The 144,179-nt window shown below is 44.5% G+C and overlaps 1 protein-coding gene across 2 annotated transcripts; it reads left to right on the plus strand.

Moving 5' to 3' along the window:
* The first annotated feature begins 21,966 nt into the window (after positions 1–21,966).
* Positions 21,967–75,353, plus strand: SOCS5 (suppressor of cytokine signaling 5). Of its 2 annotated transcripts, XM_077813877.1 has the most exons (3): positions 21,967–22,096; positions 62,831–62,874; positions 66,645–75,353. In XM_077813877.1, exon 3 carries the CDS (start codon positions 66,657–66,659, stop codon positions 68,265–68,267), a length of 1,611 nt encoding a protein of 536 aa, XP_077670003.1. In that variant the 5' UTR covers positions 21,967–22,096; positions 62,831–62,874; positions 66,645–66,656; the 3' UTR covers positions 68,268–75,353. The 2 variants fall into 2 exon arrangements, with proteins under 2 accessions (XP_077670003.1, XP_077670002.1); XM_077813876.1 differs by lacking the exon at positions 62,831–62,874 and having other exon boundaries at positions 21,973–22,096.
* The last annotated feature ends 68,826 nt before the right edge of the window (positions 75,354–144,179 follow it).

Below are 144,179 nucleotides of genomic sequence, written 5' to 3' on the forward strand. Positions count from 1 at the left end.
AAATACCTTGACTCAGGGGTTAGGTGTATTCTGAAGAATTTTGTTTTGTCAATCTTGAGTGAATAAATTCAGCTCCGCAGGTCACTAAAGCCATACACAAGGGAATACAGCTAGTTCTCGAAGGCATTAACAGTGGGCTATTACATTAACTTATGTTTAAAGAGTCATAATTTAACCAATCCTTTGTTTTCGGTAAGAAAAGCTAGGGATGACCTGTCTGCTGCAGATTTTTTAAATCAAGCCTCTAAGCTGTTACAGAGAAATGCATGTTGATGGGACGTTATGCCTCATTGATGATCAGTTGGCAAGAGCAAATGGGACATATACCCAGTATTGCCAAAAAAGTTGGGATGGCTGGGACAGGGCCTAAGAAAGGGACTGTTCCAGCCAAAATGGGACATATGGTCACCCTCAACTGAAGTGTCCTAGCTGTAGACAGTATTGTTGATCCAAAGAATGTTTAGACAGGCACGTAGACTGTGCATCGAAAAAAAACTCAAATACCTGTCTAAAATTTTAATGTGATAAAGGTCAGTCTTATTTAGACAAGGGGCACAGGTGCAAATGGAGACACTGTAAGCAGTGTCAGGGTTTGATCACCAGTGATGTAGACAGCCACCTATGCTTTATGGACAGCATTAGAAAGCCCAGATCATCAGAAAAGTATATTTTTTATGATTTTGTATCCATGCAGGAGATGGGGTTGCATGTGTACAATTATATTTTTGCTATGTCCCTACATCCAGAAAAATCCTGGGAATTTAAAGGCGGTGAGTGTTCTACCTTTGTTAAGATCCTTCTACCTTTGTTAAGATCTTTACCGGCAAAAAGTTCCAGGACTACACATTCATAGTGCACAATTCCAAAAGTTATAATGTGTACTTCGTTGTTAGACAGTTACTGAAGGAAAAGATGAGCATAGAACTGATAACTCAAGGTAGCAAGCTAATGTGTGTGGAAGTTAAAGCCCTGGGTGTTCATTTTATAGTCTCTTCAAACTTCTTGCCCATGAAGATTAGCAAGCTCCTGTAGGCGATGGGATTTGAAGATTGCAAAGGGTATTTCCCACATTTTTTTAACTCTTTAGAAAACCAAAATTACGTGAGGCCTATGCTGGGGGTGGAGCACTATGGTGTCAACAGCATGATACCTGGGGAGAAAGTAGAATTTCTCAACTAGTATTGGGACAACCGATATGAGACATTTGACTTGCAGAAAGAACACAAGCATTATTGTCAGCAAGATGTCAAAATTTTGAGATGAGCCTGTACCCTGTACAGAGAAGAGATCATGAAAATCACAGAGCCAGGAGATATTGTAGAGAGAGGCCCTGATAAATTCATAGAGGTAAAATTGTGTATAGATCCTTTTGGCTACATAAAGCTGGCATCTGTCTACATGGCAAAGTACAGGTTTATATTTTTACAGTCTAACACAATAGCCCTTCTCCCTCTGGACAACTATCACAGGCAGAAAAAGATATTCGAACCTGGCCATTCAGTGGCTGTTGTTTACCAGTCACAAAGAAAATATACAAACATAGCATGCTTTACGGGATGGGGAATTACAGGTAGGCCCCTATTTTCTAGATGATTACGCTGTCGTTGACGGGGTACACACAGCCTTTAAGAGGTGTTTTCTCCATGGCTGCTTCACCAGTTAACATGAAAGAGCACAGAATCCTAGGATGGGGACAACTTTCAGGTTTCTTAATTACAAGTTGCAGCTCAAGACCAACCGTCTGAAAAGACTAGGGTATGTACTCAGGACTCTTTGGGAGCATGAGTTGGAGGTGATAGTAGAAACAGATAGGGAGCTTGCAGATTTCTTAAACAAAGCCCAGTTGCCTCAGCCTCTGGTCCCTAGTGATGCTCTTTTTGGGGGAGGACTAACACTATCCGCCTATATTACAAACCTAACCCCGGTGAAGAAATCCACTATTACAATTTTACCGGTCTGTATCCTTTCGTAAACAAAATCAAAGAATACCCAGTTGGACACTCCGATATAGTTCATGACAAATTTGGACACCTCATGAATTATTTTGGAACAGCGAAAGTTTAACTGTACCTCTTGAGTCCTCTTTCCCACTGTTACCTGTCAGAGTGGGTGGCAAACTTGTGTTCCCGCTACGCCGAACTTCTGCGGAAACCAGGCAGCAGGAGACATGTGCCCATACTGATGAGCAGAGGACCATCCTGGGGACTTGGTGCACTGTGGAATTGAACATGGCTGTAGCGAAGGGGTATGCGATGGCAAAAATCTACAAAATCTGGCATTTTGAAGAAAAGTCTGACAAACTCTTTTCAGAGTACATAAAATTACACCTCTAAGAAACAAGAGGCTTCGGAGTATCCCTGTTGGTGTACGGACGAAGAAAAACAAAGTAAGTATGTTAATGGTTTCTACTGGAAAGAAGGCATGTGTTTATGTCAACATGAAATCACGCTGAACCCTGCTAAGGGCCAGATGGCTAAATTGTTTTTAAATTCTCAGTGGGGTAAATTCAGTCAAAGAACATCCTACCTAATACCATCATCATGAGAGACCCTGACAAACTCTTTCAGTCCCTGTTTTCCCCCAATTACAAGGTTTCATCCTGTGAGTTTATCAATGATGAAACAGTATGCGTGTCTTGGAAGTATTCGAAAGACTCCTACTCGGTCTCTGGCAATACCAACGTCTTCAAAGCCTGTTTCACCACCGCTTACACCCTCTTAGAACTATACAACCTGCTAGACAGGCTCCAACAGTGGTGCCAGTCGCACAATATGGACTCAGTGATATTCATGAAGTGGGAGGGTGACCGAAAGTCCTCACTGGGAGATTATTTAAGGGACCTCAAAAGCGAGATCCCACCAGATGAACATATCACAGAGTTTGTGTCAGCTGGTTTGAAAACGTACTGGTACAAGCTATCGAGAGGAAAGGCCTGTATGAAAGTCAAAGGGATTACCCTGAACATAGCAAACTAGTTTGAAAGATCTAGTCCTGGACTATAGAACGGACCTGAGAGTGAACACCCCAAAAAAGATAGAGGTGCAAACTTAAGGACCAAACATCAGTGGCAAATAGAGACAAAGACCCTTAAGAAAACACAAAGTTGTTTACAACAAGAGGGTCCTCAGAGAAGCCCTATGGCTTTTGAAAATGGATACATAGTGGAAATACCCCTTTTCTGAAATTCTCGAAGGGCCTGCCAACTGTGAGAAAAGTTACTTTATAAAAGATGTGTTGGCTAACGCTGATCGAATGTTGTCAGTTATGCCTGAGAACATTATGTGGTGTTAGAGTTGCTGGCAACCTCTCTATAAAAAATCTGCTGTGCAGTTATCCCCTTTATCAATTTTGTGGAGGAGCTGCCTGAAGCTTTTGATGATGACTGGTTGTTTCCCACCAATACAAATAAATGTGATTATTGTAGATGATCTGATGAACTCCGCTTGTGAAAGCGATGAAATTGAGAAAGCCTTTACTAAGCACGTGCAAAGAAAGCCTTTACTAAGTACTAAGTAGGAGCCTGAGCCTGAGCGGAACATAGTTTGTCAGGGAAAAAAGAGTTGCACAATTAACCTAAATGCAAAGTACGTGGTTCTGTTAAAAACCCCCAGGGATAAATTACAAATCACTACGCTCGCTCAGCAAATGTTTCCCAGCAAAGCACAAATTCTTTCTGGAAGCTTTTGAGGATGCTACCAAAAGACTTTATGGCTGCCTGGTGGTGGATTTAAATGCTTCCACACCAGAGGCTTACAGACTAAGAACCGGTCTTTTCTCTCCAGGTTGGCTTTTGGTTTATATTTTGAAAAGAACAACAGCTGGGTATAAAAAGAGATGAATTATTGGCGGGCAGTTTTTAACAGCTGGGGTTGCTGACCAAAAACATGTCTAGCTGCATGAAGAGAAACCTGGTCCTTTTAAAATTACTTAGCAAATCATTCCTGCAGCAAAGGAAGGCTAGACTGTGTTGGTCCTCTGACAATTTAATAGCGGCCATCTCAGAAACAGCACTCAATACCTTAAAAGGAAATGTGCCTTTGACACAGAAGCCAGTGCGTTCTCGTGTTTATAGAAATTCTGTAATGAAAGGGTCTCTCTCCAAAGAAAGAAGCATCTGGTGAAGCAGTCCGGGGGGTTTATTGAACCTGTTAAATTTTGTTATCCCTCTGATAACAGGACTTTTGACTAATCGATAATAGAATATGCTGAAAAAAAAATGTACTTGGTGCCCAGCGGCCAGTTGGAGCAATTAAGGGCTCCCCCTCCAGCGGAGGAAAACATCAGCATGACCGTGACTTGCTTACTGGATGCTGAAATGAAGCCTGATCTTCAAAGGACTGATTTAGCTGAATACGAAAAGGCTAAACTTTACAGCATTGTGCTTCAAAGGTACCTAACATACGTGAGGCAGAGCAATGCAGATAAAGAGAAAATAAGTCTGTTTCTCCCAGAACAGGAATGGAGCAAATGCCAAACCTCCAGAAACACCAAAGAGCTCTGATTTTGTTGCTCAGGAGGTGCTGGATAATGTGAATAAACGTTATAGGAAAAATGTATTAGCATTGCTAAATAAGCTGGACCAGAATAAAAGTCTCTCTTTGTGGAATGGTAAAGGGGATTTTGTGTAAAAAGAACTATTAACCACTGATCCTAACATGCTTGACTTAGTCAGGGCCATCACCCAGACGTGCTCTGTTCCTGGCAGACGCATACCTAAAGGATGTGATGTGTTTATGAATGCCATGTCTTATAGTGAAAAACTCAAGGAGCTCAATCTGTTTAGCTTAACAAAGAGAAGGTTAATGGTAACTTGATTACAATCTATAAATACCTACATGGGGAACAAGTATTTGATAGTGAGCTCTCCAGTCTAGCAAACAAAGGTATAACACAATCCAGTGGCTGGAAGTTGAAACTAGACAAATTTGGACTGGAAATAAGGCATCAATTTTCAACAGGGAGAGAAATTAACCATTGGAACAGTTTACCAAAGATTGTGGTGGATTCCCCATCACTGGCAATTTTAAAATCAAGATTGAGGTTTTTCTAAAAGCTCTGCTCTCGGAATTATTTAGGAGAAGTTCTATGGCCTGTATTATACAGGAGGACATATTACAGTGGTCTCTTTGGGCCTTGGAATCTGTGAACGTATAAAGGGAAATAGTCTTTAGAGACTTTTTACAATCAGAAGGGAGAGTTATTTTCTCCTCTACCTATTTCCCAGAACTACATACTTATTCAATACATTCTTTAACTACAATAGATGCTGTAATTGACTGCAATGTTGCCATGAGTGCTGTGGTACACCAAGCCCCCTGATGTCTGGTAGTGTGTTGTGTACGCCATGAGCTCAGAGACAAGCAATGTAGAAGCTCCAGGCACTAGGCTAGGCTCTAACCCTTCCTGGGCTCCCATTAACATTCACCAGTTTCCAATAAGTAACCTGGATTTATTTTACTAGGCCTGGAAAAAGTGAAGGAATCAAGTTCTCTTGGCATAAAGATTTCTGCAGATCAAACCAGTTCTTGGCATAGCCTCTACAGTAGTGAAGTACAGGCATATAAAGTCTCATTGTAACCTGCATGCTGTCCTCCTGCCAGCAGCCCACTGCCTGGGGTGGCTACTGCTGGCCTCCTGCCAACAGTTATCAGCCTTCCAGTCCCAACCCAAAGCTGCCTGCTGCCTCTGACCTGCTGCTCCGACTCACACAGCCTACAGCTTTCTCCCTAGCATGGTCCCCGCTGTCCTCAGGATACTGCTACCGTTCCTTATTTACTTGGAATTATGGAGCCCTCTACTGGCTGGATATTGAACTGGGTAATAGTGTTTTCCACTGGTTACATCCTTTTGCTCCAGTTCACAAGGGGAGGTATCGAGTAATAGCCAGTAGATTCAATACAGAGATACCAACAAGCAAGCAAACAAAAGCCAGTTCTGTGTCTTTGTTACCCACAATGAATTTCCCCTTGACTTCAGTGGGAGATGCACCTTTGTGGCAAAGAAAAAAATCTGGCCCTATATTTCCCAAGGAATGTGTAAACGTACTTAAGGTAGAAGCAGTGGTAAAACAAGGACACCTACTGAGATGTGACAAGGTTTTAAATATTTTTGCTATTGCAGGAATAGCAGAATCAATGGTAACATTCAGTACACTGGGAAAGAAACTTACAGTAATAACAGAACAGAGGAGTTGATATTAATGGGCAATACAAATTAGAACCAGCTTTGGCCTTAATTTAGGGTGGTTAGTCCATAATTACAGTGATTAATTATTGTAGTAACCACTCCACTGAAGGGATTTACAGAGCATCCTGCAAGTCCTGCGTTAAGGGGTATGGCCTGGGGCTGGAGGGTTATATCAATGTTTTGGAGGTAGGGCTATTGTGATGGGGTGTGACACCACCAGCAGGAGGCACCACAGTAGTATCTTGCCCATTGTCACCTGTTCCTGAACCCACGTCACTCCCAGGATTGCAGCATCCTCTTCAGTGACACTGCCCTCCAGCTGTGCCACACTATGTTCCCCCCTTCCAGGGGGACCTGTGGTCCAATCCAGCCACTCCCTTCCGTGGTTCCAGCACCCTCTTTGCCCTTGCATCAAGGCCGCAGATCCCTGCAGCCCACCAGGAGCTGCCTTTAGCCCTCTAGATCTCTGCCTGCAGCACTGCTTGGTCCAGGGTGCTTGCTGCCCTCCGCCTGCAAGGCAGCCAGTGCTCTTCCCTTCTCAAGCTCCAGGGACTGTCTCACCCTGCTCTGTTCTGCAGCTCTTCTTATATGGCCTGCCTGGCTGCTCCTATAAGCCCTTCTGTGATTTGCTGCCTCCTGTGCATCCTCCCTAGGGCTGCTTTTAACCCCTTTTCATAGGGTATCAGGGTTGGAAGGGACCTCAGGAGGTCATCTAGTCCAACCCCCTGCTGAAAGCAGGACCAATCCCCAACTAAATCATCCCAGCCAGAGCTTTGTCAAGCCTGACCTTAAAAACCCCTAAGGAAGGAGATTCCACCACCTCCCTAGGTAACGCATTCCAGTGCTTCACCACCCTCCTAGTGAAAAAGTTCCTAATATCCAACCTAAACCTCCCTCACTGTAACTTGAGACCATTACTCCTTGTTGTATCATCTGGTACCACTGAGATGAGTCTAGATCCATCCTCTTCGGAACTCCCTTTCAACTACCTGAAAGCAGCTATCAAATTCCCCTCATTCTTCTCTTCTGCAGAAGTAATCCCAGTTCCCTCAGCCCCTCCTCATAAGGCATGTGCTCCAGCCCCCTAATCATTGTTGTTGCCCTCCACTGGACTCTTTCCAATTTTTTCCACATTCTTCTTGTAGTGTAGGGCCCAAAACTGGACACAGTACTCCAGGTGAGGCCTCACCAATGCCTAATAGAGGGAAACGATCATGTCCCTCGATCTGCTGGCAGTGCTCCTACTTACACAGCCCCAAATGCTGTTAGCCTTCTTGGCAACAAGGGCACACAGTTGACTCATATCCAGCTTCTCATCCACTGTAACCCCTAAGTCCTTTTCTGCAGAACTGCTTTCTAGCCACTCGCTTCCCAGCCTGGTAGCAGTGCATGGGATTCTTCCATCTTAAGTGCAGGACTCTGCACTTGTTCTTGTTGAACCTCAGATTACTTTTGCCCCAATCCTCTAATTTGTCTAGGTCCCTCCGTGGCCCATCCCTACCCTCCAGCATATCTACCACTCCTCCCAGTTTAGTGTCATCTGCAAACCGGCTGAGAGTGCAATTCACGTCACCCTCCAGATCATTAATGCCCCATCACAGCCATACTGTTACCTCAAAATTTGGACCCAAGGCACTTCAATATTGGTCTGCCTATAATTATAAATTGATTTGTTAATTTATTCTGTCTAAATGGGGAGAAAGGTAGTGACCTGCCCTAAGGGAATTGCCAGGAAGTTTGTCTCTGACCCACAGAGGACTCCCCAGAGCAGACTAACCTCCTGCTAACCCTTGGAAGGACATGGATATAGCCCTCTGCTCAAAGGATTGTCATACAAGCAGTAGTTCTTTGAAAACAAAGTCTTATTTATTGAGATAAAATTAGGTGATTACGGTATATTCAGTAAAGCAAGACAGAAAACAGTACAGTATTTAATAGGTAGTAAGGCACAGTTACATTACATTTAAAGATTATACATTCAATTTACCCAGAAAACTACACAGACTACAAGACAAATACCATGTTGTGAGCTGGTACACACTGACCTTCTTCAAACACCTGTACAGGGCCTCTAGTACAATATACTCATACTTGTGTATAAAATAGCATTACAACATAACATTAAAATGACCATTTCATGAGTGGTGATCAGACAGTCACAAAGTGGGGTGGGATAGATCACACTCAGAAGCAGGCATTCAGGTTTATTTACAGGAATACCCAGCCATTTCTCAAGAATCATCATAAAAGTCAACTTACACTCTTTCAACAATCCCTCTGAATCATCTAGGGTCCTTCACTGTCAAGTCGTCGTCGTCGTCGTCGTCGTCGTCGTCGTCGTCGTCGCTGCTGCTGCTGCTGCTGCTGCTCAGTCTTCTCATTTCTGTGCCCATGTCCTTACACTCACATACCAAGCCTGCCTCGGGCCAGGCTTATATTCAGTTTCTGGACTCCTCTGATTGGTTGACCTTCCAAGCTCAGAGCTCCCTGCATGAGTGGCAACCCATTCAGCCAGTCAGCTCTGCCCTTACATCATAGCTACTCCTCCTTCTGCCCCTCCCTGCAGGTGTTTTGAGTCATTCTCCTGAACTTTGTTCAACCCCTGTTTCTGACTTGCTATTGGTCAATTTAGTCTGTGTCCTTCCTCTTGGGAATTCTTAATAGAAAATAAAAATGGCGGCCATGCTGGATTTTTAAGTACAAACTATCATTAATCACAACTTATCTAAAGCCCTAAATCTAAACCTAACTACAGTGTTATGCAAGCCAAAGCATCATGACACTGTAACCATCTTTGTTAAGCTAATCGAGGAAAGTGAATTTTCCAGCAATTTAAACCCCTCCGAGGGTTTTCCTTGTAGGCAGATGCATTCATATGCTTCTGTCCTGGGTGCTGCCAGTTGTCACTTAGGACTACAGCAGTTAAAAAAAACCTCTTGTATCAATATTGCTCATCTATTCTGATCAGCTCTAGATGGCGGAGCTGCTCAGGCAGGAAGTTACATTAAGTTACATGGGGGGTTGTACTGGCCCTTAACCAGCCAGAATACTAGGAACACAAAGGTGGTTTAAAGCTGTGCAGCACACAATCATGTTCTGTGGATCAAAACTTACTTTCCATACTCTTCCTATTGGTGCTGTTGAGATTTGTTTGCCCTTCACTTGTATTGACCAGAGCAGATCAGACAGAAAATAATGTGTTTGATTTTCTTTGATAGCAGCAAAGTCAGGAAAGAATTTCCTACCTTTCCAAGTGTCATTTGCCTGCAGGTAAAGAATGTTAAAGCTTCTGGGAATACACCTCTACCCCGACATAACGTGACCTGATATAACATGAATTCGGATATAACGTGGTAAAGTAGCGCTCCGGGTTCGGAGGGCGGGGCTGTGCGCTCCGGTGGATCAAAGCAAGTTCAATATAATGCGGTTTCACCTATAACGTGGTATGATTTTTTGGCTCCCGAGGACAGAGTTATATCAGGGTAGAGGTGTACCACTTAAAGCCAGCTATAATCTGACGGCCTATCTTGGCATTAGCATGACCAATGGTTTGTTTCACATGTCTGACTTTGGAAGTTCATTGTTTTAGGATCAACCTGGATGCAGTGATCAAAATGGAGGTGGGGTCTGTTGCCCTATCATTTATCAAGATTTTACAGTATTTGAAATAAGTATGATGGACAAGGGATACAACAATGCCACACTAACTTCTGACTATAGTAGAAATACCCTAAACCACTGCAATGCTACTTTCCCCTAACTATTTAAAGGATAACATAAAGCTATCTAGCACTAGTCTGTTAGGCTATCAGACACTACTTTTGTTTCAATCATTTAAAAAGAGAACACTGTGCACTTTAGTCTGAATGTACTGTACACAGTACTGGCCACAATAGTATGGAAATGATTAATTGCACATGTTCTTAGCCAACTTTGTTGTATTGAAAGAGAGAAAAGGGAGGTGGTTTGCCCTGATTCTTCAGAAACTTTCATTAATCAACAATGGAATAGACAAAAGCAATTGTTCCACTGCCTTTCTATATAGTCATGATGATGCTTGCAAAGGTGTATGTGTGAGCTCGGAATAAAATTCTTATTCCATTTTAAAATGGTTAGCTGCCAAATACTGAGTTATAAAACCTAAGTTAACATGTTATTACCCACTCTATGGTCCATATATGATTAACTTTTTAGAAAGAAATTGATCTATATACATTTTGTGTATGCCCTGTCTCGGGTGATTTCCTTGCTTGCCTAAATTACTAAAAACTTTTTTCAGTAATGGTACCAAATTCCATATCCTTTACCAAAACTCTCTGGTGACTTAATGGCTTTCATTTCTATTAAATTTACAGGGAGAGAAGAATTACTTTGTAAACCTCGAATACAATATTCATTATACCTTTGTGACTTGGAGACTGCAGATAGTTTTTGGTTATTTTTTCTCCTTCAAGTTAACATACACTGTAAGCTATTGATTAATTATCTTAATGGATTCTTTACATTCAGAAAAAAATTACTGCACCAACAGTAGTGTAGAAGCCTAGCTTTAGTACTAAAAGGAACATTTTACAGTATATTCCTGAATGAAATATAACGGCAAAGTCTTTTCACAAGAAATCTTTGCATTTGAATCCTCTGAGGAAACCAACAGTATAAATTTATGGATAAAATGTCAAACAAAATAACAATTTATAGTGCATAACTGATCAACAAGAAAGAATTTCTACTGAAAAAATTCTTGGGTGGCTAAATAAGAAATTACAAGAAAAATGAAATTAGTCACAACCAAATTCCCTTGATGATGTTTGTTCAAGACTACATACATAGTCTTGAAAATTCACTCAACTGTATAAAATTTATTTCTTCTTAAAAGGCCTGATCCTCCATTCTGCCTACACCCAAAACTCTCTCTGAAATCAGTGGAGCTTCGGAAACACATACTGCAGAATTAAGCCCCAAATAATACAATTTGTGCAGGTTTTACTTGTATTTTAAAATCACTCTGCATTGTTAATAAAAGACATAGGCCCTGACACTGTGCCTGTGCACAATTAGTTGCCAAATCATAGATTCCTAGATTTCATATTCTACGTACTCGTTCAGACATCTGATCTTTTGATCTACATTGCTGTTTTGTCAATAGCTTTTATCCAGCATTTTGGAGGTCTCCAAATTTTGACACCATGCTGCCTCAAATGACACTTTTTGGAAAAGTAAGAAATTAAGTAATTTTCAGAGTCCCTGTTGACACTACCTGTCATAAACATACAGCTAAGGATAGCCTAGAATTCCTCCTTCCTGTAAGTGGTTAAGAAGCTCAGATAACCGGGTTAGCACCTGACCAACAGGACCAATGGGGAAAGAAGATACTTTCAAATCTTGGGGGGTGGCGGGGGGGGGCGGGGTTGTGCTCTTTGTTTGTGTGTGTGTTCTCTCTTGGGACTGAGAGGGGCCAGACAGAAATCCATTTTCTTCAACCCATCCTAATCCAGGTCTCCAATATTGCAACCAGTATAGGTAAGCCAGGCAAGGCGGATTAGTTTATCTTTTGTTTTGCTTGTGAATTTTCCCTGTGCTAATAAGGAGGTTTATTCCTGTCTTCTGTAACTTGAATTTTCCCTTTGCTAGAGGGAGGTTTATCCTGTTTTTTTTTGTAACTTTAAAGGTTTGCCTAGAGGGGAATCCTCTGTGTTTTGAATCCGATTACCCTGTAAAGTATTTACCATTCTGATTTTACAGAGGTGATTCTTTTACCTTTTCTTTAAATAAAATCCTTCTTTTAAGAACCTGACTGATTTTTCCATCCCACAATGGGTCTTGGAAGAATGGACCTAGGGGTTACAGTGAACAAGAAGCTAGATATGAGTCAACAGTGTGCCCTTGTTGCCAAAAAGGCCAATGGAATTTTGGGATGTATAAGTAGGGGCATTGCCAGCAGATCGAGGGACGTGATCGTTCCCCTCTATTCGACATTGGTGAGGCCTCATCTGGAGTACTGTGTCCAGTTTTGGGCCCCACACTACAAGAAGGATGTGGAAAAATTGGAAAACGTCCAGTGGAGGGCAACAAAAATAATTAGGGGACTGGAACACATGAGTTATGAGGAGAGGCTGAGGGAACGGGGATTGTTTAGTCTGCTGAAGAGAAGAATGAGGGGGGATCTGATAGCTGCTTTCAACTACCTGAAAGGGGGTTCCAAAGGGGGTGGATCTAGACTATTCTCAGTGGTAGCAGATGACAGAATGAGGAGTAATGGTCTCAAGATACAGTGGGGGAGGTTTAGGTTGGATATTAGGAAAATCTTTTTCACTAGGAGGGTGGTGAAACACTGGAATGCGTTACCTAGGGAGGTGGTGGAATCTCCTTCTTTAGAAGTTTTTAAGGTCAGGCTTGACAAAGCCCTGGCTGGGATGATTTAGTTGGGGATTGGTCCTGCTTTGAGCAGGGGGTTGGACTAGATGACCTCCTGAGGTCCCTTCCAATCCTGATATTCTATGATTCTATGATTTGATCATTTTGTAACCAAATGGTTAGGATATTATTCTCAAGCCTCCCCAGGAAAGGGGGTGTAAGGGCTTGGGGGGATTGCTCGGGAAAGAGGAACTCCAAGTGGTCCTTTTCCCTGGTTCTTTGTTAAGTCACTTGGTGGTGGCAGCATACCTCAGTCCAAGGACAAACAGAGATTTGTGCCTTGGGGAAGTTTTTAACCTAAGCTGATAGAAATAAGCTTAGGGGGTCTTTCATGTGGGTTCCCATGTCTGTACCCTAGAGTTCAGAGTGGGGAGGGAACCCTGACACTACCAATAATTGCTACTTCTAGAATCTGAAAGAAAAACAACCTTTGACTAGAGCAACACAGGAGAATTTTGTTTTTACTTTTCCTTAGATGAGGAAAGCTTCCTATCCTGTTACCAACACCTCCTCCTCTCTCTCTGCCCCACCCCTCCACTCGCAAGTAAAATATACTGCTATACAAATAAAGCTGGTGATTGTTAGGCTTAAATCCAGTTCCTTGCACCTAGTCTGAGTAACTGGGCATTGTGGAGGGTATCTTTATTGAGTAGGTAAAGTGGAATCTTCCACCCAGCTCATGGAGCTGCTCCACAAGCTGCTGTTTCAGCTTCAGGAAGATTGTTCCCTTTCACAGAAAACCCACAGGAGGGGGAGTCCCAGTGGAGAAGAGAACTCTGTGAGGTTCCCCTTGCAGAGGTTGTTCTGAATTATTCCATCATAGGTGTGAGAGTTTGCTCTCCCATGGAAGAAGAGGGGACTCTGCTCCTCATCCCCTCACTGAGCTACAGAAGCACTGAGCTGTCACACTGGGGGCCTTTCCACCAGCTCCATGGATTCCCTCCCCTTCCAGTTTCTAGGCAGCATGGGTGAAATGAAGCTCTGTTGCCTGAGAATCCAGCACAGTCAGCTGGAATCCCCCCTTAAAGGCCATGAAGGTTCCTCACATGAAGATGCTCTCCACAGGCAGGGAGTGCACAGATTTCCCTTTGTGTTTGTTTTGTTTGGCTTTTTCAGCGGGGAGAAGGTTTCCTTAACCTTCCTCTGTAAACCAGTCTTGCAAAATCCTACTCTCTCAGGGCAAGTACATTTTTTTTTGTAAACAGGTGAATAAAATATAGTTAGCTAAAATTTTCATAAGTGGTCACTGTTTAGAGAGTGCCCAATTTAAATACAAAGGATCTGATTTTTTCAGAATCTCTGAACTCTCAGAACTCCAACTGAGGTCTGATGGCCTCCCTCCCTGCAATCACCCCTTAGACACGGTAGTGGGCCCTAGCGCCCGGAGTCCATATAAACCCCCCTCGCAGGCGGGGTAGTGCGGCATAGCAGCCGGGGTCCATGTAACTCACCCCAAATGTCAGGGCAGGGTGGCACACTGGCCAAGGTCTATGTAAATCGCCCCCAGCTTTGGAGCACTGCGTCCCAATGGCCAGAGTCCATATAATCCCCCTCGCAAGTGGGGTAGTGCAGCCTAGCGGCTGGAGTTCATATAATCACCCCTCACTGGAGGGATAGCACGTGATTCCCGAGCTAAGCCACCCCCTACCCCCGACCTGGGGGGCGGGGGAGTGGCAGGTATGGGGGGGAACAGGGGGATCCAGGCCCGCCCTCTCCACAGGGTCCCAACCCAGGGGCCTAGTACTGTAACTCCTCACTTAATGTTGTAGTTATGTTCCTGAAAAATGCAACTTTAAGTGAAATGATGTTAAACGAATCCAATTTTCCCATAAGATTTAATGTAAATGCGGGGAGTTAGGTTCCAAGGAAATTTGGGGGGAGGGGCAGACAAAAGGCATTATATACTATACAGTACAGTACAGTACGGTTCTGTGGTTGAGAGGTGCCCCTGGCTTACCCCACACATGCACAGCCCGCTGCAGGCAAGGACGCTAGGAAGCACCTTGCGTAGCAGCAGCGGCAGCTTCCCCCAGAAGAACAGGTGCCAACTTTGCTGGGGGATGCTCCAGGCCTGCCTCTTCCTGTCCCCGCTCCACTCCAGTCCCACCTCTTCCCACCCCCACTCCACCTCCTCTCCGGAGCACTCTGCATCCCCGCTCCTCCCACTCTGTCCCAGCACTTCCCTGCTCCTCCCCATCCCTCCCAGAAAGTCCTAAGCACCGCCAAACAGCTGTTTGGCGGCGGGGAAAGCACTGGGAGGGAGGGGGAGGAGGCAGAGAAGAGGAACTTGTGCAATGCTCCCAAATAAAGTTGCTGCTCTTCCACAGAATCTTACAAGCAGTGGACAGAGCAGGCAGCCAAATGACATTATAAGGGAGCATTGCACAACTTTAAACAAGCATGTTCCCTCGAGCGATGTAACTTCGAAACAACATTAAGCGGGAGGACATTAAGTGAGGAGTTACTGTCTTGGTAAGTTCCCCTTGACACTGGCTCGGCGGGGATCTTCCTGAAACACGCCGAGCCCCTGCGCAGCTCTAGCACCATTTTCCTCTAAAGTTCCCTTGGGTCACTTCCTACCAGAACCTCCGGACCCGCCATGTCAAGAGGTCCTCCGGTCTGTTCCCCTGTGGTGACGTGCTCCATCTGGGCATCAGGGCACATCCCAGCTTGGCTGGCTTCCGGATCCTGGAGCTCAGGCTGTCCCTCCTTGGGAGCTGGCGGCGTGCCTCCTTCCCCTCCAGTGGTCAGCCCTGACTGAGCAGCTCCTCAGAATTTTATACCTGTTCTCCAGTTGAAGCATGCCCAGCAGAACCTCAGGAGTGGGGCTTCCTCTGCTAGAAGGAAGGGTTAACACCTGCGGTGCCGCTCCGCCCCGTCACACACCATCCCCCTTAAAACGACCACTGGGGCCAGCTGATTGTTGACTGTTCCCTCCCCCTCTTTTTCCCCCACCTGGGAAAAGAAGTCTGCATTTCCATGGGCTTTCCTGGCTGATGTACCACGTGGAAGGAATAGGGTTGAAGGGACAAGTACCACTGCATGATCCGTGCATTCATTTTCTTCATGCTATTAATCCATCTGAGGGGTGCATGGTCAGTCACCAAGGAGAAGGGGTTCCCTAATAGGTAGTACCTCAGGGCATCAACCACCCATTTAACTGCAAAGGCCTTAGGTACAAAATGGGGTGCTCTTCTCCCCCCATTTCTTGCAACAGCACAGCTCCCAGCCCTACCTCTGAGGCATTGGTCTGCAGGATAAAAGGCTTTGTGAAGTCGGGCTGTGTGAAGCATTGGCTCCCGGGTCAACCGTTCCCACGGGGTGCATAAGGCATTCTCACAGTCTTTCAACCACTGGACCTTCCGTGGCTGGGAGCTTCTCATCAAGTCTGTCTAGGGGGCGACAAGTGTGGCAAAATGGAGGTACAAATTGTCAGTAGTATCCGGCCAGCCCTAAGAACTGCCATACTTGCCTTTTTGTCGTGAGGGTAGGGTAGTTCTTCAAGGCTTCCACCTTATTTACCAAAAGGCGTAGTTTCCCCCAGCTCACAGTATAGCCCAGGTAAGTCACTCCTTGCTGGCCCAAGTGACATTTGTCTGGGTTTGCGGTGAGCCCTGCCTCACCCAGAGCTCGTAGCACATTGGCGAGGTGCCAGAGATGTTCCTCCCAGTTGGCACTGTAAATGACGATGTCATCGATGTACGCTATGGCATATGAATTGTCGGGGCTCAGCACTTGATTCATGAGCCGCTGGAAGGTAGCCGCGGCTCCATGCAACCCAAAAGGCATCATCATGAATTGGTAGAGGCCAAATGGTGTTGGAAAAGCTGTCTTTTCTCTGGAGGTGGGTGTCAAAGGAATTTGCCAATATCCCTTGGTCAGGTCTAGGGTGGAGATGAATGCTGCCTTGCCTAGTCACTCCAGCAGCTTGTCCACCCACAGCATGGGATAGGTGTCAAAGAGAGAGACTGCATGCACCTTACAGAAATCAATGCAGAACCTGACTGTTCTGTCCAGCTTGGGAAGTAGCACTATCGGGCTCAGCCATTCGCTCCTTGATTCTTCAACCACTCCCAGGGCCAACATCACCTCGAGCTCTTTCTGCACAGTCTCCCACATCTTCTTGGGGAGCAGGCGGTGGTTCTCCCTCACTTTGAGGCCGGGGACGGTGGCGATATGATGGTTTTCCCTGGCTGGGCTGACAAGATAGTGGAGAAAGCTGATATCAACTGTCGTAACTATTCCTGCTGTACCGGGTTGAGCTACTGGCCTCTGGCTGCCGCCTCTGGCTCTGCCGGTTCATCAGCCAATGGCCCCAATTCGGGTTCTGGAAGCTACGGGGTGATCATCAGGCCTTCCTGGTCTCTCCAGGCCTTGAGGAGGTTCACATGGTATACCTGAGTGTCTTTCCTTCGCCCTGACACCCGAACTTCGTAGTCGACAGGCCCTATTCATCTGGTCACCTTGAAGGGACCTTGCCACTTTGCTAACAGCTTAGATTCGGAGGACGGTACCAACAAGAGGACACGATCCCCAAGCTCAAAACTCCTTATCTTTGCCCCCTTATTACACTGAGCCTCTTGATGACATAGGGCCTGAACCAGGTTCTCTCATGCCAAGGCTCCCAACTCCCAGAGCTGCTCTCGTAGGTGGAGGATATATTGAATGGATCCTCTGACCCGGTCTCCTGTTCTTCCCATGTTTCTTTTAGGAGATCTAAGATTCCCTGGGGTTTCCTCCCATAGATGAGTTCGAAGGGGGAAATCCCTGTGGAAGCCTGTGGCACCTCTTGCATGGCAAAGAGGAGTGCTGGGAGCAACTTATCCCAGTGCCAAGGGTAGTCTTCCACGAACTTTCTCAGCATGGCTTTCAGGGTGCCGTTAAATCTCTCTACCAATCCATCTGTCTGAGGGTGGTAGACTGAGATCTTAAGGGCATGGATATTTAACAGCTGGCATAGCTCCGCCATCAACCTAGAAGTTACGTTAGTACCTTGCAAAAAGAAAAGGAGTACTTGTGGCACCTTACAGACTAACCAATTTATTTGAGCATAAGCTTTCGTGAGCTACAGCTCACTTCATCGGATGCAGTGAGCTGTAGCTCACGAAAGCTTATGCTCAAATAAACTGGTTAGTCTCTAAGGTGCCACAAGTACTCCTTTTCTTTTTGCGAATACAGACTAACACAGCTGTTACTCTGAAACCTGTTAGTTCCTTGGTCCACCAGTATCTCCCATGGCAGACCGACATGAGCAAAGATTTGCAGGAGCTTATTGGCGATGACCGGGACTATACCGCCTCTGGGTACTGCGTGGCATAGTTGACCACGATGAGGATGTACTTGTGGCCCAAACTGCTCTTTTACACGGGCCCCACACAGTCCAGGCCAATCCACTCGAAGGGTGTCCCAATCACCAGCAAGAGCACAAGGAGGGCTTTTGGTACCCCATTTGGCCTGGCCATCTGGCATTTGGGGCAAGAGGCGCAGTAATCCTGCACCTCTTGATGGATGCCCGGCCAGAAGAACCTCTGGGCCACCCATTGCAGCATTTTCTCCCTCCTCAGATGCCTGGTCCAAGGCACTGAGTGAGCCAAGTGGAGTAAGCTCCTCTGGAACCACCACGGGACCAACAGTTGGCGCAGGTCATTTGTGGTTCCTGGACCACCTGATAAAGTTGTTATGGATCTCAAAATGGGGGCCGTGCTGTCGGTGTCAGGGTGGGTCTTCCTCCTCTGGGGAGTTCGTCACCTGCTCCCAGGCCCAGTTGAGGGTGGTGTCCCCCCTTTGCTCTTCTAGGAAATCAGCATCTGCATCCAGTCATCCCTGGCCCTCCCTTGTAGGTGCCTCGGCAGGAGTTCGGCCTCCTTCGGCTATCTTGGGATTCTCTGAGGGCTCCTCCAGGGGGCCGTCCAATGCTGGTTGGCCCAGTAATCCACGCCTCTTGGCCCACACCCGTCTTTTCCTCGCAGGCCGGGTACCCCACTCCTGCAGGAGCTCAGCGAAGCCCAGCCAATCGCATCCCAGAATCACTGGGTATGCTAACTTTGGGGCCACCCCTACTAGGCACCGCCCGCCTTGCTGAGTAGTCTTAAGCTGCAGCCAGACGGTGCGGTAGGGTTTCATGTCCCCATTAATACACTGCAGGCCTATGGGGGCCATGGTGAGGCCGGTGGGTTCTACCAGCCCAGCCCGGATGACGGTCTGGCTACATCCTGAGTCCACCAAGACCACAGTAGACGTCCCATTCACTTTCACTGGTACAACAATCTTATCCAGCTCCCACTTCTGGTCACATTGATCGGCGGCCCAAATCTGTTCACAATTACAAACCAGGTACGGGCAGTCCCTCCGGATATGCCTTATCTGTTTGCACTTGTAACACCGGTCTTGCTTTGCTTCTCCGAGTGAGGTGTTTTGGAAGGTAATCTGCCTTCTCCCTTCCCGATGAGTCATCTTGGCCCAAAATGAGGTTCGCCCTGTTGGGTCCCTTGCACTGAGAGCTGGTAGGGTCCCCGATGACAGGGTATACAAACGGGGGCTCCCCCCTTCTACTACTTTGCACGCCCCCCATGCCGGGGTTGGGTTCCGTTCACCCGAGTTCCCCAATTTGGAGCTGATCTTCTCCCCTCCCTCCACTGCCATGTAATCCTCCATTAGGGAGGTCGTGTCGGTGAGGGTCCTCGGTGGTACCGCTGCACCCACTCCTTCCCCCTGGTAGGTAGGGTCTGGAGGAACTGCTCTAGGGCCGCGGTCTCGACTACTTGAATGCTCATCCGGCATTCTGGTTCTAGCCATCTTCAAGAGAGGTCACGGATTTGCTGAGCCATGGCTTGTGGCCTGGCCCCCAGCGGGTACTGCTCTCGATGGAATCGCTGGCGGTAAGTCTCAGAATTGACGCCCGTTTGGTCCAATATGGTTGCCTTGACCTTAGAGAACTCCAGTGCCTCCTGCAGATTGAGGTTGTGATATGAGGATTGAGCGGGGCCAGTCAAGTAAGGGGCTAAGATAGTGGCCCAATATGTGGTGGGCCATTGGACTGTGGTTGCAACCTGCTCGAAAGTCACGAGAAAGGCCTCGGGGTCGTCCCCAGACTCCATCATTGTCAGGCACACTGGTAGTCCTCCGAGGTCATCCCTGGCTCCGCCCCCGGCCGAGCCTGTGGGAGGACTTGGTGAATGTATTAGCAAAGTTGCCATCTGTTGAAAGGGTCGCTCCTGGTTTGCTGTTGCTGGGCAGTCAGTTCCCGAATCAGCAGCTGCTGCTGTTCTTGCTGCTGTGCCACCTGCAGTTGCTGTTGTTCTGTGAGCTGTTGGAGCAACTGTGCTTGCTGCTGCTGCTGCTCTTGCGCTGCCTGCTGCTGTCGGTTGTCCAGCAGCCATTTCAGGAGCGTCTCTGGCTCCATCTTGGGTGTCTGGGTCCTTCCTTCAGGCCCTGATCGTTGCCCACATTCTCCACCAGTTGTGGCAGGCCTGGCACCTTACCGCTCCTTTGGGGCAGGGAGCGGGGGAATGGGGTGTCGGGACCTCGCCACTCCCAAGTTCGCGGGCTCGCCTCTCTGTGGGCGGCTTGATGGCCTCCCTCCCTGCAATCACACCTTGGTCAGGGTAGTGGGCCCTAGCAGCCGGAGTTCATATAACTTGCTCCCAGCATCGGAGGGGTGCGGCCCCATGGCCAGAGTCCATATAATCATAGAATCATAGAATATCAGGGTTGGAAGGGACCTCAGGAGGTCATCTAGTCCAACCCCCTGCTCAAAGCAGCACCGATCCCCAATTAAATCCCCAATTTAATCATCCCTTGCAGGCGGGGTAGCGCGGCATAGCAGCCGGAGTCCATGTAACTCGCCCCAAACATCAGGGCAGTGTGGCCCACTGGTCAGGGTCCATGTAAATCACTCCCAGCGTTGCAGCAGTGCGTCTCAATGGCCAGAGTCCATATAATCCCCCTTGCAAGCCGGGTTGTGTGGCCTGGCAGCTGGAGTCCATGTGGCTCATCTCAAGTGTCAGGGCAGCGTGGTCCAATGGTCAAAGTCCATATAATCCCCCTCACAAGCAAGGTACTGTGGCCTAGCAGCCGGAGCTCATATAATCACCCCTCACTGGTGGGGTAGTGTGGCCTAGCGGCCAGAGTCTGTATGATTCCCGTGCTAAGCCACCCCCATGACCCGGTGTTGGCTGGAGCCACCAGGGTCCCTTTTCTACTGGGAGTTCCAGTCAAAAACCGGACACCTGGTCACCCTACCAGGGTGCCCTCCTGCTCCCTGAACCCCTCATCCCTGGCCCCAGCCCAGAGCCGGCACCCCCAGCAGGAGCCCTCCCCCTTCCTGCACCCAAACTCCCTCCCAGAGCCCGCACCCCCTCCTGCACCTCAACCCCCTCCCCCATCCTGGACCCCCCTTCCACACCCTGAACCCCTAATTTCTGGCCCCACCTTGAAGCCCACACCCCCTGCCAGAGACTGCAGCTCCTCCTGTACCCCAACCCCCTATCCCATCCCGGAGTTCCCTCCCACACTCCCACCCAGCCGGAGCCCCCATCCCCTCCCGCACCTCAACCCGCTGCCCCAGCCCGGAGCCCCTTCCCACACTTTGAACCCCTTGCCCCATCCCCCTCCTGCACTCAAATCCCTCATCCCCAGCCACACTCCAGAGCCTGCATCCCCTCCCGTACCCCAGCCGCCTGTCCCAGCCCCGTGAAAATGAGCAAGTGAGTGAGGGTGGGGGAGAGCGAGCAAAGGAAGGGGGGATGGAATGAGTGGGAGGAGCAGCTCAGAGAAGAGGCGGAGCCCCAGGACAGGGGGTGGGGCAAGGGTGTTCAGTTTTCTGCCATCAGAAAGTTGGCAACCCGATCAGGGCACCTGTACCAGATGCAATGGTTATTTTAGTCTCCAGGCTGTGCTGGGCACTGCCGGGGGTTTGCCAAGGCATAAGGTTGGCCAGGCCTCTCCTGTCAGCTGGAGGCCAGGGAAGGCCCTTGATGCCCTTTACTAAAGATTACTTCCTACCAGACCCAGAACCAGGCCATAGAACATTCCAGCTAACGGTTTCCTCATTTAATTTTACTCCCACGTGATCAATCCCTTTGGCTGGGTTTATTGCCCGAATCCAAAATGGCCGCTGACGAGACCACTCCAGGACTGGGCAATCTGCCTGAATCCAAGATGGCAGTCAACGGAGGGTCGCTAGAGCGGTTCTAGCGGGACCAGTACGAAAGCAGAGCTCCTATAGGCTGGATGTGGCCCCACCTCGATGCCTGTACTGTTCCTATTGGTCCTATGAAGGTACAGATCCCCTGTGATTGGTTGTGTTCTTGTCACTCCCCCATCCTTCTCCGCCCCTGGGCCCGGGGAGCTATTTTCCATTCGGTGGGGGTTCTGGCTGGGGTGCGCCGTCCTTGCGAGGCAGCGGGAGCCGGGTGGGCCCGGGAGCAGATGATGCTGGGGCCCCGGGAGGAGCCGGGACGGGGCTGAGATGCGCCGGCCCCGCCGCAGCTGAACGGTAGGAGTCTCCCGGCTGGGGCTCGGGCTCGGGCTCCCCCGCCTGAGGAGCGGGGCACTGGGGGCCTGCTCCGCTCCCGGCCGCCGAGAGGCGACCCGCCCCCCGCGGGCTCGCTCGCCTCGGCCTGTCGGAGGCCCGCTCCCCCAAGGGGAGGCGGGGAGCAACCGCGGCTGCCGTCTCCCTTCCGCCCGCGATCAGCGAAAGCCGAGGGGAGCGGGGTGGGGGAAGGATGGGGGCAAAGGGGCTGGAGGGGAGCGTGGGGTCAAGCTCCACTGCCAGGTACAGTGCCCAGCCCCGTCCGTGCGCGGAGGGGTTGCTGCAGGGCGAGCAGATCTGGGGGTGCCCTTAGAGCCCGGCGCTGATGGGAGGGTACCTGGCTTGCAGCGTCTGCTGGAGGAAGAGGGGCCTGCTGGAAAATTTTATAGTTTAGAGAGTGGCCACTTTTGCAGAGGTGGGGAAACTCGGAATTGACACTTCCACCGAAAAGTCAGAGCATATCTTCTCCTGTCTTTAACTTTCAAATTAACCTACAAACTAAGTCAGACAAGAAAGATATACAGTATGTCAAATTTTAAATGTCTAGGTAGAAAGGGAAAATTGACTTGCTAATACCATATAGTTAGATTTAGCATAATTCAGAAGCTAATACAGGTTATTGATGGTATTTTAGAAATTTTATATACATGTCTGTATGTAATATATACACATATATTAGCTTTGCAAAATTGTGTCTCAGATGTTTACTATCTACTTGCGCGAATGGTTATAATGGGGAAAAAAGATGGTTTACTTGCCCCAGGCATGTGGATGAGAGAAATTTTGAAAAGCTGATTTATGTGTGCATTATTATGAATACTTCCTTGGAATTAAAGAGGTAATGCATAGCTCTGTTTCTGCTGTCACAAGCTTTTGTAATTTAATACTTGCACTGACCCACAATAGCTTGCTCCTATGGTGTACATTTGTATCTGCGATGTCCATGTTTATTTCAGGGTTTTGTGTTTCATCTGATCATTTATATATATTCATACCATATAACAGTCAAGGTGTGGGCAGTTTCATCCCATCATTCACTTAACTGCAGAAGGCTGCTCTTTTCATCTGCTCATTGCATTTTTTAGTATGATATGTAGCCTTTGAAGGAAATTGTAAACCTATAGATTAAATAACTGTTTTAATGGTAGATGATTTGAATGGAAAGTAACTTATTTAATAGTAATCTTGTATTTATGTAACTTCATTTTAAATATTAATAAATAAGACCCTGAAAAATTGCACAGATGGCTTGGTCTTGTTTTAAGTTGATCCATGGAAGCCAGAAGAATGGTGAGCTAGGGATGTGCTCTGAATAGTGAAAAGAGAAGTGAAAATCCTGTGAGCTTTTTCATGACTTTTGAATGTAATACATAAGGCTAAGAACAAAGTGCCATTTTCTACTTTTAAGGTTTATCAGAGTACTGCAAAGCCCATAAAATTTATGTTAATATTCTCTACTGTTCTTGAATTGATATTTAATCATAGTTAAAGACAGCCTTTGTTAATTTCTTCTTTAAAGTTGGCATTTTTAATTTAAACTCTACAAGACAAGTTAACTACATTTCAAGGCACTTCTGTGTATTTCTGACATTCTTCCTATAAAACCCACAGTTACATATAATACAGTATTTCACTAGATTATTGTAAATCATACATTTCAAATGCTAACAGTTTGTGTGGTGTTTTGTTTTTGTTAACTTCACTAATCAGATACATCTTAAGGTTGGAATTCTCTTCTTTTTATGTATTGAGAAACATTTTTCCAATTTGTCTTCAGCTTTTAGGAAAGGAGTGATTCAGATGTCAGTATTTCATTGTTTATTTAAATGCTCAAAAATATACTTGGGACCCGAACCTGGAATGAAATCTGCCTGGGCACAGGAATACACTAGCATGAAACTCCTTGCAGGATGAGGTTTTTAAACCATCTCTTAAAATAACCTCAGAACTTGTGTGTGTGTGGTGTGGGTTTGTTTTTTTTAAATATATCAAGAGGTTTCATAATCAATATTATGGTTAACACTTTCCTTTCATATAAAATTAGTTACAGTGAAGTATAAGGACCTTGCATCAAGATATAGTACTTGATCAAGCAAAAAGAGCCTTCTGGCTTTTTTTTTTTTTTTTTTTTTTTTCCTGTCCCTACAATATGTTTTCACACAACCTTGCTCTAGTAACTTACAGCCATCAAAATTTCTGAGTTGAACAACTTCTTGTTAGAAGGATACTCCCAGGGGCATTCTGCGCCTAAAAATTCTGCAAAATTCTGCAAATTTTATTGTCAAAATAACACTATATAATCATACTAGTTTCAATTCTCTTGCAAAAAGGAAAAGATGCATCCGATGAAGTGAGCTGTAGCTCACAAAAGCTTAAGCTCAAATAAATTTGTTAGTCTATAAGGTGCCACAAGTACTCCTTTTCTTTTTGCAAATACAGACTAACACGGCTACTACTCTGAAATCTGTCAATTATCTTAGTAATTTATTTCAAAATACCAGTCAGCAAGTATGTTTGTAATCCCCCCCCCCCCCACACACACACACACACACACACACACACACTGGAGTAGAGAGTTAAAGAAACCCCTATGACAATCCAGTTCCTGTTTCTCTGCCTCCTCTCACACTGAGCCCAGCGGGGGTAGGGGGACAGACAAAGACACGCCTCTCCCCTCCCCCCCAGAGCCCATCTGTGGGGTCTTCCCAGCCCAGACTCTCTCACTCCCTATAGGTCAGCTGTGGGCCCCTCTTCCCAGCCCAGACACTCACATTCTCTACCCCCCAGAGCCCAGGGATCTAGAGGGAGAAACAGCCTCATGATGAGTCCCAAGCTTGCATGGAGTTTCCTTTGCGCAGCTGCCTCCTTCCTTCCTTCCTTCAGGGCATGCTGGGACATGCAGCTGCTGGGAACCCTCCAGTTTCCTCCACCTCCCCCGACCCTAGTCTGCTATTTGTGCGCTGGCCTCTGCCTGGTCCAGTGGCCCCTAGTGGCGACCAGCAGCACTGTAGCCCATTTTGGGGTGGGGGGAGGAGGGGCGGAAATTCTGCCTTGCACAGTGCTGCAGAAATCCCCCAGGAGTGGAAGGAGAAGGGAATGTCCTTTCATAAGTCAGCAGTGGGGAGGGATGTTGGGGATGTGTTGCCATACAATAGCCATATAGTAGATCATATCTACAAAATGCAATCGGTCTTCTCCAGTAGGAGAGACTCCCAAGTTCTCTCCTGAATTTGACTTCTGGCGTATTCTACAGTCCACCAAGATAACTGTCTTAAAGTTTCCCTGATTTAAAATTGTTTAAAGGCCCCATAGAAAGAGTGAGTTCTTAAAGTGTGGCTCATCTGATCTCCTGTGACAGTGAATTGTGCAGATGAGGACTTTCCACTGAGAAGTGTCCTGTTCCCCTCATTTTGAGCCTGAGCTCTTCCAGCTGTAGCATCCATGTTCAAGCCAGGTTTACGCTAAAAAGCTAAGTTGATCCAGTTACATTACTTAGCTGTGTGAAAAATGCACACTGCTGAGCGACATACTTAAGCAGACCTAACCCCTGGTGTAGACTGTGCTAATGTCAGTGGAAGAATTCTTCTGTCAACCTAATTAATGCTTCTTGGGGAGGTGGCTTTGGCTGTAGAGAGCTGTTACACTGTGGTGCTGCAGCTGTACCGCTGTAGTGTTTTAAGGGTAGATGTTACTCAAAATTAAAAATTCTGCAAAATTCTGCATATTTTTTATGTGAAAATAATGTAGTATAATCAAGCTGATTTCACTTATTTTGGTAATTTACTTAAACTACAATACAATGGATGGTGAATTGGAGTGGGGAGCATTGGGGGAAATCACCAAACCCCTTCTGCCTAATAGTAATGGGAGCTAGGTTTGACCCTTTATTTCTAGTTATTAGTCAACAAATATATGCAGCCATATGCTCAGTGTTACATCATAGGCAAGTGAGGAGCAACTGAGGGCTGGGGACTCAAACTCTCAAATTTATACTGGCTACTGACCATCTCCAGAAAGGTCAATAGCAAATAGTTCATGGAGCACATTTTGATAGGAAATTTTTTCAATCCAAAAATTTAGACCTGTTCTAATCACTAAAGCACCATAAGCATTACTAAGACCATACTGTCCTTTACACCGCTCTGGCAATGTAAAGGAGCCTTAACATTTTTACACCTCTTTTATACTCCTGGGGGAATTCACTAAGAACAATGGGAACAATTCACTGAGCAGGCAGGTGGCTACAGTCTCCTCCACCTGAGGGAACAGAGCCTGCCCTGTGCCTACCTCTTCAGAAACACCCCAGAGCCCTGCCTCCTTCATGCCAAGCATGCTGCAATAGTGAGCAAAAGGGACGGAGTCTCTCTCTCTTCTCATACGCATGACTGCCCAGCTCCTCCCCCTCTCCCATGGTGATTTACATTTCTACCAGCTGCTCTGGGTGCCCAAACTGACCTGCTGCACTGCCAGGAAGGGGGTACGTGACCGCTCTTGCGACTTCACTTTGCTTTCCCTTTAGAAGTCATTTTTTCTGCGGGGAAGCACAGAAATCTGCATGGGCCATGAATTCTGTGTACATGCAATGACGCAGAATTCCCACAGAAGTAAGATATAGCCTGAGTAAAGAGTAACAGCCTCCAGGTTAACCAGGCCCTAAGGCCCATTCAGGAGTTTATAGATAAACATCAGGACATTGAAATGAACCCAGAATTTCAGTGGTAACCTAGGTGGGTCTTGATGCAATGGTGTTATGTGCTTTCTGATATCATCAAAGTCTGGAAGGTAGAGTGTTGCATGTCAATCTCTCTGTAGTTTCTGGATGCCTTCTGTGTCAGTCCAAAGCAGAGTGCAAAGAACAGATTCTGGGGTCTAACAGACTGAGCTGCTGAAATTCTGTGACTTTTGGAAAATTATACCCACAATGTTCTATTCCAGCTGAAAAACTGAATTTAAAAAAAGAGGATTTCCCTGAAAACTACCCAGTACGTCTGAGTTTCATTGGACAAATATATTGAAAACATGAGATATGACATCTGTGATCACAACCTTTGGAGACTTTAGTTACTAGGTATTCTAAATTCTTGCTCATTGTAGGTGCCAAAGAAATGTTGATTTGGGGACGGAAACTTAATGGATGCAATGTTACCATGAATAGAAGTATTTATATCACTAAATGTTACAGTAATGCCCAGAGGCCCCACTTATACTAGGCACTGTTCAGACACCTAGAAGGCCTGGCTCCTGCCCCACAGAGCTTCCAGTTTAGGAAACAAAGTGACATGAGCAACAACATTTAGGTTCTTTGAAATGAAGGGTAATGGGAGTTGCATACCATTGTTCATTTATCAGAATGTGGCTCAAAGTTTCAGCCATATATCTTTGGCCAAAGTTTCTAAACAAATCTATAAAATTATCCTCAGCTTGCTCCATTATGCTTTGGTATTGCAACACATATACAGTAACAATAGCCTCTCTGGATGAAATGACTTAACTTTCTAGAAGTTGCTGTAATATCACTTCATATAGTCAGTAATGCTGAGTAGAAGTTACTCCTGGGGGAATTCTGCACCACTGTGCAATGCAGAATTTTGCAGAAATTAATGTGCATGTAGAATTTCCACACACCCCCAATTGGCTGCTGGCTGCCACTAGGGGCCTCTGGACCCCGCAGAGCCCAGCTCACACATAGAAGACAGTGCCCTGGGAATGGGATAGAACTAGAGGATTCCTGGCAGCTGCAGTTCCCCGCATGCCCTAAGGGAAGGAGACAGCAACGCGCAGGAAACTATACAAGCCTGAGATCCAGTATCAGACTGTTTCTCCCTCAGGATCCCTGGGCTCTGAGGGGTAGTGGAGTGGGTATCTGGGCAAGGGGGAGCCTGTGGCTGGGCTCTGGGGGGGAGGGGCAGGTGTCTGAGCTGAGGGGGGCAAAGCTGGGCTCTGTCGGAGGGATGGGTGTCTGGGCTGGGCTCACCCCACAGCTGGGCTCTGGGGGCAGGGGTACAGGTGTCTGGACAAGTGGGCTGGGCTCGGGGGAGGGGGAGTGGGTGCTGTTATCTGGGCAAGTAGGTGGGTCTGGGGGGGGTGAAGAGGTGTGGTCATCTGGGCTTGGGGGGACCCTGCAGCTGGGCTCTGGGCGGGAGGGGATTTGGGTGCGTTAGCTGGGGGCGGGGGCATGGCTAGGTTCTGGGTGTCTAGCCCCCAGATTGGGCTCTGCGGGGGGCATGGAGGCAGAGGAACAGGAACTGGGTTGTCATAGGGGTTTCTTTAACTCTCTACTTCTGGGGGAATTTTTGTTCGTCTGTATTGTTACAGACATACTTGCTGACAGGTATTTTGAAATAAATTACCAAAGTAATTGAAACTGGTGTGATTATGTAGTGTTGTTTTGACAAATACAATTTGCAGACTTTTTAAAATACTGTGTGCTGAATTTTTAATTTTTTGGTGCAGAATGCCCCCCAGGAGTAAGAAATTTAAAGAGAGTACAGTTTGCAAAAATTACCAGAAATAAGCTTAGTTCTGTGAAGAACTTACTTTTAGTAGCCTCTGGCTGATGAAGCTTTGATTAACTGAAATATGGAATTTTGATTAACTGTCAGAAGTGACTAACTCTTTAAGGGTCAGATTTTGCCACTCTTACACTGAGAAAGATTTTAACACCACAAATAGTACCATTGAAATGCAGTGTATTGAAATCAGTGAGACTTCTTGTGGTGGCAAGGCACTACTCAACATAAGGCTGGCACAAACAGGCCCTAATCAAGCATGTTTAAACATAAATACTAGGCATTTGTTTTTGTTTTTCCTTAAATGTAGGAACTAGGTTTGAGTTCTCCCGCCTCTCTTCTTAGTAGAGGGTGTGTCTATCTCTGTCTGAGACAGACAAACACTATTAACCTGCCTTGAAAACAAAATGAATTTAAAATTGGGAAAAAACTTTGTGGATTCTGAAATCATAAACTTGGATGGATAGTTGATGCTTCATTTGCATAGCCCCCAACTTAAAGTATTGCCAACACTAATGACAGTAGGGCTAAGAGATGTATATAAATATACACGCACACACTATTTTGGAATTCTTTCGTGAGCACTGTTGTATAAAATATTGATGTAAACAGGTTAGAAATGATCTTTTGCTTGTTTACACTTAAAATTGTGTGCTAGAATATTCATTAAGTGTACATAAACAAGTTCTCAGTATTTTCTAACTGGTCTAAATGTCTTAAATCTGTTTTTGTATTTGTTTGTTTTCAGAATTGCAGTAGTAGTTTAGCCTCTTGGCATATCTTGTAGTGTACAACTGCTTGCCATAGCTTCGTACACCTGATGACATTGGATACGTGACTGTTCCAGTCCCTGGAGGGTTACCTAGGGTTTCACCGTTACAGCCATCAAATGGCTACAAGCACAGCTAAGAAGAGCTGATTGGGGTGGGGGACGGGATTAGGAAGAAACCATTCCCTATTTACAAGTTCCTGCATAACTATTCATTATGGGTATTTTCACCTTCCTCTGAAACGCTGCTGCGTCTCACTTTTGGAAACAGGATGTAGATGACCGTTAATCTGGCGAGGTATAGTTGTTGCTATGTTCCTTTAACTCAGGAGTAGTCAATAGGTGGACTGTGGGCCAAATCCAGACTGCCAGATGCTTTTGAACGGACTGCAAAGTCTTTTATTTACTTATCATTATTGCGGTGTGAAAAATGCTTCTCCAGAGTCTGGACCTTGACTGTATCTTGACCAAGAAATTTGGACCTTGACAAAAAATGACTACCCCTGCTTTAACCTGTGAATAGTCCACAGTGTTATAGTTCATTTTTCTGAACTCATACATTCTATTTAGATTTTATGTAAGATTCATATTTTATATATCCCTAGTCAAAAGACTAGGAAAATGAGTATGAGGGTAGTTTACTGTGAATGATGCAATCCTATTAAAAGAAAAAGCCATAAATCTTGCTACCTCTGTCCAGCACGCCCTGGTACTTAGCTACTTAACTAGTTGAAGTCTCTGAAGCTTTTGTCTGTGTCTTAGGGTATGTCTACACTACGAAATTAGGTCGAATTTATAGAAGTCGGTTTTTTAGAAATCGGTTTTATATATTCGAGTGTGTGTGTCCCCACAGAAAATGCTCTAAGTGCATTAACTCGGCGGAGTGCTTCCACAGTACCGAGGCTAGAGTCGACTTCCAGAGTGTTGCACCGTGGGTAGCTATCCCACAGTTCCCGCAGTCTCCGCTGCCCATTGGAATTCTGGGTTGAGATCCCAGTGCCTGATGGGGCTAAAACATTGTTGCGGGTGGTTCTGGGTGCATATGATCAGGCCCCCGTTCCCTCCCTCCCTCCATGAAAGCAAGGGCGGACAATCGTTTCGCGCCTTTTTTCCTGAGTTACCTGTGCAGACGCCATACCACGGCAAGCATGGAGCCCGCTCAGGTAACTGTCACCGTATGTCTCCTGGGTGCTGGCAGACGTGGTACTGCATTGCTACACAGCAGCATCAACCCATTGCCTTGTGGCAGCAGACAGTACAGTACGACTGGTAGCCGTCATCGTCATGTCCGAGGTGCTCCTGGCTACATCGGTCAGGAGCGCCTGGGCAGACGTGCACAGGAACTAAATTTGGAGTGACTGGACCAGGTCATTCTCTTTAGTCCTGCAGTCAGTCCTATTGAACCATCTTATGGTGAGCAGGCAGGCGATACGGATTGCTAGCAGTCCTACTGTATCATCTTCTGCCAGGCAGGCAAGAGATGAGGATGGCTTGCAGTCCTACTGCACCGTCTTCTGCCGAGCAGCCATGAGATGTGGATGGCTTGCAGTCCTTCTGCACCGTCTGCTGCCAGCCAAAGATGTAAAAGATAGATGGAGTGGATCAAAACAAGAAATAGACCAGATTTGTTTTGTACTCATTTGCTTCCCCCCCTCCCCCATCTAGGGAACTCATTCCTCTAGGTCACTCTGTAGTCACTCACAGAGAAGGTGCAGCGAGGTAAATCTAGCCATGTATCAATCAGAGGCCAGACCAACCTGCTTGTTCCAATAAGAACAATTACTTGGGTGCACCATTTCTTATTGGAACCCTCCGTGAAGTCCTGCCTGAAATACTCCTTGATGTAAAGCCACCCCCTTTGTTGATTTTTAATTTCCTGTAAGCCAACCCTGTAAGCCATGTCATCAGTCGCCCCTCCCTCCGTCAGAGCAACGGCAGACAGTCGTTCCGCACCTTTTTTCTGTGCGGATGCCATACCAAGGCAAGCATGGAGGCCGCTCAGCTCATTTTGGCAATTAAACACTACATGCATTATCCAGCAGTATATGCAGCACCAGAACCTGGCAGAGCGATACCGGGCGAGGAGACGACGTCAGCGCGGTCACGTGAGTGATCAGGACATGGACACAGATTTCTCTGAAAGCATGGGCCCTGCCAATGCATGCATCATGGTGCTAATGGGGCAGGTTCATGCTGTGGAACGCCGATTCTGGGCTCGGGAAACAAGCACAGACTGGTGGGACCGCATAGTGTTGCAGGTCTGGGACAATTCCCAGTGGCTGCAAAACTTTCGCATGCATAAGGGCACTTTCATGGAACTGTGACTTGCTTTCCCCTGTCCTGAAGTGCATGAATACCAAGATGAGAGCAGCCCTCACAGTTGAGAAGCGAGTGGCGATAGCCCTATGGAAGTTTGCAACGCCAGACAGTTACCGGTCAGTTGGGAATCAATTTGGACTGGGCAAATCTACTGTGGGGGCTGCTGTGATGCAAGTAGCCCACGCAATCAAAGATCTGCTGATATCAAGGGTAGTGACTCTGGGAAATGTGCAGGTCATAGTGGATGGCTTTGCTGCAATGGGATTCCCTAACTGTGGTGGGGCCATAGATGGAACCCATATCCCTATCTTGGCACCGGAGCACCAAGCCGGCGAGTACATAAACCGCAAGGGGTACTTTTCAATAGTGCTGCAAGCTCTGGTGGATCACAAGGATCAACCAACGTAGGATGGCCGGGAAAGGTACATGACGCTCGCATCTTCAGGAACTCTGGTCTGTTTCAAAAGCTGCAGGAAGGGACTTTATTCCCAGACCAGAAAATAACTGTTGGGGATGTTGAAATGCCTACAGTTATCCTTGGGGACCCAGCCTACCCCTTAATGCCATGGCTCATGAAGCCATACACAGGCAGCCTGGACAGTAGTCAGGAGCTGTTCAACTACAGGCTGAGCAAGTGCAGAATGGTGGTAGAATGTGCATTTGGATGTTTAAAGGCGCGCTGGTGCAGTTTACTGACTCGCTTAGACCTCAGCGAAACCAATATTCCCACTGTTATTACTCTCACAGATACCGTGGAGCACACAGCAAGCAGTAAGGGGGTTTATGGCGGGGTGGGAGGTTGAGGCAAATCGCCTGGCTGCTGGTTACGCACAGCCAGACACCAGGGCGTTTAGAAGAGCACAGGAGGGCGCGGTGTGCATCAGAGAAGCTTTGAAAACCAGTTTCATGACTGGCCAGGCTACGGTATAAAAGTTCTCTTTGTTTCTCCTTGATGAAACCCCCCGCCCCTTGATACACTCTACTTCCCTGTAAGCTAACCACCCTCCCCTTCTCCCTTCGATCACCGCTTGCAGAGGCAATAAAGTCATTGTTGCTTCACATTCGTGCATTCTTTATTCGTTCATCACACAAATAGGGGGATGACTACCAAGGTAGCCCAGGAGGGGTGGTGGAAGAGGGAAGGAAAATGCCACACAGCACTTTAAAAGTTTACAACTTTAAAATTTATTGAATGCCAGCCTTCTCTTTTTTTGGGTCAATCCTCTGTGGTGGAGTGGCTGGTTGGCCGGAGGCCCCCCCACTGCGTTTTTGGGCGTCTGGGTGTGGAGGCTAAGGAAGTTGGGGAGGAGGGCAGTTGGTTACACAGGGGCTGTAGTGGCAGTCTGTGCTCCAGCTGCCTTTCCTGCAGCTCAACCATACACTGGAGCATACTGGTTTGATCCTCCAGCAGCCTCAGCATTGAATCCTGCCTCCTCTCATCATGCTGCCGCCACATTTGAGCTTCAGCCCTCTCTTCAGCCCACCACCTCTCCTCCCGGTCATTTTGTGTTTTCCTGCACTCTGACATTATTTGCCTCCACGCATTCGTCTGTGCTCTGTCAGTGTGGGAGGACAGCATGAGCTCAGAGAACATTTCATCACGAGTGCGGGTTTTTTTTTTTTTCTAATCTTCACTAGCCTCTGGGAAGGAGAAGATCCTGTGATCATTGAAACACATGCAGCTGGTGGAGGAAAGAAAAAGGGACAGCGGTATTTAAAAAGACACATTTTGCTGTTAACATTACGTACATAGCACATGTGCTTTCATTACAAGGTCACATTTTGCCTCCCCCCTCCCTGTGGCTAACAGCGGGGAACATTTCTGTTCAGCCACAGGCAAACAGCCCTGCAGGAACGGGCTCCTCTGAGTGTCCCCTGAAGAAAAGCACCCTATTTCAACTCCAGGTGACCCTGAATGATATCTCACTTTCCTGAGGATAACACAGAGATGAAGAAGGGATGTTGTTTGAACGCCAGCAAACATACACTGCAATGCTTTGTTGTACAATGATTCCCGAGTACGTGTTACTGGCCTGGAGTGGTAAAGTGTCCTACCATGGAGGACGCAATAAGGCTGCCCTCCCTAGAAACCTTTTGGAAAGGCTTTGGGAGTACATCCAGGAGAGCCACGAATGCCAGGGCAAATTAATCCTTTCACATGCTTGCTTTTAAACCATGTATAGTATTATAAAAGGTACACTCACTGGAGGTCCCTTCTCTGCCTGCCGGGTCCAGGAGGCAGCCTTGGGAGGGTTTGGGGGGTACTGGCTTCAGGTCCAGGGTGAGAAACAGTTCCTGGCTGTCGGGAAAACCGGTTTCTCCGCTTGCTTGCTGTGAGCTATCTACAACCTCATCATCATCATCCTCTTCTTCGTCCCCAAAACCTGCTTCCGTGTTGCCTCCGTCTCCATTGCAGGAGTCAAACAACATGGCTGGGGTAGTGGTGGCTGAACCCCCTAAAATGGCATGCAGCTCATCATAGAAGTGGCATGTTTGGGGCTCTGACCTGGAGCGGCCGTTCGCCTCTCTGGTTTTCTGGTAGGCTTGCCTCAGCTCCTTCAGTTTCACGCGGCACTGCTTCGGGTCCCTGTTCTGGCCTCTGTCCTTCATGCCCTGGGAGATTTTGACAAAGGTTTTGGCATTTCGAAAACTGGAACGGAGTTCTGATAGCCCGATACCCATACAGTTCTCCCCATACAGCGATCATCGATAGTTCTCCCCATACAGCGATCAGATCCTGTATCTCCTGTTCAGTCCATGCTGGAGCTCTTTTGCGATTCTGGGACTCCATCATGGTCACCTCTGCTGATGAGCTCTGCATGGTCACCTGCAGCTTGCCACGCTGGCCAAACAGGAAATGAGATTCAAAAGTTCGCGGTTCTCTTCCTGTCTACCTGGCCAGTGCATCTGAGTTGAGAGTGCTGTCCAGAGCAGTCACAATGGAGTACTCTGGGATAGCTCCCGGAGGCCAATACCATCGAATTGTGTCCACAGTACCCGAAATTCGACCCGGCAAGGCCGATTTAAGCGCTAATCCACTTGTCAGGGGTGGAGTAAGGAAATCGATTTTAAGAGCCCTTTAAGTCGAAATAAAGGGCTTCATCGTGTGGACGGGTGCAGGTTTACATCGATTTAACGCTGCTAAATTCGACCTAAAGTCCTAATGTAAACCAGGGCTTAGTTGATGTCATGTAGCTTTCACATAAGACAGAGGGCTTTTCTGCCCTTAAAATGCTACAGTGGTGCTGCTGCACCACAATAGTGCTTCAGAGTAGATGCTGTCTTTGCCATTGGTAATTTACCTCCCTGAAAGGCAGTAGCTAGTTGACTGAAGAATTCTTCAGTCAACCTTGTGCTGCCTACACGAGGATTTAGGTCAGCTTAACTATGTCACTTGGGTGTAGATTGTTTTACGCCCCTGAGCAATGTAACTGGCTCAACCTAATCTTCTAGTGTAGACCAGGCCATACGCAAATGTATTTAAGTTTTGTTCTTCCATTTAATTATTAAACTGGTGATGTTTACTGTTTGTTTGTTTGTTTTTTTTTTGTTTATATGATTTTCCAGGTAGCAGAGAAAAGTATCAAATCTAGAAGTTCTATTTTTTTCCACTGGAAAGCTTGGAATCATTTAAGTTCGTATGTCTGATAAGTAATTTTGGAGAATGATCAAAACAATTCTTGACACACAGCTTGGTCATAAACTCATAAAAACCTTCATTAATTGTACTAGGATTAACGACTTCATATCCAAATTGTCAGTGTTATGAATAATACATGCTTCTGCTTCACCCTCCCTCCTCCCCAGTGCTATGCTTGGTGTCTCTCTCCACAAAGGTCAGTCTCTAAAGGAAAGATGACTTTTTTTCTTATTTTTTTTATTACTTAGAATTACTATTGTACTATTGCCTAGAGGCCTCAACTAGGCCATGTGTCCTGTTTGTTGTATAGTGTGAAGTACATCCTTTCTAAATATTTTAAGTGATATTGGCATGCACTGATTGTTCTCAAAGACTAATTATCAGTGGTTCACTGTCAAAGTGAGTCTGTATCAAGTAGGATCCTGCACAGGTCTGTCCTATGTCTGGTACTATTCCATGTTTTCATTAATGATTAGGATGGTGGAGTGGACTGCATACTTAAAACAAAACAATCAAATAAACAAAAACAACTTGCAGGTGACACCAAGCTGGGAGGGGTTGCAAGCATTCTGGGGGACAGGATTAGAATTCCAGGTGCTCTGGATAAATTGGAGAATTTGTCTGAAATCAATAAAATGAAATTCAATAAAAATGTGTGCAAAGCTCTTTACTTAGGAGGGAAAAATCAAATCCACAAATACAAAAGAGGGAAATAACTGGCTAGGCGGAAAAGGTTGGAGGTTGTAGTGGCTCACAAATTGAAGGAGTCAACAGTTTGATGCTGTTACACACAAAAGAGTCCTTCTGCGATTGTATGCACATTTTATGTAAGACATGGGAGGTAATATCCCTCTCTATTTGGCACTGAGGAGGCCTCAATTGGAGTACTTTATCCAGATTTGGGCACCACACTTTGAGAAGGATGTGAAGAATTGGAGAACTCCATAGAAGAGCAGCAAAAGCAATAGGTTTGGAAAACATGGCCTTTGAGGAGAGGCTGAAAGAATTTGGTTTATTTAATCAAGAGAGGGCTCAGGTTGGACATATTTCTTCAAATATGTGAAAATTGTTATAAAGAGGACAGTGATCAATTGTTCATGTCCATTGAAGGTAAGATAAGAGTTAATCGTCTCAGTTTGCAGCAAGGGAGATCTCGGTTGTATATTAAAAATTTTCTAACTATAGTAATAGTTAAGCACTAGAACAGATTACTTAGGGAGGCTGTGGAAGCCTCCTCCTGGGAGGCTTTTAAGAACAGGTTATATAAATATCTATCAGAAATGGTGCTGATATACTTAATCCTATTTTAGCATATAGACTAGAAGATGACCTCCTGAGGTTCCTCCCTGCCCTACATTTCTAGGATTCTTTTAACTGGGATGCATAACTCCCATTCGGTTTGGAGGTATGTTCCTGTGGTGGTGGTAGATGTGAGGGGAAAAAGCTTGCTTAGTACAGGAAACTGAAGTGTGACACAGTGGGTGAACGTGTGTGTAATTTGGGTGGGGTTAAGTTACGGTGTTAGACGTTGATAGGAGTTTTTATAACTTTCTGCTGGCAGATCACTGTAGTATATTGACTATAGGCTTTTCAAATAAAAACAAATGGATAAAGTTTTAAGGATATCTATTTTAATAGAAGCAGCATTTTGACTTGTATACCTTATCTGAAAAGGCATAATGGTAACTTCTCTAACAGTACCATGCTGCAGTATTAACTTTCAGACTAACATGTCATTCTCCTGTTAATCTGAAAAATTAAAAATATGAATAGTTAAAATGGCTACTTTATGTAGAATTGTGAGATTTAAAGTATAAATAATTGAATACTGTCCTAAAGCTATCTAATTCTGTGGCTTGGGTTATTGGGCAGATCGCTTTAGGTTTTGAGATATATCTTGTTAAAATGTTACCTTTTTGAAGTTTGGTAAATGTACACTGTCCGTTCTGGAATTTACTCTTAATACTTGACAGCTGTATAAATTAATAGCGACAACTGCACATATCTTTCATCAACTAGTGTAGGTGGTACCTGAGTGAAATGGAGAAAGAAATTATGTACACTGTGTATAAAGCTGGACACTAGTAAATTTTTTACAATACTGAAATTTTAACATTTGGGTTTTAAAGCTTAGTGACTATGCTAACGGGTAACTCATTTAACATGCAGTTTAGTTTCAGGAAATGTGAAATGGCACACTAACTTCATGGTTATAAGATGATGTAGACTTTTGAAAACCTCGGTGAGAAAATGTGTGTAGTGTCTTTAATAGCTGTCTAAAACTCTGTGTAGCTTTACATATTCCTGTTAGTTTCAGGGTGGATAAAAATGGATAACATTTTAAAAATCAGATTTTTTTGTTTTAAATCATAACTTCTTTTAAAAAAATAAACCTTTATAAAATCTGAATTTAATATAAAATACATTAAGGCCTAAACTTATTGTAATCTCTTAAAACCTTTAAATAAACAATGTGCTAAATCCATAAGCCTCTAGCAAACTCTTTAAGTTAACATTAAACATTGCTTTTTCTGAATAAAGAAAGATTCTCTCTTTCTCCCCCCCCCCCCCCCCAGCCCACTCTAAGTCTAATTTTTGAGATCAAGTTTTATAAATGTGGCACAATAGTTCAGCCTAAGTATCTTTGGGTATGTATAATATAGAAATGCTGCAGCTTTCTTTCACCGCTGTAATAAATCCACCTCTCCTCGAGGTAGCGGCTAGATTGATGGACAAATTCTTCCATTGACCTAGTAGTGCCTACACCTGGGCTTAGGTTGGCTTAATTTACGTCTGGGGGAATTATGTGCCACTGCACATGCAGATTTCTTTGCTTCCCTGCAGAAAAATGACTTTCTGAGGGGGAAGTAAAGGGAAGCCACAAGAGCGGTCATGTGACCCTCCCCAGCAGTATGTTTCGGGTGCACAGGGCAGCCGGCAAAGAGGTAAATCACTGTGGGGCAGGGGACTGGGGAAGACCCGGTTGGTGGCTCCTACCCTGGGCTGGGCTCGGGAAGATAGGATGACTTCTTCCCCTGCATGGCATCCGGGGCCGGGTCAGACCCACCCCCAGATTTCTCCCCCAGCTGTAGGAAGCTCTGCAAATCCCCTCCCGCCCTATGCTTCCTGCACCCATCGTTCTCAGGTGCAGGTGGAGGGATCACTGTAAAGGCAGCTGTTCCCCCATCTGCCCAACCCCCTTGCATCCAGACCCTCTCATACCCAGACCCTCCTGCTGAGCCTCACCACCCCTGCACCCATACCCCACCCCGAGTCCCACTCCCCCTGCACCACCCCAATGAGCCAGCTGCACCCAGATCCTCACCCCACTGAGCCCCAACCAGCTGCACCTGGATCCTCACCCCACTGAGCCCCATGCTTCTAGCATCTGGACCCCCCACTGAGCTCCCGACACCCAGACCCCCCCCGCTGAGCCCAGCCACCTTCACCTGGACCCTCCCGCAGAGTCCCATTACCGTTGCACCCAAAAAAACCCAACAAGTCCCTGTGCGTCCAGATTCCCCCACCCACCCACACCCAGATCCCCCACTGAACTGCCTGCACCCAGATTGCCCCACCTGGAACCCTCTCAGACCACACCTGGATCCCCCCCCACACACTAAGCCCCTCCACACTTGGATCCTGCCTTGCTGGTGTACCTGGCATGGAGGGGCAGGGCCCTGGGGTGTTTCTGGGGCAGGCCTGGTCCTTGCACTGTATCAGGGTTGGGTGCAGCCTTTTAGCTGAGTCTGTGTCGTGGGTGGGAGCTGCACAGTGATCTCCCACCGCTGTGCAGCCAATGGCCTGTGCTCCCCAATGCCATGCTGGAGCCTCCACGTTTATTTGACAAATAAAATTTGCAGAATTTTAAAATGTGTGCAGAATTTTTATTTTTTGGTGCAGAATGCCCTCAGGAGCACTTAATTAGGTTGCACGAAGTGTAAAATTTTTCAGTCCTGGGCTGTGTAGTTCAGCCAACCTAACTTTGTATAGTGTAGATCAGTCCTTAAAAGACTGTCTCATTTTCAAGAGACTTAGGCCAGGTCTTCACTACAAAGTAAGGTTCATATAAGCTGCCTGGCATTGAGCTAGTTGTGCATGTGTCTAGGCTTAAAATTTGTCCCCCACCAATGTAAGTGCCCTGTTACGGTGATGCAGTAACACCATCTTCCGGAATGGCATTGAACCGTGCTTGATGTAGTGCAAGGGTAGACACTGTTACCTATAAAAGCGGCAGAGTCCTGTGGCACCTTATAGACTAACAGACTTATTGGAGCATAAGCTTTCGTGGGTGAATACCCACTTCATCGGATGCATGAGACGTTACCTATGTTGACCCTAACAGTACTTCAGCAGATGTCCCACAATGCCTGACCCTGACTGCTCTGGTCATTAAATTGTGAACTTGACTGCCCAGGGGTCACGAAGACCAGAAGTGTGCCTTTTAGAGCCCTGCAAATTTTTGAAATGCCATTTCCCGATTGTTCAGCTTGACAAGCATGCCTAGCAGCTTTCCATTGTTATGTGCAACTAGCCAGCATGGTCAGCTGGGCATATGTTCCAGATGTGCTCTGGCTCAGAGTAAAGACAAGATGTTGGATCTCCTGGGCCTGAGGGTAGAAGAGGCTGTGCAAACACAGCTATGGACCAGCTGTAGAAGTACAGACATCTGTGAGCAGATTGCATGGGGGCTGCCGGAGAAGAGGTATGACAGTGATGAGCAGCAGCGTCACATGAAAGCGAAGGAACTGTGGCAGGCATAGTAGCAGACTAGGGAGGCCGACAGTCAATCCTGTGTCAAGCCACTGACCTGCTGCTTTTATGAATAGCAGCATGCCATACTTAGGGACTGCACCACCACCCTCAGACCACTAAGAATACCTCTGAGGAGCCCAAGAGACAGACCACTAGTGTGAACAGTAAGGTCGAGGAGGATGGGGGACATGTGCCCATGGGTTCAGCTATGCTGCGAGCCAGAATCTGTTTGAGACTCCACTGCAGTCCAGTCAGTCAAGCACAAGCAAGCCCAGTGCAGGGGAAGGAACCCCGGGTAAGTGTAAATATATTTCCCATTACAATGATGTACTGATTTTACCCCCAACATAGCAGGATGCAGTTATTGTCTTTTCATTTAATTTACTCTCTAGATTAGAAGAGGTAGAGAAACTACCTCTTTGTGTATATCTGCTTTTCATTCACCTGTAGAGTTAGGCAGGGATGGACATGTGGAGCAGTTTATGTACCTAGGGATGTCCCTTGAATCCCCTTCTGAGAGCTTGATGAAACATTCAAGGAGGTACTCTGCAATTCTTTCTTAAAGGACATTGGGGCTGGCAGCCTTATTTTTTTTTTTTCCTTCACAGTAGGACAATTTCCCATGTCCGTCTGTGATAACTTTGGCAGGCACCATTGCAGAAAACAGGCGAGTGGCATATGGACCCAGGCAGATTCAGAACACCAGCAGCAGCTATGCTCTCTGGGCCTTTTTTACCGTCAGAAGTGAGATATTGGCTCTAATCATCACTGCCTGTGGAAAATGGTGCCAGTATTCAGTGCCATTGCCCTACATAGCTTTACAACAACCAAGCAATTCCCTTCTCATTTCCCTTGCCTCTGGTGGGCCATACTCATCTGCAGGCATCTTTCATTCTGGTGTGCCTGTACAGGAGGTCTGGGGTGAACTCGGCACATAGGAATGTGACCGTACACATCTGAAAGTTCTATAGCCACTTCTCATCCCAAACTTGCTTTACAATGTGATCCCACCAGTCAGTGCTCGTATCTCAGGCCCAGACATGGTGCTCCACCATCTGCAGGTGCTCTGTGAGCTCCACCAACTACCTTGAATTGGCTTGTGCTATGTCCCACAGCAATAGGTCCTACACAAAATCATTGTATTCTCTGCTAATGCAGTTCTGCAGATACCAGAGGCTCGAATGCCGCGTGCTTGCAATGCTTATGACAGTAGTGCAGAAATGTGCTGGTTCCACGCTTCTGCTAGAGATAATGGACAGTGGGGTGGAGGGGCTGCATGGGTTTGTGGGATTTTTTTAAAAAGATGCCGAAATTATCGGATGCAGATGACACGGGATGGAGAAAGTTGCATACTGGGAATTTGACACCTTGATCTGTCACTCCTGCATGATTTGTTTCTGCCCCACCATGTATTGCCACAAGTTCCCAAAAGAGTGCACTGGACAGTGGTGAGTTGCTTGCAGGGATAACCCTAGCTGCACGGATAATTCTAGCACACTGTGCATCAATACAAGCACTCCTGGTGAGTGTGCACCCTGCCGATGCAAGGAGCAAAGTGTGCACGAGCAATATTCTAAATGTGCCTGCCAAAGTTTGTAGTTTACACATGGCCTTAGGCAAATAGGAACTCCAAGTTCCAGCTTTTGCTTAGGCATATTTGAAAACTTTCCCTCGCTGATCATAAATAATCAGTTTAATTCACTGACTACTGTTAATCCCTCTGTTTAATAAGTCTTTTAATTTTAAATGTGAAACATGTTTTGATAAGTGTCCAAAATGTTTGTTTGTTTTTTTTTTGTTTTTAATAAAAATATATTTTATATGCTGTTTTGTTTTGTTTAAATTCCAGTTATCATAATGCAGCTTGACACAAGTCATGGCTAAAAAGTTAATTATTTAGTAAATAAGCAATATATTCTTGACCATTTTCATAGAATCATAGAACATCAGGGTTGGAAGGGACCCCTGAAGGTCATCTAGTCCAACCCCGTGCTCGAAGCAGGACCAATTCCCAGTTAAATCATCCCAGCCAGGGCTTTGTCAAGCCTGACCTTAAAAACCTCTAAGGAAGGAGATTCAACCACCTCCCTAGGTAACGCATTCCAGTGTTTCACCACCCTCCTAGTGAAAAAGTTTTTCCTAATATCCAATCTAAACCTCCCCCACTGCAACTTGAGACCATTACTCCTCATTCTGTCATCTGCTACCATTGAGAACAGTCTAGAGCCATCCTCTTTGGAACCCCCTTTCAGGTAGTTGAAAGCAGCTATCAAATCCCCCCTCATTCTTCTCTTCTGCAGGCTAAACAATCCCAGCTCCCTCAGCCTCTCCTCATAAGTCATGTGTTCTAGACCCCTAATCATTTTTGTTGCCCTTCGCTGGACTCTCTCCAATTTATCCACATCCTTCTTGTAGTGTGGGGCCCAAAACTGGACACAGTACTCCAGATGAGGCCTCACCAATGTCGAATAGAGGGGAACGATCACGTCCCTCGATCTGCTCGCTATGCCCCTACTTATACATCCCAAAATGCCATTGGCCTTCTTGGCAACAAGGGCACACTGCTGACTCATATCCAGCTTCTCGTCCACTGTCACCCCTAGGTCCTTTTCCGCAGAACTGCTGCCTAGCCATTCGGTCCCTAGTCTGTAGCGGTGCATTGGATTCTTCCGTCCTAAGTGCAGGACCCTGCACTTATCCTTATTGAACCTCATCAGATTTCTTTTGGCCCAATCCTCCAATTTGTCTAGGTCCTTCTGTATCCTATCCCTCCCCTCCAGCGTATCTACCACTCCTCCCAGTTTAGTATCATCCGCAAATTTGCTGAGAGTGCAATCCACACCATCCTCCAGATCATTTATGAAGATATTGAACAACAACAATTTTCTAACATACTGAAAATGTACAACTAAGAATCTGAAAATATTAACCTGTATAATAGCTTCAATAAATGTATATAGTTATAGCATACCCCCTTAAGTAGCAAAAAGATGTACCAATCTAGTGGAAGGGCTCTGTTTAGTTGTAACTCAACCTGTTTTATGCTTTATATTAGCCATTGAGAATGCAGCTTTCTTTAGAAAATAACTAAAATGCAAATGGACAAGTGGATTAAAATGGATTTAGATCTAGGCTGTTCACTGATTTAAATCATGACTTTTAAAACAATCCACCCTGTTTAGTGTATACAGTTGAAACTCTACTAAAGAGTTCTCAAAATATTATCTTTTTTTCAAAAAGACTGAATCATTTGGTTTATATGCAGTCAAGGGACTCCTCTGGATCCCCAGCTGCTCCAGAATTCCTAAGTAATGGTAGTCTCTGCTTTCCTGCCAGTACTTTTACCTAGCTGTTGTCAATAAACTGGTCCAGCCCATAGCTTGAATAACTGCAAAGTATTTTATTTTTGGGTCGACTTTTAAAAGTCCACTCTGAGGCTTCTGCTAGCTAAGAATAGGGGAGCTGTAAACTTAGCTTTAGAGGCCACATGAAACATCTATATATATATATATAAACACACACACACAATATGTATGATACTCTAGCTAGAGATGGTGTCAGAAGCTGAGAATGAGCGACAGGGAATGGATCATTTGATGATTACCTGTTCATTCCCTCTGGGACACCTGGCATTGACGACTGTCAGAAGACAGGATACTGGGCTAAATGGAGCTTTAGTCTGACCCAGTATGGTCGTTCTTATGTACCAATATGTATGTTGTTCAAGTTATTCTTAATCAATACAGCCATGTATGGTCTGGTCCTGGCTTTTCTTCAGTCTGTTACCTCAGTCTGTACTACTTTGCCAGTTGATATTCCCTTGATTTGAATTTTTGGGATTGCATGATAGCTGGTGAAGGATCACCAATTCTGGAATTTGCTTTTCTTGTTGGGCTGCTAGAGTAAGAACTTCGATCTTTCACCATGCCTTGAAGCTCATCACTGTTTTGGTTTTTTTTTAAGAGAGCTGCTTACCCTTTTTGAAGTTGAATGGAGAAGAGCGGTCAGATAGAACAGCAATACTACTTACTATTGCAGGCATGTCGTCTTATAACTGATAGTTTTAATTATTTGTTTTATCTTTGGAAATACACCCAGAGACTGCAATGTGCATATTTATAAATTCTCAAATACTTTGAGGTTAAGTACACAGGGCAGATTATATTTAAAAAAAAATTGTATGTATTTTTCAGTTCACAGCTGAGCAAGTGAAGACGCGAATGGCAAGCATGAGACTGTGTGGCCTTAATGGGTGGACAAGTATGGACAGACCCCCAGTAGGGATCTATTTTCAGTGAAACTGAGTCTGAGGGGGTTCTGTCCCTGGTAGACAGGGACTTGTATTCAGCAAGATTGACAGAGATAGTGGTTAATCAGTGTCAAGCCAGAAGATCTGACCAGGCAGCCCCCTTGGATATTCCTCAGGAGTCAGGTGCATGTTATTCTGTTGCTGGCCAGACTAAGACTACAGGTTTCATAATCTCTCATTAAATTGGTGAGGGGGTCCTGTAGAGGTACAGACAGTATCTCCTATGGAATTTTTTATAGGACCTTGTACACCAGTTTCTACTCCTTCACTTTTGGGAGAGGGGCTTATGGAGGATGACTTATCTGATGGACTCTGAGTCACGAGGACTACTGTAAGGCACTTGCCCTCCCCCCATTTGAGCTCCTTGGATGAATGTGTGGCTCCAGTAACAAACAACAATAGGTACAGTCTCTTCATGATGATGTGACTAATAGGTAGCCTGACCTCACATTTGTATGTGCGCCTAGAATGTATTCGGTATTGTCCCTTGTGATGGAGTACACCCCTGAATTCACACCCTGTACGCTATTGTAATAAATTTTGTACAAAGCACACCTTGTGTGGTATAATTTGAAAACTCATAACTTGCTGATCAGTACTATCATGGTAAAATGCATGTAGCAACATTGTGTAAAGTTATTAACAGAAGCTGAAATCATGACTGAAGTGTGTTTCCCAATAAACCTGGGGAGTGGCTTAAACCAATTTTTCAAAGACAAAGGACAAGTTGATGCCCCAGCCAGGTGTCAACAAAACTGATGGGCCATTGCCTCTCAAGTAGCCATTCTTTAGCAATAAAGGGAGCAAGGACAAAAATCTGCATCTTAGCAAATAAACAGCATGAGGTCTCCTTCTTCCACCATACCCTGTATCTCTTGGTTTTCGGTTGGAAATGTTTTTCAAAGAGGAACTGCAACTATAAACCAGGGGGACAAACACCCCAAGAGACCCCCTATCTCCCTGCCCATCTCATTCTCCACACCTGAGAAGACAAAGGAAACAGCCATTGGACTCTAGTGGGTGGGCCCTGACTGAAAGTTTAGTTAGTAATGCTGTTGGAAGCATGTGGTGAGAAACTTAGCTTTGAATCCAATATAGTTTGTTAAGACAGGCACCAGAAAGCATTTTTATCTGTATTTTCTTGTAACCATTTCTGACTTTTATGCCTAATTGCTTATAGTGACTTGAAATCTCAATCTTTGTAGTTAATAAACTTGTTTGATCTAATCCAGTGTGTTTAAGTTAATGTCTGGTTAACTCTATTTGGGGTAACAAGCTGGAGCAGGGGTGTCCAAACCATGGCTCGTGAGTCACATGCAGCTCTTTTACAGTTAAAGTGCGGCTCCAAAAGCCCCTTCCCCCCGACAGTCTGGTAGGCTAAAAATTGGGGAGCTCGGAGCTCCTGCCCTGCAGCGGGGTGGTGGGGCTAGGGGCTTCAGTCGTCTTTGGCAGGTGCCTGCTGAGAGTGGGGGGTGCACAATTTAATGGTCCACCTCCCCCGCCCCCCCCAACAGCTTGAGTCACACACATCCAGACACACTCCCCCCGCCTTTCCCTCAACGACCCCTCCCTTCAGCTCCCAGGTATTAGCTCTGCGTGGAGAGGCAGTGGCAAACAGCTGGGAGCTGCAGGGAGGGGCTTCTGCTTTAGTTCCTTGGGGAGAGGCAGCGGCAAAAGCAGTGGCTCTCCCTGCAGCTCCCAGCTTTTGCTGCTACCTCCAGCCAAGAGGCAGCTCCAGCTCTCTGGCTTCAACAGCTTTCATGCAGAGAGGAGGCCCAGTGGCACCACATGTCACCAGCAAACCTTGGAAAAAATCTGGCGGAGAATGAGACCCCATGTGTCTCCTTCACTCATTCCCTCTGTGGGGAGGTAGGTCTCAGAGCTTCAGCCCTGTGGGAAGTGCCTGACAGGGCTGCAGCCCTGTAGGGTGTGTACGCCAGGGCTCAGGGCTTCAGCAAGAGTGGGACAGGCACCTCCCTGCAGGGCTGAACCCCCCGAGACCCCCTCCCTGCAGGGCTGAACCCTGAGCCCAGGCAGGTGCCTCCCGGAGGGCTGAAGTCTGGCAGTCATGCCCCAGCTCTTGAAGTTCGGAAGATTTGTTGTATGCAGCTCAGAGGGTCAGTAAGTTTGGCCACATCTGAGCTAAAGTATATCATTCCCTTAAAGGAATAACTGACTTGATATATTTGAACTCTCCGCTCATACATTTTTAAGGGGAAACCTGGGGCTGGGAATGTTTTGGGCTCACCCTGCAGTATAACCAGGGCTGGTAAGAGCCAGAGAGTAACCCAAGTCTGGCTGGCAGGCTGCAGTTACTCAGACTTACATGCTGGAAGGCTGTCTGTAAGCATCCCAGGAGGGAGCTAGTACCAGCAAGGTATTGTAAGGCTTGCATCTGGATTGCATCCTAGTATGTCACACCCCTCCTCTAAGTTTATCATCAGAGCATGTACTTTGTTGCCGTCAGTGTTTGACTCTAGGGAAGTTAATGGAAATGGTGTTCAAAGACACTTTAGAAATCATGGAAACTTTTTATCACTTTGAGGTTATGTAGAGGTGGTTGGTCAGTCAATACACCTCTACCCCGATATAACACGACCCCATATAACACGAATTCGGATATAACGTGGTAAAGCAGTGCTCTGTGGGGGGAGACGCGCTGCGCACTTGGTGGATCAAAGCAAGTTCGATATAACGTGGTAAGAGTTTTTGGCTCCCGAGGACAGCATTATATCGGGGTAGAGGTGTAACTTTTCCCAAAATCTTAAGACGTATTACCCCCTTTGTATCTACTAACTCAAATAGAGTATTTGGTATTCTTTTTGATTCAGAAGAGCTGGACTATTTTCTGTTATGGCTCCACACCTAATGCAGACTCTGGTAGAGTGGTGGGCTGGGAGACAGTTTGTTCACGCAGCTCCCATTGGCTGGGAACGGCGAACTGCTGCCATTGGGAGCTGCGGACGGTCAATGTAAACAAACTGTCTCGCAGCCCGCCAGCGGATAACCCTGACGGGCCGCATGCACCCATGGGCCACAGGTTGTCCACCACTGGTATGTTCCAGAAGGGTAATCAATACTCAAACCTCTTCTGCTTTTGAGGTAAGAGAGCAGCCTCCTGTTTCCCCACAAGTTTTTCCAACTTTGTTTAATTGAAAGTATTACGGTTTCAAGATTAAGTAATCCAAATCATATGGCCATATAATTTATTCACCAATTTGAATATATAATCCAATATACATTTGAAATTATGACCACCTAACTTTAATTTTTTTTAAATTGAAATATATATACTAATTTAAATTTGATTCTCTCTCAAATCAGCTAGCGATGATCAACCCCTTCAGCTGAACTTCATGTTGGCTGCCTGCTGTCTCTAGTGTGGAATATAGGCTCAGACAGACAGTGTTCCGTCCCTGAACTTGAAGCTGTAATTTCAAGGCAAATTAGTGGAATCCTTAGTCAAGCTTAAAATTAAAGAGAAACTTGCAACTAACGACTAGTTAGTCGTGAAGAACCACTACTGGACCTTAAGGATGCATTACAGGTCCATATAGTATTTACTGATAGAGATATATATTTTTTTAATTACAGGATGACTTGGCTACTGATAGGGGAATATTTTCATTCCCCCCTCCCCCCCCAAAAAAAAATCTGGTATGATGTCGATAGTTTTGGTTATAACTAACAGTTTTGGATTATGGCAAAGGCTGTTAAATATAGGGGTTCACCATATTTCGCTAGGAAACTAGTTATTTTTGGAAAGATGATCAAACAATTTGTTAAATAAGAAAGTTTGATCATCAGAACACCCTTGGGAAGGAATTTGAACTTAGTGCTGCTTGTGGGGTGGGGAGAACCTCTTATTTTGGAAGTTGGTGGTAATGGGCAACGGTAAGATTAATGTAGATATTGAAGCTCTTATCCAAAATACTCCTGGGCGAGAGATTTTTCTGCTCTTTTTATAATATTATAACCACGAGGGCACTGGTATGGAGTATTCCAATAGACTTTAGCTGTTGTGCTGTTGCCATTCTGGAGGTTAAAACTTTAATAAATCAAAAACTTCAAAGCTTCTGGTGAACACTTTATCCTACCAGAACTTTTATCCTGAATTATTTAACTAAGGAGGTTCTTTATGGCTCTCCGTCTTCTGACAGTACAGTCAGTGTGTTTAGAAGGGAGGTATATTGGCACTGAGAGGAGTAACTGTTTATGTACATGAAGTTTTGGCCATGTTGAATACTTGCCACACTATGTACTGTCTTGTAACTTTTTTTAAGAAGTAGTGGATGTCTCCAATCTTAGAAGTCTTTTGCCTCATTGACTTAAAAATTAGAATTGTTATATAGCCACAATGTTTTGGTTATATAGGCTGTTACCCTGTTTGCAGGGGCAAAAATAAGAAAAGAGCTATGTGAAATTAATTTTCGTTGACTTAAGTTGATGCATTTTTTAATGTCTGTAACTTCATTTTTTTCACACTTTTAAAGTATAAATTGAGTTTAAGAGAACGATTGACTTTTATCTCATTGTGGTTTTAAGACTTTGTACTTACTTTGAATGTTATGGTTAGTTTCTAATATGTTGTACTAATAAATCATACTCCATATACATAATCCAGGCATCTAGCAGCTAGCTTGCTGTCATTCAGATTCTGTTTCTCTCTTGCCTATAACAGGGGAAAAAAGTTCTGGCCTCACCTAGTTATATAATTGGCAAACTTTGAACTACATCCTGAAATTACCTGATGGAGAATCTCTGATGCTTTCTGTATTTTCACAATATACTTTTGGCTCCTCTATCTTTTTATTTTACATCTGCCCTGGATAACCAATGAGCATCTGTAATATACAGATAAATGGTTGACAAAACTGTCAGTACACAAAGAAATAAACCTGTTGTAAAATACAGTACAATCTGTTCAGCAGCAATATTACAAAATCAGTTCAAACTGTATTGAACCTTCTTGTGAATATTGCTCTCGCTGTTAAGTCTTATTTTATTTGGCACAGCCAAGATGTGCACAAACACGTTTTTGCTTTTTTGTTATATGCAGTACAATTCTAAAAAGGTGTCATTTAATGTCTTTGGGTGGGTTACTCGTGTTAGTGGTAAACTTTTCACTTTGTTTTTCAAGTTTAGTTGTTGTGAGCTTAAAGCTAGATTTTTTTGTTGTTGTTGTTCTGATGAATGTCTGTCTCTTTTGTTCTGTTGCTCTCTGAATCCCCTCAATTTGCACAATTATAGCTTGCTGCTGCAATTTTATTTTGGCTGATTTGATCAGGGTCGATAATTCAATTCCAGTTCTTGTTTCCAGCAAGGTTGAGATTTCCAGCAGTCTCTTCTCATCACAGATCTTGTTCTATGGATCTGTGATATTAAATTGCATCCTTCAGAGAAAATTATTTTCTGCCAAAATCAAATGTAGACATATGTGATGGTAATGTTTTCCCTAAATATTACCTAGAACAATAAGTAAACTCATGGGAACTACTGTTTGTTTGGTTTTGGTTTTTAAATTATATCATTTAGTTCTTTTGCCAGCTAAGCACTGGCACAATTTGGCAGCAGCAATTTGAAACTTACTTACTTAGAAACTTACTAATATATAGAGGGTACAAGTAATGTTGAATTACAGCTAGAAAATGTACACTGCCTCAATATCTCAGGTCACCAATGAGTTATCTTTAAAGGCACAACACTACATGTTTCAAACTTAATTTAGTATCCCCTCTGAATTTAGAATCCATAGTGAGAAGTGATAGCAAAAGTTTAATTAAATCACCACCTACTTCATCCGATGAAGTGAGCTGTAGCTCACGAAAGCTTATGCTCAAATAAATTGGTTAGTCTCTAAGGTGCCACAAGTACTCCTTTTCTTACTTCATCTCTGCTAATGCATATTTGTTCGAGACAGCAGCTGCAGCCAGCAAGCTCTCTCTGTCCTGAGCCCTGTTCTGTCCCCACCCTGCCCTATATGGAGAAGCGGTAAGTGGGGGCAGGAGTAGGGGGGAGGGGGATACCCTGACATTAGCCTCCTTCTTCTCTTCCCCCCCCACAGCAAGCAGGAGGCTCCCAGGAGCAGCACAAAGGCAGGGGGCGGGAGCAGCTCCAAGGTTGGGGGGCGGGGGGGGAGGGACAGCTGCTGAGCGGGGAGCTGATGGGGGGGGGGGCTGCTGGTCCACCCTGGTTCCAAGCCCCCATCAGCTAGCTCCAACGGGCTGCTCTTCCTGCAAGCAGTGGACAAAGCAGGCGGCTGCCAAACGACATTATAAGGGAGCATTGCACAACTTTAAACGAGCATGTTCCCTAATTGATCAGCAACGAAACAAGTTAACCGAGACTACTTTAAGTGAGGAGTCAATGTATTACTTCTTGCTAACCAGGAGGATATGCTATAGTTGGGCTTGGCAGAATTTAATTCCTATTTTTTTATATATATATAACTTTGACCAATAATATCAATGTTTATTTTTAAGCATGTTCCCTATTTTTATCAACTTAAATTTTCACAAAATTTACACACAATTTTGGTGGGGTGCAGACAATAATTATTAGACAAAGGACCCTGAGATTCAAAATGTAAAAGTTTTATCATAGTTAAAACATTGTCAAATCATATGTCAAAATACACAAAGTAAATTTCTTAAATCGAAGTTTAGGAACTCAGTTTGATTCATCATAAATGGAATTTTTTGGTTTTTTGTGTGTGTGGTGAAACTGACATTTATTGACATTTACCATTTAAAAACCTAATCCTTATTATGGCTTGGCAGATTTCAATTTTTGTGTGTGATTTTTGGCTATTCATTTTTATTTTTTAATTTAACTATTTTAACTTTTACAGTTGGGGGAAATTAAGAGGGTGTTGGGGTCAGGGTAGCATTTACAGGTGGGCTTCAGGGAGTCCCTAGTGCTGTCAGTGGCTTCTGGGGACTCCCTCCATAGCCATGAGGCTCAAGATAACTAGGCGAAAGGTGTGAGGAAGGCTAGGGTCCTGGCCTGGTGGGCAGAGACAGCAGGCCAAGACTTCAAGGTGGAGGGCAAGCAAGTGGTTGCAGGGGAGGCCACTGCACTGCCAAACAATTCTTGCCTGGACACCACTCCCATGCTCCTCGTTGGTGAGGGAGTGAGCAGAGCCTTGACAGTGGAGTTGCAAAAGCTTCCCTGTATGGCCACGGGGCAGCTAACACCTGATCTCTCCAGGCACAAAGTGCAAAGGGAGGCTGCACTCCTGCTGACTGTTAGAGCTTGTCTTCGCTATTAGGAGATTGACACTGCTACAATTGATGCAGCAGTTGTCGATTTAGCGGGTCTAGTGAAGACCCGCTAAATGGATGGCAGAGCGCTGTCCGGTTGGCTCGGTTCTCCAGCTCCCCGAGAAGAGTAAGGTAAGTCCACCAGAGAGCGTCTTCCGTTGCAGTGAAGACACTGGGGTAAGTCGACCTAAGCTATGTCCACTCCAGTTACGTTATTCATGTAGCTGGAGTAGCGTAACTTGGGTCAATTTACTCCAGTAGTTGAAGACAAGCCCATAGTGGTGAATATTTTTTGTCTATTTTAGTGTCTGCTGAAATAGACATTTACTGACATCTATGGATTTAAATTAAATCTTGCCAAGCCTAACTATGCTATATACAGATTTATTTAAACAACTATATAGCTTAAATTATAGTTAATTCAATTTCCTGGTTTTTACATTTAATATATTAAAAAATGGTGAATGATGCTTTTCTTATTTAGTAGATTAGTAGATTAACTTCTTTACTCCTGATTTGCAACAAGAACTGTTTGGATGGAAATTGGAATTCAGTTTAAATTGTACAAATGGAATTTGAAATCTCTCTTTAATTAGTAAATAAAGCCACTTTAGGTCTGGATACATGAGAGGACTTTTGCATTTAAAACTAAGTTAATTTAATTAATTGTTTCTGATTGCCATGTTCTTCAAGATTTTAGAAGTAGACATGTCATCCTCTTGCACCTAGTTTTTTTCATAGCTTGGAAGAGGAAAACAAATTTTCCTGTTTTTTCAACTTCCAGTTGGTTTCTTAACTCTGAGCAGTCATTGAATTGTAACAGCTGAATAAACTGTAATAAAGAAAATATTCTGTCTGCACCTGCAGAAGAGGCTACTGCCATGAGAAGATGATTTAGAACATCCACAGACCAATTCCAGGTGCTAAGGCAGTGCCTTCCACCAATTCAGTGGTTAAACTTCCTTTAAAACTTAGCAGTAAACTTGTATTGCTTATTGTATTTATATTTAAATTAAACAGTTAACATATTAGAATAATTTAGGCCTTAATGTAGGCTGTCCATTTCAAATTTAAGTAGGTTTATTTTTAAAAACTATCTTTTTAAAAAACAAAAAAAATCTGATTTAAATAAAGTGGGTTTTTTTGTTATTGAATTTTATCCATCCTACAAAACAGTTTCCCTATAAAACCTCTGTTTTCTTGCACACTTAATTCTGAAGCAGTCACCTTTTTGACTGAAATGTCTTGTACTTAAAACATTTCCTTTCAGGTACAGACTAATAGAAAACTGAGCAATATACCTAGTCACTCCTCAGTTATGAGAATACTTATACTTCGTACAATTTAAAATTATATGAATATAGGCTTAAACAAAACTGCTTAACTTTGAAAGTTGGCATGAACATAGTCTTTGAGCACTAGTCCTTTAGTTTAGCACTAGTTTGGTTTTAAGAACGCTTGTTTTGACTTACTAGCCTTGAGCATTTGAAAAGTGGAAGCAAACACAATTAAAAATAAATAAATCCTGAAATGTACTAATATGCAGTTAGTTGCATGTTAAGTGCACATTTGTTGCTTCAAATGATGTACAAGTTCTGCGAGCAAAACTAACAAGCTGATTATCTCTGGACTCTTATGTCTACACAGGGATTAAAAAAAACCCTCAGCTTGCCTGGGTTTAACAAAAATTAGTGTGTAGACCTTCAGGCTTAGGAGTCCCAGATCTCTGGCTCCAGCCCAAGCCCAAATGTCTACACAGCGATTTTTAAAGCCATGCAAGCCCAAGCCAGCTGACTTGGGCCAGCCACGGCTGTGGCATGGGTCTTTTAGCCCTGTGTAGACATACCCAGAGTCGTCTTCTCAAGATCTAACACCTTCCCTCCCCAAACAAAAGCTTAAAGAAATGCACCTTGCATTAATATATAGAAACTTCCTCACTTGAATGCTTGGTTTGCCACCAAATACAGAAGGGTGGTATTTTCAAAAACACCTAAATGATTTAGGAGTACAAAGTCAATGGAACTTTTAACCCTCTTGAGTCTTCTGAATAGTCGTTCCGTAATGTTAATTTAACCATGTTTTCCATGTGTTTTCTTTTTGTCGTTGTCTTGTTAAATGTGAAATATAACTTACTCTGGGCTATTCATTCTAGCACACTGCACATTCTATATCTTTTATATTGTGAATTACCATTTCCAGAGCAATTTCAGCTTCTGGAATTTCCCATCTTTAAGGCTGTAAAATCAAGCATTCAGCTGTGGCATTGATGTTAGCTCACTCTTGTAATAGTGGGGTGGGGTGGTTGGTGCCACAGTGTAAAACGAACCTGCCACAACAGGATTTCAATTGGGCACTGAGGCAGGTCAGTCTGTGTACAAAACAGTAGAGTGCAGCTTCCTTTCGCCCACAGTGTTCAAACGTAGCGAAGAGCGTCTCTTGTATCTTCAGCTTTCTGCAGGCTAGGACAGAGCTGCCTGCAGGTCCGAGTGAAGGCATGAAACAAGTTAGACCTGGTTGCGCCTCCCAGTATTTTCTTCCCTGCAGGATTTATAGTCTTCTACCTACCCAGCCACTCTGGGGAATGAGGGGTTTGTTTGCCAATTAGTAAGGCAGCCAGAGCTGCTTCTGACCAGCATGACTGCTTGTAGCTGTAGGGTTTCTGTCTCAGACAGGGTTTTAACCCCCAGTTTGCTGGGTAATATGCATGTTAAATTTCCAGTCTCATTCTAAAACCATTCAAACATCCTGCTGTTTGATAGCATCATTAGACATGTGAAGTGTATGATACAGAAATCGAACTAACGAATGATGTTAGAAATGGCATTCAGTAGGAGAGAACTGATGATGGTTTGGGATCTGTCCAGTTGAGATCTCTTCTCTCCCCCCCCCCTGTTCAGGACCATTGCAGTTGTATAAGAATTGGTGCTTAGGCTAATGCTCCCTACCTTAAAAGTGCAGGGGTTATTGGAGGGGAAATTCTGAGAAACATTCCCAATTTTGGAGTTTGCATATGGGCGCACACACATACCCAGGAGGTCTGGTCCATCTGAGCCTGGATTTATTACCTTTCCAGGCACACTGAAGCATTTAATTCTGAGCACTGAGGAAGGCATACCTGAGATTATTAAGGGTAAATACATCCAGTGAGCTGTTTGTCTTTATATTTTTGTAATATTGTAAAGTGCACAGACCTTGAAGTGTTCAGTAAAGTGAAAGAAATTGAGTAACTTCTGCTGTGTTGCATAATACATCTGTCTCCCCCCTACCCCCCATCACTAAGGTTTTTTACAAACTTTCATACCTGTGGTGTAGGAAGGCTTGCCATCTTCCAATGTGAAGAAATTTACAGTCTTCACTGCTAACAGTGAACAGAATAGATACTATCTGTAAGACACCATTGCATCTCTAGACTGCTCACAATACATAAGCAGAAGTTTCTGAGCTGAAGAACTTTTAACACCATTGCTGTTCAGAGACATACATTGGAACTGTGTAATGGTTTTTGCAGATGTATGTTAATGTTATGCTGTGTCTTACAGATGGTGACTGTGTTAAATTTTTATTATCTTGTTTGTGTGCTGTGATCATATTGAAAAGTGAAAAAAATAACAGCATTATTAAAAATGAAACTCTGCTCCACTTCTCTGCATCCATCAGAACAGCTGAAATCTTACTGTTTTTTGACTGGAAAATTTAATTTAATTTTTCATATTTTTAAAGATTTTTGCCTACCAAACTTCTCATTTAAGAGTTTTCCCAAAGCTGTGCCCTGTACAATGCTTGCTCACAATCTTTTAAATTGTGCCAGCAGAAGTATTTCCCCATAATTCTGAAACCAGTATTACAGAAGAGGGACTAGATCAAATATCTGATTTGAAATTAGCTTTCTGTTGCCTTGTCAAAACATGTTTGTTATACCTCCATCAGGTTACTGACATATGTTAGCTATTGGACCATTCTGACATTGAATAGAAGATTCCAGATAATTCTACCAATCTAGTCCATGAAATGCAATAGGAAGCTGACCTACTTCTTCCATTTTCCCTTCCCACCCCCAACTCTGGGCTGTTAAGGCACAGGCATTAAGGTATCCATCCTCTTTTGTTGTTGGCGGGAGTGGTGGTGGTAAGCAAGTTCTTGGAATTAATAAGTATGAGCAAACCATTGTTGCAGGTAACTTTTTTTTGCCTCAGGTTATGAAGCATATTTGTATTTTTATCTTCTTGGTAAAAGAATAAACTTTCTTGGTGACCTTAATGGAAGTAGAAATAAATTCTACCATGCTATGAGAAAACTCCAGTAGATAGTTATCCTCAGTATAGTTGTGACTTTTGTAAAGGTAATCAAAAGGGTGTCTATACTTGACTTGCACTGTGTTTCCCTCCTTCCCCCTCATTTTTTTTTAATTTTAGCAGTTTAAATGCTAAGAAACTTTAACATTGCAGTACACAAAACATTATTTGAGTCCTGTACCGCTCTCTTCCATATTAAGTACCTTACTATGCTCTACTGCATGATCCAATAAAAATTCATAACTAGCTGCAAAAACTGGTGCATTAACACAATCACAGGATGTGAAACTTTTTTGCTATGGTGTTTGTTTGACTGGCCTACTCCACCTGGCAGAAGGGTTACATTAGTACAGACTTAAGTAACTGTTTTGAGTAGACTGAGATGCAGTGGTACAGAAGGACCTAGATTAAAACACAAGAATTTCTTAGGAAAGTCTGTAGTGGACAGAGATCATCCCCTGAACCATGATTAAGGCTACGATTTAGTCATGGATATTTTTAATAAAAGTGTCCTGTCCAGGATTTATAGTATAAATACCCCTGACTAAATCTTGGGGGGGCGGGGGGCGCAGCGCAAGGGGCCACCGTTGAGCAGTGGGTGCTCCTGCTGGGGGCCGCCCGAACAGCGGCCAGTGCGAATGACCCTGGGGACGCTTCAGCAGCAGCCGGTGTGGCTGGCTCTGGGGCCGCCTGAGTGGCTGGCAGCAGAGTCGCTACAGCAGCAGCAGGTGGAGCTGTCCTTCACCACACCCCACTCACTGTAGATGTCCTTGGTCAGTGAGGACCAAGGTTCAGAGGTGCATCTGTGTGAGTTCACCTCCCTCCCAGGGAAGAAGGCATCTTGCTTGCTCCACTCTCTCTGCACTTTCTCTAGCCAGCCGCTCCGCCGGCTGGCTGCTTGCTTGCTGCTCCTGCTGGCTGCCTTCTGCTATGACCTCTGAAAGTCAGTCTCTTAAGGTTTCACCCAGCTCTTAGTGATTGTCAGCTCTTGGGGGAACCTGAAGCAGGGTGGGCAGAAATGCTGTCCCACCACAAGTGATTTCAGCTCTAGTAAGCACTTAACATAACAAAAGGCTCAAAAGTTAGAGCTAAATAGGCTCCATAGAACAGAGGGGAGGAACAGGTTAAACCAGACCGGGGACCCTTAGGCAGAGTCCAAACTTTCTGGCTTAGACACCTGTCCCCACCCCTCTTACTTTCACAGGGGTCTGGCATTTGAGCCCCTGGCTTAGCGAGGTCCTTTCAGCTGAAGGTGACCTCCTCAATCAGGACAGGTTAAGCACTGTTCTGCTCCGCTTTAGTCATACAACAAAGACAACTACATTGATAACCTTTCACTACCCCTGCATTTAGTACTAAAGTGATTTGTAACCCAACACCAGCCAAAGTTGATCATTTTGAGCAACACAGTTCTATCTGCTGGATATCGAGGCAGAGTAGGTGTGTTCATAGAAATACAGTTTGCTCCTGAAGTCTCTCCACCTCCCAGCTAGCTGTTAGGGGAGAGCTCACTCAGACCCTGCTTACACTTAAAAAAAAAATCAGTGGTGTCTCAAACTGGTCCTACAAGACCCTCATGAAACCTCTGTAAGAGACATCTTCCCTCTGTTTGTTTTATAGCAGCTATGGTTGGCTAGGAGACTATATAAGTTCGGAAATTTGTCAGTTTAAATAACCCTATCTTCAGAGACTGTTTTTGATACAAAGTATCACTTTCAAGTAAAGCAGAGAGTTCCTCTTAAAACAGAGGTCACCAACCAGTAGATCACAATCAACTGGTCGATCTTGGAGCTTCTGGTAGTCGATCTCAGTCTAGGGTTGCCAACCTTCCTGTAGCTGAACTGGGAGATTGGCTGCTAACAGTCCTGCAGGGCTAAGGCAAGCTCCCTGCCTGCTCTGGCCCCATGCCAGTTCCGGAAGCAGCTGGCACATTCTTGTGGGCCCCTGGCAGGGGAGGTAGGAGGTCTCTGCGTGCTGCCCTCACCTGCAGGCACCACCCTCGCGGCTCCCATTGACCGGGAATGTGGATCTGCGGCCAATGGGAGCTACGGGGGCAGTGCCTGCAGACAGGCAGCGTGTGCCCCCTTCCCCCATCCAGGAGCTGCTGCTGGACATGCCAGCTGCTTCCGGGAGCAGGGCCAGGGCAGGCAGGGAGCCTGCCTTAGCCCCACTGTGCTGCTGCCTGGGCGCCACCTGAGCTAAGCGGCACCTCGCTGGAGCCTGCACCCCAAACCCCTCCCATACCCCAGCCCGAACTCCCCACTGCATGCAAACTCCCTCTTAGGGCCCGCATCCCCTCTTGCACCCCAACCTCCTGTCTCAGCCCCCTCCCAGAGCCTGCACGCTGAACCACCTCCTGCACCAGGCTCAGCCAAGAGCTCCTCCCACACTCCGAACCCCTCAGCCCCAGCCCAGAGCCCACACCCCAACCCCCTGTCCCAGCCTGGTCAAAGTGAGTGAGGGTGGGGGAGGGAATGGAGTGAGTGGCATGGGGCCTTGGGGAAGGGGCGGGGCAAGGGTATTTAGGTTTGTGTGATTACTGTTATTTGTACATTTTCTTTGAGGTAGATCCTGGGTTGCACTTAAATTCAAAAAGTGATCTTGTGCTTAAAAAGGTTGGCGACCACTGCTCTTAAAACAACCAGTTATTTGTTTTGGAAGGATATGAACTTGCATATATGTTTGTCATTGTATCACCAATATTGCAACAGTGATTCATTATTTTTGGAATTTGAGAGTGGGGAGGGAACTTGCTGTTTCATAAGTTTCAATTTCAGCTTCTTCCTCCTTTCTTCAGTCACACTTTAGGTAACCCATCTGTTTCTTCCTTCATTTACCTTTCCACTCTCCTTGTTACCCAAGATTGGAGGGGTGTTTGAGGCAAATGATGTGAAGGCTTTTTCAAGCAGCTTAGCCATACAGGCCAAAGTTTTCTAAGTAAAGCACCTTAATAAAAGTGGGCTGATTCCTCTCCCTCCCCCTCCCCCCCCCAAAAAAGGAAAAAAGACCTGAGTCCCTGGACTGTTCCTATCAGGTTTCTGCCATGTGACTGTAATAAAGATTTTAGCTGCAGTTTTAAGTTTTATACAATCTGGATACTGCAGAGGACAGTCAAATAACTCCCATATAGTGCTTTATTTTTTAAAAAAATCATGCTAGATAAAGTAGGGAGCATGCTGATTCCTTTCCTCATTCCTTACTGGGAATTAGCAAACTAAATTAAAAATGTAGTGTAATTCTGCAAGGACAATTTTTTTAATTTGTATGGGGGGGGGAAGGAAATCTGTGGTCACCTGTGTTGTCTGCTGTGGAAAAACTAAAGATGAAAGTAGGTAAATAGGGAATTTTTATTTTGTCTTGAATACCGAGCATTGTCATTCTTTGTAGTGTTCCCAGTTCAGGCATACCCTTGGGAAGTAATTGTGCACCACCAATCTAAGAAGAGGTTAGCCCATTTTTCATATCTCAGATCTTACTGTATGTGGTTCTTGGTACTAGGTTTTTGAGAGCCTCCATATCAAACACTTTGCTTTGTTTTGGTATCATTATGCTTTTCAGCTATTACTTGTCAACGCACTCATTGGGGGGCATAGGTGAAGCAGTTGAGCCATACTATTTCATCCCTGCCTTGCCAACCCTAAAATGATTTGCTACAGTGCCGTTAAGTATTTTATTCCACTTGGCATACTTTTGTATTGAACCCTTGTACAGTTTTTTTTAGAAGATTAATTTTTCTGATGCAACAAAGCCATAACAATCTGTCACTTGTAACCTGATCCATGTTTAGTGTAAATATAGATATGTTTTTAGAATTGACTTATGAGAAGTTGCTTTCCCAGAGTTTGAAATAGTTATCATGTGACTGAGAAATACAAGAACTAAAACACTGCCTTTTTTCAATATGCACAGTTCTCTATATTGGGATTACATTGAGGTAAGTTATTTTGGCTTTTGTGGACATGATACAGTATACAATCTTTGTACTTTCAGTTCAAATTTTATTTCCCATCTCAACTAATTGGAGTCAGGTAAACTTGCACCTTTTTGACAGACAACGGGATAAACAAACTTAGCACAGAATTTTCATAGTAGTTACAGCTGGTGTAGCAACTAATTACAGAAAAGGATTGTGAGAGAACAATCCATAGGAGTCCTGCCAGATCATGTCCTAATTCTTAACAGTCTTGGTTGCTTGCAGCATAGTTAGGGGCAGGAGAAAGGCAAAGCATGGGTCTGCTATGTTCTGTTTTATACCCTTCGTCCATGTGCTTGGAGAATACAAGTTGAGGCATGTCTGGCGGGCAGTGCTGGGTCCCCAGGCAAGGTTGAGCAATTTCCCTTGTGTGGTCTCATGCAGGTGAGTCACTGAGTTGTAGCTCCCTTGCTGGACAATGGCTGGTGATGGGTTGTTTTGACACCCTGCCTGGGCATTGGTTACTTTGCTGTTGCCTCTGGGGAGCTAATATCTGGCTGATTCTCCAACTTACAGCATGTTTTAGTGACAACCATACAACACAATTCTCATAATTTCATGTCCATTAATGCTGTACCTGTATGGACAGAAAAATAACTTTCAGCAGATCATAATCTTTCCCCTGATACCTGACACGACCTGCTTTATCTGCAAGATCACAATTATATATAAATGAGGAATATGGAGATTACAGGGCGGTCCCCCAAGGTATAGAATGTCACACTTACATCTGTATGCACTTGTGCAAAGTGGGAGTAAAACATTATGATGCTAGCATTTTATACTCACTGTGTGCTCATTTTACACAGGTGTAAATGACTACACATAACAGGTAGTGAAAACTCAAGGAAGTGTAGTAGAAATAATCCTCTTGCTTATCTATTTTATAAAAGGTATTTGAGGGTTGTTTAAAAACTGTACTGCACTGCAGTGAAGATCACTGATAGCAAGTACATTCCAAAAGATTAGCAAGTTCTGGCAAATTGTAGAGTGGTGTTTTACACCCCAGCAAAAAAAAAACAAAACAAAAACTACTGGCAATGTTAACTTTTTATGGAGATGGCTTTTGAGCTGCTGAAGAAGTAATCCATGTTTTGTCAATGTAGTGGCAGCCCAGGAAACCCTGGAAACAGAAAATCTGTTGAACTTTAAAATTAAGCATCTGAAATTATTTGAATCTGGCTTTAAATACTATTTGAAGAAAGACTTGAGCCTTGTTCCAGTATGGGACACAAAACTTTAACTCTGATAAGTGCTCAAGTTCCAAAAACTCTCTTCAATTAGCTAAGATGGGTTACCAAAGTAGCCATTCTGCATGGTGGTCTCAGAAAGGCTTGTAGAGCAGGCCTATGTCAAAGCAGCTAATAGTGTTGATAACTTATAGGAAGTGAGTTGCTCCTTCACCTTTTGGAGCAGGTTTGAAGAATGAAGGGGAGAGACAGGTAAGGTTTAAATAAAAATATTGTTAAATCCAAAGCTTCAAGATAAGATGCCATGCATTTTTTAGATGAATTAAAACAGTGTGTAATCAGCCTCTCTGCCAAATGTATTCAGTAGAGCAAATGTTTTAAGTAACATAGGACTTTCATTTGTGTAAGGCAGATATGCATTCTCTTTAAAATTCATAAAAACCTGTCTGTCTCGCACTTTTTTGATAGTTTTATATTTAAACAGGTTTTCTGCCCCACAGTTTAATCCAGGTTTTACTACTATTTTATATTTGTGGTTCTTTGGAGGGGTTGTTTTGCGGGAAGGATGTGTTGGAAAAACTTTAAGATTTTCACTGGTGGCCTGACTTTCAGGTGTGCTGAGCAACCTCAGCTCCCACTCAAGTAAATGGGAAGTGAAGATGCTTAGAGCTTTTGAAAATCTGGTCTTTTTAATCACTCTGGTCCCTAGCCCCATCTGTGAATATTCATATCTTTTTGATTCTTTAATTGCTATGCCACATTCCTAATTCTGGTAAATCTGCCTTTTATTCAAATAATTCCCTTGTAATTCAGTAATATTTTAAGTTCACTCTTACTACTACAGGCTGGGGGTTTGGGGTGAGGAATCAGTAGATTAAATCATTCAGTTGTTAGTCCTGCCTGTTGCCATTAAAATTCTATCTAGCAGCTGAGAGTATTGAGTACTGTTCTCCTCCTGAAATCCTCTTACCGATTCTTGGAGACCAGAAATGAAACATTTACCATCATTTTGGAAAACCCACCCCTAAACTTTCATAGTATACTGTGACCTCATCTTAAATAGATTTTTCTTGTGGCTAACCTTCCTTGCCATATTTTAAGTGCATGGGTCACCATCCCCTCTGCTTTACAATGAATAACATCCATGTGGCAATTACAGCAGTTGCTTACCTGGAAGAGTAATAGTAGGAAAGTATATATTTTTAGCTGCCTTTTGATGTGATGTAGCAGCTGGAAATAAGGAGAGCCAGCATCAAGTGATCAGCTAGCTCTTCAAGCCACCAAGTGCTTCTGTAGACCAGAGCTTGGGAATCACTGCTTTTAGATGTGAGACCAAATGTATAGCAACATTTCCCACAAGGTCTATACAAGTATGTCCACAGCTTTAGAAGCCTCAAGGATCCAGATGCTTCTAGCCTTGATCTGTTTAAAAAGATTCATTTTGGGATCTTCTGCAAAGTCCTGTCTCACTACAAGTATTAACAGACTTAAAAAAGGAAAAGCCTTCAAGGTTTTTGTTTGGTATGATAAACTGTCTGAACATAAGCCGTTGCATACATAAGTTTAAATATACTTTATTGTAAAGTCTCTTGATAGTCTGGTGACAAATCTTAAATTTCTAGGTAAAAATATATATTTTAACCTACTCAAAATATCATTTAACTGTCTTTCTTTTTATAGTAATCATGTTATCCGCAGCTTGGAAGGAGTCCAGAACATACATGGTGAGATACAGTCTCAAGACAGGACATAGTGGTTTATATGTCTTTTCTGAGTAAGAAGGGTATCCATTATATTTAACACCACTTAGAAGCAAATAATCTCTGGACCTAATTCTCAGAGCACCAATTCAAAAGAGTACACTTTCTGCATACCTGCAATCACTTCAGAGATAGCTATAGGGAGGAACTTGCAGCCCACATAGTAGTTACAAGAAATTTCAAACACATCAGACTTATCCATTTTAGTTTACATGACTTGACTAATAGCCTTACAGGAAGTAAAAGATGCCACTCTCTCTAGCTCTGTATCGTTTTGAATCCTGGACAACTTCCCATGTGGTATCTTCGTAAATCAGCTTGCTTAGAAAATGCAATTCTGAATTCATTGCATCCTCATAAACATTTCTTCTGTATGCTTGGCCTGAAGTTAAGGTAAAAAGTCTTCCTGTTTTAAAGACTTTCTGAAAAGGGACCTGTTCCCTTCTCTTTGTGCCTTATTCTGTCAGGCTTAAATAAGGGGAGAAGTTTATAGGATCTTCTTTAGGTTAGGTTCCAAAGAGGATGAAGCTAGGCTGTTCTCAGTGGTGGCAGATGACAGAACAAGAAGCAATGGTCTCAAGTTGCAGTGGGGGTGGTCTAGGTTGGATGTTAGGAAAAACTATTTCACTAGGAGGGTGGTGAAGCATTGGAATGGGTCACCTATGGAGGTGATAGAATCTCCATCCTTAAAGGTTTTTAAGGCCTGGCTTGACAAAGCCCTGGCTGGGATGATTTAGTTGGGGTTGGACTAGATGACCTCCTGAGGTCTCTTCCAACCCTAATCTTCTATGATTCTTAAACTATCTCTTCGCTTTCATAGCAGCCGCTAACATTGTCATCTATGTCCATAATGATAAACAGTGATGTCTCTCCTTTCTCAGTGATCTTTGTTTTCTCTCCTTTTATGCTCTTTTACTAGGTTGGATCTTTAGCACTATGTAGTTGCCAAGCATTGGGGACTCAGTGTTTTAGATAGTTTGTTCCAGAAATTTCAGGGAGCCTAATAAGTATTAACATTTTAGCTCTAATTTTATTTTTCCAGAATCTCCACTCAATGCTTATATTTTTCTTTTTATGAAGTTGTATGAAGACTACTGATTTGCTCTTTTTATTCCTTCTCAAGATGTTTTAGCAGAAGCTTCTGTTCCTGTTGCTTGGGACTCCCACAGCAGCCAGTAGGGTGCTCCAAGTTTGTTACTCTGGAACTGTGACACAAGGTTAAACTATACATTTGACCCCTGACTCAATGTCTCTGTGAGCAGCTCTTTCAAGATACAGGCCCATGCCTGTACTTCCCTGAGGAGAATCCCTTGACTCATCCCATTCTTAGGCTGGGTCTCCAGGCTACAAACACCCCTGTTTACCAATCTTGTTACCTAGCGGGTCCAATTGGATTTGGCTCCTGCTAAAGACTTCCCTCAGGGAGCTGTGAACAGTATCAAAATGCAGTTGCAGAGAGTAGCTTATTTGCTAAGTTCCTATAATTTTTTTTAAATCAGAGAGAGGTTAAAACAACAAGCCTAACTACCCATTGTCTTAGCTAAATTTAGCATTTTCCTCCAAATTTAGGTAGGCCCAGCTTAGCCTTCATATAACAACCTCCCCTCCTTGCTCCCCAAACTTCCAATTCTTTTGTGGACCAAGTTAGTCTTTCTCTGCAGACCCTGTGTCTGTTTCTCAAGGCTGCTATTTCTAGGACTCGGTCTACACTGCACAGTTAGGTCACCGTAAGGCAGCTTACATCGACCTAATTACATCAGAGTGTACACTACAGTCTTGTCCCACCAATGTAAGGGCTTGTCTATATTACCTGCTGGATCGGCGGGCAGTGATCGATCCAGCGGGGGTCGATTTTGTCATGTCTAGTCTAGACGCAATAAATTGACACCCCACCTTCCGCCCCCCGAGCGCTCTCCCGTCGACTCTGGTACTCCACCAGAGTGAGAGGCGCAGGTGGAGTTGACAGGGGAGCGTCAGCCGTTGACTCACCACAATGTGTTCACTGTGGTGAGTAGCTTTAAATACATCGACTTCAGCTACATTATTCAGGTAGCTGAAGTTGCATAACTTAGATCGATTCTCTTTCCCCCACCCCCCAGTGTAGACCAGGCCTAAGTGCCATACTACATTGACATAATAACTTCTCCTCCACAAGAGGCTTACGTTCGTGTAGTTAGGGCTACGCAGTGTCTGTGTGGACACAGCGTTACTTACTTTGGCTGTTAGATCTCTTGTCAATTTCACAGTTCCAGTGGAGCCATGAAATTGACAAGAAAGCAAGGGGGGCAGCCAGAGCCCAGCTGCCCCCTGCTCCCTTGGAGAGCTGGACCTCCTGAGTCCGCTTCTCATGTCCTTTGTTCCCATTTTCTTCCACCTTGATTCCTCCTTTCCTTGGAGTCACCAGAGAGATTTGATACTTGTATTATCTTTTGAATAAAGCCATTGTCTTTCTGCCCAGTGTAGCAGAAATTAACTCTTTGGTAGCAAACAATACAATAGCAATCAAACTAAATGAACATATGATTCATAAAAATATTCCAGACAGCTCCCATGTTCTTCATGCCTTGATTCTAGGTTATCAAATTTGGCTTTTAAGGCAGCAACTGCAGTGTGGATGCTGCTAATATTTGTATTAGTTTTTGACAATGTTTTGGAGAATGGCTGGCTATGACCTCTTGCTCCCTCTGCAGAGCTAGTTCTGTATAATGCTACAGGTAAAAACAGAAGTTCCATGGTTTTCCCACTTCTTTTTGTTTTTTTTTAAATAATCACTGAGAAATGCTGGTTTTTGTTAAGCAAAGCCTCAACTATGAAATGCCTAGGAGTCAACCTCTAACTATAAGCTTTTGTGAGTATCTTGCTGCTTCTCATGGGAATTGACTCTTGTCTGCTTTGTAGTCTTACTATCAAAACTTTGAATTTTGAAGTTGGAGTTCTCATGTCTGTCAAATACAGCTTGAAACGTTCTGTACCATGGCCTTACTTTTCAGTTTAGTTTGTGAATCTAACTGTTTTTGCAGAGAGGGCCACTGCTCTTTCAGGGATGGAAAGTGTGTTTGTGCCTGATTTCATAACTGCTCTACTGGAGTCTACTCACTGGCTTTACCCTTAATTTTTCATTATTTGTTTTACTACAGTTTCTTGGAAACTCTCTCTAGGGAGTCAGTTACCTAATATATGACGCTCAAAATAAAGACTTGGAAACTTCTAAATACATTGTAATTAAAAAATGTAAATAACAAACTTTAGGTTTGAATACACAATTAACCTCTGCAATAGTGGCTTTATATAGTTCTTTCGTGGTTTTCTATATGGATGTTTAAGTGCCCATCAAATATAAATACCAAAATGGAAAACTTACCATTATGCTTGGTTCCTCCATTAATGCTTTTGTGGGCTTTTGGCTATATTGGCGAGGTGGGGGGCCTTTTTGTAAGGTGAGATGTTCTTTATTATACATTTTTTTTTTTTTTTGGAAACTAGTCACTTGTGCTTGACTGCATTCTTTTCTTTTCTGTGCTTTGTTTCTGAATGTGCAAACACTGCAACGCAGATAGCACTACAGAACTGTGCAGGCTCTGTAACTGTTCTAGCTCTCAGCTAACTATGTCTTCTCCATACCTCTAACTGACGCATTTGAAGGGTTTTGTTTCATTAATTGAATAGGTGTCTTTTTATTTTTAATTTTTTTAACTTTTTGATTTAAAATCTCTTCATCCCCTCTTTGAATTTAGGTAACATAATCCATGGATCAAGTGGGAAAGATGTGGAACAACTTCAAATACAGATGCCAGAATCTCTTCAGTCATGAAGGTGGAAACCGAAATGAAAACATAGATGTAGACTCCACTCGATGCTCATCTGTTAAAGAGAGAAGGATCCATGTACCCGATTTGGCTCCACAGCAACCAAGCAGCCCTTTAAGAGAGAACATTGCCTTACAACTAGGTTTAAGTCCTTCAAAGAATTCAGTGAGGAGAAATCAGAATTGTGTCACTGACATCCCTCAAATTGTCGAAATAAGCATTGAGAAAGATAATGACTCGTGTGTTGCCACAGGAACGAGACTTGCACGAAGGGATTCCTACTCTCGGCATGCTCCTTGGGGTGGGAAAAAGAAACATTCCTGTTCTACGAAAACCCAGAGCTCCTTGGATAATGATAAAAGATTTGGTCGAACACGAAGCGGCTTGCAAAGGCGGGAGCGAAGATACGGTGTGAGCTCCGTTCATGATACGGACAGCGTATCAAACAGGACTGTAGGTAGCCGTACTCTGCGACAGCGGCTTCAGGATACCGTTGGGCTATGTTTTCCCATGAGAACTTACAGCAAACAGTCCAAACCTCTCTTTTCTAATAAAAGAAAGATTCATCTCTCTGAATTAATGCTTGAGAAATGTCCTTTCCCTGCTGGATCTGATCTTGCCCAAAAGTGGCATCTGATTAAGCAACATACAGCTCCTGTGAGCCCTCATTCAACTTTTTTTGATACATTTGATCCTTCCTTGATTTCTGCAGAAGATGAAGAAGATAGACTTAGAGAGAGACGTAGGCTTAGTATTGAAGAAGGGGTTGACCCCCCTCCTAATGCCCAAATACATACATTTGAAGCTACAGCACAGGTGAATCCATTATATAAACTGGGACCAAAGTTAGCCCCGGGTATGACTGAGCTTACAGGGGACAATAGTGCAGCACTACAGGGAAACTGTGATTCTGAAGAGGACACAACAACCCTCTGCTTGCAGTCACGCAGGCAAAAGCAACGTCAGGTGTCTGGAGAGAGCCATGGCCATAGCAGCAGACAAGGGGCTTGGAAAGTACATACTCAGATTGATTACATACACTGCCTTGTGCCAGACTTACTTCAAATAACAGGTAACCCATGTTATTGGGGTGTGATGGACCGCTATGAGGCAGAGGCACTTCTGGAAGGCAAACCTGAAGGCACTTTTTTGCTCAGGGATTCTGCACAAGAGGACTACCTCTTCTCTGTGAGCTTCCGTCGTTACAACAGATCCCTCCATGCACGTATTGAGCAATGGAATCACAATTTTAGTTTTGACGCTCATGATCCCTGTGTATTTCACTCCTCCACTGTTACAGGACTTCTAGAACATTATAAAGACCCTAGTTCTTGCATGTTTTTTGAACCATTACTTACTGTATCTCTGAACAGGACTTTTCCTTTTAGTCTGCAGTATATCTGCCGGGCAGTAATCTGCAGGTGCACTACGTATGATGGAATTGATGGCCTTCCTTTACCATCAATGTTGCAAGACTTTCTAAAGGAATATCACTATAAACAAAAAGTTAGGGTGCGATGGTTGGAACGGGAACCTATTAAGACAAAGTAAACAGAATCTAAAGTCCCCAGCAGGCTTGCTAGAATATGCATTTTTTTGTGTGCATTAGTTTAACTCAGCAAGCACATCAGCTTTTTTGCAATACCGTATTTAAGCTTGATGTTTAGTATCATGTCAGATGCTGTCTGCTGTTACACAAATCAAGTTGCGATGCCTCTTGAAACAATAAGAGACAAAGCGACATGTTTTTCATTAAGACCGACATAAAAATAATTTGCTAACTTCTAAATGTTTTCCTTTTTTGTAGCTGTAGTAATTGGGTGAAGCAACTATGGGGCATTCCATCTAATGCTAAAGAACAAACGTTAATTTTTTATTGGTTGAACATTTTAATGATTTGAGTAGTGTTTAAATTTTTTCAACAGAATCTTTCCTCCTTTGAAAAGTTTAATTGTTCCCTTCAAATAAGTTTCCAAATGTTAATAAATAAAACATTTCAAAATGCAGTTTAGCAGCATGAGAAGCCTGTGTTCCATTAAGAATTTTTTTATACTAAAAATTAATCACAGTTAGTGCACCAGGTTTCCTAAAGATGAGGGCTTGAATATGTCTGATCAGAAGTGGACTTCTCTTTAAAACATTCATGGATTTAAGTGACATTATTAGTAAGATTAATACAATCTTGGACAGGCAGTTAAATACCTGCTTCTTGAAATTTAAAAAAAATGAAAATCTGCTTAAATTTGATTATTGCCATTAGTTAACCAGTCTGTAAACTTTGCTAAAAACTAAATATAAGAATTAGTGACCTGACAACTATCTGTCATGGTTGCAAATGACGTTGAGGAGAAATGTTTAATTTAAAACACTATTTAACATTGTTTATGCTGAAAGTGTTCATAGCTGAATTATAACTTAAATACAGTTTCTAAACAAAAAAAGACTAACCTGCACTAAATAGCAGGTTTCAAAGGTACTATTATTTTTATTTGTAAATAACATTTTTCCATTTAGCACCTTTTTGTGATATTTAGAATGGTATGTGCTGATACCATGTGAACAATCTACTTGGAATTGAAATTCTAAGTTTGACTCCATTTATTTTTAATATTGGACAGAAGTTTCCAGTATTAAATTGATTAAATAAGTTTGATTCACTTAACAGTTTCCAACTGTTCTGTCCTTGACATTTTTGCACTAAACTTGTGTTGGAATCTCCAACCACCTTTTTAAAAGTGTTTTGTACCACTTAATAAGTGCTCCCTAGTTTCTTTACCAGCTGCTACGGTATGTTGTTACTTCTCCATGGCAGTGACTGTGTGAGTTAGGGAACCTTTTGGCTGCAAATACAAGAAAGTTTATTCTTGTATGCAACACTAACCTTTCTATCAGTGTATTTTTCTGCTTGCTGTGCCTTGTTATGGCTTTTTTGTGCTAATAAAGTACAGTATGTTCAGTGTTATACTTGTATATCTGATCTGTTTTATATTTGCCTAGCTTCTCTTGTAGCTGTTAACTGAATTTTTTTTAATATCCTTTACCTAGTACATATTGTAGTTGATGCACAAATACTGTGCAGTTAAATATTGGTTCATCTTTGACTCTGTTAGGTGACTTTTCAGAATCCTAACAATGTTTCTATAGTCACTGCTAAATAATAGACTGGCTACAAGTATTTATAACAAAAGATAAGTGATAAAAAACAATTCTTTTCAACAGTACTATTGTTCCCCTGTTGTAGTTGCAGATGCTGTCTCAGCCAATTATAGTTGATTACTAAATTAAGTTAATTTTGATATTCCTCGCTAAATCAGGAATAACTGACTGTTGTACTATCAATTTACAGCAGTCATCACTGAGACCACTTCTTGATAAACGCACATACATACAAAATGCCCCAAATGTATTTTTACCAAAGAATGCTGTCAATGTCTTCATTTCTTCAGCAAAGTTAAGGTGGAGGACGTGATTTCTGTTGCATCAAATATTTATCCCCAACTAAGATTTAAACCAAAGTATTTGAGAACTTCATCTGAACTTGTTTAAGTATTGTATGCAATTACGTTGGAGCATAAAAATTGTGTACGAGTAAAAGTTCATCATAGTTTTTGTGAATTGACAATGCACCTGCAAAGAGATAAGTAAATGATTAAAACAATTTTGTAATGACTGAAAGAATGCTACATAAGATCATATTGAAAGGAGTTAATTAGAAATACCCAGAAAGTACTTTAAAATGTGTTTATGCTTGTGGAAAACTGATCCCATTATGCATTTTTTGTAGTAGCTGATATGCTTTCATGTGTTAAACTTCAACTGTTAAAATGAAACTTTTTGAACATGTAAATACTTCTCACTAAGGTTATGTAAGCATGTGTACAAATGTGCTAAGTCACTTACGTTCTGATCGTGTGTATTGATGAATATGCAACTAAAATCTGCTCTGAGACTAGCTACTTACATTAAACAAAAAATCACCAGCATGAAATTGCACCTAAGTGTACCTTCACTGTGTGTCTCTGTATTCCCTCATTTGGATTTAGATTCCAGATGAGCTTTCTTTATAGCTCTTGTAATAATAGAGTTCTAATGTTAAGTCCCATCCAAGTTTTGTTCCAAAATAGGAACCTGCTCTTTGCTTTATATCTACTGCCATCTCTACATGCTGTGAATTTTAAAAACTAACATTGGAAAACTTGTTCTTACATTTGTGTAAACAGTCATTAGTGCTACCTGTGTAGAGACAATTTATTGCGCCTCTCCTCTCCTCTCCCCCCAATAAATCATATTAGAGTGAGGTTTTTTTTGGCAGAGTTGTTTCCAAACTTGAAGTTTCTAAAACAATCTTCAAAATTAAATTTGATTTTAAGTGTTACAGTAGATTTAACTATTGACTATGTGCTGAAAGGTACTAATGTTTCAGATTTTTCAATAACATTGAGTTCCTTTATTTTCATTATAAAGGGGCAAAACATTTGATGTGTTGAATGCTACAAAATTAGACTGACTTTGTAGCTGACAAATTAAAATGTAAGGATAAAAGTGCCTGCTTGATCTTTAACTTTCTGGATTTTGTTTTTATAAATTTTCAAAATTTCCCTCTTTAAAGATGTGCACAACCGACTTCTGTAACATCTCTTTCTTTAGGTTGGTAACATACCCTGGCATAATTTCAGTCCTATTGGGCAGATATGTATTTGGGCTTCAATCCTATAAAAAAAATCCTCACCTCTGACATTTATGGAAGGATTCATCCATGGGGTTTTCTTCTTAAGATCTTGGCCATAGTTGAAAAAAAAACATGATGATGAAGCATTAGTGAAAATCTTTGAACATTTAAGAAGAATTCATAGTGTTTGTACAATATATTTGTCACACTTTTTCAATTATGTACATTGGAATACTTTTAATGAGATTAACATCTAAAATTTGAGAGATGGAAATTTTATAGTGAACACCACAATGGTTACGTATATAGAATATAGAACGTTTCTTATGAAAGATTGTTCCCTGTATGTTTAGCAACAGTGTCTGTTAAACAGAAATATATTAGCTGGCCTTAATGTTACACAATGTCAACGGGTATGTCTACACCACAACTAGACACCCACAGCTGGCCTGTACCAGCCAGCTCAGGCTGCAGGGCTATTTCACTTCTGCATAGACTTCCGGGCTCAGGTTGGAGCCAGGTCTCTAGCAGGCTCCCACCTTGCAGGGTCCTAGAGCACAGGCTCCAGCCCGAGCTGGGAAGTCTACACAGCAGTGAAATAGCCCTGCAGCCCATGCCTGAGTCAGCTGGGATTGGCCAGATGTGGGTGTTTTAGTTGCTGTGTAGACCTACCCAGAACGGATAATTGCTTGCCAAATATCACTGCAATCAGAACTTCCATGGCAAAAGTAGTATTTAAACAATTTCTTTCCATGAAGATCTCCTGAAAATACTCTTATTGTAGAAAATATGGGACAAACTGCTTCTAGCAAGTAGAAACTCCTTTTAGAACTTGATTTTTTTTTTAAAAAAAAAGATCAAGTCATGTTTTGCATTAATGTGCTTTAAACTCCTGTCATGTATATTTGAAGTGTTCCTATTACATGTTTCACGATAACAGGTAATGTTGCATATTTTTATTGTTTGCTGCATTAAGTTTTGAATTAAACATTTCAATGTTTTCCTCCCGTTTTTAGCAAATAACTAATGTGTTTACTTGCCATCATGTCACCTTTTTAATTTAAATCAATGGTCTCCAAACTGTTTATGCCCAAGGTCACTTTTTGAATTTAAGGGCATCCCAGGATCTGTCCTTCCCTGAGGCCCCGCCCCACTGACTCCATTCTCCCTCCCACCCCACCACCCCCCCGTCACTCCATCCCTCACTCACTTTCACCAGGTTGGGGTAGGGGATTGGGGTTCAGGAGGCGGTGCTGGCTCTGGGCTGGAGCAGAGTGTTAAGATGCTGGCTCTGCTGCTAAGGCAGGCTGCCTGCCCCACGCTGCTCCCGGAAGAGGCCAATGCAGTCCCTGGGGTGGGGGGCAGCACGTGGCTCCACACACTGCCCCTCTCTGCAAGCACTGCCCCATAGCTCCCATTGGCCACAGCTCCCCATACCCAGCCAATGGAGGGAGACCCCTGCCCCTCCACCCCCGGGGCCATGCTGGCCACTTCCGGGAGTGGCGTGGGGCCAGGGCAGAAGGAGCCTGTCTTAGCAGCAGCCCCGTTGTGCTGCTGGGATTGTGATAAACTGGTTGGTGACCACTGTTTTAAATAGTAATTGCCAGTATTTAATAACTTAAAATTTTCTTGAAGTACTGTAAAGTCCATTATTTGGTTCCACATAGATAGGGGCTGTATTGCTAGTTGCTGTAGTAGAGGCAAATGAAAGATCCAGACGGAGAGCTCTAATAGGGATTTAGACTATATAATGGATGAATAATGTCAAAGAGCTTGCCAAGTAGTAATCTTTGATTTCAGAAGCAGTTCATCTTTTAAAAGGCCTACTTGTTTAATCTTGCCATCTGGTAGGAATTGTTGTTCAAGATAGCACTAAACATCATCCTCATCTGCATTTACATGTATTATTAAATCAATATTTTAACTGTCTGATTCTGCACCCTTTGGGAACAAGCAAAGATTCTGAATGTAGCTTCTTGAATCAAGTTCTTGGGTGCTTTATCCTCCTTCATGTGAACTTGATTCTTACTGAGGATTTGCAGAAAGTTTGGGAGCCTTTATCTGATATTAAACCTGCACATAGGGCTCAATCCTGCAAGGTGCTGAGTAAGTCCTAGATGTACTGAGCACTTTACAAGGTTGAACCCCTAGTGAGCATGCTTAGCCCAGGAAAGAAATAATAGGTTCCATTATTAGTAGATAAGAGCAAATTATTTATAATTTCATGAATAAAGGACATGACTGCATGTGCTTTAAGTCCACCACAATACTTTGTGTCCCTTTTTATAACCCAAAATTTTAGACTACTCAAATATAAGTTTTGAAAGTATGTGCTTTCATTTTGGCTTGGGTTTCTCATTTCTCTCCTTCTTTTTAAGTAAACCACAATGTTTGGCACAGCTGACTGTGAAACTCAAAATGGACCATATATAAACCAATCAGATGGTATCTGCAAACAAGCTAGTACATAGAGTAAGTTTCAAAAAAAGCCAACTCTAAGCCAGGCCCTTGTAGAGCTAGCAAAAGATTCCAGTATGTAACCGTCTCATCTCTTAACCTTGATTTCCCACATTGACAAAATGGAGAGAGGAGACCCTTTTATTTTATTGTAAGCTACAGTTATGTTCTACAGGTAGTCGTTCGTCCTTTTGCTATGGCCAAATTTGTATCTTAACTAGTCTGTTTTCTGTCAATGATTATCAGAGAAATCTGAATGTGTTATAAAATGAATAATTTCACTACAGTTGACATTAGCTCAGCAAACATCACTTGACATTTCAAACCTTATGAAGCAGAGATTAACAATTATAACACTTTTAAATTGTTAAATTTATTGCCATCAGTTGGTGTCCATCAAAGATTAACTTCAAATGCCTTGCTCAGTTTGGTGCAGTTTCTCACTTCTAATATAATAAAATATTTCTGTGAGAACTTTAAAAAAGAAACTAAGCCAATGTTATATTATGTAAATATCTAAAATTTATTAAATGTTTGAACTATTAAAGGGTTATTTTCTTGTTTAAAAAAAAATCATGTTAAAAACAAATTTCCTCACCTATTTTAAGATCTGAGGATATAACAGAACTTTTTTAAAAAAACAAAAACCACGCTCAGCATTTATGCTATTACTTCTATAATTAACATAGATTGGGCACTGAAAATAGACCAGTCACTTTCACGCTTAATTCATCTGCTCGCATGTTGCTGTACTGCTTTGATTGCAGATAGGAAGAGTATTTGGATTTAAATAATTATACTGAAATCTTTTCCATTGTTCTTAGTTATGGAAATCATTTATTTTACAAAACTTAAATTTTAGTTTTGAATTAACCTGACAATGTATCTTTAAGGTTATTGGTATCTAACAAATTATTTGTATGTATACTTTTCTCTAATTTTCAGGCTAAATAAATGTTCTCTTTGTAAGTTTATATAACAAATCACGGTAGTCATAAAACTAGCTTCTTAGGGTCAACACAACTTCTGCTATAAGCTGAAACTTTTGGTGCTTCATAATTTGTCTTAAATACAATAAATATATAATTGTACACCTGTGTTCATCTTACAAATGTATATTTCTTATGCATACGTTTAGTGCTACAAACAAATTTACCTGACTAGCGTGTCTAAAAATAGAGGAACCTATAACTTTGCATTGCCAGAGTTATCACATAGGGGGCAGGGAAGGGAGGAAAAATATTTCATTGCATGAGAAGTTCCCAGGTACAAATATTACATTTTCCCATGTGATAAGTTATATAGTTTTTCTAATGCCCCCAGTTCTGTCACTGTTCAAGAATCATTCCTTTGAAAGACAAGAATGGTATATAAATAGTTACCTCTCTCAACTCTTGCTTTTATGGTTTCTGTTACAGAAGTGGTGCATATTTATTAGTACTCATCATATGGTGTCAAACTATTTAAGCATTGCTTTGTAAAAATTTTACAGAGATAGTAAATTCTTAACAGTTTCAGGAAGCAAATATTGGTGCTGTCCAGATGCATGCAGATAGATGTTAAGATTAATTTAAAATCCACCATCAATATCCTTGCCAAAAGTCTTTGATTTAATAGTGTTGTAGGAATAATGTATAAAAACCACTACTGCTGTGATGATGCAGTATTTGGCACATGTCCAAAAAAGTGGCACCCATATGGTCTTTTTGGACATAATCCCAACATTCCATCTGAAGGCTCCTACCACTGGAAACCTCATGTGGTGCTCCAGGATTTGTCTAAAAAGCATGTAGTACATAGTTGGCTGGAGTGAGCCAGAGTCCTCGAATGCACTGCTGTAAGCCAATAATGGAACTTGCTTAATGCCAGAATCCCGTAACTTCATGCCTTGTTAGTCTAAGATGTCACTGGCATCCATTGTTTTAGCCAACTGCAGCTTAAATGTTTCTCTCCCCTGACTACCTTTTGTATTTGTAACTGGCTGCCAAACTATATTTTGCATCTTAGAGTAAGGAAAATAATGACTGTTGTGTAGCCATAATCAATGTGATATACATGTCAGACACAGCTATCCCATTTTAAGAAATAGTAGTGGATTATGCCCTATTTTTTTTACATTTTTATATAGCCTAATATTTGAACAAATCGTGTATTTTAAAGAGTTTGCCCCAAATCAGTTTGAAAATATAATTGACATTCAGCTGACAAACTTTTATTTGAAGTAGATAACTACTTGGCTTTTTAAGCAGAGATTATCTAATTTACTGCAGATTTTTTTACAACTATGTTTAAAAATATGTTGAGAGCCAATTTCCAGTAATCTGATGTATCCTATTTAGATGCTTATCATATTCTGAAATTATTGGGTATCTTTTGCCCTTGGGATTTAAACTGAAATAAAAGGCTGGTATTGTGTCCAAATCAGGATTATGGACTGAATACACAACTTTATGTGCTATACCATCTTTCGTATAGGCTTTGCCCCCTGATGCTTTAGAATACAGCATTTAAATTGCTTTGCCTACCTTATTTTAATGTTTTTATCTTCCTCTGAATAATTTTTAAAAAAATTCTGCTGATAGTACCTATTTTTAGTATGATTCGTGTCTTTTAAAAAGCCTAGAGATGAGTTACTGGATCCGGGAGGCATGTATCTTGCTGACTATCTGAATCAGTTGTTTTCCACCTGTCCTCAGTTTCCGTTGCCTAGAAAAAGTTGATACAAGCCCAAATTGACATGACTGCCTTTTTCATTGCAATGAAGTGTTCCAAAAAGGCAATGTGTGATTGTTTTTCATTTTTCACCAATTTCCATATCAAGTTTTTACTTGGCAAATGGAAATTCGCTTTAATACTATTCAGTCCAGGTTCTGATACTCAGTTTCTGTCAAATGCACCATCACCAGTAGAAGACTCTGTGGACCAAATTATACCTTTAGCTACCTCTGTACATATTTCTCTTCACAGTTAATGATTCAGGCAAACTCATTAAAAGCTAAGGTAAGTACACAAGGGTCTGTGAGGGCATAATTTGACCTACAGAAGCTGTGCTAGTGGGAATGAAGTACGGGTTCTGTGTATCTTAACTGTCACTAGCCAATGTGAGTTGGGGAGCTGTGTCTTAGTAAAAATCTCTACTGGCCAACTGCTGATGCTTGCAATGCTGATACCCTAGCTGTATAGTAGTGATTATAGGGTGCTTCTGGTCTTCAGTGTGCTTTAACAATGTAAGCCTAAGGGTGTTGTGAGGAGTAAGAGGATGGATGCATGATCTACTGCATAGAGCACTGAACGGGTGTTCAGGTTCTGTTGCTAGCTCTGCTCTGTGCCTTTAGGGTGACCTTAGGCAAGTCACTTCCCTTTTTGTGCCTCAGTTTCTCTGCCTGTTAAATGGGGGTAGTCATACTGACCACCTTGGTGAAGCACTTTGAGATCTACCATCAAACACTGCTCAGTAAAAGCTTACAGGGAAGGGAGCTAACACAGATTTGCCAAAAGTCCATGGAGCAACTCGCTTACAACCAGGACAGGCATTCTGGAATACCTACTTCAGATATCAGTCATTCTACAGCAACTTTTGGGAAGTCCTTTAACATACAAACACAGGTGTGTTAAGTAAGATGGTCACCCACGGGCTTTTTCTTAAGGCATAGTTAAGTTAAACTGATGTATTTTGGTAAAATACATTCACTACTTTTGCCTGTGTATGCATCTAATAAAACTTCCCTCCTCAAAAAACAGTCAGTCCAGGTGAGGAGAGGGAGTCCAGGATGATCTGACCCAGCTGCAAGCAGAGCAGAAAGAAAAACATTCTAGTACTAACAGGCTAGAGCAGGGGTTCTTAAACTGGTGGTTAGGACCCTCAGGGGTCATGAGGTTATTACAATGCAGGGGGGTCAGGAGCTGTCAACCTCCACCCCAAACCCTGCTTGCCTCCAGCATTTATAATGTAAAATATATTAAAAAGTATATTTGGGGGGGTCACACTCATAGGCTTGCTGTGTGAAAGGGGTCACTAGTAAAAAAAAAAAAAAAAAAAAGTTTGAGACCCACTGGCCTAGAGCATTGCTGACAATGTACTCATTACTCTGCTAGTGAAGCATATAATTTGCTTTCTCAGGACAAATAAACTAAAGCAACTGGTATCTCTCAAGAAGGCAGTTAGCCAGGATGGATTACCTTCCTCCTACGAGGCAGCTGACTGTATCAGCAGAAATCTAGAACGACCTAGTCACCTTTTATGTTCTTTTGCATGTGCCTTATTGGTGTGGGCTTGAGAATAGCCCCATTCTCCCTATCCCCTATGTTAACATAAGACCTGCCCTCTGGGATCAGGCCAAAGGTCCCTCTAGCCCAGTATCCTGTCTTCCGACAGTGGCCAATGCCACATTCTCCTCCCCACCCCCCAGGGAATGAATAGAACAGGTAATCATCAAGTGATCTATTCCCTGCTGCTCATTCCCAGCTTCTGGCAGACAGAGACTAGGGACACTATCCCTGCCCGTCCTGGCTAATAACCATTGATGGACCTATCTTCTATGAATTTATCTAGTTTTTTTTTAACCCTGTTATACTCTTGGCCTTCACAACATCCTCTGGGAAGGAGTTCTACAGGTTGACTGTGCATTGTGTGAAGAAATACTGTCTGGGACTTAACTCTCTTGGAGCCGGAAATGGTAGTAATATAGGAGCCATTAGGTTGGTCCTCTGCTACCTCCAGGGACTCCTCAATGTGCTGTCCTTTAGCTTAGTGCCTGTCCTATTGTTCCCAGGGAAAGGAGTCCATGAAGACTTCCTCCTTCATGGGGCTAGATTCCTCTGCTGCTGGGATATGGAGACAGTGCTTACCGGCTGCTCCCATACCTCCTTACTTGAATGGTCTGGCATTAGAGAGTTGGTGGTATAGAGCTAGCTCATTGGTGAAAACATTAACTCCCTTCCAGCTTCCTTGAAGTACACACTCTCCTCATTAACATGGGAAACAAGGTGTCCCTGGAATTAAATATAGATGGGGGTTAGGGAACATGTTGGCTCAATCTTCATAGCCCCATGAGCACAATGTGCATGCATAATTTGTGCAAATACTACATTTGGGCATGGCCCAATAGACATCTTATCTGACTGGTTATTTGCATATGTAGTATCCATAACTGCATATGCTATTGTATTAATAGCACATGCCAATCATGTACAGTTATGGCTATCTGGGTCTTAAAATCAAGTAGGAAACTTGAACAGACTCTCAACCCAGAGGCCAGCATCAGAATGGAGTGGAAGAATCTTCTCTATCCACCCAGCACCTCCTTTTTGCTCCCCATTTGCTCCCAGTTGAAGGGATTATGGGTGTGAAGAAACAAACCCTGCACAGCAGTGCCTTCTGGCCTCCTTTGTGGGAATGCTGGGAATTAAACTCTCTTTTCTGCTGCCCGAGCCTCCAGAGGGCTCCCAGGGTTTGAAAACCCCTTCTCAGCTCTGCCTGTTCTCCTCTGTCGGTACTGCTCCTCCCTGCGCTCTGAAGGGGCTTACTGGCTGCTTCAGCTTCCTGTCAAGCCTAGTAAGGTTTGCAGAGTAGCTGATGTGGATTAAAGAACCTACTAAGGCTCCCAGGGCCTGGGGTATTGAGCACAGTGAAGGGGAAGTTTTCATGGGCTGGAGAGCAGGAGGCAGACAGGCACATTAAGTAGTGAACAATGGCATGCCTGTTGGAAGGCATCCTGCGTGCCTGGCAAGAGTACTCCCTAACTACATTTTCCTGTATTGGCTGTGGTGCCATTCCTGAAGCCATGCCCCTCCATTGGTTTTCCTGACACATGAGAGGTGGGTGAGTCAACTAAGAAACTCTATTTTTTAAAATACATATTTGAATTTGAAATCACAGTTCGGGTCCAAGGTTCTCTCAGTTTCAAGGACATTTTTCACAATAGAAGCATCATCAGAAGCAGTTGTGCAGACCAGATTTAAAAAACAAACAAACTAGTAAACCTTCCAATACAAGGTTACAATTCCAGCATGGAGTTTTGTTGTTATTGTACATTAGAAAGAGAGGGAACTGGCTGATTTAAGGTATTGGTAAATGTGTTGCTGGTCTAAATCTAATCCAAGCTGCTAAAGACTGAAAGTTATCAAATTACATCCATGATGGCCTCCGGGTTGAGTGTCCTGTTCCAGTTTCCTGCTTGATTTTAAGACCCAGCTAGTCATAAATACACATGATTTGTCTATGGGTCTTTTAGTACTTACTGGAGTTTTAACAAAGCAAGTGTTGGCCATAATACATCACTTACATTTTATACAAACTTGTACAGCTGTTGTAACTAAAAAGTCAATATTTGCCAACCTTTGCTATGCAGTGGTATCAGAAATAACACATTTCCCCATTCTATAACTAGAATATTAAATAATTATACCCAGATCCAGATTGGAAACCGTTACTAAACACTGACTATCAATGACAAATTTTATGCATAGTTCTATCTTTGTACAGTAGACACTAGGAGTCATAAAATAGTGAAATCTGTGACAAAGACAGCCCTTCTTCTGTCAGAAAAGACTGTTGCAAAGTATCTTCAAATGCCCTCTGCTCCATCTTTAATAGGAAGACTACTGCAGTCCCAGCACCTTATTTGACTATGAAAATGTGATAACTGTCTGCAAACAGCAGGCTAAGCACTCAGTTCTGTGCTTTAGCCTAAATTTTCCAAAATGACTAGCTTATGTCAGATGCCTTAAATTTTGGGTGCAACTTTGTAAAGGGGCCTGCTTTTTCAAAAGGTAGGGGAGTGATCAGCAATTTCTGAATATCAGGTCCCTTTAAGGTACCACAAATTTGACACCTAATAATTGAGGAACCCAAAAATCACTAGTTACTCTTCAAAATGTATGTCTTTTGCAATTACTTATTTGCATATGAAAATATAGGTTTCTTCATGCACACCTCTGCATCACACACTCCACCCGTGGCTGAAAACGTGGGTCAGTAAGTCTTTCTGGACAATGAAATTTCATAAATCATAACCATATTGGACCCAATTCTCAGGTTTGTGCAGATGCAGAAGATGTGCATGTATTTTGACAGGCAATAACTGTGGTTGCACATGCAAGATTATGCAGGTCTATATGCAGTTCTAGAAATCTTCTGCAATTTCCAAAAGATCAGCAAGCAGGCAATACTGGAGGGCTTGCCTTTCTCTCTTTTTATTTAAAAAAAAAAAAAAAACTTTTCATCTGAAAGTGATCCAGAACAGGATGTGGTTTCTCAGACAGAACAGAGACATTCTTCTAGGAAACGTGGGCAGAGAGACTGTCTTTTTAGTTATTGACCATGGGTTATTTATGTGCTTGTGTCAAAAGCATATGAGAGCTTGCAGGTTCTCCACAATCCTTTTAGCTGAGACCAGTCAACTTGAGCTATCCTTCAGTTACCTGGTTAACTAATGAGCTTCATGTTAGCAGCAAGAATTAAGTGCAGGGTAGAATTTATAGAAAGTCAGAATCTGGGCCTGAGCTTGTGCCCCTGACTTTCCAATTGTACATCCTAGTACTTTAATGATGCATGCTAGTGCAGCCTACTCTGTCTCGGGTGTTATTTTTCTGTCTGATTAGAAATTGTATAGCAAATGGTATGACAAGATCCACCCAGGACAAAAATGGGCTGCCAATGATTAAGATTTTAAAATATCTATCAATGATTGTACTATTAAAAACATCTTGTTATAAAGATAACTGCTCCCAAAGAAGGGAGGTTTTAATCAAACTCTCAGCTATGTGATTTTCTTCCTCACATTTCAGCCCAAGTACACGGTTCTGTGAGAGACCTCAGCGATGTCACGTTCAGTAGTAGATCACATGTAAATCAAAAAGAATAACGTTGACTAGAGATCTCCTATAAAAATCAGCGGTCAATGCTTGTTCAACTAGTCAGTTTTATAGACCTATAAAAGGAGGTTCAGGAGACCTGGATTCTACTCCCACTTCTGACATGGGCCTGCTGGGTGACCTTGGACAAAACACTTCACTTCTCTGTTCTTCAGTTTCCTCATCTGTAAAACAATACTGGCTTCCTTGCTAAAGCACTTTGAGATCTACCGATGAAAAGTGCTGTACAAGAGCTAGTCGTTACTAGGCAGCCTTTAGGCTCAGCTGTTTAAGGGCTTCGCCAGCCCCAGGGGAGACTGGAGGAAGAAATTGTGACAGAGGCATTTGTTCCTGGGAGGAAATAACTTACTGAAGCCGTTCACTTTCTTTTCACTCTATTCTCATTGGTGCCACTGATTCCCTGCCCACCTGGTCACAGGTATGTAACCCCTGCTCCTCCTTCCCCTGCTTATCTGAGCTGCAGTGCAAGGGGCACAAACATGGGTGAACAGGGTGGCCTTATTCCCCTGAATGTGTGAGGAGGGCTGAAGCATGACCTAGCCCAGAGAGATCACCAAATGAAGGTGTTATCTGATCACTTTGTTTCCTCACAGACTTACCCAACAGCCCTCACCTTCTCTGGTAGGAACTGCCCTTCTCACAAGGGAGTAGAGCCAATGTAATATTTTACATGCAAACAGATTTAAGATCTGTTGCTGTCCTCACACTCTAGGGTGCAAATGGTTTGGTGGACATACTTTTGAGAAAAATAAACAGGTAAGAAAATTTATTTTCCTTTCCTGCCTTATGTCATGGCTACCCATCCTACTGTATGCAAGTAGGGTGACCAGGTGTCCCGATTTTATAGGGACAGTCCTGAAATTTGGGCGCTTTTTTATATGGGCTCCTATTAGCACCCACCCCGTTCCGATTTTTCACACTTGCTATCTGGTCACCCTATATGTAAGTGCCAGCAGTGACCCTCTAATAAAGGGATGGAGTGAGATTAGATAACTATCCTTCCAAAGTGATAAAAATATTTCAGCTATGTGCACTGATGATCTATTTCTAATAGGAGATCCAGCTGGGATAGACTCTTTGCCCAAACACTGTATCTCCAGGAAACTGCAGAAAATAGACATTTTGCCAGAGGTATCACCCCTCAGTCTATTCATAGATTCCAAGGCCAGAATGGCCTATTGTGATCTAGTCTGACCTCCTGTACATCATAGGTCATAGAACTTCCCCAAAATAATACCTACAGCATATTTTAGGTAAACAGCCTATCTTGATTTTAAAATTGCCAGTGATGGAGAATATACCACCTTGGTCAGTTGTTCCAAAGGTCAGTTATCCTAACTGTTATACATTTATGCCTTATTTCCAGTCTGAATTTGTCTCGCATCAGCTTCCAGCTATTGGATTGGAATTGAAGAAGAAGAAATTGACTGCTTTACATATTTCCTGCACAGATGATCAAACTCATTTGGCCTGTATTGATGCCATTGCCTTGGTATGATGGGCTGTAATTCCTTCCAGAGGATATACATCATTATTTGTATAAGCCCCTGATATACATGCTTATCCAACTGGAGACTGACTGATTTTCATGACCTGTCTTTGTACTTGAGGATGAAGAATTACTGATACTCTGCACCACTATCTAAAGTATGAGTACTTCTACTGTATAACACATCTACCAATGTGATAAATGCCAGCATGTTGGGAATGGGCCACATCCACCCTGATTGAATTGGCCTCCTTAGCACTGACCCCCCCCCACCCCACTTGGTAAGGCAACTCCCATCTTTTCATGTGCTGTATATTTATACCTACCTACTGTATTTTTCATTCCATGCATCTGATGAAGTGGGTTATAGCCCACAAAAGCTTATGCCCAAATTAATTTGTTAGTCTCTAAGGTGCCACAAGGACTCCTTGTTTTTGTATAAGCAGTATGTCCTTGGTGATGTAACTGATATAAGAATGGCTGTTTGAATTACTGAATAAGAAAGTAAAACCAACTACATTAGTTCAAATGGACATGTTTGTCGGTGATTTCAAAATGATGGCCCTGATTCTGCAGTGAAGTCAGAGGGTCTGACTGCATGGAGCTATTTGCAGGGTCAGAACCTATATTCATATTTCTTTCAGGACATCTTTTTACATGAGTCAACGTTTGGAATCTATCAACTTGAGGATGATTAGAAAACTCTCCGTTCTATATAGGTTTTTATAGGTTCTTTGCAGTTATAGTTCTCACACACTGTTCAGATGATAGTCTTAACCCCTCTCCGAGCCAATAGTGAGAACCATGGCAGAGTCAGTCCTGCAGGAAGTATAGAATTGTGAAGTACAGTATTTTGGGATGCCTAATTGCCCTTTTTGCCTTTAAAATCTCCCCCTTAGTCTTTTGGGATTAAGGCCTATTGTTCACATTAAAGTTGTACTGGTATGTCAGTTACACGTGTGATCTCTCCCCTCCAAAAATAGTTATACTTGTACCAGCTCTCCTAAGGATGGAGTTGCTTATTCCACTTTCTGTACAGGAATAGCTATACCACTATAAAGCATCCTTATACCAATATAACCATGTCCACACTGGGGGTTGTACTGTTTTAGTTAACAGGTCTATAAATCAGGACAGCTTTCTAGAATAGACAAGACCCAAGTCTTTACCCCGCCCCCAACCCCATGCACTCGTTTCAGAACCTTGGACATGTCACATATGACTGCTGGCCTCTATCCCTGCTGTGGGTGCATTTCAGCACTTTGGTATGTATATAAAGGCTGAAATGCTTATAGTTTGGACTGCTGTGTGTATCGGTTTTATTTTAAGTGGCTATGCTATTTAAGTTTTAAAGCTTGTGCCATATAGCTGCTTTACAGATCACTCCCTATCAGTTTTCTAGAACAATAGGAACACCATGGCACTTACATAAGCACTTTTACTATCTACAAAAGTGTAAATGTTCCTGTTTAATTGTACAGTGGTAGCCCACTGGGGTCTTGCTGAGGCCTCTAGGCTTTTCTGCAATACCAGTAATAAATGATGGTAATTTGAGAATCCACTTACCTTCCTCTGGGGAGCAGTTCGTTTCCTTGGAATCTGGTGCTCCTGGACATGCATCTAACCCAGAACCCAACTACGTTTTGTAAATAACATGAGATGCATCTTTGTTCAGGCATTCTACTACCGTGCTGCTCTGCTTAGCCTGCTTGCTATCCAGCTTCTCTATGTTCTTTAAGATTAGCGAGTGTCGTGCTGCAGGCAATTGTAGTGTACATGCTTCTTTAATGTGGAATAATATCTGAGCTTAACTTAAATAAGGTGAAAGGCATGCAGCCACTGGGGTGATGGACAGCTTATAAATATATGTTGTAGTAATTTCACTGGAGGATATTAAAGCACTTTACAAGACTAAGCTTGTTGTGGCAGGGACTGTCTATGTGTGTATACAATGCCTATCACAATGGACCTCCGATCCCTGAAGGGAACTAAGCACTACTGCAATACAAATAACTAATTAGTGCAAGAATTACAAACGAGATTAATTGCTTATTTATTAAACCAATTCTACAGGTATATAAACTGAACTGCAGAATAACTAAAAGTTACTTGTCAAAGGTCACAGAGTCAGTGGCAGAGCAAATGAGAGAACCCAACAGTCCTAGCTCCCAGTTCTGTGGTCTAGCTACTAGATAACACTTCTTTTCCTATACCAGGATTTATCTGTGCAGCATACATATCATGCGAAATTCATTTTTCAGTGGAACTTTGTGTTAATATTCACATTGTAACGATACCACTCATCTCTTTACTCTAAATAGGGGCATCATGTCAACATGTCATCATGTGCAAATCCCTGTCCAGTGAAATAGTTTGTCAGTGTAAAATAAGATTACACAACAGCTTGACAGTGATTCCCATTACATATCAATCAAGGGCTTTATTATCATTGTAGTATATATGAATACTCTGCTAGCCCAATATACTACAAAGTTTTTGCCACTCTCCCCCCTCTCCCCAAACACTTAACGTAAATAGCCACTAACTAAATATGTCAAATAGTGGAGAGGGAAATTACTTTAAGGGCAACGATAACAGAGTTCTCTTGCTTTTGTGGGTTGGAGACATTCCAAACGTAACTCACCACATTATGCTATTATATTACAGCATTTATGATAGAGGAGATTGCATCAGAAACATGTAATGTACAAAATCAGTTTCTAAAAAGAGGAGCTTGGTTCCATAAAGATAGTGCTAGCAAGTTACAGATGATACAGCCACTTACATGGCAAAACAAAACAAGACAAATAGGGCTAACTTGCCTGTTCAGGTCACACTCCACTGCCCCACTGTATCCACCCCTCAAATCAGAAGCAACCATTTAAATAGCAGGGAATCTTCTTTTGGAACATAGCTCTCTTTATAATTTTTTTCACCTTAAAAAGGACAGCTTTCTTTTCCTACCATGGATCTTTTTGAACATGTTAAATATTAATGGTCAGTTACCAATTAGTTTTATTTTAAAACAAATTGAAAATCCTTTCATATAAAGTGTACAGTAAAAGTAATACTAATGCACTTTCAATGGCAGCTTAACCCCACTAGTAGCTGGGTTCCAAAGCCGTGTTATAGGGTTGCCAGGTGTCCAGCTGTCGACTGGAATGCCTGGTCAAAAAGGGACCCTGGTGGCTCCGGTCAGGCCGTTAAAAGTCCGGTCGGCAGCGTAGAGGGGCTAATGCAGGCTCCCTGCCTGCCCTGGCTCCGCACAGCTCCTGGAAGCTATGGTAAGTCCAATCTCCAGCTCCTAGGCATAGGGGCAGCCAGGGGGCTCTGCCCACACCACAAGACTCTACAGCTCCCATTGTCCAGGAACCATGGTCAATGGCACCTGCCAACGGGGCAGCATGCAGAGCCACCTGGCTGCACCTTCACATAGGAACTGGAGGGCGGACATGCCACTGTTTCTGGGAGCTGCTTGAGATAAGCGCCGCCCAGAGCCTGCACCCTGACCCCCTCCCGTACCCCCCAACCCCCTGCCCCAGCCCTGATCCCCCTCGTGCCCTCCGAACCCCTCATCCCCAGCCTCCAGAGCCCCCTCTTGCACCCCAAACCGCTCATCACCAGCCGCACCCCAGAGCCTGCCCCCCCCAGCCGAAGCCCTCACAGACCCGCATGCCCCAATCCCCTGCCCGAGCCCTGATCCCCTTCCTGCCCTCTGAACTCCTCAGTCCCAACTTGGCACACCATCTTGCACCCCAAACCCCTCATTCCCAGCCCCACACCAGAGTCTGCACTCCCAGCCAGAGCCCTCACACACCCAAGAAGGTCAAATTCTGTGTAGAGGACCTTTAATAAATAAGCACCACCCTAGCTGTTAACTGTCCAAGTAGCCTAGCAGAATGGGAGCCCTCTAATATAAAGGTCAAAATTTCCAAGCATCCACTGATTGAGCGTTTAAGTTTGCTCAAGCGTTTAAGGGTGCTCAATTTGAGATGCCTAAAGCCTGACTTTCAGTGATGAGCACCCACAACTTCAGATGAAGTCAATTTGATCTAGCTGCAATCAACTGAAGAGGTGCTCCACACTAACTAAGCTATAAACGTTTTAGAAACAAAGAGATGAATGCCTACCATCACCTGGATCACTGATTGCTTGTGACATCCCTTTCTCCCCTCTCTTTTTTTTTTGGTCAGCATAAGACTTAGCTTTTCAAGGCAGGGACCTTTTTTTTAATTGGTAAAGCAGCCAGCACGACTTGCATGCTAAACAAATGATTAGAAGACTAGGAGTGCAAATCCTATTTTAAACTAGAGACACACAGTACAGTACTTTATCTAGCTGTTCGCCCACTCTCTGGTCAACAGTAGCTCCTGAGATTTGCAGTGTTAAAACAACTCCTGGAAGGATCCCACATTATTTGTTTGAGCACTACAAATTACAATCACATATCAGTTGCAGAATTTAAAATTAAAGGGCCCAGTCTTCGGCTGGAATGAATTACTGCAGCTTCACTGTCTTGGCGCTATGCCAACTTAAACTCGTTGAGGATCCAGCCCAAGGTGTGTGTTTTCCAGTTCACACTAAGATCAACATTCCTCAAATGCTATGAGGTTTACTGTTTGCTAATTCAAAAGTAGATGAGAGGGTGAATGAAGACTCAGTTGAAGGAAAAGGAAAAATCCTTTTCTCTGCATCTCCAGCACTCCTAATAGAATGAGTCATTGCACTGGATGGTGGCGCAAGTGCTGTCCAATAACACAAGTACTAGTAGTTAACGTTGTCAGCATGATGACCTAGATTCCTCCATTTAAATCCCTTGGCAATTCTCATTTCCTAACTAGGCTAGAATCTCTACCTTGAGCCTTGCTCCTATGTTGTTCTCTGCTCTCAACACACAACTACAATTGCTCTTGTGGGTTAATTATTAAAATTTAGGGTTTTATTTAATAAACTAAAGCTAAATGTGCCTTGTCACTTGCCTGGTTATTATTTGCCATGTAGAGCACCTAGGAGCCCTGGTCATGGACCAGGATCCCACTGTGCTAAGCAAACAGAACAAAAAGACTGTCCCTGCCCCCAAAAGAAAGCTATTGTACTCTTACGTTCTCTGTAATGGGGTGCCCCACCCCTACAAACAGTGAATTGGTGATCATATATTAACATCAACACTAAACAGCTAGTTCAGTTCCACCTCAGACTAATAAAATGTTCAGTTCCTACAGCTAATGGATGTTCTGTAGCCTACGTAAAATTAATCTGTGGCCTTAATCTGGATCCTAGTGGGCAAGCCATAAAAACCACCACCAAAGTTAACACTATGTAGTGTCTTTGTTAGGGGACTTAGAGAGGCCCAAGACTGCATGACATTTTTTGTAGTATTACGGTAGCAGCTGGGAGGCCCCTAGTCCCATTGTGCTGGGCACTGTAAAAATATACATAACAAAGAAAAGGAGGACTTGTGGCACCTTAGAGACTAACAAATTTATCTGAGCATAAGCTTTCGTGAGCTACAGCTCACTTCATCGGATGCATTCAGATGTAGCTCACGAAAGCTTATGCTCAAATAAATTTGTTAGTCTCTAAGGTGCCACAAGTACTCCTTTTCTTTCTGCGGAAACAGACTAACACGGCTGCTACTCTGAAACATAAAGATAGTATCAGTCTCCAGGAGCTTGTAATCCAAGTGTAAGACCTGTGGTCTGACACGGTAAAGGGTAGGGATCTCATTACTATTTGGTAAACAGGGAAAGAGGGGATAGAAGCGGGGGGCGGAACAGGGGGAAGTGCAGCTAGAGAAGTTTATTTGCATAAGTTTCATCTCAGAAACCCTCCAGTGATACTGTGGGGAGACTGTACCCACACTCCACAGGGGTGGGGTCATGGGAGTGAAGTGGGAAGAAAGTGAAAAGGGGCTCTGCCTTGTGGCACAGAGTTCATCCCTAGTGGCAAGGGCTCTGCTCCAAGGTCCTATACGCCATTGATCCCCCTCCACTGAAGATTTTGCCAAGACACAAGGCAGAGGTGACTTTGTGATGAGAGAGACAGAGGCAACTTTATAGTAAGAGATCAACCCACCAGCTCTTCAGTGGAGCTGCAGAGCTGAGTGAATGCCAGCAAGGGCCATCCTCCCAGCACTAATTGGCTGAGGAGTACCAATGTAGCATCAAGTCACAGCATTACAGGAGGCATCACCTCTTGTACCCCCGGATAGGCACCTCTTTAGCCATAATGGCCTGTCTGAGTCTTCTGTAGCCTAGCCCTCCAGCTAGGTCACTTAAAAATTCAGTCACCTTTCAGAGTAACAAAAGGGTCCAACCCTAAGTCCAAATAAATATCTAAACTGATCATTCTTCAGCTTCTCTTAGGCTACACTGAAGTTCTCTGCTTCTTGGTCCCTACTCCCAGGCCCTACAGAGCTTTCTCATATGCTACTTCATTTCAGCAGGTTTTCCCCCACCGCCTCACTCAGGTACACCATAGTGTAATCTCTTCCAGCCTGACTTCCGAAGTTTCTTTCCACTCACTGTGGTCAGCTCTGTTTAAGTAGTCCTCTCTCTGATCCTCTGCAGCAGGAGTCAGTGATTCCAATTAAGCTCCCATCCCACCCAGCTGGGATCACTAATTATGACTACTAAGTTGCTAGATCACGGGCAAAACTGAGGGCTAGCTGCTAGGCCATAGGACAGACTCAGCTCAGCTTGCATTGAAGAGCTAACCAGCCTGTGATGGTAGTGAACTGAGTTAAAGGTACTGCCAAAGATACCATGGAGAAGAAGGTTTTACTTATTACTGATAGAGACATTGTTGATTTATTGTTGCTGTGTACCCTTGCCGCCTGATAAAGTATTTCCTTGTTCTAAATGCAGACTCAGTGCTTTGCCGGAGGAATTATTGCTGGCTAATGGTAACCTGGGAAGGTATTCAGTTTTCCCAGGTTTTGGGGTTTGAACCAGTGACATTGGTTAATTTCAAGGGGAAGCCCCAGATACCTCAAACTGGCCCTTGTTGTTGCTGACAAACTGGCAGAAATTAAAGTCACAGAAACCTCAAGGGGTGGTTGTTTCAAGTCCAAGTAGAGTCATTTGAGCAAGAAAGCTTTTAATTGCAGCTTTCTGTGCTCTAGCTGTTACGTGGCTAAAGAGTGGACTTCTGTCAGTAAGGCATCTTTTACCTCGTCTGGATCTCTTATTTCTGCCCTGTAACTTTCCCTCCTATGCCTTTGTTTCCCCCCCACACATTTCATTGTCCCCTGTAATTAGCTGGGTTTTGTATTTTCTTTTGGCCCTTCTCCTTTGTGGGGGCAGATATATTGTTTTTGCAGGCAGAACCCCCGCTTGAGAGCTCTGCAGCATATCGGAACCAAATAGGCCAGCATTTTTTACAAGCAATTAAAAAGTAGAGTGAAACTAGAAATCGCACCACAGATTACAATATGCTCACATGTGTTTGCTTTCCAAGGACAGTTATAGTCACATAGTTCTGGGGTCTAGTTCAACGCTCTTTCATTTACATTTTTGATAACTAGTGCTGATGTGGCAACAGTAGAACTTCCATCAAGATTACTTTGTGGCAGAACTAAAATGTCCTACATCAGCTATCCACTACTCGTGACCATGCCATTAGTCAAAACAATGGCTATCATTTGTTTTAATTTTGTAAAACTGAAATCAATCAAGCATAGTTAAAACTAGATGATACTGAAAGGACTAAAAAAAAAATAAAAAATTCTGTGAGCACTTTCATCTGGGGTATTGTTTATTAAATTCTTACCCAACATTTTAGCCTGTGCACATTGCTTCAGTGTGTTTGTGTGATGATGACGAAACTGCAAACTTTTGTTGTTGTTTTATTTATTTGTATGGCAGCGGGACCTAGTCCATGACTGGAGCGTCTATGAACAGCACTTAGCACCACGTGGTCCAATACAGAACAAACCAAATAGAGTTTAAATGCCTGGTTTTAAAACTAGTAGGGGCACCAGTTTAAATGCCCTGACAGTAGAGGCACCAGTTCCCTCTGAGGATTTTCACCCTCCCCAGCTCCAGCTGTGTGGGACTGCAGCCTACCAAGATCCTCCCTCTATGGCCCATTAGGCTGTTTGCCTCAGTGGGTGTCAATATTATGCCATATGATGGAATTTGTTTTACTGTTTTTAAAAAAAAACCAAAACACAGGAAATTCCACACACAAAACTACGCTAAAAGAACATTATTAGCTAGTAGAGTCAATCACTCAGAAGTTAGGAAATGCCCAAATTAAGGTTGCACAGGCAACCTTAATTTGGCCCCGTTGTGTGTATGTGTAGGCTACAAACTTTAGTTACACGAGCACAGTTTTTTCTTAGGACCCCTACCTCATTAGTTGCACAGGATGGACCTGCTGTGGGGATGAATCAAGGTTTTGTGGTGAAGGAGGCTGTTGCTGTAGGACCCGACTTCATTTGTTGCAGAAGTTGGAAGGTGTGTAGTGAATGTGACAATGAGAAAGGAGGGTCTCATGGTTAAGGCACTTGAATGCTGCCCTGGAGAACTGGATTCTGTTCCTGCCTCTGCCACAGAGGTCCTATGTGATGTAAGGCAAGTCTCACCCCATACCCTTGTTCTTTGTCCCAGTCTCCATGCCCAGCTGGTCCCAGTTTCCCAGCTCTTCATCCAATCTCTCTCCCCCCCCCCCCCCCAACTCCCGCATACACACACCCTGGCTTCTAGTCACCTTCCCCTCCCTGTCCACATTCCCAGTTCCCACTGGCTCCTAGTCCCAATCTCCTTCCCCAGGCTCCTCTTCCAATCTTTGTCCTCCCCCCCAGCCCAGTTTCAGCTTCTAGTCCCAGTCTCTTTGCCCAGCCAGCCCCAGTTCCCGCTCCCCTCACAACAGCTGCATGTAAGATCTGTCTCCCCTCCCGACTCACCTCATTCTATTCCCATTGTCCTTGCCACCCATCTCCCAGTCTCCTCAGCAAGCTCCTGGTCTGTCTCTTTGCCCCACCAGGCCCAGTCTCCCCCACCAACCACCAGTCAGTTTCTCTCTCCCTCCCTCCCGCCAGTCTGCAGTCCTAGTTTCCTCCTCCTCCCCAGGCTCCTTGTCCCAATCTACTCCCCCAACCCCCTCACAGGTCATCTCTTGTCCCCTGTGCATGCAACTGCTTCCTTCATGCTGTGTGGGCTGAGCAGGAGGTCCCTGAATGCAGGAGAGACAGGCTCCCTGCACTCAGTTCACATGCTGCAACTGGACCTAGCCCACAGAAGCCCCAACTACAATTTCTCATCCCCAGGCTGGAGCATAGTCAAGGTTCCTCCCACACTCTGAACTCTAGGGCACAGATGTAGGGACCTGCATGAAAACCTCCTAAGCTTACTTTTACCAGCTTAGGTTAAAACTTCCCCAAGGTACAAATTAATTTTATCCTTTGTCCTTGGAATATCCACTGCCACCACCAAACTCTAACTGGGTTTACTGGGAAACGTAGTTTGGACACGTCTTTCCCCCCAAAATCCTCCCAACCCTTGCACCCCACTTCCTGGGAAAGGTTTGGTAAAAATCCTCACCAATTAGCATAGGTGACCACAGACCCAAACCCTTGGATCTGAGAACAATGAAAAAGCATTCAGTTTTCTTACAAGAAGACTTTTAATAGAAATAGAAGTAAATAGAAGTAAAGAAATCACCTCTGTAAAATCAGGATAGTAGATACCTTACAGGGTAATTAGATTCAAAACATAGAGAATCCCTCTAGGCAAAACCTTAAGTTACATAAAAGACACACAGACAGAAATAATCATTCTATTCAGCACAGTTCTTTTCTCAGCCATTTAAAGAAATCATAATCTAACACATACCTAGCTAGATTACTTACTAAAGTTCTAAGACTCCATTCCTGGTCTATCCCCGACAAAAGCAGCATATAGACAGACACACAGACCCTTTGTTTCTCTCCCTCCTCCCAGCTTTTGAAAGTATCTTGTCTCCTCATTGGTCATTTTGGTCAGGTGCCAGCGAGGTTACCTTTAGCTTCTTAACCCTTTACAGGTGAGAGGATTTTTCCTCTGGCCAGGAGGGATTTTAAAGGGGTTTACCCTTCCCTTTATATTTATGACAAGCATGCTCAGTGTGGACAGAATCTTCAGGGAATGTAGCTGCTAATATTTAAGAAGTCTCTGTTGAGAATAAGTGAACTGTGGATTTTTTCGAAGGCTCGTCACTTGGTGAAATTTGGGAGGATTTTCACTGGGATGGCAAAAAGCACATCCCTGACACAATGGCAATCCCCTTGCCAACTTTCAGGTCCATGCTCCAAAACATGGGGCCACTGGAGCTTCTCAAATAAATGGTGGCTGGAATTTTTTAACATGCACAAAAATATGTAATTTTCCCAGCCTTGCTCTTAGTAACAGCTGAACCATTTTGTCTAAAATTCCCTTTCTCCCAGTCCCCAACAAAAAAAGCCTGAGGCAGGCACCTGGCATGGAAAATTTAAGCCCGAACTATTAAAGTTTGGCAAAGTTATAAGTAACTAAAACCAGAGACTTATAATGGGCAGCGTTGAGCAACCTTACTAGTAGGTGGTGCTACCACTCTCACCTATCGTTTATACTACAGAATAGCCCAGAGGCCCCCGCCAGGATCAGAACCTCATTGTACTAAGTGGTGTACAGATAAATATGAAGACATAGTCCCTGCCTTGAAGAGTTCACGATCTAAGATAAAACCTGCCATGGCCTCAGGAAAATGAAACGAATTTTGTCAGGGCCATGGTAGCTTCCTTCAGTGAATGAAACTAGTAGTTGCAGAGCAGTGTGTAGGGCACACGTGATACAGCCTTATCAAAACAACACACTGATCACATACACGTCCCAGGTTTGATCTAGGGTCTGTTGTGCTCAGATAGGACTTCCTTCTACCTTCGTTGTAGTTTATTATTTATTATTATTGTAGTATTGCAGGAGTGCTTGGAGGACTCAATCAAGGCCCCCATTGTGCTAGGTACTGTACATATATACAATGAAAATCTGGTCCCTGCCCCCAAAGAACTTGTAGTTTAAGCAAACTAGCATTATAGCCTCTCACTTTGTCAATGGTTTGTAGTTAAGGGATGGCATTGCAGCTCCTGTCTGCTCTGAACTGACGTCCGGAGCATGCAGATAGAGAATTTTTGCCTGTTAATTGTCTTTCTGTATCTTCCATTCAGTACAGTCAACCCTGAGGAGTATCTAAATGTAGCTGTTTTACGTGGCTTTATCAAGGCTCTTGAAGCACTCAGACCTCTACATCTTATTTAGCAAGTTCCAAGTGAAAAAGCGTTTTTTGGAAACTTTATTTTCGAGAGAGCAAAGCTCTGGGAGCCTCAATTGGAGAAAATGAAGTCCCAGGGAGAAACCAGTACAGGGCACCAAAAAGTCCTGCTTACGGATTGCTTGCTGCTATTGATCAAAATGGAGAGTATGAATTGGAATGCCTCTTTTCCAAACTGAAACATGGAAGAGCAAAGATAGATAATTAGTAAGTAAAGTTACTTTGCATTTAATTCTCAATTGAACTGCTTGGTAAACGTCTGAAAGACATCTACTTATATTTAATGTTTGCCTTTCACTGTCCCTTTATTACATATATTGATGACTGTGCAACCTTAATTCAGCCTCCTTGTGCTTATACATTATGAGTAGGGGCCTACCAAATTCATGGTCCATTTTAGTCAATTTCATGGTCATGGGATTTTTAAAAAAATCCAATTTCATGATTTCAGATATTTAAATCTGAAATTTCAGTGTTGTAATTGTAGGCAGCAGTGCAGAAGTAAGGGTGGCATGGCATGGTATTGGCTTTTGGGTCGGGACCCCCAATTTGAGAAATGCTGGTCTCCCCCATAGGAAATCTGATATTTTGCATACTTTATACTATAGAGATTTCACAGGGGAGATCAGATTTCCTGGCCCATGCAACATTTTTCATGGCCATGAATTTGGTAGGGCCCTCATTATGAGATAGTCTTTAGTTACATGACACACATAGGAGCGGTTAGGGTTCAAAACAGGCTCAGTTCAGATTGAATATTCAGGAATGTAGCCACTAGAATCCAACAAGACTCTACTGAGCATTTGTGAACTGTGATTTTTATTATTTAAAGTTTGTAACTTAGCCAAATTTGGGTAAATTTTCATGAGGATGGCAAAAGGCACAGCCCCGACATTAGGGCAACACCTGCCAAAATTTCAAGTCCTTGCTCCAAAGCATGGGCACTAGAGCGTCTCAATAAAATGGTTGTATTTTTTTTTAATGTGGGCAAATCAGTGTATTTTTCTATAATCTCATTCTCAGAAATGGCTGAGTTATTTCAGTTGAAACTTAATTTTATCGATTGATTTAGTTATTATTAGCCTTAGGCAGACACCCAGGGTGAAAATTTTTAGCCCAAATGGCTAAAGTTTGATAAAATTAGAAACAGCAGAAGGTAGGAGATTCTAATGGGAACTGTATGGCAACCTTAATAATAGGCTGCATTGCCAACTCTGCTGATAGCAGTCCTGTACAGCTCACTGGCAGAGCTCTGGGTGTCATCTTGCCATCTAGTAATAAATATTTTAATTATTAAATGTATAACAACCAAATGCACCCAGAGGCGTTAAGTCTTGGGTCTAGTCAGTTATTTTCAGTATTGCATAAATTTTCTTCAGTTTTATGCAGCTTAAGCTTCATATTTGTTTTTGCCTTTGACTACATTTAAGAAACTAAGGTGCCACAAGTACTCCTGGTTTTTTTGCAGATACAGACTAACACGGCTGCTACTCTGAAACCTCTTGTTTATTGGACTGTGACGGGGGGCCCTGTTTGTCAAGCCGGGCTGCCTCTGTTGCCCCAGTGTAGGATTGGTACATGCCATCACCCAGTTGTTGGGAATCCCTGTTAGATCAGGTAAACTGCAGAATGGTGGGCTCCAGACCCCGGGCAGGGCCAAACAGTCAGTAACATCCGAGTCTCTGGGCTGGGGCCGACAAGAACAGTTGAGTTCTAGCCCTCTGAGTAGGATGGAACAATGGTCAGTCTGTAGCCCCTGCTCGGGGCTGGGCAAACAAATAGTCTATGGCCCCCAAGCTTCTTGGCCAGGGCAGGCAATAGCAACTGGGGTTCTGGCCATCTGGTTGGGCCAGAACAAACAAACAGTCGATAGCCCCTAAACCTCCTGACTGGGGCAGGCAGTAGCAGTTGGGATATCGGCCCCTTGGACAGAACAGCAATCAGCCAATAGCCCCTGGGTGGGGCAGAACAAACAACCAGTCTTTGGTCCCCGAGTCTCTGGGCTGGGAACAAGAACAAAGAGCAACCATGCTTAGTGGTCTGTGGTAGGGGAACCTGACTCCTCCCGCTCCATCAGGTTCCAACCCAGGGCCCTATGAAGCTGGGGACTTCCCTGCTAAGAGTTTAGGCATTGGCTTCTACTACATCGCCTGGGTCATTTCCTACCACAAATTGCATCCCAGGCATCTCCTCAGCTGTCAGCAGCTTGGCATCCCCGTCAGTCTCTACAGTTGGTGAGTTGCCCACAGTGTAGTCCAGGTCCACGTGCTTTGCCGCTTGGAGCATCACCAGCTGTCAAGGTTCCTCCCCCACTCTGAACTCTAGGGTACAGATGTGGGGACCTGCATGAAAAACCTCCTAAGCTTATCTTTACCAGCTTAGGTCAAAACTTCCCCAAGGTACAAAATATTCCACCCGTTGTCCTTGGACTGGCCGCTACCACCACCAAACTAATACTGGTTACTGGGGAAGAGCTGTTTGGACACGTCCTTCCCCCCAAAATACTTCCCAAAACCTTGCACCCCACTTCCTGGACAAGGTTTGGTAAAAAGCCTCACCAATTTGCCTAGGTGACTACAGACCCAGACCCTTGGATCTTAAGAACAATGAACAATCCTCCCAACACTTGCACCCCCTCTTTCCTGGGAAATGTTGGATAAAAAGCCTCACCAATTTGCATAGGTGACCACAGACCCAAACCCTTGGATCTGAGAACAAGGAAAAAGCATTCAGTTTCTTACAAGAAGACTTTTAATAAAAATAGAAGTAAATAGAAATAAAGAAATCCCCCCTGTAAAATCAGGATGGTAGATATCTTACAGGGTAATTAGATTCAAAAACATAGAGAACCCCTCTAGGCAAAACCTTAAGTTACAAAAAAGATACACAGACAGAAATAGTTATTCTATTCAGCACAATTCTTTTCTCAGCCATTTAAAGAAATCATAATCTAACACATACCTAGCTAGATTACTTACTAAAAGTTCTAAGACTCCATTCCTGGTCTATCCCCGACAAAGACCAGCATATAGACAGACACACAGACCCTTTGTTTCTCTCCCTCCTCCCAGCTTTTGAAAGTATCTTGTCTCCTCATTGGTCATTTTGGTCAGGTGCCAGCGAGGTTACCTTTAGCTTCTTAACCCTTTACAGGTGAGAGGAGCTTTCCCCTGGCCACGAGGGATTTCAAAGGGGTTTACCCTTCCCTTTATATTTATGACACCAGCCCTTCTGGAGGGGCCTGCGGTACACATCCTTCCTCCTCCACAGCCAGTCCCAACTGAGCTAGGCTGCCTCCTTTTATCCGGCTCTTCCACCTGGAGGATGCACAGCAGGGGAAATTGGGTGTGGCCTCCTGGGCCCACAGTGATTGGTCTGCCCCTATTGACTCAGTGTGGGGTTGGTACACTCCGCCACAGGAACGCTGATTCAGGAAAGCATCTCTATTCAAGAAAGAATTTAAGCACATATTTCAATTTCTTAATTTCACCATGAACCAATATTAAAAAAAATTGTGTGTTGGGTCAATTGAATTGTTTTGTTTTGACAAAATCTAATCATTTTGTTATAATTTTGCCTTTTTTCATTGTCTAGTCCCTTTTATAGTATAAAACAAAAAAGTTGAAACAAAAGGTTGTCTTGAAGCAGAAAACTGAAAAAAGTTCCACTCCAAAAAGATTGAAGAGGAATTTTTCAACATTGTCAAACTCTTTTTTCACTTTCCGTTTCTCAATGAATTTTCAAAGGTGACATGGTTCCATGAAATGTTTCACTTTTGACAAATCAGCATTTTCTAGCCAGCTCTTATTTATTTGCCCTACATAGAAAATTGTAGGAATTCTGAATCTGCAGAGCGTAAAGTATTAGTCATAGTTAATTAGTCTTCATTGTTGCACAATGTGATGCTCACAAGCATTAGAATAGGCCAGCCTCATACAAGCCTTTCAGGTCATTTATGTCTATTTATTGCATGTGCTTTCAGGGACACACTGAACTATCCTTGATCAGTTGACCTCTTCTCATCCCTCTCTCCATTTTGTGGGCCCTCTATGAAATCTTGTAAAGATTTGTGATAAATTTACTTTTCAGTCAAGTAATTATGCACAATGGATGAAATGAATATTGCGGAAAAGAGCATCTCATTTTAAAATGAAAGTTTGTTCTTTGCATTTGGATGCATTTTTGTATGGAAGGAAAGCACGGAGTAACGGATTTGGGACCCCTCAATTAGTAATCCATGCTATATGTAGTATTGCACAGCCCAATTCTTATGGGACATAATAAAACCAGAATGGGGTATAATTTATTACCCATTCAAGAGAAACCAGACAGGGGAAATCAAGAATTTGTTGCCAGCACCGACCATGAATATACCATATTTCTCTGATAAAGTGGTATCTATGCTTCCAGAGTACTGCAAAATTCTAAATCCTTCTCATAGTGCTTGTATCATCCTGAACTCATTATCCAGCTTCAGAAGACTTAAAAATTATCTCCACTCATCAGTGGGACAGACACAACTGAATAATGTAACTGATCTTAATGTGCATCAAGACAATACCAGGGAACTAGATGTAAATAAGATTGCTGACCATTTCATCCAGAAAGCTACAGTGAGACATAGTGTCTTTAAACTGGGATGTTAGTGAAGACGGCTTGTAGGTGATTACAATGATTTTAATATACTGTAATTCATGATAATATAATTATGTAGTTCATAACAATTTAATCATTATTAAAATTAGTAAAGATACCAATGATAGACACATTCAATAACTAGAATATGAAAGAAGTGTATAAATATGCTGAAAATAGCCTCCCCCAAAAACTGGCAGAGTGCCCCCTCCCTCAAACACGCACACCTCTTCAAAAGCACCCACCGGCAAAAACAAAAGTCAGTGCCTATGTCTATAACCTGTTTCATATAAAAAACTTACCCTTAGAATATGTGGCATTGTACATGCCTATTAGAGTAGGAATGTGAGGAGAGAGCAGAGCATCCAAGTAAACTCTTAAACCCAGTTAAGTGAGCATACATATGTCTGTCTTCTCCTCTGGGAGTCCCAAAGGTCCATGTATGTTTGAGTTCTTATTGCTGTCTCATGTCCTGACTGTCTGAGTAGGCACTAAGGTTGCCAACCCACCAGGATTGTCCTGGAGTTTCCAGGAATTAAAGATTATGTCATGTGATGAAACCTCCGGGAATGCATCCCACCAAAATTGGCAACCCTAGGCACCTAGATGGGGAGATGGGTAAGATATTACCCCAAAGACCTATTTCAATCAGGTCTTCTATCTTTGCTTAAGGTTCCCTTTGTTTATCAGGTACATGCTGATATACTGGCATAAAGAACTTTATCAAGTGACTGTCCTGGTTGCTAGGACAGTGGCACTTTTAATTTCATTGAATTCTCTCTCCTCTTTAAGGCCCCAATTCAGCAAAGTACTGAAGCATGTGCCTAACTCTAGGTGCAAAAGTAGTCTTATTGGATTCGATGGGACTATTCTCATGCTTAAACTTACGTGTGTGCTTAGGTGTTTTGCTGGATCAGGGCCTATGAATTGGTTCTTAGCTCTATGGTGGCAGACTTATTTGTTCATTGTCACCTTGGCTACACCAGTCTCTCCTCCCTTCCTCCCCCCTCTTTTTGTGTTGGGAGTTAGAGGATATTTAGATTCTCAAGAAACATTTTTGAGACTATACAAAGAGTGCTCTGTGAGAACAAAGATCATAGACTTTATTGAAATGTTCATCTTTGAGTGGGCTGTGTTTGTGGATCCTGTCCATTTATATCCAGCCTTATCTTGACATTGAAAGAGCCAAGTGTATGGCTTTGCTCTGAGTTTAATTGTTCTGCTTGATAAAGTGATTTCATGTGCTAGAGGATATTTTTCGTACCTCTTAGGACCAAGCCATATACGCCTTGGGAGCATGCACATGGTGGATGCAGTACTCCCAATTCTTATTAAAGATGCAGCTCAAAGGGGAAAGATATAGCCTCCAGTACAGTAACCTTAATGAACAGTGCAGAGAGTAGAATATGAACGCACATCTGGAAGCAATTATTCCTTTAAAGAATCTCTTCTGTGAAATCAACATTGAAAATACACTCACCAGAAAAATGAAAACTAATAAACATTGAAATTTCCACGTATCCCACAGCTTGAACAACCAGAACTGGAAACAAGGTAACATCTGGAAAGCCTGAGAGAGGTGGGGACAAAGCCTGTCTTGGAACCCAAACCACTCCAATCTATGCTCTCAGGAGGTCAAGCACCATTTTTTGTGTAAAAATCAAATGTCCGATGAGTATTTGCTTCTATTACATTACAAGGAGGAGAATAAAGCAAGAATACTTGCCATTCTAAAAGGTTTGCACATCAAGAAATATTGTCGCTAGAATTACACAGATTTTGTAGATTTAGGGCCAGATCCTCCCCCACCATGTCAGAGTGACATAAAGTAAACTTAAAGCTGCTTTAAAAGGATAGCTGGGGATCACGTCAGCCTGGGGAATCTTTGGCTTTAGATCAGTCCATGCCATACTTACTTTTTATGGTGATGTCTCATTGATTGCTTTTCTGGTACTATGACACTTTCACTCTTTACTTCTTTATCCAGTTTCAGGGCCTGATGTTGTCAGTAGGGCTGACATTAACCTCACTGATGAGCTGAACTCCACAGGTGAAATCCTGGTTCCTTTGAAGGCAAGGGCCAAGATATCACCCCTGAACATTAACACCTGATTTCAGAGTATCCTTTGCAAAGTGACAAAGAAGCAGGACTTTAAAAAGCACTGAAGAGGAGATCCAGCCTAAGGCTTTGTCTACACTAGCACTTTTGTCGGTAAAACTTTTGACAAAAGCGCTGGCATGGACAGCGCTATGTACCGTGGTGGGAGACACTCTCCTGACGACATAGCTACCGCCGCTCGTTGGGGGTGGTTTAATTATGCTGGGAGGAGAGCTCTCTCCCGCCGGCATTGAGCGACTACATGGAAGACCCTACAGCAGCAAGCTGTATTCTCCTTTGGGAAGTTGAACAGACCTTTACTGCAATCAGACTGACTCAATAACTTGCCCTGGTGCCCTCTCTCCTTCCTTAGATGGAGCTCTCCTTCCTGTATAGAGCTCTTCCTAACCTTGGTTTGCCCTCAGCCTCCTTTGGATTGGGCTCTTCTGGCTCTCCAGCACAATAAAGGGAAGAAATCCCAAAGTCATGCTGCAGGGCCCAGTCATCTACCCCACACCCTCGCTAACCTCATGTCTCACTCCTTTTTCCCCCCTCTTTTGCTCTGTCATCACCCCCCTCCTTGCCACTCTCATACTCATGGGCCCGCTACAGGCTCTGCTGGCCTGCCACCAGCTGCTAACAACACATAGCTCCCCCAGCTGGTGATGTTTTTCCCTTTTAGCAAAGCCCTCAGTGTAATAACATGGTTGTAATCAGGCTTCTAGAATATGAATAGCACTATCGTCTACATGAATAAATGTCCATCCTAAAAGCATGGCCTCATTCTTTCATAGCCTCACACTAACGCTGAGAAGATAACAAATGTCTGCTGCACAGCAGGCTCTGCAAGGTTGCTGTGCCCCGATGCCAGGAGCCCTGTCTGTAGGCATAAGTACACTGGAGCATTAGTCCTCTCTACTAGGTGGCAGTCATTCTCAAGCCCTGTGCAAGCCGGCTCCCTTGTTCACAAGGGTCATAAAGGATGGGACACAAACAGACAAGGAGCATCTTAAGTGCAGTGCACAGCAGGAGTGCTGGAACAATTTGTATAGTAGAGGTGTTGAGAGCCATTGAACCAAACTGTAAACCCTATATGTCATGGAAACTACGTGAAGCCCGGGGGTGCGGTAGCACCCCGAGTTCCAGCAACTATGTGCTCCTGCTTCTTGGCAGCTGGGATAGTTCAGTCCTGGAGCAGCAGACTCTTGTGACTGTGGGGGTGGACTCAGCAGAGGTCCCTGTCCTCTTCAGCATTTTTTATGGTGAAACGCTTCAAACCTGTGCTATGCAGCATCAAAATCAGTGTACCTTAGAGCCTGATTTTTCAAAGATGCTCTACAATTCCACCCAGTGTTAATGGGAGCTGCAGGTGCCTGGTGCCCCCTGGAAAAAAATGCCTTTACTGTGTCTTAAGCAGATGCCTGGGAGGCATAAGACCACTGTTCTAGTGTCAGCTCTGTCACTGATTTGCTGCATGGCCTTGAGCAAGACACTTAACTGTCCTGTTCCATTTTCCCCACAGGTAAGATAGGAATAACATTTACCTCCTGGATCTCGGTTAATTATTTAATGTTTGTACAGAGCTTTGAGCATCTAAATTACTGTAGAAGAGCTAAGTGATCGTATTAGTGAACAGCTTTGGGCTGATAGATAAGGTGCCCAATTCATATGCCACTTGGATCATCTATTCACCTACTACTCTTTTTGCAAACATAATTTTTTGTAGCATGAATGTGTTTCTGACATACCCTACACAAGCTCATAATGCCTGGCTGGTGTGTATATCTGAACAAGTCTCTCTTACTAAGCCAAATGGTTTGTACAAAGAAGCTGACTCTGTACCCAGTACAGTGGCCATTTCCTGTTTCCTATGACTTTTTGATCCCTTCCTCACTACCTAGATTATGGCTGCATGCAAAGAGAGTCTTATGTCTCTCTATGCATTAATAAAGGAAACTGTTTTTTCTAGTTAGCCTGTGTGCATGTTATAAATAGACTTTGATCCAGGGGAAAATTACACTGCCAGGCAATAGACTGTTTTCTTACTGCTTTGGGCACCAGTTCTTAGATTCTGTTCAAAGTTGAACCCAAAGCTCAGCATCCCCTAGAGCAGTTGTAAGGCATCACATTCAAATGTACAGAGCAGGATACGCTGCACAGCGTAACACACACTTTTATATAAGGTATATAAATAAAGGATCTTTGCAGCAAGTTGGCCATAGTCACTCATCCAGGCAAGCATACAAAGGTGGGCTAGAGGAAAAGAAAAGGCAGATGGAACTGCAAGCTGGTAAAGATGCCAGAGGGAATTCTAGCTGTCATGTGGTGAGATGGTTGGGAATGGAACAATGCACTAAAGGCCAAAGAAAATTATGAAATTATTTGTATTACAGTAGCTCCTTGAGGCTATAGCCAAGGTCCCATTGTTTTTAGCGCTGTACAAACATGAAGCGAAGGACAGTCCCTGCCTCAGAGAGCTTTCAATGTAATTAGACAAAATGCAGGCAAAACAGAGGGAGTGAGGAAGTATTGCTACCTCTCTTTTGAGAGGGGGAACTGAGACAGAGAGATTAAGGACAAGATCTCAAAGGTATTTAGGCACCTAATTCGAACTGAAATCATGGGAGTTGGATGCCTAAATAGGATGTGGGCCTTCGTGGCTTGCCTGGGTCACACAGGACGTCCATGGTAGAGCTGGGGGTGAAGCCCAGTGAGTCTCAGTGCAGTGCTTAACCACCAAGCTTCCTTTTACTTTTGTCATCTGAAGGGAAAGCTTTTAAAACAGGATTAAACGATGAGTGGATGTGATTCAGCTCCTCAGAGGGAAGGAGTGAATCCCAGCAGCTGTCTGGCACAACGGAATGCCCTCCTTCCTCCCCACGTGGGAAGGGTTAATGCAGGGTGGACAGAGAAGGGGTGGAGCAGCCTGTGCAGTGAAGGGAGTAGGTGCATGAACTACCAGAAAGCTGAGGGGAGGTAAGTCCCTCGGAATTGGGAAAAACAGCAGGTTGTCCCTCTACGTCAGTACTGAGGCACATTGATGGGGGCAGCTTAAACTGCAGCTGCTCAAGCTGTGCCTATTCTGTCAGTAAATGGTGGGATTCCAGTCTTCAGTGCTGCGGCTCCTGCAGTTTAAAGGAGCACCACATTCTCACCATTTTAAAAAAAAATCAAAATTAGACAAATACAAAAACTAAAAAGGACAAAAATAATGGACGAAACATCAGGCAGCGTTGTAAACAGTACTGAAGGATTCGCAGGTTTCACATTTAATAGACATTGAGCCAAATTATCTTGTATTCTTGCTTCTTTACCCTGCTCAGATGGGCCGTATTCTCATTGTAAATGGCCAGTTGAGAATTCCCCCAAAGGAGAGGAGCTGTCCACTGGCATAACACACTGGAGGTGGTTCTTGCTTTAGCTGCCTCCTCACCTCCCATGAACCACCCCAGCATATGCAGTGGAGAAGATCTCCACTACACTGATCCTCCACTAATGTAAGATCCTTAAGCTGCCTTAGCTAATACCAGGGCCAGGGTAGCCCAGACAGGGAGCCATATTCAGTTTCCTAATGGACCTTTTCTCCCCAGAGCTCAATGGAGCTTGAACACAGGGAAGAATGAAAACCATTGAACAAAGGTAGTTATTACCAAACTTAAACAAAAGAAAAATTCTAAAAGTCAGTGAAGAGGGTACTAAAAGGTGGTAGTCACACAAAGTTGGAGGAGATGGGAACATGGAGTAAGAGAAGAAGAATTCCAGTATCTTAGAACTTATTGCAGAGGATTAGTGGACACAGTGGTCCAGAATTCAGTTTCCTTAGCTTTCTGAAGGAGAAACACAAGTGGATGAGCAATCCTGAACTGAGTGGCAGCCATGCAAGAACAAGACCAATGGGCTGGTAGCAGCCATTCGTAAAGCTATCATAGAATCACAGGACTGGACTCGAGAGGTCATCTAGTGCAGTCCCCTGCACTCATTCTGGGATTAAACATTATCTAGACTATCTCTGACAGGTGTTTATCTAACCTGCTCTTAAAAATCTCCCATGATGGAGATTCCACAATCTCCCAAGGCAATTTATTCCAGTGCTTAACCATCCTGACAATTGGAAGTTTTCCTAATGTTTAACCTAAACCACCCCTTGCTGCAATGTCCTATCCTCAGAGGTTAAGGAGAACAATTTTTCTTCCTCCTCCTTGGAACAACTTTTTATTTACTTGAAAACTGTTATCATGTCCTCCATCAGTGTTCTCCAGACTAAACACACCCAATTTTTTCAATCTTCCCTCATAGGTCATGTTTTCTAGACCTTAAATCATTTTTGTTTCTCGTCTCTGGACTTTCTCCAATTTGTCCACATCTTTCCTGAAATGTGGCACCCAGAATTGGACACAGTACTCCAGTTGTGATCTAATCAGTATGAAGTAGAGCCAGATATCCTTGGCAGATCCTTGGTATCCCACGGAATGCACATGCTGTTATATATTGTCCAGTCGTAAAGTTTTGCACAATGTCTTCAAGGAACTCTAGCTCAGATGAGAAGTTCAGATTCAGATTGAATTCAGACTCCTGTCTGATGAATGAAGCCAGTCCTTGGGTATGACGGTGTGACAAAAGCAGGTAATTTCTCTATCAGATTGGTGATAAAGGTAACACAAACTTATCTGAGTATGAGCTAAATTCTTGTTCATTACTGTGTTAATGTAAATGTATTCATCAACATCTTCTTGGATGTTCAGCTGTGCCACCATTCTTCTGTGTGAGCAAGAATGAAAGTGTTCTCTTTCATTGCACAAACAGCCATTACCAAATTAGAGAAAGCTGCTTGCTCTGGGTCAGAGTTTCAAAAGTGGTCAGCTTCCATTTTGGTACTTTAATAATGGCCTGATTTAAAAAAAAAAAAAACGTTCAGCAGCCAGCAGCTTCCATTGTGACCCTTAGTGCCAGATTTCCAAAAGAGCTCAGCACGGGGGGGATGTCGAGCATCTTTCAAAATCTGGCTACTTATGTTAGCACTTAAATGAGAGCTGAGCTCTTCCAAAAATGAGGCCCCGATTGTTGAACACTTCTGAAAATCTGTTCCTCTGTTGTGTGGCTGGGAAAATGTTACATTGCAGAAATGCTTTCCTTCTCAACACGTACCCAGCTCTGTGTCAGTACTTCAGGAAACTTTTTTAATCTGTTCATAGTCAATTTCTTTGAGATTATCACTTAAATATATTCCACATACACCTTACCCTGCAAGGGTAACTGGTGATGAAAGAACTTCTTATGTTTGTGCACCGACCTAAGTGATCCACTAAAATAATCCAATGGTGCCTAGAGGACGTGATTAAATAGCAGTGATGGATCAAGCTCCACATTATATGAAGGCCTTTTCACACCTTTTAATCCTGACCTTGTTGATAGATAGTTTGTAGTCTACATTTTCCTTTGCGGTGTTTGCCAAGTGCAGAAGAATATATCTGAGAAATGCTATGCGTGTATCGGTTTTTAGATTACGGCTGCAGTGGAGAAACTGCTCATCCAGTTCTAAATATACCTTTCTGAACAGACCTGTAATAAGTCCACTGATTAAAATAGCATCCTAGTTCCCAGTTCAAGATCTTACTGTATAACATTAGCATTTGGCTGCCCTTCTGATAAACTTGGAGAAGAACTGTTTTCCATTTTACTGCTTTGAAAATGAAGGACATTTGAAAATTGTCATCTAATAAGAATGCACTGATTCTTACCATTTTTAAACAAGGCCTCCTTTACAATGATTGACAGTGCCAGACAAGATTCATGGTAAAATTATTTGGTTAAATGTAGCCTGAAGGAATAAAAATGAGCAGCCAAAATATATATATATATGTTGAATGTCTTGGCAACCACACAAAGTTGCCTGATTTATGAGAAATAGTGAATGATCTTTCTGCAAACAGACTTCTGAGAATTATTTCAAACCCACACATTTTGGAGCCAGGAGCTTTTAATGAAATGAACATATGGCTTATTCTTAATTCTTATTAAAGACTGAGGGGCAGATCCTTTGCCCCTTTACTCTGCTCTACAGCACAAAATGGACGTAAAGCTGCCCTCATAGGGCTGCTAGGGAATGCAGGGCCATCCCTAGCCATTTTGGTGCCCTACACAGCCCCCACCCCAGGGGAGCAGGGGGTGGCCCAGGCCTCCGTGGGGGGGGGGGGGGCAGGAGCAGCCTTGGGGGGCAGGGGGGAAACCGTCCCCCAGCACGAGCCGGAGGAGCGGGTTGGGGCCGGGTCACTCCACTTCCTGCTGCCAGGTGAGCGCGAGGCAGGCCCGAGCCTGCACTCATGGAGTGGCGGGAAGTGGAGTGACCCGGCCCCAGCCTGCTCCGCTCTGCTCTGCTCCCCTGGAGCAGGGACTGGAGCAGCATGCAGTTGCATAGGGCACCAGGGTTCCCCAAATTTCCTGGTGCCCTACACAGCTATGTACATTGTGTATGGGTAAGGACGGCCCTGAGGGAATGATTCCTCTTGCTTATGCCTCCATCCGCTTGCCTAGGATGGTGTATTAAGGTAGAACGAGGCATGGCCAGAACACTGCTGAGCTCTGCTGATCCTCAGCTGCTTCGTAGTCCCTTGGAAGGTGTTACTGGAGGTGTAAGCTAGAGAAGCCCTGAGGCTGCTGTAACTTATGCAGAAGGCTGAACTGACCCCTGGCTGACCTCAGGCATGGAGAAGTTCATAGGTGGCTAAAAGACATCTTTGCCTCTCCAGCCACCTGAGGTCCTGCATCAAATGCAGCACGGCTGGATCTGAGTGGCTAGGGTTAAGTGTAGAAACTACATCTCCTCGATAAAGGGTGACCTCCTGGCTTCATTGAAGTGTGTGGAAAAACTTCCATTTAAGGCTATAGGAATTTTTCAGTTGACTTCAGTGGGGCCAGGATTCCACCCACAATGATTTTTGTAGTACATACTGTAATATATGTGTAGGGGCTCAAGCTCGCTCTCTCACACCCACACCCAGAGCTATATTTTCATCAGCTGGGCTGAGGCCCTGAGCTGAGGTGCAGTTTTTCTCTCACATTTGCAATTCAGTTAGGCGAACAACTCTGACCACTTGCATCCCCAGCTGCTGTATTTATGTCTGCCTGAAACTATAACCCTAGCAGTGTATAATACAGAAATGCAAGCTTTGTTGCATAAAATCAGACCCAAGCCATCACCTTATTGCACAGTCCAATCCCAAAATGAACATTTCTTTAAGCTCTGAAAAAGTTTTATTCTCTTTTTAAAGTGAATCGTGCTGCACTTTACGGGCTCCATCTTACAAGCTGCTGAGTACTCTGTCCTTCATCTAGCAAAGCACTCAAGCAGGTACTTTACTTGAAGTCAATGGGAGGACTACTCAGGTGCTTAAAGTCGAGCACATAGTTAAGTGCTCTGTTGGATCTGGGAAGAGTGTTCAGTCCCTTACAAGATCATGCCTTGAGTTTATAGGAAGCTACACAGATTTGTATCAGCAAAAGATCTGGCCCTTTATTAAAAATAATATTTTTCATCTTTGCTTTGCCAGAAGTGTCTGTAGGTAGTTCAGGATATTCCTGGGGGTGGGGATGCTACATTTAGGAAAATCTCATTTGAGTTGAAAGATTTCTCTAAACCCGATTTCCTAATTATGATCAACTAATGCTGACATCCTTGGTTCAAAGAAATGAAACACCATTATACAGTATAAACAAGTCAATGAAGCTTGGAGGTGGACTCTGCTTTAACATCAGAAAACTAGTGATCCCCTGTGGCTTTTAACTCCCTTCTATTTCATTACTTAATTGAATCTGCACTTTTCTTCTTTTGCAATTAATTGTCTCACCAAAGAAAAGTAATGAAACTGAAAACTTCATTTTCTCTCTGGTGATTTTTATGGTTATCATGGATGTGCTTTTATTGCTTCCTTTGGTGACATAAAAATTTTCCATGACTAAGGAAAAGGGAAATCAATTTTGTTTAACTGGGGGCTTTTACATGGCTGGAGGATTAACATTCTTAAGTCATATGGGTGGTAACTCAGTTCAGACATTTCAAACTAAGAAATGCTCTGGCATTTTGTTTTCTCTTTTTGTTTTCAAAGCTAGAGCTGCAGAGTTTATTGAGGGCCTGTTGCAAAGCCCCCTAAACCAGTGAGAGTTCTTCCACTAACTTCAATGTGCCCTAAAAACACATCTCATAAGTATTTTTTAAAATGCATAATAATTACTACATGCTCCGCATACAGGGAAAATACACTGGGACTCTGGCTGATCTTTGAACAAGATATGGAAAGTTAAAGGGCAAGAGCAATACATTTTCCAGCTGTCTCCATTTTTGTGGACTTCTTTAATGTAAAATCTGGAGTAAACACCCTGGGTCTATATTTCCTGTATGTTATTACTCTCATCTCTGGTGATAAGCATCACTTTTTAAAAATTTCTTCATGAAGTTTGTCCTCCCTCATTTTTCTATGTTGGTCGTTTATCTCTTCTCCTACACTGTTTGCTATGCACATCCGTTACTTCAGCTGGGTCAGGGCCCAGAGGATAGCATTTCCACTGTGCCTCTAAAACACCTGGCCGACAATGCACCCAGCTCCCTTTTACCCCTGTCTGAATACATGACTTTGTTACCACCATGGTGCATTTAGTCTTTGTTGGCTCATGGCCTGGAAACTCAAATCTGAAAGTCTAAGTGGTTGCCAACTATTTACATATAGGGTTTTTTTTCCCTTTTCTCCTTCTAACTGTTGCTCAGTTGCAATGATTTTAAAAATTACTGTGTAACAACATGGATGTCCCAGTGTTGGCATAACATAAGCAACTCTAGTCCATCAGTTTATATACAAAATGCAATAGCATATGTTAATGTAACAATGAGGTTTTAAATTTTCAACACTTAAAAGTCAGGAAGCACAAAGTTAAGGGACATTATTTTTAAAGTTATGATATCAGTTGCTTCAATTTTTGGGTGCCAAATTTGAGACACCTTAACAGGGACCTGATTTTCAAAGAGTGCTGAGCACCCATCCTTTGAAAATAAGGACCCTATTACATGTTTCAGGTTGAGCATCCAAAATCCCTGGTCGCTTCTGGAAACCTTGGTGAAGGTTTTCATACAGTAGTCACCATAATTCACCCACATTCATTTTCTTTTTTAAGTTTAGCTGTGATCTCATAAAAATGGCTTTACTAGAGCCATAGAAACCACAAGATCCCATTACAAGCCTTTTTTTTTTTTTAGTGACTACTAATGGAGAGTCAGCAATAAGCAGACAAAATTAATCCTTCACTCCTTTCCAGATTCTCTTTTTTTCTTTAGTAAAACCAAAAAACACTTGGATAATAAATCCTGTTTGTCTCTAAGGGAGATAGATCCTTTATACAGAATGCACCCATGCTTGGTTATTTTGCAAGAGACTGGCAGATTTGTGACCTTTTACGTTCTCTTGCTGCAAAAATATTTGCTTTCTATAACGTATGTTTTAGCTACAATGAAGACTCAAACTGGGTAACTGTGGTTTTGTTTTTCTTTCATACATAAATTTACAAGTACATTTTTTTACATTTCAATGCTATCAATAAGAATAAAGAATCAAGGTTACAAATAGAGGCCCCACCCTTAGAGCTGGTCAGGAATTTTTTGACAACATGTTTTTTTTTGGGGAAAAGATCCATTTCAACAAATTTCGCAACTTGAAAATTTTTTGAAAAAAAAGTTCTGAAATGTTAAAATGTCCCATTTCAATGAAACAAAAGATTCTGGTTTGAATTTACTTTTTGGTTTCAAATTTAAGCTAACTAGCATTTTACAAAATTTTAAAGGTCAAAATTGAAATCAAATTTTTCGAAATTATTAAAATAAATGTGTCAATTGACCCAAACTGATTTTTAATTTCTTTTCTTTTCAGTTTTCAGAAATTTTCAAAATTTTGGCTTTTTGTCCCAATTAGGGTTGGAAAAAGTTTTGGGAATCTCAAATCTTCACAGAATGGAAAGAGTTTCCCTCAGCTCTAGCCCTGACCATGCAATCAGATCCACGTGGACAGACCAATGCAGAGCCCCACTGAACTCATGGAGTTATGACTGCAGGATTGGGGCTTGAGTGGCATTGTTTGCATGTGTAATGATATCAGATGTAAAAAGTGGAGAGAGCCGATGGGAAGGTAGCACCCCACACCCCCAAATCTAACAGGGATCAAGATGTGTAATGCACATACTTTAGGGCCTGATCCTGCAAGTTGGACCATGCAGAGCTTCATCAAAGTTAACATGTACTGCATGCTGGAATTTAAAATGTCAGTGGAGCTCTGTGTAGGTACAGTGGTCCACTCACACGGAAACATTTATGTGATTGGGGCCTCAATAAGTAACTATATGATCTCACCGTCACCCTTGTTTTTCTTCTCCCATTCCCCTCTTTATGGGCTTTGTTTGCTGTGTCATGTTGAATTTAGATTGTACACTTGTCAGGACAAAAACACTTTATAGTCTTCATAGACTTTAAGCTAGATGGGAACATTAGATCATCTAGTCTGACCTGCACATCACAGATCGTTAAATTTAGTCAGTTACCCCTGCACTGAGCCCAATAACTTGTGTCTGACTACAACATAATTTGTGTTTGGCTAAAGCATATATTCTATAAAGCATCCAGACTTGATCTGAAGACATTAAGAGATGGACTTCCTTAGTAGTTTGTTCAAATGGTTTATCACCTTTGCTATTAAAAATGTGTGCCTTATTCATTATGCCTTTACTTTTTCGCAAGGCATCTAGAGTATTTTAGGTGTCAAAAATATTTATTAATATAAATAATAAAGACTGTTTTCCAAGGGGGTTTCTGTATAGGTTTTAAAATTGTTTTTACTGATTATACTTATGAAGCACCACAAATGTGCAAGACAGTTTTTTATCTAAGGGCCTCATCCTCTCAGGTTTAGGCTCTGATCCTGCTTCATGGGTAAGTGTTTGCAGGACCTGGGCCTTCAAGCTTCCTACAGTGAGTAGTCCCAGTAAAGCCAATTGAAGGGGACTCCTTATGGTGGTAAACAGAATGTTGAGCAGTAAAAGTGTTTGTGGGCTGGGCCCTAAATGAAGACAAGAACAATATGAGGAGGAGACAACACCTGGAGAATAGATGTTGAGAGGATGAGGGTGAAGACAACATGATCCTAATCACTAGTCAATATTTCTGGAGGGTTGCGCGCACTTTAATTATTTTAATTTGGTTTGTTATATATATATTAAAATTACAATAGCCAAACACAAATATGTATATATGTAATTTTAATATATATGTAACCCTTCTGCCCATCAGAGTTGGCAGCAACAAGGGCCGGGTTCAATATCTAGGGGATTCATTTCAATAACACAATGCAAACCGGATCAAGCCCCCACCCAGTGACCTGGGACAATTATATACCACCCTCGCTGGGCGCCTCCGAGAGGCAATACTTCCCCTCTCGCAAGCACATAGTCTGAGTGTAGCAAAAAGCCTTTTAATAACAGAGAGAAACAATGTGGCATTATGTTAGGGAAACACCACCAACAGGATTCCTAACACAACTTCCCTCTCCCTTGGACTTCCCCCTCCTCCACCCCAAGCAAATTGGGGCACGCTCTTTCCCTTTGGTTCTTGAGTCCAGCAACCCCAAATCACCCAAAGTCCCAAATGTCCAATGACCCAAGAGTTTCTGTCCCTGGTCAGGGCAGGCCCTGAGTTTGAAAGTTTATCTGCAGAGCTTTACCTCCCAACCTGGGTGGAGATGGGGGGGGGGGAGAGAGGTAAGGGGCACCTTACATGATCTGAAGCTGACCGCCCCACAGCTCCATAGGCCTTCGCTCCGCTCCACCAGCTGCCCCACAAACTGCTTCGCTCAGCTCGGCTCCACTGCCCACAAGCAGCTCCCGCCGTGCCACAAACTGCTCCACCAGCCGGTCCACGAACTGCTCCGCTCCACGTCCCACAAGCAGCTCCCGCCATCCTATGAACTGCTCCACCAGCCTGTCCACAAAGCACTCCAGCCGTCCCACAAACTGCTCCGCAATAGATCTTCAGGCTCCCCCACTACTTAACACAATGTTCAGTGATTTCAGCTCTTAGTCAGTTCAGCTCTTTAGTGAATTCAGCTTGTAGTAGGGGAGCCTCAGTGGTGGTGCACCATTAGCCCAAAGTCTGCTCAGCAGCCTGTAACTAGACTTCTAATAAAATCAAAATTAGCTCTGATATTCCACAGTAGAGAGAGGAGGAAGTGCAATTAGCATGTAAGACCCTCACCCAGGAGCCCATGCCACCAAGTATCAATACTTGTCCCCAGCCTCTCTTAATTCACAGAGTTTTGGAACCCATGACCCTTGCCTAGCGAGTGCTACTTAGTTGATGGTGAGTCCCTCCATCATAACAAAAGGCCAAGTACAGTTCCAAACACAGTTCCCATAATCAAGGTAATAAATTTATTCTTTCTGCCCCAATAACAGAGACACTGGGGATCCCGCAGCAGCCAAAGTGACCATTTGGGCAGCTATGGCCTCACTCTAGGCGGAGTGGGTGTGCCTATGCAAATGAGATCAGCCCCTAAAGTTCTTTTCCACAACTTGCCACACCTCACCACCAGATGTCAGGGTGGAGCTCATCCTGACACTGCTTACATCTATTTAACAAACCAAATCTAAATATAAAAGGATCTTCATGTGTTTAGGAAATGCTGAATAGTTATTGCGACTTTTTTCTGTACTGTCGTTTAAATAACTTCCCAAAACAATTGAAACTGGTGTGATTATATTGCAATATTTTTACAAATAAAATTTGCAGAATTTTGCAGAATTTTTAATTTTGGGACACAGAATCCTCCCAGGAGTATCTCTTTAACACCTGGGACTGGTGCAGCAGTGAGCATAGACTGTATTAGGCAAGCGCACGTGGGTGCACGTGCTTCCCTCTCCCTTGGACTTCCTCCTCCTCCCCCAGTTGCATTTGGCTGTTGGACTCCCTCCACCCTCTGTTTTGCCCGCCAGCCTCCCTGCAGCAGTTTGCCACTTTTCTCTTGCTGCCTGCCCTGCCCGCCCCGGCTTCCCTCCGCCCCTGCCACCTTGGCCCTCTGGAAGTTCTTTTTGTTAGGGCTAGTCTACACTGGCAACGTTAAAGCGCTGCCATGGCAGCACTTTCATGTGGCTTGCGTACTCGTGGCAGAGCGCTAGGAGAGAGCTCTCCCAGCTCTCTAAAAAAACCCACCCGCACGAGGGGCGTCGCTCCCTGTTTACACTGTTTACACTGGCGCTTTACAGCGCTGAAACTTGCAGCACTCGGGGGGGGGGGGGGTTCACATCCCTGAGCAAGAAAGTTGCAGCGCTGTAAAGTGCCGGTGTAGACAAGCCCTTAAACTGCCTGCCCCCATCCCAGCCCTGGAATGTTTGATTGTTTGCCTGCCTCGCCCTAGCCTTCAGCAGAGCTTGTCCCTGTGCCTTTCCTGCCCCACCCCCAGCCTATTCCCAGTCGGCTCCCCTTTTTTTCTTACCTTCCATTGCTCCCCTCCTCGCTCAGCCCCCTTGCTTCGTGCACCCATGCACCCTCCCTAAGCACTTGTGTCCCTTTTCTGTTGTGCCCCCTCTTCACTGCACCCCCCCCAATGATATTGTAGTCCCTCCCCTTCCTAGTACAGCCGGAGGAGCCAGTATCCCCACTCCATGCCACTGAGCACAACCCCTGCTTCCCTGCCTCGACTGGCCTCCCTGCACACTGACCCCCTCCACATTGGCACCCTCTTCCCCTGCCCGCAGCCTAGTGGGGAGGAGTGATTGGCCTTCCCCCTCCCCCACATGGAGACCAACGTGTGGCTGTCGGCATGTTTGGTGGTGCCCACGGCTGTGGTGGCAGCATCCGAGATGTACCAGAAGATTGTCTTCTTCCTGGCATTGGAGGCTGCCACCCAGGAGGCTGTGGAGAAGGGCCTGGTGGTGGGGGGCGTGTACCTCCCCCTTGAGCCTTTGGAAGACCTGGACATAAGGGTGGTCTTTACCTCCCTCCCACCCTTCCCTCCCAATGCTGCCCTTCTGTCCTTCCTGTCCACCCTGGAGAAACCCCTATCTGTCATCAGCTCTCTCCCACTGGGCTGAAAGGACCCCCTCTGTCCTTCCGCTGGCAGGTCCAGATCCAACTGCTGGCAGCAGTGTATGACAGAGAGGGATTAGAGGGGTCCTTTCTGTTGCCCCCATCAGGGGGCCCACTGCCAGGTGCACTACTCTTCAGGGGAGCCTGATGCGGAGGGGCGCCTCGGACCCCTGAGAAGCAGGAGGGTGTCGGCCTTGTCATTGCTGGTGACCCTGGTGTGGCTATATGTGGCTCCTATAGTCTCTCCTGCTCAGGCCCCGGGGGGTAGCCCCCGCGTCGCACCCAGATGAGCGAGTGGGCCCCGCCTCCATCATGTACAGTTTGGCGGGGCCCACGGAGGAAATGGCGGCAGGGCCGTTGCCAGGCATGGGAGAGGGCCAGCCCCAGGGGCAGGATTCCCTTTCTTCCATTGTCTCCCCATTGCCTCCCCAACCCTTGATCCCACCGCCCTTGCCCCCTGGCCCCTCCCCACTGGCCAGCCCCCGACCTCCACCTCGGAGGACTGGGTGCTCATTGAGGGGAAGAACGGCAAATGGAAGGAAAAGGCTCAGCACCTCCTGCTCGATGCGGAAGGAGAGGAGGCCCCCCACAACGCTGTGAGGGGGAGCCGCTGCTGCATAACCTTCTGTCTCGTCCCCTGATAGAGCCCAGCAGGTGGAGATGGCCAAGGATGCCATGGCGCCAGAGGGGGGTGGTACTGACACCCTTTAGGAGTCCCTCCCTGAGGAGGTCTCAGGTGGAGCCCCCCCAAGTCCCCTTGTCATCTGTGTCCCCGTCCACACTAAGGTGGGGGGGTGGCCGTGGGAGACTTCAGCTCCATTTTCAAGGCGATCGAGGCCCTGGGTCTGACCCTGGTCACCCAGTGGGAGGATGACCCTTGCCAAAAGGCCTTGATCTGGGAGGCGGCTTGGTCACACCACCCCTTCCTCCTTTCTCTCCCAGGCTGCCACCCCTGCTCTTGATCTTGGGGCACCCTTGGGTTCGTCCATCTGCCTGGCTGCAGAACCTCGCTCATGGCCTCTGAGCCGCTTGTGGTGATGACCGGTGCCAAGCGGCTGGGCCCCGAGCCCTTGGGTGCACCCCCTTCGGAGGTGGGGCAGCTGCCTTCCCTCCCAGTTAGGAGCCCTATCACTGATCTCATCATGCCTGATGCTGTGGTTGCGGGTGCTGACCTCTTTGTGGCACCCTGGGCCCGATGTCATTGAGGGCCCCCTCCTATCCCCGTCCTCTCAGCCCCTGAACTCAGTCGAGAGGTGCTGCACCCTGGTGGCTTAGCTGACAGGGATTCCGATCCCACTTCTTCCCCTGCCCCTGCTCCAGACCCCATTTCTAGCCTCAGACCTGCTGCCGCCCCCATTGCGCTGCCCATCTCTTTCCCTTCCACCTCCCATACTGCTACTGCCCCTGAGGTTGTCTTGTTTCTCCTTTCCGCAGACCGTCAGGCGGTGGTTTTCATGTGTCCCCTCCCTGACCCGTTAGGGGCTGCTCTCTTCCCTCCACTGCCCCTCCCTTGCCAGGGATAGGGACAGGTTGCGCCGCACCAATGGTACAGGTACCGCACTGCGGGTCTGCCCCCCGTTTGCCCATCTCCCTGGGCCACAGAGCCATTACAGGGGCCCCACTGGAGGACAACTGCGGGTCCACGACCCTGTTCCCTGCTGCGCTTCAGGATGAGCTGCACCGCTTCCTAGTGGACACCCATGGTTCCCAGGGCAAGGTGCATCTCATTCTCCAGCACTGGGGGAACTTCAAAAGGGCCCTCCCAGCCTGGAGGACAAGATGGAAGGAGGGTAGGGAGTCCAGGAGGCAGGATGCCATGGCCTACCGGCAGGCCCACAACTTCTGTGACTCCCTCCTGGCTTTCAGGGTCAGTTGCAGATAGTTGTGAGGCCTTCTGGGGGCTGCCATCACTTCTGCCAGCAAGGACCTTCCCCAGTCCTCACAATGAAGCCCACCATCTTTGCGATATTGAACATCCACGGCTGCAGGGCGGGTCTCCTCAGATGCCAGGTGCTTCTCCTTCCTTTGGGATGGGGGTGGAGGGTACTGTGTGGTTTTCCTGCAGGAGGCCCACATGGATCCAGCTGCCAAGACTAGTTGGCAGCTGTAGGGGGGGTACTGGGGGTACTTTAGCCACCTCAGCACTCATTTGGCTGGGATGACCACTCTGTCTCCCCCGATCTACGGCCTGAGGTGCTGGGGGTTGCTGTGGTTGTGCTGGGTCACATGTTGCACGTCTGGGCCTGCGTGGAGGGGCTGACGTTGAATCTGGTCAACATCTACGCACCAACACCAGGCCTGGAGTAGGTGTGCTTCTTCCAGCAGGCATCCACCTTCCTCAGCACCTTGGATCCTCATGAGTGCCTGGTCCTGTGCAGGGATTTTAATACCAGCCTTGAGGAGCGGGACCACTCCAGAACCAAGAGCAGCCAGGCCACTGCAGGCGCCCTGAGGGAGATTATCAATCAGCACTCCCTGGTGGACGTCTGCCATGACCGCCACCCAGATGACAATTCCACCTTTACCTATGTCCAGGTGGAGGTTGGACTTCAGTTAACTATCACACTTCCATCTTGCACAGGCCCACTCCTCCAAAATCCAGCCAGCCCTGTTCTCGGACCAACATTTGGTGGCTGTGACTGCCTCTCTCACCTCAGAGAGGCCAGGGCTGGCCTATTGGCATTTCAATAACAGCCTGCTGAAGGACATGGACTTTTTGGCGTCCTTTCAGGAGTTCTGGCTGGGCTGGTAGGAGCAGTGGCACGTCTTTCCCTCGGCACGGCAGTGGTGGGATGTGAGGAAGGTGCGCGCCCAGCTCTTCTCCCATGACTACACCGAGGTTCCAGCCAGCGGAGGGATGCAGTGATAGAGCAGTTGGAGCGGGAGATCTTGGAGCTGGGGAAGTGTCTGGTTGTCAGCCCCAGGGATCCATCCCTTGCAGAGCATGCCAGGAGAAGCAGGAGGAACTCCAGGCCCTGGAGGATCATCAGGCCTGGGGCGCATTCATTCAATCCCACATCCATCTCCTTTGGGAGATGGATTGCAGATCCCACTTCTACACCCTAGAGAAAAAGAGAGGGGCCAAGAAACATGTCACCTGCCTTTTGGCAGAGAACGGCACCCTTCTCACGTATCCAGAGGAGATGTATGGAAGGTCCAGGGCCTTCTATGTCAGCCTCTTCTGCCCAGATCCGGACAACGCCAATGCTTGCAGAGTGCTCTGGAATGAATTCCCGACAGTCAACGTGGGTGACGGGACTGGCTGGAGCTACCTCTCACTCTGGCCAAGTTCTCGGAAGCCTTCCATCTCATGCCTACTAATAAATCTCCGGGCATGGATGGGCTGACTATGGAGTTCTACCACATGTTCTGGGATGTCCTTGGCCTGGACCTTGTCATTGTCTGGGCCAAGTGCTTGGGGAGTGGGTCCTCCCTCTGTTGTGCAGGCGAGCTGTGCTTGCCTTGCTACTGATGAAGGGAGTCCCTGTGCACTCCATCTTTGATAATCTGTATTTGGTCTTGGACCTCCTGGAGCTTGGTGTAGGGATGGTCTGTCATTTGCCCTCCTGTCCCTGGACCAGGAGAAGGCATTCAACAGGATGGACCACAGGCATTCAACAGGATGGACCTCCTGAGCACTCTGTGGGAGTTTGACTTCAGGCCCTAGTTTGTGGGTTTTCTCCAGGTGCTGTATGGCTCCATGGAGTGTTTGGTCAGGCTCAATTGGACTCTGACCGATGTGGTCAGCTTCGGGAGAGGGGTATGTCAGGGGTGTCTGCTGTCATACCAGCTGTATACTCTAGTGATTGAGCCCTTCCTCTGTCTCCTCCGATGGAGGTTGAGGGGGTTGGTCCTTTGAGAGCCGGAGTTGCAGCTGGTCTTGTTGGTGTATGCTGATGACATGCACCTCGTAGTCCAGGACCCAGGTGATCTGGTGCGGTTGGAGGCCTGCCAGGTGATTTACTTGCCGGCCTCCTCCACCTGGGTCAACTGGGTCAAGAGCTCTGGCTTGATGGTCAGGGACAGGTGGCAGATGAGCTCCCTCCCACCATTTGGTGCCTGCTCCAGTGTCTTTCCCTTTTGTGGGAGGGCACTGGTGCTGAACCAACTAGTCCTGTCCATGCTCTGGCACCTGCTCAACACCCTAAGCCCAGCCCAGGGGATCCTGGCCCACTCCAGAGGGTAACTCTGGAGTCTTCTGGCTGGGACTGCACTGGGTCTCTGCAGGCTTCTGAGTCTTCCCCTGGAGGAGGGAGGACAGGGCCTGGTCTGTCTCCACAACCAGGTCCATGTCTTCCACCTCCAGGCCCTGCAGAGACTCCTTTATGGTGCAGGTTGTCCGGCATGGAGCATGTTGGCGCATGCCTTCCTCTGCTACCTCCAAGGGTGCCGATACAACCAGCAGCTCTTTTTTCTCCAGCCAAGGGGCCTTCTGCGAGACCTCTCCAAGCTGCCAGTCTTCTACCAGGACCTCCTCCTGACCTGGAAGCTGTTCTCGGTGACCAGGTCTGTAGTGGCCACCAAGGGGGTGACCTTCTCGTGGAGCCCCTGCTACACAACCCCTACCTTCATGTGCAGATGGCTGAGTCTCTCTTAGTGCACTGGAGCTGGTCCTGGCAGAAACCACCAGAATCTGAGACCTCCTAGACTATGACGGGGGCACATGGGTGGATCCCCAAGCACTTGGTCGGCGCATGGGGCTCTCCACCCTTCCGACTCCCCTACTTGTACTCCAGGAGGTGCATGCAGCCTGATTGCCCACCTCTCGGGTTTTCCTTGAGCGGCTCCTGTGAAAGGTGGTCCCTGCCCTCCCCTCACCCCCTGGCCCTCCGGACTTTTACATTGGGCCCCTGCCCCATGAGCCCCCACCCCAGTTCCCTCCCTTCCACAACCTGAGCTATGTACCTTGCAGCCGCTTCACTTTTGAGCTGCGCCTTGGGAACAACTCTTCATGCTCATGTTCCATATGTTTCACTTCCTCACCCTTGTGTCTCACCCCAATACCAAGTGGCGGGACCTACTACCACCTGTAGAGGGTAAGGAACCCCGGTGGACCAGCCTCTATTCCACCCAGTCCCATGGTCCATTGGAGATATCGGTTAGCAGCTCCTTCATGGAGCTGTGAGCACAGGCATGTACTTAGCGCAGTTCACCCCAGTCCCCGACGCCTGCCCCTTTTGCGGCATGTGGGAGAACCTGGCGCATGCTTATCCTGAATGCGCCAGGTTGCAGCCCCTCTTCCAGCTCCTCTGGAACCTCCTGTTGAGGTTCTGGCTGCTTTTTTCCCAACATCTGTTTATATTTGCACACCCTGTCCATGACCCCATGAAGTTATGAGACCTCTCGTCAACCTCCTCCTGGCCCTGGCCAAAATGGCCATCTTCAACACGAGGAAGAGGATTCTGGACGGGGAGGTGCTTTGTGACTTTCCATTCCTCCCTTGTCTCACACATCCGGGCAGAGTTCCTCTGAGCGGTGTCCGCTGGCTCCCTAGACAGCTTTGAGGAGCAGTGGGTGCTATCCAGGGTTCTCTGCTCGGTGTCCCCCTCTGGATCCCTAGTTTTCAGCCTGGGACCTCTACTCCCTGGCCTGTTATTTTTTAGTTGTCCCTCGTATTTAGTTGAGTCCTGTGTCCAGTGGCTCCTCGCAGATGGCTGGGGGAGGGGCCTTTAGATGCCTCAGAATTTCAATAGGGCCTCACTACAGTGGTATGTGGCCATTCAGGGGTGGTATAACAGTGTGAGACAGGAGCACCATGTAGACATTGGATTCATGGACATTATATAGGGATACAATAAGGGTTTAAATTAGCCACATATTCCTATTTCTGCACAGGGAGGATGTATTACTTCCATTTGTTTTATGAGGGACAGGGGCAGTTGTTATATTTCCATTTTTCACTCCATAACTTTTATCGATGCTGTAAAACAATCCCTAATTTTCAAACTGGGCCTCCAACTTGTGCATTTGTGTCCACACAAAGGTAATTCATCTTAGGAAAAATCTGCTGTTTCCTGTGCAAAATGCCGTTGGGTAACTGTTGCATACTCAGCTGTGCACCTGCTTGTGCATATTTTCCATTTGCAACTTAGACACGTGGTTTTGAAAATATGGACCAAGGCACTATGTTAAAACTCAACTAATTTAATTGTACATTGTGATCGCCTGATCTGAATCATATAAACAGGGTGTCATATCACATTAATTGTAAACAAGCAACTTGCTGCACCACGTATCTGATTGTATTAGCCAAAGTCAACAAATCATTTATTTAATAAGTCATGTCCTATGGCACCTGCACATTCTTCTGGAAATAGTTTAAGATGGTAATTCAGAGCCTTCATCTTTTCAGAAGAGGTGTAAATCTTGTCACGTTTGTGAACAGAAAGTGTGTCATGGGCATCATATATGGTGGCAAACACAAGAAAGTTTTGTTCATGCCTTGTTTGCTTTGTCATATTTTTCCACAACTTGTGATTAATTTGGCTTTTCATTCCTCTCTCTGGCACTGTTATCCAGAGTAGCAGCCTGTCTATACCATTCACCTTGAGATCCTCTGAAAAATATCACTCATCTCACCCAACATCAGTTCAGTTATTATTTGACTCTGGCCAAAGACTGACCAGACCTGACCATTATCACTTTTGGAAGTGCTGTGTGAATACCTGCTCTTTTGGTTTGCTGTCAGTTCCAAAAAATTGGAGAAAAAATTGGTTTGGGTCAAATGGTATCCAAAATTCTGAAAAATATTGGCAAAATGAAAAAGTTGGTAAAAATGTAGTATTGGGTCAAATTAAAAGTTTAATTTGATGTCCTGAAACTAACTGTTTCCTTTTGTTTCTGGACACTTTAAAAAGGTGCCACCGGACTCCACGTTGTTTTTGTGGGCACAGACTAACACGGCTACCCTTCTGATAAGTGTCACAAAGCTTTCCAGCACAAAGAATGATGGTCATCATGAATTTCACTCACAGCTACATTAACTGAATGAGGACATATTAAGTCTGTGTCGAAAGAAGCAGGATTAATTAAAGGAATGTTAATCTCATCTTCACATTAGTTCAATGCATACACAGTCTGGTGGGCATGAAAAACCATACCCAACAGTGGAATCCTGGATCCTGAGCTGTCTGGCAAAACAGAGGTTTAGTAACAGTATAAATTCACCCCCCTCCTCCATTTTCTCTCCCTGTGGCCAATCCGCTCCTTGATATATTATCACCAGATCCAAAACAAACTGCATGATTTTGTTTTTTTCCAGGTGGTTGAGTTGTAAAAGGGAACATGGAGCTGTTTGGCTGAAAAAAGACCTGTGGCTATTGTGAAGGAGAGAAGCTCATCAGCTGAGCCACCTGAACAAGATACAGTGTCAACACTTGAGGCTTATTCTTCTGGCAAAGGCCATGTGAAGCTCCTGATGGATGAAACATCTGTGCTCCAATGGGGGTTACCTATATCATGCTGCAGGAAAATAGAGTCCCAGACATTTTAAAATAAATATATACAGACTTTGAAAGGGCCTGATCCTGTGGTGAGTAGAGTGCACTCAATCCCTTCTGAAGTTACTAAAAGTCAAGGGCACTCAGTACGTTACAGGAGTAGGCCCAGAATGTGCAGTGATACCAAAGACGGACATATTAGTACTGTACTCTCTTTGGGACAGGGAGCATCTGTTATGTGTTTGTACAGTGCCTAGCACAGTGAGACTCTGGTCCATAACTGGAGCTCCAAGGGGCTACCACACTGAAATAATAGGGCAGGAGATAACTCATGCTGTATGAGGTAGTTAAAATGTTTTGAAATTATTTCCTAAAAATAATTCTGTAACCCCAGCTAACACACCTGCCCTTTTCCTGTCTTGGGATCCATTTTGAGCCAAGTGGAGAAGGTTTTAAAGTGTTGTTCTGAAAAGTGACTTTTGAAAAATGGCATCACAGGGTCCCATGTTGTTTGGGTTTCAGCGATGTCTGTATCCAATGCACTCCTTTGATGAGTATAAAAGGTGCTTTCTTTCTCTATGGCAGCCTGGAAATTCAGTCTGGGCGATGAGAGTCAACTTTGGACTCTTTCTATATGTGCATCCTCACGATCAATAACATTTCTGATGGCCAAATTAACCCCTCAGTGACACCTGTGCAACTCTCTTGTCTACAGCAAAGTTTGCATAGATGTAGTTGATTGGACCTTAGTAAAAGGTCTGTTGATGATGCACAAAATGGAACATAGCACACAGCTCATTAAGTTTGTGCTGCATTAGCTCCGCAGGGCTAACAGGAGTAGAGAGCCATAGAAACTTATTTATCACCAAAAGCAAGATGATACGTCTCTGAGTAAAGCGGGAGCAGTTCTGTTGAATAAGACTGGGGCTATTTTTACCCAGTCAGAATAGATTCATGCTTTAATGGGTCATTGTGCAGGACAACTCCAGTGGACTGTAACTAATGTACAGTATACAAATTTCCAAGACTAGCACTCCAGCGCTGTGCTGGTTTGCCAACAAGGAGCAAATCAGTCTTACATCACCTCTTCCTAATATGTAAAAGAAGGTATATGCATAGAAAGCTACAGTCTTGCCAAACAGCTGCTCTGCTCTTATCTGCATATACTTATGCGCAGCAATTCACTGCACACATTCTGCAAAATAGCCTTTATGTATAAATGCATCTCCCACCCTTGAATCAAGTATAACAAATGCTTGTGAGGGCAGTGCTCAGAATGTGATTAGAAGGATTGATCCATTATAAAACATATCTTTTTTGACCATTCAACCCCAGGCAACTACTTAACTCTCCTAAGGTGAAGTGTTTTTATAATGCCAAACTGCAAGCGTACCTTTGCTTCTCCTTTGTTTGTGGATTTTAAATCTCCTGCCTGGAGCTGAAAAGCATTGACAGTCTTCCAGCTGTACAGTGCTTTCTGAATGATGCTTGCATAACACATGACTGCATTATTCCTGGCTTTAGCTAGTGTGATCAAGCGTTTCAGCTTCACAAAGGGTAAGGGACTGATTGACAAAATTAGGCCCACACAGTTTGCATACATCTTATTTACACACACAACTGTCTGTGTGACTGCATGAGCGAATCCCGACTCCCCCATCAAATCTTATTGTGTGAGCTTGGTTGATTCACTCAGCCAGCAGCAAACACTGCCCCGGCCAACACATAGAAATCTTTGGCAGCAGTATCCATGTGGTTGTGTTTGTGCAGGGTGTGTGGGGATGAGTGAGGAAAGAGGGTTACACAAGAGATGTGTTATCCCTGAGGTAGAGTTCAGCTCTATGACTGCTCACAGTGTAGGGCTGGGAGGAGGTGAGGAAGGATTTGAAAAATCCAGTGCTATCGTGATTTTTCATGTCCTACCTCATAAGCCTTCAGTGGATACTGCAGCCTCAAGGCTGGAGTTGCAGTCACAAAACAGATTACCAGCTGGTCCACAAACTGGGAATAGGATTCACTAACCACAGAGCCCAGCCCTACCACACAGTCGGGGCACTGGGGAGTGGGTTTCCTCTTCAGCCTCTCTGGGCCTGTGATAGGGTCCCTTCCTGCCATTCTCTTTGCTTTGCACAGTCCTCTCAGAGACCGTCCCATTCATAGGTACCACCATGTCATTTATTTACAGGGTTTCACTCCACCACCTTTTACATACTAGTGCAGTCTCAGTATTTATGTTATCCAGCTTTATTACCCCTTGTAAGAAATGGGGAGAAGAAGGTGTCTCTGCCCAGAGAAGGCCCTTTCGTCAGGCATTGCTGGACCCCGGTGGGAGCAGCCTAGCCCAGTTGATGCTTTTGGACAGTCAGTGTAGTCAAGCTGTACTGGTTAACTATGATTGGCCAAATAAGTCACAGGGTATTGTGTCTTTGCCCTCCTTGGGTGGTGCACATGCACTTCTGGCATGACCCCTCTTGCACAGTAATCTGGTTCTGTGAATACTCCTGCGTGTGGCTGTGACTGATACTGCAACTGCATGCATTAGCTTTGGGACCATATTGTATTACATTTGTGTGGTTTATGTATCACTGTGGGAAAGGGGAAGGGTTACCATAGCTCCTCCAGGAACTAAAAACAAGACGGGGGATTCAGGTGAATCACCCAGGATTTCATATACTGCAAACACCTCCAGAGAGGTACCCCTTCCCCCACGGGCTGGTTTGTATATACTGGTTCAAACTGTGTTTCCAGAGACCAAGCCCTGGTCTACACTAGGAGTTGAGGTCGAATTTAGCAGCATTAAATCGATTTAACCCTGCACCCGTCCACAAACGAAGCCCTTTTTTCTGACTTAAAGGGCTCTTAAAATCGATTTCCTTACTCCACCCCCAACAAGGGGATTAGCGCTGAAATTGGCCTTGCCGGGTCAAATTTGGGGTACTGTGGATGCAATTAGACGGTATTGGCCTCTGGGAGCTACCTCAGAGTGCTCCATTGTGACCGCTCTGGACAGCACTCACAACTCAGATGCACTGGCCAGGTAGACAGGAAAAGGCCCGTGAACTTTTGAATTTCAATTTCCTGTTTGGCCAGCGTGGCAAGCTGCAGGAGACCATGCAGAGCTCATCAGCAGAGGTGACCATGATGGAGTCCCAGAATCGCAAAAGAGCTCCAGCATGGACCGAACGGGAGGTATGGGATCTAATTGTTGTATGGGGAGAGGAATCTGTGCTATCAAAACTCCATTCCAGTTTTCGAAATGCCAAAACATTTGTCAAAATCTCCCAGGGCATGAAAGACAGGGACCCGAAGCAGTGCCGCGTGAAACTTAAAGAGCTAAGGCAAGCCCACCAGAAAACCAGAGAGGCAAACGGCCACTCCGGGTCGGAGCCCCAGACATGCCGCTTCTATGATGAGCTGCATGCCATTTTAGGGGGTTCAGCCACCACTACCCCAGCCATGTTGTTTGCCTCCTGTAATGGAGATGGAGGCAACACGGAAGCAGGTTTTGGGGACGAGGAAGATGATGATGAAGTTGTAGATAGCTCACAGTAAGCAAGCGGAAAAACCAGTTTTCCCAACAGCCAGAAACTGTTTCTCACCCTGGACCTGGAGCCAGTACCCCCCGAACCCACCCAAGGCTGCCTCCCAGACTTGCCAGGCGGAGAAGGGACCTCTGGTGAGTGTACCTTTTAAAATAGTATACATGGTTTAAAAGCAAGCATGTTTAATGATTAATTTGCCCTGGCATTTGCGGCTCTCCTGGATGTACTCCTGAAGCCTTTGCAAAAGGTTTCTGGGGAGGGCAGCCTTATTCCATCCACCATGGTAGGACACTTTACCACTCCAGGCCAGTAACACGTACTCGGGAATCATTGCAGAACAAAGCATTGCAGTGAATGTTTGCTGGCATTCAAACAACATCCGTTCTTTATCTCTCTGTGTTATCCTCAGGAGAGTGATATCATTCATAGAATCATAGAATATCAGAGTTGGAAAGGACCTCAGGCATCTAGTCCAACCCCCTGCTCAAAGCAGGACCAGTCCCCAATGTTTGCCCCAGATCCCTAAATGGCCCCCTCAAGGATTGAACTCACAACCCTGGGCTTAGCAGGCCAATGCTCAAACCACTGAGCTAACCCTTCCCCCATGGTCACCTGGTTGAAATAGGGTGCTTTTCTTAAGGGGAGATTCAGAGGTGCCCGTTCCTGCTGGGCTGTTTGCCTGTGGCTGAACAGAAATGTTCCCCGCTGTTAGCCACAGGGAGAGGGGAGGCAAAATGCGACCTTGGAACGAAAGCACATGTGCTATGTAGGTAATGTTAACAGCAAGGTTTACCGTGAAAGAGTGTACCCATTGTTCTATAAAATGTGTCTTTTTAAATACCACTTTGTCTCTTTTTTTTCCTCCACCATAGAATCATAGAATCATAGAATATCAGGGTTGGAAGGGACCTCAGGAGGTCATCTAGTCCAACCCCCTGCTCAAAAGCAGGACCAATCCCCAATTAAATCATCCCAGCCAGGGCTTTGTCAAGCCTGACCTTAAAAACTTCTAAGGAAGGAGATTCCACCACCTCCTTAGGCAACTCATTCCAGTGTTTCACCACCCTCCTAGTTGAAAAAGATTTTCCTAATATCCTAAACCTCCCCAACTGCAACTTGAGACCATTACTCCTTGTCCTGTCCTCTTCTACCACTGAGAATAGTCTAGAACCATCCTCTCTGGAACCACCTCACAGGTAGTTGAAAGCAGCTATCAAATCCCCCCTCATTCTTCTCTTCTGCAGACTAAACAATCCCAGTTCCCTCAGCCTCTCCTCATAACTCATGTGTTCCAGACCGCTAATCATTTTTGTTGCCCTTTGCTGGACTCTTTCCAATTTATCCACATCCTTCTTGTAGTGTGGGGCCCAAAACTGGACACAGTACTCTAGATGAGGCCTCACCAATGTCGAATAGAGGGGGCCGATCACGTCCCTCGATCTGTTCGCTATGCCCCTACTTATACATCCCAAAATGCCATTGGCCTTCTTGGCAACAAGGGCACACTGCTGACTCATATCCAGCTTCTCATCCACTGTCACCCCTAGGTCCTTTTCCGCAGAGCTGCTGCCTGGCCATTCGGTCCCTAGTCTGTAGCTGTGCATTGGGTTCTTCCGTCCTAAGTGCAGGACCCTGCACTTATCCTTATTGAACCTCATCAGATTTCTTTTGGCCCAGTCCTCCAATTTGTCTAGGTCCCTCTGTATCCTATATCTGCCCTCCAGCGTATCTACCACTCCTCCCAGTTTAGTATCATCCGCAAATTTGCTGAGATTTGCCACACCATTCTCCAGATCGTTTATGACGATATTGAACAAAACCGGCCCCAGGACCGACCCCTGGGGCACTCCACTTGACACCGGCTGCCAACTAGACATGGAGCCATTGATCACTACCCGTTGAGCCCGACAATCTAGCCAACTTTCTACCCACCTTATAGTGCATTCATCCAGCCCACATTTCTTTAACTTGCTAACAAGAATACTGTGGGAGACCATGTCAAAAGCTTTGCTAAAGTCAAGAAACAATACATCCACTGCTTTCCCTTCATCCACAGAACCAGTAATCTCATCATAGAAGGCGATTAGATTAGTCAGGCTTGACCTTCCCTTGGTGAATCCATGCTGACTGTTCCTGATCACTTTCCTCTCATGTAAATGCTTCAGGATTGATTATTTGAGGACCTGCTCCATGATTTTTCCAGGGACTGAAGTGAGGCTGACTGGCCTGTAGTTCCCAGGATCCTCCTTCTTCCCTTTTTTAAAGATTGGCACTACATTAGCCTTTTTACAGTCATCCGGGACTTCCCCCGTTCGCCACGAGTTTTCAAAGATAATGGCCAATGGCTCTGCAATCACAGCCGCCAGTTCCTTTAGCACTCTCGGATGCAACTCGTCCGGCCCCATGGACTTGTGTACGTCCAGCTTTTCTAAATAGTCCCTAACCACCTCTTTCTCCACAGAGGGCTGGCCATCTATTCCCCATGTTGTGATGCCCTGAGCAGCAGTCTGCACCAGCGCACCAGCTACATGTGTTTCAAGGATCACAGGATTTTCTCTTTCCCAGAGGCTAGCGAAGATTAGAAGGCGAAAAAAATGCACTTGTGATGAAATGGTCTCTGAGCTCATGCTGTCCTCCCACACTGACAGAGCACAGACGAATGCATGGAGGCAGACAATGTCAGAGTGCAGGAAAGCACAAAATGACCAGGAGAGAGGTGGCAGGCTGAGGAGAGTAAGTGGCGGGCTGAAGAGAGGGCTGAAGCTGAAAGGTGGCGGCAGCGTGATGAGAGGAGGCGGGATTCAATGCTGAGGCTGCTGGAGGATCAAACTAATATGCTCCAGCATATGGTTGAGCTGCAGGAAAGGCAGCTGGAGCACAGACTGCTGCTACAGCCCCTGTGTAACCAATCGCCCTCCTCCCCAAGTTCCATAGCCTCCTCACCCAGACGCCCAAGAACGCGGTGGGGGGACCTCTGGCCACCCAGCCACTCCACCCCAGAGGATTGCCCAAGCAACAGAAGGCTGGCATTCAATAAGTTTTAAAGTTTTAAAGTGCTGTGTGGCCTTGTCCTTCCCTCCTCCACCACCCCTCCTGGTGCTTCTCTCCTCCACCACCCCTCCCTGGCTATCTTGGCAGTTATCCCCCTATCTGTGTGATGAATTAATAAAGAACACATGAATGTGAAGCAACAATGACTTTATTGCCTCTGCAAGCGGTGATCGAAGGGAGGAGGGGAGGTGGTTAGCTTACAGGGAAGTAGAGTGAACCAAGGGGTGGAGGGTTTCATCAAGGAGAAACAAACAGAACTTTCACACCGTAGCCTGGCCAGTCATGAAACTGGTTTTCAAAGCTTCTCTGATGCACACCACGCCCTCCTAGTGCTCTTCTAACTGCCCTGGTGTCTGCCTGCACATAACCAGCGGCCAGGTGATTTGCCTCAACCTCCCACCCTGCCATAAACGTCTCCCCCTTACTCTCACAGATATTGTGAAGCGCACAGCAAGCAGTAATAACAGTGGAAATATTTCAGAGTAACAGCCGTGTTAGTCTGTATTCGCAAAAAGAAAAGGAGTACTTGTGGCACCTTAGAGACTAACCAATTTATTTGAGCATGAGCTTTCGTGAGCTACAGCTCACTTCATCGGATGCATCCGATGAAGTGAGCTGTAGGTCACGAAAGCTCATGCTCAAATAAATTGGTTAGTCTCTAAGGTGCCACAAGTACTCCTTTTCTTTTAGTGGAAATATTGGTTTCGCTGACGTCTAACTGAGTCAGTAAACTGCACCAGCATGCTTTTAAACGTCCAAATGCACATTCTACAACCATTCTGCACTTGCTCAGCCTGTAGTTGAACAGCTCCTGACTACTGTCCAGGCTGCCTGTGTATGGCCTCTTGAGCCATGGCATCAAGGGGTAGGCTGGGTCCACAAGGATAACTATAGGCATTTCAACATCCCCAATGGTTATTTTCTGGTCTGGGAATAAAGTCCCTTCCTGCAGCTTTTGAAACAGACCACAGGGCTATTGCCACTCACTTCTCAACTGTGAGGGCTGCTCTCATCTTGGTATTCATGTGCTTCAGGGCAGGGGAAAGGAAGTCAAAAAGTTCCATGAAAGTGCCCTTACACATGAGAAAGTTTTGCAGCCACTGGGAATCGTCCCAGACCTGCAACGCTATGTGGTCCCACCAGTCTGTGCTTGTTTCCTGGGCCCAGAATCAGCGTTCCACCGCATGAACCTGCCCCATTAGCACCATGATGCCCGCATTGCCAGGGCCCGTACTTTGAGAGAAGTCTGTGTCCATGTCCTCATCACTCTCGTCACCGTGCTGACGTCGCCTACTGGCCCAGTTTCTGGTGCTGCATATACTGCTGGATAATGCGTGTGGTGTTTAATGTGCTCCTAATTGCCAAAGTGATCTGAGTGGGCTCCATGTTTGCTGTGGTATGGCGTCCGCACAGAAAAAAGTCGCAGAACGATTGTCTGCCATTGTTCTGACGGAGGGAGGGGCAACTGACAACATGGCTTACAGGGTTGGCTTACAGGGAATTAAAATCAACGAAGGGGGTGGCTTTACATCAAGGAGAAACAAAAACAACTGTCACACAGAATGGCCCCTTCAAGGATTGAACTCAAAACCCTGGGTTTGGCAAGCCAATACTCAACCCACTAAGCTATCCCTCCCTCTGGTATTTCAGACTGGACTGAATCTCCATTAAAGTTTTCAAGGTGCCCCTGACAGACCTCACCAAACGATTGTCGGCCATTGATTTCACGGAGGGAGGGGCAAATGAATACAAAACAAATCTGGTTTATTTCTTGTTTTGATCCACTCCATCTATCTTTTATATCTTTGGCTGGCAGCAGACGGTGAAGTAGTACTGCAAGCCATCCAACGTCTCCTGGCTGCTCGGCAGAAGATGGTGCAATAGGACTGCTAGCCATCCTCATCTCCTGCCTGCTCACCATAAGATGGTGCAATAGGACTGCCTGCAGGACTAAAGAGAATGACCTGGCTGAGTCACTCCTAATTTAGTCCCTGCACCCATGTCTGCCCAGGTGCTCCTGAATGACCTTACCTAGGTGGCCAGGAGCACCTCGGACACGATGAGGATGGTTTTCAGGCCTATTGCACAGTCTGCTGCCACAAGGCAATGGGTTGCTGCTGCTGTGTAGCAATGCAGTACCGCGTCTGCCAGCACCCAGGAGACATACAGTGACAGTGAGCTGAGCGGGCTCCATGCTTGCCCTGGTATGGCGTCTGCACAGGTAACTCAGTAAAAAAGGCGTGAAACGATTGTCTGCCGTTGCTTTCACAGAGAGAGGGAGGGCCTCATGACATGTACCCAGAACCACCAGTGACTTTTTTTTTTGCCCCATCAGGCATTGGGATCTCAACCCAGAATTCCAATGGGCAGCAGAGACTGAGGGAACTGTGGGATAGCTACCCACAGTGCAACACTCCGGAAGTCGGCACTAGCCTCGGTACTGTGGAAGCACTCCGCTGAGTTAATGCACTTAATGCACTTAGAGCATTTTGTGTGGGACATACACAATCGACTATATAAAAACGATTTCTAAAAAACCAACTTCTATAAATTCAACCTAATTTTGTAGTGTAGACATACCCCAAGAAATAAAGAATGGGCTTTTGGTATAAAAGGTTGGGTTTAAACTGGGTCTTCTTTTGATTCAGCAAATAGGCAGGACCCTCTGTTCCAGCGTGGAAGGGCTTAGGCCTACTAGAGTAACATAAGACTTACAGGTGACCTCTGGTAAGCTTTTAGCAGGTGTATAGGCACTTTTATTGTTTGTTATATGTTTTCTCGGTAATGCTTTTACCCTAAGAATAAATGTATTTTGCTTTGTGGGGGCTGGCTGGTAACAGGTATACACTGTTACAGCTCCTGGAGCAGGTTAACTGCATGGCTGGACCTGGTCAGACCTGCTGGGGAAATCATAGTGAGGTGTGCATGGATTGCAAGCCTACACCCAGTCTGGAGAGAGAGAGAGAGAGAGAGAGAGACGCTAATTTCCATCCCAGAGAGGTGACACCTGGGATCCTCAAACCTTAAATGGGGGAATCAAAGGTGCAGTTAACCCTGAAACTGTGACAGTGGCTTTGAAATTCACTTTTTATGAATGCTTGTGCCGTAGACCTCCACTGTGTGAATGTACATGGAAAGTGAATTTTAAAGGTGTTTGAACATGGCTGTAGCAAATTAATTTAAACATACAGGCAAATGTTAACAGAAATGTTAACGGCATCCTCCCAGCTCTAATCTTTTCACAGAAATGCCCATTCTGATGGAGGCAACACATGTAACAGAACAGAACCCCTCTCTGAGAACATATATCCAATAGCTAAAGCCAAATTATATCAAGAGAGTGTCAGTGTTTTCAAGTGCTGAGAACTGGGGACTGTGAGCCAGGAACCATGGAATGCATTCCCAGCTCTGTCGCTGCTTCATTGTATGACTTAGGCAAGTCACTTGCCCTCTCCGAGGGCAGATCCTCAGCTGGCAGAAACTGATGTTTGGCCCTCTCTGTTTCTAGTTTGCTTATTTCTAAAACTGAGGAGAATAATACTTACTGTACCTATCTCACTGGGTTGTTCTGAAGTTTAACTTACTAATGCTTTCAAAGTGGTTTGGACTCTTTAGATGAAAGGTGCTATATAGGTGCAAATTATTACAATTAGTAAAGCAAAACTGTTCCTTTCAGCTGTTTTCTGCACAGTACAAAAGATTCCATCTTGTTTGCTTGTACCAATATCAAGCTCCAAAGGAGAAGGTAACAGGCTAGTTAACAATGCAATGGCTATTTACCTTTTGGCTTCTTTATGTGGCTAGAACATGACAGGCGCTTGTCATCATGATTGCTGTGTGGACTTGCTAAGCAGTTAAGTATTTCATGATGTTAAATGTGATATTTGCACAGATCTCCCACAGTACCGTAATTAAAAACATTGCAAAAACATATACATGCCTAAATCGTCTACATATGTTTAGGGGTCGTAGACATGCCCAGGTTTTCTTTTTAATGTAACTCTTGGCAGGACAAACCATCCTTATGCTGATGTTATTAGGATTGCCAGGCTAGAAGTTTTCACAAAACACATGACAAAAGATTGCTGGAACACAGCTTGAATCTGTTGTCAATTCTTGACAAGTCAAAATGTAATTGCTGAATAAATGTTTAAAATAGTATTTGTCTTAATCCTAACTATGGTCCCAAATGAATTCTTTGCAAATCTATTAGACTGGAAACTGACTGAGTAGCAGCTTGGTCTAGTAAAGGCTGGGATTCCAGACTCCTGGGTTCTAGTCTGTGGTGTTTAGATGCTGCTTGTAATTATTAGAACTGGGAGCACTGGCTGTTGGGAGTCTGAAAGGACAGGAAACAGGAAGGATGTGGGGAAGTTGAAGCGGCTGAGTGAGAGCTACCGAGGGTACAGCAGCAGCTTGGTAAAGAGGTTTCCACTTTAAAAATAAAGTCCTGTTGAAGTTTGTTAGTACCTTGCCTGGTTGCTACAACATTTTGGCGATGAGGATAGATCTTCTGCCTCTGAACCCACCTGCACCCTTTCTGCAAAGACCAGGTGAGCCTCCAATTGCTTTTACTGCCTGGATCCATAAGTTTGAGACTTATCTGCTTGCAATCAGTGCTACAGAGATTTCTGAAGTAAGAAAGTGTGCTCTGCTATCCACTGCCTTGGAGCAGAAGGGCAGCGTATATTTTACACTTTTCCCCTTGCAGATGGTAAATATGAGACTGCATTCACTGCATTAAAGAACTTTTTTGTGCCAAAAGAGAATGTAGTAGCTAATCGCTATGGATTTCACCAGCGTGAGCAGAAAACAGGGAGACTATAATGCAGAATATTGCTTTCCTGAGGAGTCTGATTGTAACTTGTGACTTTGGGAATATGACAGATGAGATGATTAGAGACCAGCTCATTGAGAAAACAACCATACTTCATGTAAGAGAATGCTTACTTCTAGAACCACAACTTACACTAGAAAAAGCAATAACCATTGCTACTCAGATTGAATCAGCTACAGCTGAGCATGGATACAGGAGGCACAGTCCAGGCTGTGACTCCTTTGCAGAAAAGTTCACAATCGCAGCAGACAAACAATTACAAGAGAAAAACTAATGAAAAACCACTGAATCAGCAAATTCAAAATACAGTAAAAGCATGCTTTCGCTGTGGATCCCCACAACACCTTGCAAGCTACACAGGATGTCCAGCAAAAGTAGCTCAGTGCAATCATTGCAAAAAGGTTGGGCATTTTGCTAAAGTATGTTGCAGCAGCCAGTTCAATCAACAGGTGCATGCAGTTACAATACCAGATGTTACTGTGCTGAGCGTGGACAAAATCACTACTGCACATATTCCAGAAAAAATAAAGTGCACTGTAAACATTTCTGCCATACCCTCAGGCAAATCACACTCTATTCAGCTAATGTTGGACACTGGCTCAGCAGTATCTAAACTACCTGATTCCATCTATTTGCATTACTTTAAAGATATGCCTCTTACTGAACCCAAACTTCACTTGGTGTGGTATTTGAAAAACCATATTCCAGTATGTGGCTGCCTGCCAGCAATAGTTACTTTTGGTGATTGCTGTGTAACTGCAGAGTTCTACATTGTCCACAAAGGCACTCCTATCCTTGGCAGAGATTTACTGGTTGCTTTAAATCTCAGGGTAGTTAATGGATGAATTGATCTTCCACAGCAAAGCACTCTTGCAGTACACACACCAGTTTCAGCTGGGACCCAACACCAGGTTGAGGAGAAACTCGGCTGTGCTTATGGGTTTCTGCATAAAGTTAAAATGTGGAATAATGTGATGCCTGTATGACCGAAGTTACAGCGCTTACCCTTTTCAGTCAAGGAAGCTGTTTCAGAGGAACTTAGAAAACTTGTTCAAAAGGACATTATTGAAGAGATTGACTCCTCAGAATGGGGTTCACCTATAGTAGTGACACAGAAGAAGGGTGGAGGCATTCGCCTTTGTGTGGACTTAAGGGAGCCAAATAAAGCTATTGTGATTGACAGCCATCCTCTTCCTCACATAGAAGAAGTATTTTCAGAACTCCGTGTAGCAAAGATGTTTTCTACTCTTGATTTACAGAGCGCATACTACCAGGTTATGTTGCATGAAGATAGCAGAGACCTCACAGCATTTATTACACATGAGAGACTATTTTGTTTTAAACGTGTTCCATACGGTCTCACATCTGCCCCAAGTGCCTTCCAAAAAATGATGTCATTGATTCTGAAGAATCAACATGGAGCTCAGTGCTATCTGGATGATATTATTGTGTTTGGAAATACTTCTGAGGAGCATGACAAGAACCTGCAGTCTGTACTAAACTGCATCAGCAAAGCAGGCCTCAAGCTCAGTAGGTCCAAATGCAAATTTAGACAAACTGAACTCTCCTTTCTGGGGCATACAATTTCACAGGCTGGACTAAAACCTGATCCAGATCATATCCTGGCAATTTCAAATGCTCCTCCTCCAACAGATTTGCAAATCTTATGTTCCTTCTTGGGTCTTACCTCCTGGTATGAGAAATTCATTCCCAATTATGCTTCTGTCATTGAACCATTACGAGAATTACTATGGAAAAGTTCAACCTTAGTGTGGACAATGGATGCACAAACTAGTTTCGAACCGGTGAAAGACTTGATTGTACATAGTCCACTACGTGCACTATTCACTCCTGCATTGCCCACAATTGTAACTACTAATGCTTCTGATTATGGACTTGGGGCTGTCCTCACAAAACTTCATGAGGACAACACACAGAGGACTGTTGCATTTGCTTCAAGGACACTAAGTAATGCTGAGAGGAAATATTCTACAGTTGAAAAAGAAGCACTTGCTTGTGTCTGGGATACTGAAAAATGGAGAACTTACCTGTGGGGCCGCATGTTCAAGTTGTGCACAGACCACAGCCCTTCGACAACGTTGCTTACCACGAAAGGACTGGGAAGAGCAGGATATCGTATTGCTAGATGGTCTGCAAGACTACTCTCTTTCAATTATGAACAGGAATATAAATCTGGAAACCAAAATGTGGTAGCTGATTGCCTTTCTCGCCTGCCTTTGCCTTCACCAGATGGTCCACCGGAGGATGAGGATGTAGTAGTTGCGCTTATTACAAGCACTCTTACTGCAGTTACAAAAGAACAATTTCAAGCTGCTTGTTCAGCATGTCCAATTCAACAAAAACTATGGGAATTTCTGACAAAAAGATGGCCCAGTAACTCTAAAAACCTTGACCCAGTTTTGTTTCCTTACTTTAGAGTTTGGGATGAACTTTCTTTGTTTGATGGCTGTGTGCTACAAGGTACACACCAGCTACTTGTGCCAGAAGAATTACAGTCAAAACTCATACACCTGGTACATGATACTCATCAAGGAATTGTCAGAACCAAACAACGACTAAAGGATCTGTATTGGTGGCCGGGGATGGACTCTCAAACTGAAGCACTCATAAAATCCTGTGTCACTTGCCAAATGCATGATAAGACAGCAGTGACATGTACCCCTCCATTACAGCCTGTTCCTCTTCCTGAATCTGCATGGGAAAAAGTGGCAATTGACACTGTAGGACCCTTTGATACTGCTCCAGTGATTGCCGTTATGCCATCACTTTAATAGACTATTTCAGTAAATGGCCTGAGGTAGCATTTATGTCGCATTTAAGTGCTACAGTAATTAAGTTCCTCTCTTCAGTGTTTAGCAGGGAAGGTAATGCCAAAGAACTGGTTTCAGATAATGGTAGTCAATTTACTTCCCTGGAGTTTGAAACTTTTCTAGCAGAGAGGAACGTTTTACACAGAAGGTCATCCCTATATTACCCTCAAGCCAATGGGGAAATCGAACAATTTAACAGAAGTTTGAAAGAGAGTTTGCAAATGGCTAAACTGGAAGGGCGATTGTGGATAACCTGCACTACTGATTTCTTGCAAGCATACCAGGCTACACGACATGCCACAACTCAAAGATCACCCGCAGAGTTACTGCATGGGAAACAGATGAATACTAAACTGAACATTGCTGGATTGTTAAAGGCACGACCTGAGGCCCCAACTGAGGATGATGTGAGAAAAACAGTTGAACAGAACCAAGCAAAGTATAAGGCTTTCACAGACAAGCGGCAGGGTACTAAGGAACCAAAGTTTGAGTGTGGTTCCTTTGTTAGAATATGAAAATGTGGAATTTTATGCAAAGGGGACCATAAATTCACAGCTCCTCTTAAAATCATAGAGAAGAAGGGACCTTACACCTATTGACTTTCTGACGGGTGGGTATGGAATGCTTCTTATCTTGCACCTGCCTATGCACCAAGAGGAGATTATGCCAACACCAAGTCTGCATTGGATGACTTTGCTGTAGTATCAACAAAACAAGATATTGCACTGGAACCAGGGCTTTGGAGACGGCCTGTCAGACCCAGATGACTACCTGTCTGGACTAGAGACTATGTTATGTAGTATCTACAGTGTTTCAGTGTAATATTTCTGACAATAGTATAGTGCCTTGTTTCATATTTGTTCCTGTGATTAGAACAACAATGTTTATTTTAATTGGGAGAGTTTCTTAAGAGAGGAGGGAATGTGGTGTTTAGATGCTTCTTGTAATTATTAGAACAGGGAGCACTGGCTGGTGGGAGTCCGAAAGGACAGGAAACAGGAAGGAGGGGGTGGAGTTGAGGAGGCAGAGTGAGAGCTACCGAGGGTGCAGCAGCAGCTTGGTAAAGAGGTTTCCACTTTAAAAATAAAGTCCTGTTGAAGTTTGTTAGTACCTTGCCTGGTTGCTATAACATAGTCCTGATGAACACCTACATATCCTCAATACTATTTTTGGTGAGTTAGCTAGATGAACGCTAGTGCAGGTATGTCTACATGAATTGCATATCACACCTCTGATTACAGGGTAGACCAGGGATCGGCAATGTTTGGCACGCAGCCCACCAGGGTAAGCCCTCTGGAAGGCGGGGCTGGTTTGTTTACCTGCTGTGTCCACAGGTTCGGCCGATCGCGGCTCCCACTGGCCGCGGTTTGCCACTCCAGGCCAATGGGGGCTGCGGGAAGCTATGCGGGCCAAGGGATGTGCTGGCTGCAGCTTCCCACAGCTCCCATTGGCCTGGAGAGGCAAACTGCGGCCAGTGGGAGCCGCGATCGGTCGAACCTGCGGATGCGGCAGGTAAACAAACTGGCCCGGTCTGCCAGGGGGCTTACACTGGAGGGCCGCTTGCCAAACTTTGCCGATCCCTGGGGTAGACACACACAGAGACACTGGATAACCCTGGGCAAGTCATTTAATCTCTCTGGGCCTCAGCATGGGCGGTGGGTATAATAGGCCAGAGGAGGCCAAGCCTCTCCTATGCCAGGCTGTGGCCCCAGCCATACTCTGCCACAAGGCCCCACCCTTGCTCCCCCGAAGCTAGTGGGGGCTCAGCTCAGTCTGATGGCCTGGATCCTGGGGCTTGGGCTGGCTGGCAGCCTGGGGTGGCTCATCCAGCCGGCAACCTGGGGGTCAGGCCAGATCTTGGGCCAGCTGGCGGTCCAGGGGTTGGGGTGGCTGCTGCAGGCTGGCAAGCAGCCCAGGGCTTGGGACAGCTCAGGAGGGCAGGCAGGCTCATGCTCAGGGTGGGTCAGCTAGGGCTTCTCTGGCTGCAATGGGGAGGGATGGGGACTAGGGACTCCAAGGTGCGAAGTGGGGACAGAAGGGGTGGGGTAGGGGCAGGGCCTTGAGTGGAAGGGGTGGGGCCGGTGGTCTAGCCTCCCTGAAGGGGGGTTCACATGCCACCTATGCATCTCAGTATTTCTATCTGCTAAGTGGGGAGAACACCTACTTGAGAAAGATACGGTAAAGCTTAATTCATGCTTTAAAAGCTCTTTGTGACACTCTGATGAGCAGAGAGGCCTATTAAGCCTCATGTAAACTTCACCTTTCCTACCAGACTGTTCTCTGGATTTTGCATTCCCTCCCCACCCTCTATTATGTCCAGGGCCTGATTAATGCAGGGGCTATAGGGGCTGCAGCCCAGGGCCTTGGGCTAAGAGGGGCCCCACAGGCCCATGGGCTGGATGGGGCCTGCTGCTTCTTTTCATCTGGCCCATGGCAAGTCTCACCGCCGCAGGTACCTGAGCGGTGCGCCTTCCCACCTCCCCCTGCCCCCCGCGGGGCTGGAACTGTGAACACCGGCTTGCTGACATGACCCTTCGGCCCTGTGATAAAGGGGGGGGGGGAATAGCTCCCTTTTGTAGACATCCAGCCAGTCAGTTAGCTATAAAGTCCCTCTTGGTGGCTGTTCTCTGCTTGCTTTACCTGTAAAGGTTTAAAAAAGTCCCCCAGGTAAAGGAAAAGGAATGGGCACCTGACCAAAAGAGCCAACGGGAGGGCTAGAACTTTTTAAAAGGGGGGAAAAAAACTTCCCTTTGTCTGTGTGTTGCACTTCTCTGGAAAAGAGCAGAGACGCAGAGCAGCAATGCTGTAAGCAGCTTTAAAACCAGGTATGAAAAAACATCAAAATGTACCTCAACCCTACTTATCTGAAACTCCAAATGTGTAAGTAGATCAGAATGTTTAGATAGATGTAATCAGATTTATTTCTTTATTTTGGCTTGTGGATCTCCTCTGTGCTAACCCCAGATGCTTTTGTTTGCTTGTAACCTTTAAGCTGAACCTCCAAGAAAGCTATTTTGGGTGCTTAATTTTTGGAATTGCTCTTTTAAAATCTAGCAAAAGTCTAAGTTCCGGATGTATTTTCTTCCTTTTTGTCTTTAATAAAATTTACCTATTTTAAGAACAGGATTGGATTTTTGGTGTCCTAAGAGATTTGTGCATATGCTGTTTAATTAAGTGGTGGCAACAGCTAATTTCCTTTGTTTTCTTTCTCAGCTCTTCCCCAGAAGGGGGTGAAAGGGCTTGAGTGTACCCAACAGGGAGGAATTCCCAAGAGCTCCTTCCTGGGTTCAAGTTTGTTTTGTTTTGTTTTATTTTTTGCATTTGGGTGGTTGCAGCATTTACCAAGCCAAGGTCAGAGAGAAGCTGTAACCTTGGAAGTTTAATACAAGCCTCGAATGGCCAGTATTAATTTTTAAAATGCTTGCAGGCTCCCCCCTTTTGTACTCGAAGTGCCAGAGTGGGGATTCAGCCTTGACAGGCCCCTAGGCGAGGATACGCTCACACACGCTCAGCATGTTGCCACGCACAGTCAGGCATGCAGGGGGAGGCACACACACATTATAGCTGGACTGGAGCCAAAATCACCCGCTTCAAGCTTTCATTCTGAATGGCTGGGACCAGAGGCAGGCCAGGGGCAGGAGCCAATCAAAAAACAAGACACTGTAAAACCTACAAGCTACTGTAAAAGCCCTGAAAGCCAAAAAGCTACCCAACATGCAACGCACGAGCCAACTCAGCCTAAAACAAGCCCAATTTCTGCTTAGTTTTTGTGGATTTGGCCCCCCGCCCCCACTGCCAAATCTCCCATTGGACGGGAACCAATGCATTGTCTGCGACCATGGGTCGCACACAGAGTGGCCTGGCCCCTCCGCCTAGGGGCTGGACATGCCGGCCACCTTGGGGAGCAGAGCTACATGGAGTGAGAGCAGGCAGGGATCCTTTCCTTAGCCCCGCAGAGCTGCCTGAGGTAAGCACCTCCCGGCTGGAGCCTGCACCCCACACCTCCTCCTGCACCCCTACCCCAGCCCCAAGCCTCCTCCTCCACCCAAATTCCCTCCCAGACCTTGCACCCCCACCTGTACCCCAACCCCCTGTCCCAGCCCTGAGCCTCCTCCTGCATGTAAAATCTCACCCAGAGCCTGCACCCTGAACCTCCTGCTTCACCCCAACTCCCTGTCCCATCGTTGGCCCCACCCCAGAGCCCACTCCACCCCAGCTGGAGCAGTACCTCCTCCTGCACCCCAGTCCCCTGCCCCAGCCCTGAGCCCACTCTCACACTCCAAACCCCCAGGGGCCCCAAAAAATCTAGTAGCCCTGGGAGTGTTAACACTCCTCAGGAGTGTTAATCTGGCCCTGATTATGTCCATAATAAAACTGACACGAAATAAAGGTATTGTGCCTTTTAAGGTAAGCAGGCACCTCGGTAGCCTTTCAGCCATGAGGCTGTGGAAACAAGGTCTGAGGAGGAAAGCTGGAGATCCCCTCCTACAGCAAAGCTGAAACCCTGCACCCAGTTCCATGTGTACTGCATTTCCTATTGTTAAAAGACCACACTTTCCTCCTCTGCTGTGAAGCTTGTGGTGGGTTTGTCAGTCCATCAGTACAATTCATCCCCCCTTGTCCTTTCTCCCTGTGAATGCAGTCCTTGATAAGCTGTATATTGTAGAGCAATACTTCAGTCCCTGCTGACGTATTGCCTAACAGTTATTTAGCCTGCAGGAGGTGGTTGTTTTGGGGGTTTTATTTTTACTGAGAGAAGGAATGTTGTTGGGGATTTGTATACAGAGTCTCTGCTCATAATGGAGATTCCAGGAAAGCGAGGTTTTCCACTCTTTTTGCACCACCCAGGTCAAGAGCTCTACTTATGCAGTTGCAGAAACATGTTTTATTTTTAAAGGTCAATCCAGGATTAATGATGGCGAATTCCCTTAACACAGAGGTATAAATTCAGAACAGATATTGCCAGGGTAGCAGACTAGATTGGCCATTGTTCTGTCCCAGGATGGCAATTCCTGTATCCCAAAATCTGCTTGTCCAGGGCTTTTCACTTACTTTAATAGCAGAATGTGAAATTAGAGGGCTCCACAATTAGTGGAGCAGTTTGACATCTTGCCACTACTTCCTCCTATTCTATATTACTCTTCCGAGCAGACATGTAGAACTGTCTGTTTAAAGCATCGAAGTTTGGTTACCCTTCAGACTTAATTGAGTCTCTTTCCAGAGAACATTCCTTTCTTCCTTTGCTGGCCTAAATTTTACAAATACTCATTTTTTACTGATACTGTCATAGTCTAGAATTCGCCTTCAAGTTAATGTTGTTAGTTAATGTCTGTAAATTTGAAAAATCTGAAGTGCTGCCGAAGTGCTGAGTTCTGTTACTAAGTTCTTTTCTTTTTCCTCCAATACTATTTCCAAATTATTGTTTTGTATCTCAGTGATTGATCACTGTTTTCACTCAACTCAGATTATTCTATTCCATTTCAGTGCTGTATCATTAGAAGTGCATTGGGTAATTGCTGATAGTTAAATGCTAATTTTTCATTGATTGATGTTGGCCACATGTCTGTTTATAAAAGCCATGGTGTATCTGATGCATTTCTTTCATAGGTATAACATCAAGACAGTTACAACTCTGCAGATGGATGATGACATGTTCAGAGACTCAGCTTCATTTTACACTGCATGATACTGTCCCTTGCCCTGTACAGTCTGTGTGGGTTGCCATCTCTTCTTTAAGTACTTAACTAGAGGGAGTAAGTATAGAATATAGATGGCTTACTGCAGGAGACTGAAATGCTCCATGTTAAGAAAAAAAGAATTAAATAAGGAGGAAATCATCTGAGAGAGAGAGAGGTTACATTTCAAGACTTAAAAAGAATTGTTCTTCATAGCATAACTGGGCACGCTTTTACCAATATCCTGCTGAGAAATTTCTGTCTCTACAGCCTTTGTATACAGACCATCAATGTTTGGGATAACTATTGCCCTCTTTGCTGTCCTATATAAGTGACTCCCAAAATTCTAATGCATACACATTCAGATACATTTCTTCCTCTTCTTGACTCCTATCAGTAGGAACTGGACTCTGTTAATCGTGTGGGGGTTTTTATGTCGGCTTGTTCACTTTGGGTGGTGGTGTTGAGGAGCAGCTGGGTCAAAGAAGTAGAGTTTGCACATTGCTGGTAAGGTGCTGAGGTTTGTGCTTGCCTGGATATTGCAGGTTCCTGAGCTGGTCGCTCAGAAGGCTCTGATTGGTTTCCTGTTCCCACATGGAAAACCCCAACAAACCAGCATTTTTTCCCTTGCCATCATTCTTGGAAATGCTGAACGGTTTTGGCTGAAACATTAAAAATAAATTAATAAATAAATCAACCTGAGGCAGAGAACTGGCAAGGAAAATTTCAGCCCAGACAGTTAATGTTTGGCGAGATTATGAGCAACAGAAAGAAGGAACATTGGGGCAACCTTATTAATAGGCAGTGCTATTAGTCTTGCCTATGATGTGAAAGAAATAGATTGCACTGTGGATACTTAAACATCCTCCAGAATAAATTCTAATAGTAAGATCCTAGATAAATATACATCATTGAGCAGGAACCTTTCTTGTTTACTTGTGTTGAGCACAGAGAGAAAGAAGAATGTTGCTTTGTTGTAGTTTAGTATCTGAGGGACAATTTAATTTCCAATAAGATACTGAAACCCGATACTGATGTAGATGAGGTTAGATTTACACCAGTGAAACTCTACTGACTTCAGTGGAGTTACTCCTGATTTACACTGCTGTGAGATCCTTTGATAACTACATGACGCTATAAATCCAAGGACCTAGTGTAACAAAATTTGATATCAGTGGGTTTGCCACAGGTCTGAATCTAGCTTTGTGTCTTTCTCTCACAAGAGGGCAGAGTTTGTTATTGTAAAAGTGCATTTACAGCAGTGCTGCTATTACAAGTGTGCTGTTCTGGAAATCTCCTTAGTAGGCACAAGTTCGAGTGGATGGAGAAGAAGCAGCAGCTGTCCAGCTTTTCTCTTTCACCTTCATTACAGATGGCAGTGGTGATATTCCACATTAAGCCAGAAGACCCAGTGGGGAAGGGAATGCACTGGTTGTTTCCTTCATCTTTTTTAATTTCCAAAATTG

This window comes from Eretmochelys imbricata, chromosome 3, assembly GCF_965152235.1.
Source record: "Eretmochelys imbricata isolate rEreImb1 chromosome 3, rEreImb1.hap1, whole genome shotgun sequence".
Classification (NCBI taxonomy): domain Eukaryota; kingdom Metazoa; phylum Chordata; order Testudines; family Cheloniidae; genus Eretmochelys; species Eretmochelys imbricata.

Coding starts and splice junctions, on each gene's coding strand:
- SOCS5 (XM_077813877.1), top strand. CDS start 66,657: ATGGATCAAGTGGGAAAGATGTGGAACAACTTCAAATACAGATGCCAG.